Source organism: Capra hircus, chromosome 23 (assembly GCF_001704415.2).
Source record: "Capra hircus breed San Clemente chromosome 23, ASM170441v1, whole genome shotgun sequence".
Taxonomy (NCBI): domain Eukaryota; kingdom Metazoa; phylum Chordata; class Mammalia; order Artiodactyla; family Bovidae; genus Capra; species Capra hircus.
The window spans coordinates 14,959,284-15,096,834 of NC_030830.1; the positions used below are offsets into that span (position 1 = coordinate 14,959,284).

Below are 137,551 nucleotides of genomic sequence, written 5' to 3' on the forward strand. Positions count from 1 at the left end.
CGATAGCTCCCTGAACTTAATTTCAGCATGCAGGTCTCAAAAGAAAAGAAATAGAAACAACAGAGAGGGGTAAGAGCACACACATCACCCAGGTGGGTTCCCAGCCGACACCCAGACTTTTCCATCCCTGGGAAATCCCGAAGAGTCAGTCTGGCCCCCAGCTGGGAAAGGATGCTGGGCTGTGCGTCCACCCCAAGGGTGCGACGTCCCACTGCGGTCATGGGGGCTGCGGTTAATAACCCCCGGCTGCACACTGACATCAGCATCGGCGCTGTGAACAAACGCAGCTCCGGTTTCTTCCTTCAACTGTTACAATGCTGTTTGTCTCACCTTGTGAGTCAGGAGGTTCCTTAGACTGGGGCCTAATATCAGGAGCTAAGAAATTCCAAAGCCACTGCTTTGGTACCTAAAGTGCCCCTTACTTGTTGGTAACGGTTGTCATGCTTGCAGGCAGGAATGAGGTACAGGCAGGGTCCAGGGTCTGAAGTCGGTCAGAGGTATGCTGCCCTTTCTCTGAAGCGTGACCCAGGCTACCTCCACTTTCATTTCCCAAAAGTGTCAAACTCGGGAGATCAAGGAAGACAGGGAGTACAGATTTTGGCAAGAATGTGGGTTGGATCACACGGGATTTGTCCTTTTGTGAGTGGTGTATTTCACTTGGCGGCCTATCCTCAAGGGTCATCCACGTCAGAGCCTGTGTCCCGCTTACCTTCCTCTTTTAAAGGCTGGATGTGTCTCCATTGTGTGTAGAGACTACACTTTGTTACCATTTGTCTCCGCACGGACATGTGGGAGGCTTGCACTCTTGGTTGTTGTGAATAATCTTGCTAAACACACGGGGCTGCAAGTGTGTGTCTGAGACACTGCTCTCAGTTCCTCTGGGCCACAGCCAGAAGTGGAACTGTGCCTCATGCGGGCGTCTGTGTCGAGGATTTGAGGAATGGCCATTTTGTTTCAGACCCATTTTCATAAGCAGATGGATCGTCATGGGCTCTTTCTTCCAGATTGCCAGTGGATGGCAAAGTGCTTGGATCTGAGGTCGTGAGACCACGCCATGAAGCGGGGGAAGGGCTTTCTGTGCCTCTGGGGGCTCCTCGGGACAAAAGCAGGGCTGGGTGGGTAAGGTGGGGGTGGGGTCGTGACCGTGTCCACCAGCAGCTCTGCTGCTCCAGGATTTATTTCACTTGCTTTGCTCAGTCGCTAATTTGTGTCCAACACTGCGGCCCCATGGACTGTAGCCCACCAGGCTTCTCTGTCCACGGGGTTTCCCAGCAAGAATCCTGGAGGGGTGGCCATTTCCTCCTCCAGGGGACCTTCCCGACCCAGGGATGAAGCCTTCATCTGCTGCATTGGCAGGCGGATTCCTCACCCGGGAAGCCCAAGGAGCACTGAGGGTGAGCCAAAGGCCAGAGGGACATTGACCCGAGGACGCTGGCTCGGAAGAGGAGGATAACTATCCCTTCCCAGGAGGGCAGAACATGCCACCTGCGCCTGTGACCTCAGATAGCCAAGGAATGTTGCAAGTACAGGCAGAGCGGGCTGCCAGGACCGTCAGGCCCTCCTTCCGGGAGGCTGAGAGTGAGGAGTGGGACTACAGGGCTGGGCAGTGCAGGCGCTAAAGCAGACAGCCACCACTTTCCGGCGGTTTCTGAGGTTTGAAGAGAGAGAGAGGAAGGGAGGGGAGCCTGTGCCTGCTGCAGGAGGTGGGGGAAGGGAAGAGCTCTGTGCAGCTGAGTCCACAGGCCTCTGGAGGAAAGCGCCTCCTCCTTAGGGGACCTCAGTCACTGTCAGCTGACTAGACCAGGCCCCCCCACGTGCTGGCAGCCAGTCTGCCTTACTCAGAGTCAATTCATGTAATCCTCATCTCCTGCAAAAACTACCTTCACGGCAACACCTCGATGGGTGTTAGATCAATTAACTGGTCCTCTGAGCCAGTCAAGGCGACACACAAAATTAACTGTCACACTGGGCTACCTTGTTTTTCTGGTGGTCACGTATGGATGGGAGAGCTGGACCATAAAGAAAGCTGAGAACCAAATAGTGATACTTTTGAACTGTGGTGGTGGAAAAGACTCTTGAGAGTCCCTTGGATTGCAAGGAGATCCAACCAGTCCATCCTAAAGGAGATCAGTCATGAATGTTCACTGGAAGGACTGATGCTGAAGCTGAAACGCCAATACTTTGGCCACCTGATGCAAAGATCTGACTCACTGGAAAAGACCCTGATGCTGGGAAAGACTGAAGGGAAGAGGGGAAGGGACGGCAGAGGATGAGATGCTTGGATGGCATCACCGACTCAATGGACATGAGTTTAAGTAAGCGCCGAGAGTTGGTGATGGACAGGGAGGCCTGGCGTGCTGCAGTCCATGGGCGTGCAAAGAGTCAGACACGACTGAGTGACTGAACTGTGCTATCTCTTTCTCTCATGGAAACACAGGCTGTGTGGAGTTGAAAAGCCAACTATAGAAATATCCCGACCAAAATGTCTATATATTTTAATGTGAAAAGATTGGATTGAGAAGATCTTCCATTTCTCAGGATTTGCTTTGAGCTTACCTGGTACTCAGCATCTGAAAAAAGACTATTTTTCTCCATAAAATATTCTGTAGTCCACGGCAGGACTGGCTCCGTAATTTGCAGGGCTGGTGCAAAATGAGAATGCAGGACCCTCTGCTCAAAAGCTGTAAAGACTCTGAAGACAATGAAAGCAGAGCACTGAGCCTGGGGTCCTTCTGGGGGGCCCAGGGAGGCCCACCGGCCACCCCTCCTTGAAGCCAGAGCTGGTCACAGACAAGATCAACCGGGAGGACGGTAAGTGACGGCGAGCGTGGCTCGGTCACGTCTGACTCTCTGCGCCCCCGAGTTTGTGGGATTCTCCAGGCCGGAATCCTGGAGTGGGGAGCCAGTATCTCCCGGGGACCTTCCCAACCCAGGGATCGAAGCCCGGTCTCCCGCACTGCAGGCGACTCTTCCCGGCCTGAGCCACCATGGAAGGACTATGACGAGGACAGGAATTCCGAGTTTATTGATGACAAATGCTCGGGAGATTATAAGGCAATTCTATTAAAATTTTAATAAGATCATATTGAAAAACACAGTTTTGAAGAAACTGCCAATGACATTTAACGGAGTAGATCCAGCTAAGAGAGAGACGGGCAGAGGCCGAGCTGTGTGACAGGTTCTGTAACACCCGGGACCACGGCGTCCATCCTCACAGGTCCCTGCTGATGGCCTGACGGGGACGAAGGACAGACGCCTCGGACCCTGGCTGGACAGACAGCTCCCTTCAGGTGACAGTGGGCACAGGCTGGGGGGAGGCGGGCGCTGACGCCACTGGCCTCACTGCCCGCTCCCAAGGGCAGTGTCTCTGCAGCCTGTCTCTCCTCACGGCTCAGGTGCTGAATTGGGCACACAGAGACAGCGGACTAGAGACAGGCTGAGAATGTGGGTCACACCATTAGGTTAGAGGGAGCCCAGCTCCTGATGACGCCACAGGGAGGCCAGTGGACCCCGCATCGCTCTCCACCCAAACCTCAGCATCGGCTGGGTGTGTGCCCCACGTCTCAGCAGGGAACACGGGCGGCTGCAGAAAGCTCCGTGCAGTGTAGTCGCTCATTCGTGTCTGACTCTTTGGGAGCCAATGGACTGTAGCACGCCTGGCCTCCCTGTCCACCACCAACTCCCAGAGTTACTCAAACTCATGTCCATCGAGTCGGTGATGGCATCCAACCATCTTATCCTCTGTCATCCCCTCCTCCTCCGACTCCAATCTTTCCCAGCATCAGGGTCTCTTCAAGTGAGTCAGCTCCTCCCATCAGGGGCCAAAGTACTGCAGTTTCACGTTTAGCATCAGTCCTTGCACTGAACCTTCAGGACTGATTTCCTTTAGGATGCACTGGTTGAAACCGTAGCCACCTTTCTCTCCAGAACCAGCGGCAGGATGGAAAGTCACCCGGCGTGCATCCATGACGTGGTCTGAAACGCCCCCACCTCGTGAACAGGACCTGTCTGCCCATGTCTGACCCCGGGGGCAACTGAACATGCTCAGGGAGTGTGGACGGTCAAGCACTTGAACAGGCCTCTGACCACAGACCCTCCAATGCAGACACAGTGGCTCGGGGATGGACTTCTCCCGGTCTGGGTCCACGGCCCTCCCCTGTTCTCCTGGTTTATGGAGAGCTCACATTCGGGGGTCTCTGAGGCCCGCTCCCCCTCCCCGTGTCTGCCATAGCCTCTGCTTCGCCCTGGTCTCAGGAGCAGGGCCACTGAGCAGAGGAGACAGGGAAGCCCCGCTCATCCTTCCAGGCCTGGAGCAAAGCGCGCTCCCCGAGGACCTGGCTGGACAGGGCGGGCGGAGGGAGGACCCAGAGAGCAGGCAGCCAGTGCTCCCCACCGGCAGGACCACCGAGCGCCCGTCTCCAATGGCAGCTGCAGCTCCGAGAAGGCAGGGGACATGAAAACACACACACACAGACACACACACACACAAACACAGACACACACACAGGTGCACACACACACACATACAAACACTGACACACACACACACAAACACACACACACGGAGACACACAGTCCCACACACAGACACACACACACACAGACACACACACAGAGACACACACACACAAACACAGACACACACACACACACAGACACACAGAGACACACACACAGAGAAACAGACACAGACACAGACACACACAGAGACACACACATAGATACACAGACACACACAGAGACACACACAGAGACACACACACACACAGACACACAGATACACACAGACACACAAAGACACAGACACACAGACACACACGCAGACACACACACAAGGCGGTCCAAGGCAGCCCTTTATTTGTGGACCTTTGCTAAGGTCACTTGGGGTTCCAGGCTCTTCGCAGAGATCGGGGAGAGCAGAGAGGAGCACCGGGGGCCCCCACACCTCGTCACGGCGAGCAGAAGCGGCCGCAGAACAGGATGGCCCCGGTGTTGCCGTGCTGGATGAAGAAGAGGAAGGGGCGGTCGGCACAGAACTGGGGCCCAGCGCTGAGGGAGCGCGTCATGACCGCCGCCCCTGTGGCAGCCGCGGCCTCCGTGCCCTCCTCGGTGACCTCCATGAAGGACTTGTGCACGACCTTGGACAGGTACAGGCCTCGCCGGGACGACATCCCGCTGAAGTCAGCCTGGGCCTCCGCGAAGGCGTCGGTCATGCCCAGATCTTGGAGTAACTCTTCCATGTCGTAACTCTCCTCCAGAGTGAACCGGGGAAGAAACACGTCCACCTCCTTCTCTTCCATGAGAGCCGGCTTCGTCCACGCGACGAATTTCTCGTAGGTCAGGGCCTTTTCCACCTGGAGGAGAAGGTAGAAGATCTCAGGGTCTGCAGCAGCGCTGCCCCAGAATAGTCCGCTGTGACCCACACAACGTGCCCTGCGACCCAGGGGCGGCCTGCCGGCTGCACACGAGTTCGCGGAGCCCAGTGCTCAGCAGGGATGCGGACGAGACCCGAGCCCCAGGCCACGGCTGCCTGGTTACCCTTTTCAAGTCAGTTCTTTCACTGGGCAGCAGGATGACCATGTTCAGCTCTTGGCTGACGTAGGGAAGCACCAGAATCTGGGTGCTTATTACTCTAATGTAGGTTATTTTACAGGTGGACTTCTTGAACATCATTTGCACAGGTTTCTCCACGTTCTATAAAGGAAATGGATAAATGTTAACTTGAAACAAGACCCGGGGACACACGGGACGAGTCATCAGAGCCAGCCCCCTGCGCCCACACACTCTGTCTTGTCTCCAGAACCCCCTCAGCTCCGCCTCGTCAGCTCGTCTGCGCGGCTCCAGCTCCCACCCCTGGTTCCCGGCGCTCAGGCCTCAGGATGCTGTTCTCCTGTTGACCCAGGAGGGCTCCACTCGGACGTTCCCGGCAGGACCTCGCCCCCGGCGCCTACCTGCCTGACATCTTCATCTGGACACAAAGGAGCCTCCAGCTCGGCTCGCACACTGGCGGCTCGTGTCCCTTCCACCTGCTCCATCTGTACGTTCCCACCTCTGCTCATGGCGACACCACTCATCCCGCCGTCAAACCCTGCCGTGTCCTGGGCACCTGGCCTTCCCACCCACAGCTGACCATGAACAACCATGTGGGCTCTGGTTTTAAAGACAACAGGGCTGTCTGGTGGCTCAGGGGCAAATAATCCGCCTTCCAATGCAGGAGACACAGGCTCCAGTCCTGGTCTGGGAAGACCCCACAGCCCAGGGGCTTCTAAGCCCACGGGCCACAGCTACTGAGCCTGGGCTGAGAGTCCGGGAGCCGCAGCTCCTACAGTCACGGGCCTGGAGCCCGAGCTCCGCACCAGGAGAAGCACCAGCAGGAGAAGCCCGAGCCCCGAGCCCAGAAGGCCTCCACCAGGGCAGTGGCAGGAAAGGCTGAGCGGCAAGGAGCCCCGCACAGCCGAGTAAATAGATACAAGGATCAGAAAACCACAAGGCAATCTCACTTGTGCTTCCTACCCCCGCCACTCTCAGCCCAGCCACCGTCCTCAGGAAAACTTCCAAGCAACCTCCCGGGTCCTGCACACGGGCCGAGGGGCTCTGGGGGATCAGAGCCACTGTGAGGGGCCACGGGCTCTGTGAGAGTCAGAGGAGGGACACAGGAACCAGGAACCCGGGCCATGGAGACCGCTAGGGAGGCTCCTGGACGCCCTGCAGAGAAAGGCGTCTGTGTAGGTAGCTCCTGATGGGAGGGGTCAGATGGTAAGATCCAGGCCCATGAGCATCACAGCTACAGTCTGGAGTTTAAACTGGGTCTCGGGGGCTCTAGCAGGCCCAGAGAGCTGCGAGCTGCCCCGTGGGATGTGTAATACAAGACGGTACACCCGCCGCACAGACCACCCCTGATGACACAGCAGAGGAGGAGTAGGGGGAGAGGAAGCAAGGGTTTGCCCGGATCCACATCTGGGCCACCAAGGCCACAAGAGGCTCAAGTTCCTGAAGGTCAGCCTTCTGGCACGATCCATAAAGCAAGGGGACCCCAGAGACTGTTTCCAAAACCTCCTTCGCTTTATGAAACATTCTTGTTCACCTTGCTGACTTTGAATGGCTTTTCCTGCGTGAACTCTTTGTTAAACTGTTCATCCCAGTTTCCTTTGAAGTAGATGGCATTCACGAGAACCAGACGTGTCATGGGGTTAAGTGAATTTGCAGGGAGTAAGTCTCTAATTTTACCTGCACGGAAGATTTAAAGGACCAGTTAGCTAACAGGGTTTCCTGGTGGAGGTGCTGGGCAGGGTAGTTACTGGCCCGTCCCCTGGAGGAGTCAGTGCCCAGACCAGAGGGTTCACTGTCCCCCAGATAACCACGTGCAGCGAGTTGTCTGTTTACTCGCTCAGTTGGGTCCCACTCTTTGTGACCCCGTGGACTGTAGCCCACCAGGCTCCTGCATCCATGGGGTTCCCCAGGCAAGAATACTGTAGCAGGTTGCCATTTCCTCCTCCAGGGGATCTTTCTGACCCAGGGATCCAACCCGCCTATCCTGCTCTGGCAGGTGATTCTTTGCCATCTGAGCCACCAGGGAGACCCATGCAGGGAGCCTGGCCTGAAAGCAAAATCAGGGACAAAAACCTTCAAGTCTCTGCTCAGAAAGATACCATGAGTTGCATAAAACACATAAAATGAACAAATAATAAGGGCAGAATCATTCACAGTTTCAGAAAAAGGAATGTTCAGTCTACAGCGTGAGGGGACCCTCCTGAAGGGGAGAGGTCGGAGCCAGTGTGGAGAGCACGAAACGGATAAGCGCAGGTGGCCCAGGGCCTGCCCGCGTGTCCTGCAGTGACGCTCAGCGACCCGCAGAGCGCGCGCTCTGCTGGACAGGCAGGGAGGTGGCGCCGCATCCAGAGTCTGCCTTCCGCCCTTGTGAAAAGGCAGACTATAGGAACATTAACTGCAACAGCCAAAAGTCAAGGTGTGATTGCTCTGGAAGAGGTGCACCGAAGATTGATGAGGAGGGGGAAAGCTGGAGAAATTGGTTGCTGATTAAGTTTCAGAAGTGGATTTGAAAGTTCCACTTCTTTAGAGAAGAAGCCATTTCTGTTTACATTCGATAGTCTTGAGAAGGAACTGATGGAAAATAAGACCGATTCAAATACTGTGCAAACAGAAGTAGTGACACGTCCTCACCTTCTGTCTTTTCAGCTACCCAGGTGTTTATGTGCTTCCTGGACTCCTCCGTAGTGCTGACAAAGTCCAGCTCTTCCACCTCTGCTTGGTAGAACACGCGGCAGGCATATTTGAAAGACTAGGAGAGATGGAATGACAGAATCACATGGCTACAGAAACAGACAACGCCAACGGCTGACTTCTTCACCACGCATAACCTCGACACTGATCATTTGACGGTTACTTGTGTGATGCACAAACAAACGTTCGCAATTAACCTTCAATCCGTGTCTCAGTTTTCAGCTACACTGAATAAATAACTGAGTAAAGCTCAGGCTTCCCAGGTGGCACAGTGGAAAGAATCCGCCTGCCAATGTTGGAGACAAGGGTTTGATCTCTTTGTGGGAAGATCCCTGGAGAAGGAAATGGTAACCCACTCCAGTATCCTTGCCTGGACAATCCCATGGACAGAGGAGCCTGGTGGGCTACAGTCCCTGGGGTCGCAAAGAGTCAGACACAACTGAGCGACTAAGCAACAACAACACAGCCATTCAGGGCAACGTGGCAACACTGCCGCCAGCACGCGTTCCGGGCTTCCCTCCTGTGTGACCCTGGAAAGGTCGCTGCGTCTCTCTGGTTCCTTGCCACCTGGAAGCAAGGACGCAGCAGTAGCTACGTCTCAGAGGTGCTCTGAGGACCAGGAGAATTGGCTCTGTCTGATGTCACGTGGCTGAGTTCTCCCCACACCGTGGACCCTGCATCTCGTGGTCCCGGTGCCTCATTACATAGAACCCTCACATCATTCAGGCTCTGCCAACCTACTGCTCCACTCTTAATCGGGGCTTTTGAAAAAGACATCAGTGTCTGTCTAAGAAAATAGTCTGGAAGCAAAGTGGTCTCCTCCAAGTTGATACCTCCTCATACCCTTGGTGATTTCAACAGCTTTTAAACACACCTGAAAACAAGGGCCTGCTTCTTAAATTACTGTTTAGTAAGTAATGACCAGTCAAAGAGCACACTAAAGGAATATCTAATTATACACTGTGATTGGTATTGGATCCTTGGAATACTCAATCACTATGAAATAACTGACAAATATTTTGAATGTTTTATTTTATAGCCCATATCAAAATAATACTTTAAACATCAATGATTTTCTTCAAATATCCTCTAGAAAAGAAAGGAACTTAAGGAAAATTAGCCAATTCTTTGTGTTTATTGGGAATTTTTCTTTTTTGAATATCTAAGGATTACACAGATATGACAGTACCAGGAGAAGGAAATGGCAGCCCACTCCAGGGTTCTTGCCTGGGACAGTTCATGGGCAGAGGAGCCTGGCAGGCTGCAGTCCACAGGCTTACATGCCTGAGCACGCAGGCATGAGGGTGGAGGGAGATGGGTTGGTAGCAATAAACTGGGAGAACTGAAAAAAAAGATGACATTAAACTAGCATGTAGCTAAGACTGATCAAAACAAGTAAACCACGTTGTAAAAAAAATTCATACCAAGCCGTACAAACCGTACAAATATCTGACCTCATGCTGACTACATTCACTTTACACCACCTGTTTTAAAATAGTTAATTTAGAGTCTGAAACAATGTGAAAAATAATGAAAAAAGTTATATAACAGAATAAGATCGCTATCTTAAACATACAAAGAATTCAGTTAAAAAAAAAAAACAAACATAAATCCCAAAAGTAAAACTACACAAAGGACACATAAATAGGCAATTTTCAGAAAAGATCCAAATGTTTCATCCACAAGCAAAGCTGCTCAGTCTCATGAACAATCAGAATGTTAAAGGCTCAGCATGTGTAGCGCTGAGCAGAGGGTGGACGTGCCCACCCGCTACCCTTCCTGAGGACGACGGGAAGGGCTGAAGCCAACGGGGCGGGAATGAAGCAGAATTCACTGAGATCTGAGAGCCTCCCTCTGTCCCTTCCTTCTAAAGTCCATCTGAGTAGCACACACAGGACAGAACCATACACACATGGTCCCTGCCGGCTCCATCCGGGCTGGGCCCCACCCCATGCCCACCCGGGGGCTGGTGGCTGCATCTCAGTACAGCCACTCCTGAGCACGCTGCCCACCACCTTGAGAAAGGGTGAGGCGGACACACACTGCTGCTAAGCCTGAAGCTCCGTCACTGTGGCCACCAGATACGAAGAGCCGACACGTCGGAAAAGACCCTGATGCTGGAAAGATCGAAGGCAAAGGAGAAGGGGCCGACAGAGGATGAGGGGTTGGATGCATCAGCAGCTCAATGGACATGACTCTGGGCAAACTCTGGGACGTAGAGAGGACAGAGGAGCCTGGCCTGCTGCAGCCCACGGGCTCAGAAAGAGTTGGACAGGACTCAGCGACTGAACCACAACAGGCACAAAGGTAGTAAGATGCAAAGACTTTCTCTGTGTACAGGGCCCAAGCCCTGATACGGGGCGTGGTGGCAGGGCGGGGACAAGTGTGGGAGGACTCTGGCCTTGTCTGCGTTTTTACATAATAAGAACACACTAACAGATGACTTGAGGTGGCTATGAAAAGAATTGAAAACCATGGAAGCACTCTAATTAAATAGAACCAGAGTAAAAAAGACAAAACTATTGACATGTATAAAACAATTGAACAAGTCTCACAATGCACCAAAACTTCCACCGTGTGAAAAACAACATCAGAAATATTCTATTCGATCACTTCCCTGTTTGGGCCAACTCATCTGCAAGTGTGGTATGATCTGTGTTAGTTCTCTGACAATCAACCAGTCGAAGCTTCAGGAACATGTGAACAGGGCTGTTACAGGGCTCCTCTTACAGGCAATGACCGAACGGTTCCAGGAAGCGTGAGGTCGTGACTGGGGTCCCACATCCCGCCCACCGTGTGGGTCGCAGCCCACAAGGCCTCTCTGCACCACAAGGTCCGCCTCCCGACTACACAGGACTTCGGTCTCTATCCACTTCGGGCAATCGGGAGTATGACTTACCAAGAGGAAATCGCAAGGCTTCTGTCCAAAAAGCCTGTTGGCGGTTCTGAGCAAGTACTGTGTGCCGGTCATATTAACTTCACTGAGAAGCCTCTCGAAAGCCTGGTGGACATCATGTTCTTCACCTCTGCACTTGCTTAGAGAAAGCGTCTGAAATCAAAAACAGATAATACCCTCCACTGCAGTACGCCCTGACTACAGGAAATGGACACAACACTAAAGTCAGCCTAAGCACCGCACTGATCCTCACCGCAGCTTGAAACAAGACTCACGCAAATAAAGGCACAGTGGCTCTGGGAAGCTCCCCAGCCTGTCTCCCGCTTGGGCTCAGCCCTGACGGCGGGCGAAGAAATGCCCCTGGGCGAGTCCAGGGCCCTGTGCTCGCGGTCTGCCTTCAGACAAGACCGCGGGCAGGCCTCCCGTCTCTGCACAAACAGGCCACGTCTTTGGGTCTGGACTGGCCTCGGGATGGGTTCCAACCAGCGGGAGACAGGAGAAGTGGCTCTTCCGGGCCCAGGCCTTCGTAGAGGCCTGGCACCTCCACGTTCCCAGTCTTGCCCCCTGCTGCCAGGGTGCAGAAATGCCCAGCCATCCTGCTGCGGCCTCATGACAACGCGGTAGAGCGGACACATGGAGGAGAGTGCCTAGCGGATCGGGGCCGCTAATGGACCAGGAGGAGCCCAGTGGGCACCGTGCAGCCAGGCCTCAGAGTCCCAGGCACAGTCCTGGTCATTCCCGGTCCTGGGCGGTCTGTTCGGGAGCCACAGAGAGAAGGTCCAGACAGCTGTAGGTGTGGTTGCACAGTAACACATAGCTAAAGCCTAGGCACGGGCTTTGCACCCAGCAGCCGGCCGAGGCCGGAGGGCCGGGGGCACCACTGCTGGAGGAGAGGAAGTCGGGCGGGAGCCCTGGAGAGAGGCCTGTGCAGGGCAGGAAGGCCGGCCCTCCCCCTGGAATAGGAATCTGCACAGGAGGTGCCCAGAGAGAGGGCGGCCCCTTCAGAGCCTGGGAGAGCGGGAGGGGAGACAGTGCTGAGCTCAAGAGGGGACTGCTCCCTTTTCAGCAGGACTTAAAGGGAATACGTGCGTCTCCCAGGTGGCGCACTGGGAAAGGATCCACCTGCCGGGGATGGAGACAAGACTCGCGGGTTCCATCCCTGGGTCGGGAAGATGCCCTGGAGGAGGACATGGCAACCCACGCCAGTGTTCTTTCTGGAGAACCCCATGGACAGAGGAGCCTGGAGGGCTGCCGTCCACGGGGAAGCAGACAGTCAGAGATGACTGAGCAGGAGCACCCGCGTATTTGCGTCCTGACACTTGCTGGGTGGAGGGGGCAAGTGTTTCTCACTCCCAGCCTCTCCAGCTGGCACAGGACCCTGAAAGTGATGGCCTTAGGGCAGAGGTCAAACTCACGGCCCCGGCTCAAGGGCGCGATCAGGACTTTGTTACACCTGGAGGCCCTCTGGACCCCAGGACCTTGGGAAGGGTAAGAGCACCCCACATGCGGGAAGACTGTGACCGCCAGGAACCAGAGGTCAGCGCTCCGCCGCCACTGTGGCCCAGGAGCTGACGTCCACACCCTGTGCAGCCCACCTGGGCTGGCTCTGGGCATCTTGGCAGGAAGGGCCTCGGCCAGCATGGCCTTGGGCCGCGGGTCTGAGCAGAGGTTTGATGAACGCTTGCTCGTTCAAGCCTGTCCTGCTGGAATCGGGTGCTGCGCTGTCAGGAGCCCCAGGCCACACGCCAGACAGACACTGGAGGGGCGCCCAGGGAGGGGGACACAGGGGAGTAGGCCTGGCTGTCGAGCAAGGCCTTTGGATTCGGATCGTGGACCCCGGCTCACCGACCAAAGAAAAAGCATCAGCCGCCGCCCACAACCGGCTTCCCGAACGTACCTGGCACATCTGTGCTGCGGTGTTGCCCTTTGCCCCCATGAGGACCATGGCCAGGGCAGAGGAGATGCTTAGGGGTGAGATAAACACATTTTTCGAGTTGTCCGCACCCAGCTTTTTCAGAAGGGTCAAGGCAAAGGTGCCGTTTCCTTCTGACAGCGCATCCATGCTGGCGAGGCTGAAAGGATGGATTTAAAATCAGTGTCACGCAAATTCAGGCCACAGGTCGACTCTTAACTGTTGCTAGCACTGACGCTCTACCTCAACCAGCAAGCAGGTACTCGCACAAAACGCGGTTTCCTCGGGGTTTCCCCTGATGCCCCAGGCCCAGGCCCTGCTGATCCTGCTTTGGACAAGGGCCTTGGGACGCACCCACGTCCACCTCCAACGCCCTGCCTCGGAGGCCGACAGCCCTGCCACGGAGGGTGTTTGGTCTAGAACAGGACACTGTGGGAATGGGCTGGGGTGCACGAGGGTTCAGGACGTTTCTGTGCATGGTGGGAAGGGATGACAGCTGAGCCTGACACCGACCTGGGAGAGACAGAGCAGGTGAGCCCGAGGAAAGCGCCTGAAGCCGCAGGGCTGCAGGCTGGCCACCCCGCTCCAGGCCCTGCGTCAGCTCCCTGATTTCTGCTCCCTGCATGAGGACGGGGACGTACCACGTAATGTGTGCTCTTGGGCGTGCAGGACAGCTCACCCAAAACCCTGCACTGCAGCACACTGATTGCTCTGAAGTAAAGACACTATGCCAAAGCCTTTGACTGTGTGGATCTCAATAAACTGTGGAAAATTCTGAGAGAGATGGGAATACCAGATCACTGACTTGCCTCTTGAGAAACCTGTATGCAGGTCAGGAAGCAACAATTAGAATTGGACATGGAACAACACACTGGTTCCAAATAGGAAAAGGAGTACGTCAAGGCTGTATATTGTCACCCTGCTTATTTAACTTCTATGCAGAGTACATCATGAGAAACGCTGGGCTGGAAGAAGCACAAGCTGGAATTAAGATTGCCGGGAGAAATATCAATAACCTCAGATATGCAGATGACACCATCCTTATGGCAGAAAGTGAGAGGAACTAAAAAGCCTCTTGATGAAAGTGAAAGAGGAGAGTGAAAAAGTTGGCTTAAAGCTCAACATTCAGAAAACGAAGATCATGGCATCTGGTCCCATCACTTCATGGCAAATAGATGGGGAAACAGTGGAAACAGTGTCAGACTTTATTTGGGGGGCTCCAAAATCACTGCAGATGATGACTGCAGCCATCAAATGAAAAGACGCTTACTCCTTGGAAGGAAAGTTATGACCAACCTAGACAGCATATTCAAAAGCAGAGACATTACTTTGCCAACTAAGGTCCGTCTAGTCAAGGCTATGGTTTTTCCTGTGGTCCTGTATGGATGTGAGAGTTGGACTGTGAAGAAAGCTGAGCACCGAAGAACTGATGCTTTGAACTGTGGTTTTGGAGAAGACTCTTGAGAGTCCTTTGGACTGCAAGGAGATCCAACCAGTCCATTCTGAAGGAGATCAGCCCTGGGATCTCTTTGGAAGGAATGATGCTAAAGCTGAAACTCCTGTACTTTGGCCACCTCATGTGAAGAGTTGACTCATTGGAAAAGACTCTGATGCTGGGAGGGATTGGGGGCAGGAGGAGAAGGGGACGACCGAGGATGAGATGGCTGGATGGCATCACCGACTCGATGGACGTGAGTCTGAGTGAACTCCGGGAGCTGGAGATGGACAGAGGCCTGGCGTGTTGCGATTCACGGGGTCGCAAAGAGTCGGACACAACTGAGTGACTGAACTGAACTGAAAGAGACTTGAGAAACAGCTGGTGCAAAAAGCATACTCTTTTTCTGTTTCCCCTGGAGCTGAAAATAAATCTCCATGTAGAAATACCCTCCCTGTACCAGAAGGTAGAGAGACATCTTAACGGCCTAAGAAGGGAACAAAAGGCTGAAAAGGCTCTTCAAGAGACCAGCAAACCTGTTACTTCACGACCTTGCTGCCCCAGGCAAACCCCCTTGTCTGTCAAAGCTTCACACACACAGAGCTGCCTGCCTGGTCACTCCTTGAGCCTTGTATCTTCGAGGTTCGCACAAAATTCAGTGGGCTTGGTTTTCTGCTATCGATTTGTCTGAGGTCCATTTAATTATTCGACCAGCCAGGAAGAACGTAGAGGAGAAGGAACACTATCCCTACACACATTCTCTTCCATCTTTAATATCCAGTTTCTTGCTCAGTAGCTGAGTCACGTCTGACTCTTTTGTGACTTCGTGGACTACAGCCTACCTGGCCCCTCTGTCCATGGATTTTCCAGGCAAGAAACTGGAGTGGGTTGCCATTTCCTCCTCCAGGGGATCTTCCCGACCCCGGGATGAACCCGAGGCTCCTGCCTTGCAGAAAGATTCTTTCCACTGAGCCCGCAGGACAGGCCTTAGTATCCAATAGCTTAACACTAATACAGAGAAAAGCAGAAGGTCACTGGTCTTCAAAGGCCACAGCGAGGCTGGTAATAGTTGTATTTCGCCACTGACAACAGTTGCTGATGGTCATTAAAGGCGAGAGCATACCCACTCCCTGTAAAATCACTAAACTGAAAAGGAGGGAATGAAGCAGTGAGGCCTAGAGGTTTGCTCAGGACACTCTGATGGCAGAAAGTACATGAACTGTGAGACAGGTGAACAGCCCACGCTGATGCAGGCCCCGAAATCAAACAGGAAGCGCCGCTTTGCGCACTGCCCAGGGCACTGACACAGAACCCCAGAGGCGGCACCGAGCCCCCCGGGCAGGGACTCGCGAGGGTCCTGGTCCCCAGCGCTGGTGGGAATTGCTCTGATAGTTCAGGCCCTGCAGACTCAACTCAGGAACAAAGCACAGGAAAGCTATCAGAAACAACACAAAATGAGTCTAATTAGCAAACTCTGTGACGGCTGACCTGCAGAGCAGCCAGAATCAAGGAAGTAGTCCAACATGGGAAAGAATGGAGCAAAAGCAGCTCCCCAAAGAGCTGATTTAAAAAGAGGCTTAGTTCTGCTGGGCTCCAAGAAGCAGAGTGAGAGCTGAGCAGCAGGTCATGGCTCTGCAGTCCACCCCTCATCCCTGTGGCAGCGCCCCCTCCCCAAATACGAGACAGAGAGAGAGAGGGGAGGACAGCAAACTAAACCCTCCTTTTTCAAATAGAAACTTGAACAGTTCGAGAACCATTCATTTCCAATAGGGACAAAGTAAGACCGCAATTTCTTTTCACACTGTGCAAATGATGCTACAAAGTGGTGCCCCAGTGTTTCCAGTGTAATTAAGAATTTCTGTTTAGCCACTAAGTCCTGTCCGATTCTTTCATGACCCCGTGGGCTACAGCCTGCCAGGCTCCTCTGTCCATGGGACTCTCCAGGAAAGAATACTGCAGTGGGTTGCCACGACCTCCTCCAGGGGTCCTTCCTGACCCAGGGTTCAAACCCATGTCTTTTATGTCTCCTGCACTGGGGGGCGGGTTCTTCACCACTAACGCCACTAGGGAAGCCCCGGGGTGGATCGAGGGAGCCTTAATCCCCATAGAGTCTGGTTTACTGGAGACTTGGCTCCTGCGCTGTCCCCGCCTGGTCTGTGTGTGTGCGTGTGTGTGTGTGTGTTATCTAATGTGTAATCCGGATGGTTCCTTCTACTCTATAGGTTTACTGAGGGGCTTACGTCAACTGACACCTGGCCCACAGTCGGTGTTCAATAAATGGTGAATAGAACTGCACACACTTTTCCTTCTTGTTTCCAGAAAGCTTGGTGGGCGAGGTGCGTGGGCTTCCCAGGGTCTGACAGCAAGCCCTTTGTGTATGTAGCGCGCTCTTAGTGCAAGCAGGAAAGAACAGTGGCTCCATTTACGCTCGATTCTCTCTACTGTACTGGCTGGAGTGATCAGGCCAGAAGCCGCGCTGCAATACAACACTTAGGACTGGAACTGGTCTCATGCGGTTCCAAATACTTAGTTTACATGGCCAGAATGATTGAAACCATGGCCTTTCTCTGGAGTGGTATAACGCTGAGGGTGCAGGGGAATCCTGGACACACCATGCCCCAGAACACTTATAACGACAGCCCCTCCTGTTCACGGGGACCTCAATCCAAGGGTTACTTTTCACACGCCCTCTCCGCCTCGGCCCTAAAGCCCGCCAGCGGGGAAGCATACAGTCTGACCAGTCCCAGCAGAACCCGGAGCTCGCCGAGGGTACCTGGGCACGCGGGGCCCGGGAAGGCTGGGCGCCGCCCCCATGCGGGTCCTCCGGTCCCCGGGCACACTCACCGGGTCGCCACGTCCGCCGCGGCCGCCTGATCCTAAAGAAAACCCAGCCCGGCACGCGCCCCCGCAGCCGCCCGCCGCCCGCCTCGCCCGCAGGCCGGTTCCGCGGCCCCAGCATCCCGACACGTACCTGAGCGCGGCCGGAGCGGGCTGGGCATGGACACAGGCGCCGGCCGTAAATACCCCGCCGAGGGGGGCGGGCCGGGCCGCACCCGGCTGGACCGGAGAGAGGGACCAGCCGGGAGGGACGGGCCCGAGCGGGAGGGGCGGGGCTCGAACAGCAGGGGCGGGGCGATTCGGGCCGGAGGGCGGGGCCAGGCCGGAGGGCGGGGCGGGCAGGACGGAAGCGCTGGGCTCGAGCTGGAGGGCCGGTGTCGAGCGGGAGGGGCTGGGCAGAGGGGGAGGGCCGGACCCGGCCGGACCGGACCGAACCGGACAGGAGGGCCGTGCCGCATGGTTGGGGCGAGGCCGAACAGCAGGGGCGAGCCAGGCGCCAGGTGAGCCGCGGGTCCGGTCCCGCGCCAGTGCGGGGACCGCTACCTGGGGCCGCAGGAGGAGCGAAGGCCCGGCCCTAGGAGGCCTTCAGCGGGCGAGCCCGGGGTCTTTGCGGGGCGCACGGGCTGGGCTGATACTTGGTCCTGAGAGGCGCCGCTCGGGCACGTGGGCTTGAGTCTCTGCCCGAAGCCAGGCGCGCTTCTCCCAGTGCACAGAGGCCCGTGTGAACCAAGCAGGGTGGGACCCTGGCCTGCCCGCCCAGCGCAGCCTCGGAGGGCGGACAGGGCGCCGGTGACCTCATTAGGGAAATTAGCAACCTCATCCGAAACATGACAGGTTCAGTTTGGAAACCTGGGAGAGCTGGGGGCGTCCCTGGTGGCTCAGAGAGTAAAGAATCGGCCCGCAGCATTGAAGACCGAGGTTCGATCCCTGGGTGGGGAAGACCTGCTGGAGAAGGAAAAGGCAGCCCACTCCAGTATCCTTGCCTGGAGAATCCCATGGACAGAGGAGCCTGGCGGGCTGCAGTCCATGGGGTCACAGAGAGTCGGACAGGACTGAGCAACCCTCACCTTCAGATAGCTTAGTGCCTTCTCTGCCCTAAAGCCTAAGCCAGGGGCTGTCAGCAGCGACCCTGTACTCACCTCTGGCCGGATAATCCATTGCTGTGGGAGGGCCGTCCTTGCCCCTCTACCCACTAAATGCCAGCAGCAAAGCCCTGGTGTGAGTGCCTTAGTTTTATTTTTGGAGTAGTAAACATTGAGGGTTGCCCCGCGGGCATGGCTTGGTTTCACTGAGTTAGACAAGGCTGTGGTCCTAGTGTGATTAGATTGACTAGTTTTCTGTGAGTATGGTTTCAGTGTGTCTGCCCTATGATGCCCTCTTGCAACACCTACCATCTTGGGTTTCTCTTACCTTGGGCGTGGGGTATCTCTTCACGGCTGTTCCAGGAAAGTACAGCCCCTGCTCCTTACATTGGACAAATGGTATCTCCTTACTTCCGCTTTATTGACTATGCCAAAGCCTTTGACTGTGTGGATCACAATAAACTGTGGAAAATTCTGAAAGAGATGGGAATACCAGACCACCTAACCTGCCTCTTGAGAAATCTGTATGCAGGTCAGGAAGCAGCAGTTACAACTGGACATGGAACAACAGATGGGTTCCAAATAGGAAAAAGGAGTACATCAAGGCTGTATATCGTCACCCTGCTTATTTAACTTCTATGCAGAGTACATCATGAGAAACGCTGGGCTGGAAGAAGCACAAGCTGGAATTAAGATCGCCGGGAGAAATATCAATAACCTCAGATATGCAGATGACACCATCCTTATGGCAGAAAGTGAAGGAAGAAGAACTCAAAAGCCTCTTGATGAAAGTGAAAGAGGAGAGTGAAAAAGTGGGCTTAAAGCTCAACATTCAGAAAACGAAGATCATGGTATCTGGTCCCATCACTTCATGGCAAATAGATGGGGAAACAGTGGAAACAGTGTCAGACTTTATTTGGGGGGGCTCCAAAATCACTGCAGATGATGACTGCAGCCATGAAATTAAAAGACGCTTACTCCTTGGAAAGAAAGTTATGACCAACCTAGATAGCATATTCAAAAGCAGAGATATTACTTTGCCGACTAAGGTCGGTCTAGTCAAGGCTATGGTTTTTCCTGTGGTCATGTGTGGATATGAGAGTTGGACTGTGAAGAAAGCTGAGCGCTGAAGAATTGATGTTTTTGAACTGTGGTGTTGGAGAAGATTCTTGAGAGTCCCTTGGACTGCAAGGAGATCCAACCAGTCCATTCTGAAGGAGATCAGCCCTGGGATCTCTTTGGAAGGAATGATGCTAAAGCTGAAACTCTAGTACTTTGGCCACCTCATGCGAAGTGTTGACTCATTGGAAAAGACTCTGATGCTGGGAGGGATTGGGGGCAGGAGGAGAAGGGGACGACCGAGGATGAGATGGCTGGATGGCATCACCGACTCGATGGACGTGAGTCTGAGTGAACTCCGGGAGTTGGTGACGGACAGGGAGGCCTGGCGTGCTGCGATTCACGGGGTCTCAAAGAGTCGGACACAACTGAGCAACTGAACTGAACTGAAACATTGAGGGAGGCTCAAATATCTCACTTCTACCCTTAATTTCTCCAGCTCTTTTCACCCCAGGTTTATTCACTTGGCTCTATCCTTCCAGCTTATCTTGGTGCAGAAATAAGCAACGTATTGTAAAATGAGAAATAAAATTGAGTCACTGTGACAAGGAGTTTTAAGCAGAGTCCAAGGGACTCTCAAGAGTCTTCTCCAACACCACAGTTCAAAAGCATCAATTCTTCGGCGCTCAGCTTTCTTCACAGTCCAAATCACATCCATACATGACTACTGGGAAAACCATATCTTTGACTAGATGGACCTTTGTTGGCAAAGTAATGTCTCTGCTTTTGAATATGCTATCTAGGTTGGTCATAACTTTTCTTCCAAGAGTAAGTGTCTTTTCATTTCATGGCTGCCGTCATCATCTGCAGTGATTTTAGAGCCTCCCAAAATAAAGTCAACTACTGTTTCCACTGTTTCCCCATCTATTTGCCATAAAGTGATGGGACCAGATGCCATGATCTTTGTTTTCTGAATGTTGAGCTTTAAGCCAACTTTTTCACTCTCCACTTTCACTTTTATCAAGAGGCTCTTTAGTTCTTCTCCACTTTCTGCTATAAGGGTGGTGTCATCTGCACATCTGAGGTTATTGATGTTTCTCCCGGCAATCTTGATTCCAGCTTGTGCTTCATCCAGCCTGGCATTTCTCATGATGTACTCTGCATATAAGTTAAATAAGCAGGGTGACAACATACAGCCTTGACATACTCCTTTCCCTATTTGGAACCAGTCTGTTGTTCTATGTCCAGTTCTAACTGTTGCTTCCTGACCTGCATATGGATTTCTCAAGAGGCAGGTCAGGTGATCTGGTATTCCCATCTCTTTCAGAATTTTCCACAGTTTATTGTGATCCACACAGTCAAAGGCTTTGGCATAGTCAGTAAAGCAGAAATAGATGTTTTCCTGGGACTCCTCTTGCTTTTTTGATGATCCAACAGCAATTTGATCTCTGGTTCCTCTGCCTTTTCTAAATCCAGCTAGAACATCTGGAAGTTCATGGTTCACATACTATTGAAACCTGACTTGAAGAATTTTGGTCATTACTTTGCTAGCGTGTGAGATGAGTGCAATTGTGTGGTAGTCTGAGCATTCTTTGGCATTGCCTTTCTTTGGGATTGGAATGAAAGCTGACCTTTTCTGTTCCTGTGGCCACTGCTCAGTTTTCCAAATTTGCTGGCGTATTGAGTGCAGCACTTTCACAGCATCACCTTTTGGGATTTGAAACAGCTCAACTGGAACACCATCACCTCCACTAGCTTTGTTCATAGTGATGCTTCCTAAGGTCCACTTGACTTCACATTCCAGGAAGTCTGGCTCTAGGTGAGTGATCACACCATCGTGATTATCTGGGTTGTGAAAATCTTTTTTGTACAGTTCTTCTGTGTATTCTTGCCACCTCTTCTTAATATCTTCTGCTTCTGTTAGGTCCCTACCATTTCATGAGAACCGCATGAACAGTATGAAAAGGCAAAAAGATAGGACACTGAAAGATGAACTTCCCAGGTAGGTAGGTGCCCAATATCCTACTGGAGATCAGTGGAAAAATAATTCCAGAAAGAATGAAGGGATGGAGCCAAAGCAAAAACAACGCCCAGTTGTGGATGGGGCTGGTGATAGAAGCAAGGTCTGATGCTGTAAAGAGCAGTATTGCATAGGAACCTGGAATGTTAGGTCCATGAATCAAAGCAAATTGGAAGTGGTCAAACAGGAGATGGCAAGAGTGAACATCGACATTCTAGGAATCAGCGAACTAAGATGGACTGGAATGGGTGAATTTAACTCAGATGACCATTATATCTACTACTGCGGGCAGGAATCCCTTAGAAGAAATGGAGTAGCCATCATGGTCAACAAAAGAGTCTGAAATGCAGTACTTGGATGCAATCTCAAAAATGACAGAATGATCTCTGCTCATTTCCAAGGAAAACCATTCAATATCATGGTAATCCAAGCCTATGCCCCAACCAGTAACACTGGAGAAGCTGAAGTTGAATGGTTCTATGAAGACCTACAAGACCATCTAGAACTAACACCCAAAAAAGATATCCTTTTCATGATAGGGGACTGGAATGCAAAAGTTGGAAGCCAAGAAACATCTGGAGTAACAGGCAAATTTGGCCTTGGAATACGGAATGAAGCAGGGCAAAGACTAATAGAGATTTGCCAAGAAAATGTACTGGTCAGAGCAAACACCCTCTTCCAACAACACAAGAGAAGACTCCACACATGGACATCACCAGATGGTCAACACCGAAATCAGATTGATTATATTCTTTGCAGCCAAAGATGGAGAAGCTCTATACAGTCAACAAAAACAAGACTGGGAGCTGACTGTGGCTCAGATCATGAACTCCTTATTGCCAAATTCAGACTTAAATTGAAGAAAGTGGGGAAAACCACTAGACCATTCAGGTATGACCTAAATCAAATCCCTTATGACTATACAGTGGAAGTGAGAAATAGATTTAAGGGACTAGATCTGATAGACAGAGTGCCTGATAAACTATGGATGGAGGTTCATGACATTGTACAGGAGACAGGGATCAAGAACATCCCCATGGGCCCGTGGTGTCCATGGAGAGAGGGTGAGATGGCCGACCTCCAGCCCTAAACACCGGGGCGGCAGGACAGCGAGGATGTCGGCTTCGTTAGTCCAGGCCACTGTCCGGGCTGTGAGCAAGAGGAAGCTGCAGCCCACCCGGGCCGCCCTCACCCTGACACCTTCAGCAGTAAACAAGATAGAACAACTTCTTAAAGATAAGCCTGAACATGTTGGTGTGAAAGTCGGTGTCTGAACCAGGGGTTGTAATGGCCTTTCCTACACTTTAGAAAATACAGAGACAGAAGGAGAGTCTGATGAAGAAGTTATTCAAGATGGAGTCAGAGTGTTCATCGAGAAGAAAGCACAGCTAACGCTGTTAGGAACAGAAATGGACTTTGTTGAAGACAAATTATCCAGTGAGTTTGTGTTCAATAACCCAGACATCAAAGGAACATGTGGCTGTGGAGAAAGCTTTAACATTTGACTCCTCAGGACTGCTCGGGCCCCAGGAGAGCTGTGGAAGCGCTGGGGCTTATTGAAGAAACCATGTGACTGTCACGTGCTTAAGGTGTGTAATGCATGGCTGCCTTCCAAGGAAAATAAAGTGATGCATTTGAAAATAAAGCCAGTGTGTTAGATTCCAGAAGAATTGATACTTTTGTTCTTTATACGGGACAGAAAATGAGAATCCATTGCTCTCTCTGGGCCTTCTTTCTGATCTGTAAAGAAAAATTTAATTTCTCCTTCCTGCATCCTTTCTGTTAGAACTGGTCCCATGGAGGTGGCCTTCGTGGGAGGATTTCAGAAAACGTATTCTTAACAGCTGTGCTTTGGTAGATCTTTCACTTACCACCAAGACTGATGACTGGAAATTCAGAGGCAAGAAGTCTAGACTGCTGGCGTCCTGTGATGGTGCACTGTTTTCCTACCCAGACTTGGTATCGTGTCCCTACATTTTTTATCCAGAATTTCAGTGTCAGATGCCTCATTTGCTTATCACCCTGTAGCATCCCCAGCCATTCGATTAAAATACTGGACAAAGCTTTCCTTGAACTATAGTGCCGAACAGTTCCCAGTGATGAGATCAGAAGGTAAATACTTCACCCACCTGTTTTTAAGTCCATTTCTTTTGCCACTCTTAAGCGTCTGCCCAGAGGTGAGAACTCAAGCTGACTCAGGTCCTTTCTCTTGAAGTCTCTTTAAGGGACTTCCCTGGTGGTCCAGTGGTTAAGACTCCCCACTTCACTGCAAGGGTCATGGGTTCCATCCCTGATCAGGGAAACAAGATCCCAAAATGCTGCGTGGCGAGGCCAAAAAAAAAATAGCAGGAAGTTCTCTGAAAGCCATCTAACCCACTCACTCGATTCTTTACCTGGGGAATAAAACCCCAGGGATGCTGATGGGCTTTGTCCCCCGACACTGCATGCCGGACTGGGGCAGAGCGGGGACCACCCAGATCTCCTCTCTTGGAGGTGCCACACCAGCTCTGTGCTCTGAGGCAGTCAGTGGAGGTAAATGGGTGATCCAGCTTCTTTATCTGGTCAGCATTTTGACTAGATTTCCTTGTAATTTGGAGAGCATATTTAGCTTTATTTTATTTGGGGTGAGAAGAGTCTTATTTTAAAACCCATTTGTGTGAATTACCACCTTATTTCACTAGGACTTGGAACAGTAGTTCACACTAGCAGGGAAGAGGACACCGTAGCAACCCAGAATTGTTCTTTTGGAATGTGGTAGTGATTTTGAAGCAGAACACGGGGATCTTTTCTTGTAATTACCAGCATGTGTACACTTTCTGGACCCTAAGTCCAGTTGCTAAAAATTTAAGCCTAATATTTTAACCTAACATTTTTATCACCACCCTTTCTTAAACAGTGTTCCTTTTGTCCTTTAGTTATCGATTTTCCTGGATTTGACTTATTAAGTGTTCTATGAGATGACATATTTGCCGCTTTTGAAAGCCTGTTCTTATGAATTGGAGTAGCTGAGTTCCTTTATGTTTGTCATGTTTACTAAGGCACCTGGCACAAAATGCACCAAAACCTAGAGCAGCAGCTTTATGTAAATGCTTATGAATTTATATTGTTACTATAATTATCAACCCACTTATAATTTATGCAATACTGTATATATGTAGAGATTGAATTGCCAATTAAAAAAAAAAGTAAAAAAAAAAAAAAGAACATCCCCATGGAAAAGAAATGCAAAAAAGAAAAATGACTGTCTGAGGAGGTCTTACAAACAGCTGTGAAAAGAAGAGAAGTGAAAAGCTAAGGAGAAAAGGAAAGATATACCCATTTGAATGCAGAGTTCCAAAGAATACCAAAGAGAGATAAGAAAGCCTTCCTCAGTGATCAATGCAATGAAATAGAGGAAAACAATAGAACTGGAAAAACTAGAGATCTCTTCAAGAAAATTAGAGATACCAAGGGAACATTCCATGCAAAGATGGGCTCAGTAAAGGACAGAGATGGTAGGGACCCAACAGAAGCAGGAATGGTCATTTGACCCCAAATGTCAGCAGTGCTGCCTTTGAGAAATGCTGGCTGGACATGTAATCAGCCCCCTTTAACGTTGGAACCTACCACCCTGGGTCCTCCCTTCCCTTCCCTCGGTTCCTGGGCAGGTCACCATCACCCCCACCGTCCCCCTGCCCCCAGGATCTCTTACCCCCTTCTGAGTCACACTGAGATGGCCTAAACTGAATTAGGAAATCTTTATGCCTATAATTTGAATTGCTTCTTAAGTGTCTCTTTATGTCCAACCTGGTCCTGCATTTTGAGTAGACGATCTTCATTATGGAAGAATGCAGCACTCATGGGCGAAGAAGTTCAGAGGGAGAAGGCCTTCAAAGTTACGGAAGAAATAAGTTTAGGAGAAAGGCCTTCAAAGTCATGGAAGAAACAAGTTTAGGAGAAAGGCCTTCAAAGTTACGGAAGAAACAAGTTTAGGTGAAAGGCCTTCAAAGTTATGGAAGAAACAAGTTTAGGAGAAAGGCCTTCAAAGTCATGGAAGAAACAAGTTTAGGTGAAAGGCCTTCAAAGTTATGGAAGAAACAAGTTTAGGAGGTCTTCAAAGTTTTGGAAGAAACAAGTTTAGGAGAAAGGCCTTCAAAGTTATGGAAGAAACAAGTTTAGGAGAAAGGCCTTCAAAGTTACGGAAGAAACAAGTTTAGGTGAAAGGCCTTCAAAGTTATGGAAGAAACAAGTTTAGGAAGCCTTCAAACTTATGGAAGAAACAAGTTTAGGAGAAACGCCTTCAAACTTATGGAAGAAACAAGTTTAGGAGAAATGCCTTCAAACTTATGGAAGAAATAAGTTTAGGAGAAACGCCTTCAAACTTATGGAAGAAACAAGTTTAGGAGAAACTCCTTCAAACTTATGGAAGAAACAAGTTTAGGAGAAAGGCCTTCAAACGTATGGAAGAAACAAGTTTAGGAGAAAGGCCTTCAAAGTCATGGAAGAAACAAGTTTAGGAGGCCTTCAAAGTTATGGAAGAAACAAGTTTAAGAGGCCTTCAAAGTTATGGAAGAAACAAGTTAAGGAGGCCTTCAAAGTTATGGAAGAAACAAGTTTAGGAGGCCTTCAAAGTTATGGAAGAAACAAGTTTAGGAGAAAGGCCTTCAAAGTTATGGAAGAAACAAGTTTAGGAGGTCTTCAAAGTTTGGAAGAAACAAGTTTAGGAGAAAGGCCTTCAAAGTTCCGGAAAGCTTTGCAGAACAGGGCCATGCTCAGCATTGCTCTTTGTAGGCTGCTGAGAAATGGCATCTGAGTGCCCGCAGGCAGAGCTGCAGGCACGGTCTTTTGCTAACAATACCCGTACAGGGCTCACTGGGCTGAGAGTTAGGAGGTCAAGAGGGACTGACCTTGGTGGTGGTGGGAGATGGTGCTCTGCCGGGTGACCCAGACCTGCTGGAGTGCGCTTGCCAGAACCAACTCTGTTTCTTCTCTAGAGCTGAAAGTCAGATTGTGAAATAAAGAGTTTGAAAAACATGGAAACCTCCTCCCTTCTAGACAGTGTTGGAAAACTTCTGAAAATGCTTCCTTCTAGGGCCCTTATTTTTCTTTCTTTTTGGCAGGATCCTTCAGATTCAACCAGATAGGAAAATATTTTTCAGATACAGTGCTACTTTCTTGAAAGTAATCAGATAGGGAAAATTCAGATGGAAAAAATAGCATTTCAAAATCTCTTGATTTTTAATTGATTCTTAAAAAGATTTCATGTCCCCTATGTATCGTTTTGGGAGTTCTCTGGTGGCTCAGATGGTAAAGAACCCACCTGCCAGTACAGGAGACACCGGTTTGATCCCTGGGTCGGGAGGATCCCCTGGAGAAGAAAACAATCACCCACTTCAGTATTCCTGCCTGGAGAATCCCATGGACAGAGGAGCCTGGTGGGATTAAGTCCATGTAGCTATTGTTGGGAGAAGAGGGAGGAAAAAATGAAAAGCTTTTTCTCATTTCGAGCTCAGTTTTTTCATCCTTGGTTAAAGCCATCTCCTACCATGGGGATACAAGCCGGACGGAGGGAGGTCCCTCAGGCCTTGGCACACCGGGGCGGCCCGTGTCCACGGTAGAGGAGAGAGCCCTCTTGTCAGGAGCGTGAAGGCCCAGAGCTGAGGACGAGCGGGCAGAGGCCCTGGCTCCATGCACAGCGGGGGTGAGCGTCCTGCTGGCTCCCAGTGAAGCGCCCTCAGCGAGGCCTGCAACGCCTGGGCCCTGAAGCAGCGTCTCCGAGAGCAGGCAGAGGGCAGCACGCCTCGTGGTGGCCTGTGGGCCTCCTGCCTCTCCTCCTGGGGACAGAGGCGTTCCCAGGCGTCTGCCCTGACGGCTGCGAACATCACGGGAGCCTGGGGCCGGCACTGCGTCCAGGCAGCCGCTCCTGGATCAGGGCTCACCTGGACTCCCCATGGAAAGAGAGGCCGGCAGCAGGATGAGGCCCCCTGCCTCCTGTCCTTCCTTTGGACACATCGAACAAGGCCTGGCTCCAGATGGCTGGACGCTAACTCCTGGGCAGGCGGACAGCTGGAGCGGGGGCCCAGAGATGCCCAAAGCTGCGAGCCTCTCTGGGAAGAAGCACCCCATTCAGGGGACTGGGGGACCCCGACACCCTTCTCTTCCACTTCAGCGTGCTGAGCCGAGACGTCTGGCTCTGCTCTCATACAACACCTTCTGGCTCGGAGGGTTGTGCACGACACAAACAAGTAAGCACAGTAAATCCAGCCACTGGCTAGGAGACAATTGATATGAAAAATCATATTAAACGAGTTTAGGGCAAATTGCTCTTTTAAAATCTCTGCTTGCCCTGGGGGTTTCTGTCTCACCCTTGTGTTCGTACGGCAGGAACACCCGAGACTCTGGGATGGGTCCTGCAGTGTTTCTGCAGAGAAAACAGTCTGTGGATCGTCTTGAAGCAGAGCCCACCACGCACGTGCTCTGAGCTGGGGTGAGAGCTGGGGCGAGGGGTGCTAAGACAGGTGTGCGGGACAGACGAGGTCTTCTGGATTTAGGATCTGACCGGTTTTCCAGGTGGAAAAGCCACTCACATGTGAGAGGCTCCAAGCTGGGACAAATCCGGAACCTGAAGTCACGTTCAGGAGGTGAGGGAGCAGGTGCCGACTGCCCAGCACTTCCTGTGTGGAACCCGGAACCACCGGGCCCCCTTCTCTGGGTTCCGTGTGCTGGGTGCTGGCCCTTCCCAATCTGGCCTGGCTCCGATTTCAAGGCTCCTTCCTGCCACTGTCTTCTCCTCAATCCCCTCCGGGACACAGTCCCCGCCCCCCACTGCCACCTCCCGGGACCTCCCAGGTCATTCTCAGAGGACCTGTTCTCTGACATCCCCAAGAAGACCTGTATCTAAAATGCTGTTTCCCTCTGTGTCTGGCTGAAGAGCTTTAACATTTGTGCATAATCACATCCCCCAGGAAGCCTCACCATCCCTTTAGAAATGTGTCCAGACACTGTGGTTGATGGTATGGACACAAACACATGTCAAGGAGAATGAGGCTGTCCTAAGGCCAGTGACGTACTGGGGGACATGGAAGCTCCTACATAAAGTCCGTCCGGAGTGAAATGTCTGCCGGGGACTTTCTTGGGGAATTTGTGTGTGGCTGCCACCATCCAGATGTTTTCTCATAACACCTAGGAATTACTTCTGAGCACTTCTGGTGTTCTCATCACCTGTGAAGCACTTCAGGTCAGAGGTCGTGTCCTCAGCCAGGTGCCCAGATCCCAGCCCAGTGCCACACTCAGGGGAGAGGCCGAGATGTCCCTGCTATTTGAGTTGACAATCTTCATTATGCAAGGATGGAGCACTCATGGGGGAAACAGCTTAGAGGGAGAAGGTCTTCAAAGTTAAGGAAGGAAATAGTTTACAGAAAGGTTTTTCAAAGTTAGGGAAGAAACAAGTTTAGAGGGAGAAAGGCCTTCAAAGTTCCAGAAAGCTTTGCAGAACAGGGCCATGTTCAGCATTGCTCTTTGTAGGCTGCTGAGAAATGGCATCTGAGTGCCCGCAGGCAGAGCTGCAGGCGTGGTCTTTTGCTAACAATACCCGCACAGGGCTCACTGGGCTGAGAGTTAGGAGGCCAAGGGGGGCTGACGTGGTGGTGGTGGGAGATGGTGCTCTGACAGGTGACCCAGACCTGTTGGGGTTTGCTTGCCAGGACCAACTCTGTTTCTTCTCTAGAGCTGAAAGGCAGATTAGGAAATAAACACTTCGAAAAACATGGACACCTCCTCCCTTCTGGACAGTGTTGGAAAACTTCTGAAATAGCTTCCAGAAAACCTCTTATAAGGTAAGCGTGATTGCAAGGACACTATGCTGATACTCATTGCATTCCCAGGTCGGGAAGATCATTGCCTTGTTTTTCTTTGTTTTTGGCAGGATCCTTCAGATTCAACCAGATAGGGAAATATTTTTCAGACAAAATGCTACTTTCTTAAAAGTAATCAACATGGAAACTAGTTGGAAAAGGTAACATTTCAAAATCTTTTGAGTTTTAATTGACTTTAGAAGGATTTCATGTCCCCTATGTATCTCTTTTTCCTATTTGTAATCAGTCTGTTGTTCCATATCCAGTTCTAACTCTTGCTTCCTGACCTGCATATAGGTTTCTCAAGAGGCAGGTCAGGTGCTCTGGTATTCCCATCTCTTTCAGAATTTTCCATAGTTTATTGTGATCCACACAGTCAAAGGCTTTGGCATAGTCAATAAAACAGAAATAGATGTTTTTCTGGAATACTCTTGCTTTTTCCATGATCCAGTGGATGTTGGCAATTTGATCTCTGGTTCCTCTGCCTTTTCTAAAACCAGCTTGAACATCTGGAAGTTCACGATTACGTGTTGCTGAAGCCTGGCTTGGAGAATTTTGAGCATTACTTTACTACCGTGTGAGATGAGTGCAATTGTGTGGTAGTTGAGCATTCTTTGGCATTGCCTTTCTACAGACTGGTTTCAAATAGGAAAAGGAGTGCGTCAAGGCTGTATATTGTCACTCTGCTTATTTAACTCATATGCAGAGTACATCATGAGAAATGCTGGGCTGGAAGAAGCACAAGCTGGAATCAAGATTGCCGGGAGAAATATCAATCACCTCAGATATGCAGATGACACCACCCTTAAGGCAGAAAGTGAAGAGGAACTAAAAAGCCTCTTGATGAAAGTGAAAGAGGAGAGTGAAAAGGATGGCTTAAAACTCAACATTCAGAAAACGAAGATCATGGCATCTGGTCCCATCACTTCATGGCAAATAGATGGGGAAACAGTGGAAATGGTGTCAGACTTTATTTTGGGGGGCTCCAAAATCACTGCATGTGGTGATTGCAGCCATGAAATTAAAAGACGCTTACTCCTTGGAAGGAAAGTTATGACCAACCTAGATAGCATATTGAAAAGCAGAGACATTACTTTGCCAACAAAGGTCCATCTACTTAAGGCTGTGGTTTTTCCAGTGGTCATGTATGGCTGACCTTAAGGAACTTGAGCCTCTTGTGGCCTTGGTGGCCGATGTGGATCTGGGCAAACCCTGGCTTCCTCTCCCCATGCTCCCCTCTGCTGTATCATCAGGGGCGGTCTGTGCGGCGGGTGTACCGTCTTGTATCGCACATCCCACGGGGCAGCTCGCAGCTCTCTGGGCCTCACAGAACTCCCGAGATCCAGTTCAAACTCCAGACTGTAGCTGTGATGCTCATGGGCCTGGATCCTACCGTCTGACCCCTCCCGTCAGGAGCTACCTACACAGACGCCTTTCTCTGCAGGGCGTCCAGGAGCCTCCCTAGCGGTCTCCACGGCCCGGGTTCCTGGTTCCTGTGTCCCTCCTCTGACTCTCACAGAGCCCGTGGCCTCTCACAGTGGCTCTGATGCCCCAGAGCCCCTCGGCCCGTGTGCAGGACCCAGGAGGTTACTTGGAAGTTTTCCTGAGGATGGTGGCTGGGCTGAGAGTGGTGGGGGTAGGAAGCACAAGTGAGATTGCCTTGTGGTTTTCTGATCCTTGTATCTATTTACTCGGCTGTGCGGGGCTCCTTGCCGCTCAGCCTTTCCTGTCGCTGCCGAGGCGGAGGCCCTCTGGGCTCGGGGCTCAGGCTTCTCCTGCTGGTGCTTCTCCTGGTGCGGAGCTCGGGCTCCGGGCCCGTGACCGCAGGAGCTGCGGCTCCCGGACTCTCAGCCCAGGCTCAGTAGCTATGGCCCGTGGGCTTAGAAGCCCCTGGGCTGTGGGGTCTTCACAGACCAGGACTGGAGCCTGTGTCTCCTGCATTGGAAGGCGGATTATTTGCCCCTGAGCCACCAGACAGCCCTGTTGTCTTTAAAACCAGAGCCCACATGGTTGTTCATGGTCAGCTGTGGGCGGGAAGGCCAGGCGCCCAGGACTCGGCAGGGTTTGACGGCGGGATGAGTGGTGTCGCCATGAGCAGAGGTGGGAACATTCAGATGGAGCAGGCGGAGGGGACACGAGCCGCCAGTGTGCGAGCCGAGCTGGAGGCTCCTTTGCGTCCAGATGAGGATGTCAGGCAGGTAGGTGCCGGGGGCGAGGTCCTGCCAGGAACGTCTGAGTGGAGCCCTCCTGGGTCAGCAGAACAGCAGCCTGAGGCCCGAGCGCTGGGAACCAGGGGTGGGAGCTGGAGCCGTGCAGCGCAGGAGACCAGGCTTCAATACCTGGGTTGGGAAGGTCCCCGGGAGATACTGGCTCCCCACTCCAGGATTCCGGCCTGGAGAATCCCACGGACTCGGGGTCACAGAGAGTCAGACGTGACCGAGCCACGCTCGCCGTCACTTACCGTCCTCCCGGTTGATCTTGTCTGTGACCAGCTCTGGCTTCAAGGAAGGGTGGCCGGTGGGCCTCCCTGGGCCCCCCAGAAGGACCCCAGGCTCAGTGCTCTGCTTTCATTGTCTTCAGAGTCTTTACAGCTTTTGAGCAGAGGGTCCTGCATTCTCATTTTGCACCAGCCCTGCAGATTATGGAGCCAGTCCTGCCGTGGACTACAGAATATTTTATGGAGAAAAATAGTCTTTTTTCAGATGCTGAGTACCAGGCAAGGGCAAAGCAAATCCTGAGAAATGAAAGATCTCAATCCAGTCTTTTCACATTAAAACATATACACATTTTGGTCGGGATATTTCTATAGTTGGCTTTTCAACTCCACACAGCCTGTGTTTCCATGAGAGAAACAGGTAACCCAGTTTAGTTGCTCAGTCGTGTCTGACTCTTTGCACGCCCATGGACTGCAGCACACCAGGCCTCCCCGTCCATCACTAGCTCCCAGAGCTTACTCAACCTCATGTCCATCGAGTCGGTGATGCCATCCAAGCATCTCACCTGTGCCATCCCTTCCCCTCCTGCCTTTGATCTCTCCCAGCATCAGGGTCTTTTCCAGTGAGTCAGATCTTCGTATAAGGTGGCCAAACTATCAGAGTTTCAGCTGTAGCATCAGTCCTTCCAGTGAACATTCAGCACTGATTTCCTTTAGGATGGACTGGTTGGATCTCCTTGCAGTGCAAGGGACTCTCAAGAGTCTTTTCCACCACCACAGGTCAAAAGCACCAATTCGTCGGTGCTCAGCTTTCTTTATGGTCCAGATCTCCCATCCATACATGACCACCAGAAAAACGAGGTAGCCCAGTGTGACAGTTAATTTTGTGCGTCAACTTGACTGGGTCAGAGGACCAGTTAATTGGTCTGACCTCAAACAAGATGTTGCCATGAAGGTAGTTTTCTTTACTGACAAAGGTTAATCCAGGGAGCAGGTAATCTCTGACAAAGGTTAAGCTCTGGTTTTTCCAGGAGTCATATATGGATAGTAGGGTTGGACCATAATGAAGACTGAGCGTCAGAGGATTGATGCTTCTGAACTGCGGGGTTGGAGAAGGTTCTGGAAAGTCCCTTTGACTGCAAGGAGATCAAACCAGTCGATCCTAAAGGAAATCAGTCCTGAATATTGGAAGGACTGATGTTGAAGCTGAAGCTCCAATATTTTGGCCACCAGATGCAAACACCTGACTCATTGGACAAGACGCTGATGCTGGGAAAGACTGAGGGCTGGAGGAGAAGGGGGTGACAGAGGATGAGATGGTTGCATGGCATCACCGACTGATGAGTTTGAGCAGGCTCCAGGAATCGGTGATGGACAGGGAGGCCTGGCGTGCTGCACTCCATGGGGTCACAAAGACTTGGACATGACTGAGGGTCCCTGCTGAACTGAACAAGGGGTTTCTTTTGTTAAGGAATACTTTGAACGGAAAATGAAGGTAAAACTTCTGGCAAACCAATTCAGGACGTGGGGACTTGAATTGGCTTTTCTTCACTGAGAACCGCACTCTTTTTCTGCGGAACTCTGTTCTGGATGGTGGTGCAGACAGCAACCTGAAGGCGACCCAGCAGCCGTCGGGGGCTCTCCGCGGTTCTCGGCTCAGACTCACCTGATTCCTCAGCCACGTCTCCCCTGCTTAGAGCTGGGTCACGCCTGCCCTGCCCCTGGCATGCAGCTCTGAGGCTCTGAGAGCTGAGTATGCGTAGTTCCAGCTCAGAGAAGTGTTGGCAGTGGGTGTCAAGGGAAAAGGGCTCTCGCCACCGGGGCCTGTTGCCCAAAGTCACCGGTTATGAGCCCGGGCAGCCAGGACTGACTGCTTGTGAGTAAACAGGTGTCTTGGTTTCCGATAACCAATCACCACAAACTCAGGGTGAATGTGTCCTGGAACCTCGCCATACGCAGGACATTAACATACGCTCCATATCATGTATGTAATTCACATGTAACGTGATCAACAACAGCAGTTAGCGCCAGGGTGTGTGCACGTTTGCCTGAGATGCATCCAGGGATCCCACTGGGGTTCTCCGGGATGCTGGTTCTGCTCGTGGAGCAGGTAATCTCTGGCCAGGGTGGGGGTCGGGGTGGTGGGGGATACAGGAATCACCTAAACTCTCATCGTGACAAAGTCTCCGCTGGGTCTGGAAAATTCTGTGAGACTGCTGGTGAAGCATTCTCACTTTCGTTTCTACATATGCCCTTCCCTGTATTCCCCAGGCCAGGTTAGATTCAGCCCAAAGAGACTTTTCCTGTCTTCCTCCGGTTATCGTGGTTTGTGCCCTCCTGGGCTGAATGAGTCTGTGACATCATTATCAGCTGGTGGGCACTGTGCCCCTTGAAGACAGGTGGCACGCCCGGAGGCGTTTCTGTTGTCCTAATGGAGGGAGGCGCAGCTGGCCTCTAGTGGAGGGGCACAGGAGCCACGTCAGGAATGGTCATCGGACCCCACTTGTCAGCGGTGCTGCCTGTGAGAAATGCTGGCCGGACACGAAATCGGGCCCCTTTCACGTCGGAACCCACCACGTCTCCAGCACAGTGATGTGTCTGGAGGTTTCTCCTTGGGGGCCTAGTGGGTGACGTGCAAAGTCCCTTTTAGTATTTCGCATCAACAGAGGTGGAGACAGATATTTACCAAGCTTCCCTGCCTGGAGCCGGTGTGAGGACCTCCGTCCGTGGCAAAGGTCATGAGGAAGGAGGCTTCGGCATACGCAAAGGTGGGATTGAGCCTCTGGAAACCCCCTGTTCCCGAGCATCTACCCCCAAAACCAGAATCTGCCTACTTTACTGTTTCATTCTCTCACCTACACTTCTGACATTCGGGGGGCTGTCCCCCAGCCTCTCTTTCGGAGAAGGAGTTAGCTTGCAGCTCCAGTCAATAAAAATTCCTGGGCGTGACAAGAGTGTTTCAACTTACAAACTCCTCTGAAGATTATCTAGCCTGCCTGAACAGGTTCGTCTGGCCACATGTGATTGTTTACAGCCTCCCAACTGTGAGAGGCATGAGATATTTTAAACTTACTAAAGGCAGATATTTTTAGGAAGTTAGAAATTATTAGTATAGTGGGTTGGTTAGAAATTATACTGGTGAAGGGTTTTCATTAGTTGGGCCAATATTTGCTGCTAAGTCTCCATATTCCCTGCCCTTATAATGAATATAACTAGCATATAGGAGAAATAAATATTAACCTTTAAGATTAATCATATTAACCTTAGGCTAAGTAAATTCTTCTCTTAACTGTAACCCACTACACCCTCACCCTATAGGAATGCAATTTTATCTGGTACCTTCAGAGGGTGGTGCCTGGTATAAGAAAAATCACCCCTGGAAAATAAGTTTTCTGGTTGCCTGATCGTTATCAGAAAGAAAGGATCATAAAATGTTAGCAGGCCCCTTGGCCAGAAGATGATGTAAAAACCCCTAAGACCTTTTTGTATACATTTATATGAAGCACCTGATTTTGATAAAGGTCAGGACTGCTGACCCCCGCGTGACTTTAAGATTTCCATTTGTCTCTATGTGCAACAAAAGGTATATAAGCAAACCTGAAAATAAAGGAAACGGATCAGTCTCTGGAAAGGCTGATTCCCCCGTGTCGTTCTTTCTTGTTCTCCGTTTTTCTGGCTGAGTTCCCATCTGGAGCGTGAGTGCGTGCCAAGGCTGCTAATTTTGCCCTGGTTACTAAGACCCACACGAGAGGGGGCCCAAGGCGGGGCACCCTCCGCTATTCAAGCAGGCACCGCTGGCCTACGTAGGTGGTGCAAGCCTCTTGTCTTGAGGTTTTATTGGACTCCCACGTAAACCAAGTTATTCAGGATCTTTTTCTCCACTAATTTTCCTACTACACTATTCTTTTCTAACCTCTCTTTATACTTCTAATCAAATAGCTTTTTCCTAGGACGCCGACTCCATCTCCGCTTCGAATTACCCTGGATCCACTGAGGCTGGACCCTGGCACTTCCCATCACTTCTCGCTGAGGTTAACAAATGTGACACCCAGTGTCTTCTGGAAACTGCCCACCAACTCTGTGGAGCTAATAGGTGTAACTGCTGTCAGGAAGTCAGGCTCAGACATTCATGAAAAGGAAATACGAGCAACGCTCGCACATGTCTTAAACGCGAGCTGAGAGATACACGTGTGAAACTCTGATTTTGAATTTGAATATTGCTTCTGAATTATGTCTGCCTCCCTTCTTGTTTCTGCGGCCCCCCTCCTTGGCGTCACTCCCATACGCCCACCCCTTGTACCCCAGCCTGTGCGTCCCGCCGACTCCCTGTTCCCGCTGTCCTGTAGGGGGACCACCCTGGGTCCTCCCTTCCCAGCTCTCCGTTCCTGGGCAGGTCAGCGCCACCCTCGCCGCCCCACCCAGGACCTCTTACCCCTTTCTGAGGCACACTGTGATTGCTTCATTCTGAGTCTCAGGGAATTTTACCCCTATCATTTGACTGGCTTCTTGAGTGTCTGTTTAGGTCCAACCTGGTCCTTTCCTCTGTATCATAAATCCACATTAGGACTGAACAGGGCTTTTAGAGAAAAACTTCTTTGTGAAACTGAAGCTTTCGATCTCTGTACTTTTCATAAAATTCCTTGGTCTGGGAAAAAACCCTCCGTACAGCCATACTTGAAGTCCGGCTTTTCTGCCATGTGACACGCAGGGTGGCGGTGGGGTGAGATTAGTGAGCGGGAGGAGGGGTCCCGGCCCTCTGACTGGGCTGCAGACCCCAAGGGCACCTCTGTGACTCACACATCCTTCATCTCAGCTCCTGGTGCCGTTTCGGGGGCTTGACCTCACTGGGGGTGGTGCTGGGTCAGCCTCGTGATCCAGGAATCGCCTGGTTAATCAACATTCATTTTTAACCATCAACCTGATCTGTCTTTCCGTGTTGCCGAACACTGGGACACCTTCCTGGGCTTGGGGCTCCTCCTCCTGGCCACCTCCTGTTTCTTTACAGAAGCTAAAACACTTGAGGGCCGGGCTGCAGGGAGCAGGGGAGCCGACTGCCCAGCACTTCATGTGCGGAACCAGACCCACCGGGCGCCCTTCTCTGGGCTCCGTGTGCTGGGTGCAGGCCCTTCCCGATCTGGCCTGGATTTCAAGGCTCCTGCCTGCCACTGTCTTCTCCTCAGTCCCCTCCGGGACACATGTACCTTCCCCCCACCGCCACCTCCTGGGACCTCCCAGGCCATTCTCAGAGGACCTGCTCTCTGACATCACCAGACAGATGGATCTAAAATGCTGTTTCCCTCTGCATCTGGCTGAAGAGCTTTAACATTTGTACATAATCGCATCCCCCAGGAAGCCTCACCGTCCCTTTAGAAATCTGTCCAGACACTGCAGTTGATGGTATGGACACAAAATCAAGTCAAGAAGAATGAGGCTGTCCTAAGGCCGGTCACCTAGTGGGGAACACGGAAGCTCCTCCATAAGGTCTGTCCAGAGTGAAGTGTCTGCCGGGGACTTTCTTGGGGAATTTGTGTGTGGCTGCCACCATCTAGATGTTTTCTATAACATCTAGGAAGTACCTCTGAGCACTTCTGGTGTTCTCATCACCTGCAATGCACCTAACGTCAAGGTCATGTTCTCAGCCAGGTGCCCAGTGCCCAGCCCAGTGCCACACTCGTGGGAGAGGCCGAGACGTCCCTGCTATTTGAGTTGACAATCTTCATTATGCAAGGATGGAGCACTCATGGGGGAAACAAGTTTAGAGGGAGAAGGTCCTCAAAGCTAAGGAAGAAAAAAGTTTAAAGAAAGGTTTTTCAAAGTTAGGGAAGAAACAAGTTTAGAGGGAGAAAGGCCTTCAAAGTTCCAGAAAGCTCTGCAGAACAGGGCCATGCTCAGCATTGCTCTTTGTAGGCTGCTGAGAAATGGCATCTGAGTGCCCGCAGGCAGAGCTGCAGGCATGGTCTTTTGCTAACAATACCCGGATAGGGCTCACTGGGCTGAGAGTTAGGAGGCCAAGGGGGACTGACGTGGTGGTGGTGGGAGATGGTGCTCTGACGAGTGACCCAGACCTGTTGGGGTGCGATTGCCAGGACCAACTCTGTTTCTTCTCTAGAGCTGAAAGTCAGATCAGGAAATAAAGACTTTGAAAACCACGGACACCTCCTCCCTTCTAGACAGTGTTGGAAAACTTGTGAAATAGCTTCCAGAAAACCTCTCATAAGGTAAGTGTGATTGCAAGGACACTATGCTGATACTCATTGCATTCCTGGGTCGGGAAGATCAGTGCCTTCTTTTTCTTTGTTTTTGGCAGGATCCTTCAGATTCAACCAGATAGGGAAATACTTTTCAGATACAATACTACTTTCTTAAAAGTAATCAATATGGAAAATTTAGTTGGAAAAGGTAACAAGTCCAGATCCTTTGAGTTTTGATTGATGCTAGAAGGATGTCACGTCCCCTATTTATCTCTTTCGGGCTCCTCGGTGGCTCAGATGGTAAAGAATTGGCCTGCGATGGCAGATACCCAGGTTCAATCCCTGGGTTGGGAAAATCCCCTGTAGAAGGGAAAGGGTACCCACTCCAGCACTCTGGCCTGCAGGATTCTATACATGAACCATACAGTCCATGGGGTCCCAGAGTCGGACACGACGGAGCGACTTCACTCTCCCTCTGGCGGGGCCTCAGCCTCTGGCCCCAGCTATGACTGACACATAGGCGCGGCTGGGCCGGTGAATCCCACCTGTGGCTCCTGCGCCTACATCCCCCATCCTGCTCTGTTCCTACTTGTCTCCTGGGCACCTTCACTTCATGCTCCGCAAGCACCCGAGTCCTCTTCGACAGGAGATGCGGGTTGGATCCCCGGGTCAGCAGTCTCCCCTGGAGCAGGAAATGAACATCCTACGAGTGGATTTTCAGTCCATGGTGGGCGACAGTCTGTGGGGCCTCAAGGAGTCCGGCACGACTGACCACTAAGCGCAGCAACGCTGCATCTGACCCCTGACCCTCCCCTTCCCCGGCAGGCTCTCTTTCAGCTAATCACATCACAGTGAGCACAGTTACCCGAGCTAGACTAGGAAACGGCTCCTGCCCCGTCACTCCTTTCCTGGCCCCAGGCCCCCAGTCCGCCTGGTTCTCCCATCCTGTGCTGCCCGCCCTCATCAGCTCTGGGCAGCATCCCGTCACTGCTGCACTGCCCAGGCTCAGGCTGGCCTGGCTGTGCCCTGGTCCCCAGAGCCGAGCCCTAGGGGCCCCTGGGGCCTCTCCCCCTGCACCCAGTCCATCCTAAGGGCCGGTGCTGGAGTCAGAAAGGAAACGGGAGGGAAGGAGGGGAGGATATGGATGAATGAAGGAATCCTGTTACTCGGCCAGTTTCAATCTTACAATGGTTCCCCCTGTTCTTGTTCAGTCCCCCAGTCCTGTCTGACTCTTGAGACCCCGTGGACTGCAGCACGCTAGGCTTCCCTGTCCATCACCATCTCCTGGAGCCTGCTCAAACTCTTGTCGGTTGAGTCAATGATGAATACAAGCATCTCATCCTCCGTGGTCCCCTTCTCCTCTTGCCTGCAATCATTCCCAGCATCAGGGTCTTTTCCAATGAGTCAGCTCTTCACATCAGGTGAGTAAAGTATTAGAGCTTCAGCTTCAGCATCAGTCCTTCCAATGAATATTCAGGATTTATTTCCTTTAGGATTGTCTGTTAGGATTGATTGCCTTGCAGTTCAAGGGACTCACAAGAGTCTTTTCCAACACCATAGCCCCATGCTGCTACTGCTGCTGCTAAGTTGCTTCAGTCGTGTCCGACTCTGTGCAACCCCACAGATGGAAGCCCACCAGGCTCCCCCGTCCCTGAGATTTTCCAGGCAAGAGTACTGGAGTTGGGTGCCTTTGCCTTCTCTGACTGACCAATAAAACCCCAATTCCTCACAGCGGCCTCCAGGTTCTTTCCAGTCCAGCCCTGCCCAATCCTTCCAGCCCTGCCTGCCTCAGCTTGGTCACTCCTCGGCCAACACCTCCTGCCCAGTCCTGAGTGTACCTCCCGGGAGCGGGAGCCCTTTCCCACCAGTGACTCTGCCTGGTTGTTCCTCCTCCAGCCACCCCTGGACCTACCCCTCCGTTGAGCCCGTCTCCTCTGTCACCCCGGGAGCCCTGCCCAAGCCCCACCGCATCACTAGCTCCGACCTTCTGGCCCCATCCGGCCAGTTACGTGCCCATCAGAGCTGCCATCCGCTGCACCCAGACACAGCCTCTTTCCCGTCCCTCTGAACCCACAGAAGAGGAAGAGCGTGTTTGATCATTTTTATCCCTTGCTTCCTTTGTGACCTGATAGAGTCCTCCGTGCAATCAGGTTCCGACCCACAGAGCTTGGGGGTTCCAGCTCTGCTACCCAGTGGGGTTTCAGGGGTAGCAAGATGCTTTTGCCCCGCCCTCCAGTCGTCCCGCCCTGCCCCGCCCCTCCAGCCCAGGTATTTTGGCCCCAGCGCCTCCATCGCTGCCTAGCCAGCTCCTACCGTGCTTGGTACGTGTGGGGCAGTGGGGCCGAGGCACCGGCCAACGCAATGCAGAAGCCGGGTGGGCCAGGCGGGGGCTAGCACCAGGGTGGGTTTCCTTTCGGACCAGCTGGCAGCGGTGGACATCACGACGCTGTGAGTGTGGGTCCCGGCCCCCTGCATGCTCTTGGGGTCCTGTGAAACGTGTATGCTTCTTACTGGCGTGGGCACTGAATGGAGAAGAGCTGTCCCTTAATGGGAATCTTCCCCTCCCATGGCTCGAAGCTGGGTCTCCTGCACTGCAGGAGGGTTCTTTACCATCTCAGCCACCAGGGAAGTCCAATTTCAGTATCTATCGAAGCTCATTGAAACATCTCGTTTGTAAGGAGTCGTGAGACTGGTAATAAGCAGGCGGATTCTTCACCAGCTGAACCATAGGGAAGCCCAAGAACACTGGAGTGGGCAGCCTCTCCCTTCTCCAGCACAGCTTTCCAACCCAGGAATCAGAGCGGGGGCTCCTACAGTGCAGGCAGATTCTCTACCAACTGAGCAACTAGGGAAGTGCATGGGTCTATCTTCTCTGTGTTATATCTTCTTACACCTCTCCTAAAGGTGATAGTGAGCTTTCCTGACAGCTCGCTTAGTAAAGAATCTGCCTGCAATGCAAGAGACCCTGGTTTGATTCCTGGGTTGGTAAGATCGCTTGGAGAATGGATAGCCTACCCACTCCAGGATTCTTGGGCTCCCTTGCGGTTCAGCTGGTAAAGAATCCGCCTCCAATGTGGGAGACCTGGGTTGGATCCTTTGGTTGGGAAGATCCCCTGGAGAAGGGAAAGGCTCCCCACTCCAGGATTCTGGCCTGGAGAATTCCATGGACTGGACACCATGTCCCTGCCCGGGGGGCTCGGTGCCGCCTCTGGGGTTCTGTGTCAGTGCCCCGGGCAGTGCGCGAAGCGGCGCTTCCTGTTTGATTTCGGGGCCTGCATCAGCGTGGGCTGTTCATCTGTCTCACAGTTCATGTACTTTCTGCCATCAGAGTGATCCTGAGCAAACCTCTAGGCCTCACCTGCGTTCATTCCCTTCCTTTTCAGTTTGGTGATTTTACAGGGAGTGGGTATGCTCTCGCCTTTAATGACCATCAGCAACTGTTGTCAGTGCAGAAAAACAACTATTACCAGCCTCACTGTGGCCTTTGAAGACCAGTGACCTTCTGGTTTCCTCTGTATTAGTGTTAAGCTATTGGATACTAAGGCCTGTCCTGGGGGCTCCGTGGAAAGAATCCTTCTGCAAGGCAGGAGCCTCGGGTTCATCCCTGGGTCGGAAAGATCCCCTGGAGGAGGAAGTGGCAACCCACTCCAGTTTCTTGCCTGGAAAATCCATGGACAGAGGGGCCAGGTAGACTGTAGTCCACGGAGTCACAAAAGAGTCAGACGTGACTCAGCTACTGAGCAAGAAACTGGATATTAAAGATGGAAGACAATGTGTGTGTGCGGTGGTGGGGGGGTGTTTCCTCTCCTCTAGGTTCTTCCCGGCTGGACTGGAAATTAAATTGACCTAATACAAATCAATAGCAGAAATCCAACCCTGCTGAATTTTGTGCGAAAATTGAATATATAAGGCTCAAGAAGTGACAAGGCAGGCAGCTTTGTGTGTGTGATTTGACAAAACAAGGGGTCTGCCTGGGGCAGCAAGGTCGTGAAGTAACAGGGTTTGCTGGTCTCTTGTACAGCCTTTTCAGCCTTTCGTTCCCCTCTTTGGCCGTAAAGATGTCTCTCTGCCTCCTGGTACAGGAGGGTATTTCCACGGGGAGATGTATTTTCAGCTTTCATGGGGAACAGAATAAGAGTATGCAGAGAGGCCCTGAACCCTCGCGCACCCCCACCCATCCCTACAGTGTCCTGTTCTGGACCAAACGCCTCCCTTGTCGGGGCTGTTCACCTCCGAGGCCGGGCCCTGGAGGTGGACGTGGACGCGTCCCAAGCCCTTGACCTGAGCGGGATGACAGGGCCTGGGCCTGGGGCCGCAGGAGCTCAGCAAGAGGCCCTGGATTCGGGCTTTGGCACAGGTGGAGCTCCCAGAGGAGGAGGCCTTGGCGTCAGGGGGCTTGTCTTCGAGGCTATCATGCTTCTTTGGACGGGATTTGCTTCTCCTTTATCTCAAGGCTTCAGCTTACGCTAAGCGGGGCCTCTCTCTCTCTTTACAACTTGTGTGACTGTGTGTTCGGATTGATCATTTTGATGATTCTTGTTATAAAATTGTACCTAGAGGCCCAAACACAGCGAACAGTCTAGAAATGGGAGCAAAAACCAGCAGCGCCTTCCCGACCCTCCCAGGCCGTGTCCCAGCACCCTCTCTGTATCAGCGCTGTCTCTCAGCCGTGTTCACATGTCAGAAGCCCACAGGGGGGTCCGAGGCCCTGAGGAAACCGAGTTTTGTGCGTGTACCTGTTTGCTCGTCGAAGCAGAGCGTCAGTGCTAACAACAGTGAAGAGCAGAGTGAGACGCGGTCGACCTGTGGCCTGAATTTGCGTGACACTCATTTTAAATCCATCCTTTCAGCCTCGCCAGCATGTTTTCGCTGTTAGCATCAAACGGCACCTTTGCCTTGACCCTTCTGAAAAAGCTGGGTGAGGACAACTCGAAAAATGTGTTTATCGCGCCCCTAAGCCTCTCGTCTACCCTGGCCATGGTCCTCATGGGGGCCAGGGGCAACACCGCAGCCCAGATGTGCCAGGTACGTTCAGGAAGCCGGTTCTGGGTGACGGCGGATCCAGTTCTTTGGCCTGTGAGCTGTCGTCTGAGATCCGAATCCTTAAGACCTTGCACAACAGACAGGCCTCACTCTCCTATAGTCAGAGCTTACTGCAGTTGTGGGTTTTTATGTTTTTGATTTCAGACCCTTTCTCTAAGCAACAGCAGTTGTGGAACTTTTAACATCCACCTGGGTTTCCAGAAGCTTCTCAGTGAAGTTAATAGGACGGACACACAGTACTTGCTCAGAACGGCCAACCAACTTTTTGGAGAGAAGACTTCCGATTTCTTCTTGGTAAGTCATACTCCCGATTGCCCGAAGCAGATAGAGACCGAAGTCCTGTGTAGACGGGAGGCGGGCCTTGTGGTGCAGAGAGGCCTTGTGGGTTGAGACCCACATGGTGGGCGGGGTATGGGACCCCAGTCATGACCGCACGCTTCCTGGAACTGTTCGGTCATTGCCTGTAAGAGGAGCCCTGTAACAGCCCTGTTTACGTGTTCCTGAAGCTTCGATGAGTTGATTGTCAGAGAACTAACACAGACCACACCACACTTGCAGATGAGTTGGCCCAAACGGGAGTGATCGAATCGAATATTTCTGGTGTTGTTTTTCACATGTTGGAAGTTTTTTGTGCATTGTGAGACTTGTTCAATTGTTTTATACATGTAAATATTTTGATGCTCTTTTCCTATACAGAATATTTTTTTAAGACTTTGTCTTCTTTACTCTGGTTCTATCTAACTACAATGCTTTCATGGTTTTAAATTTTTTCATATGCACCTCAAGTCATCTGTGAGTGTGTTCTTATTGTATAAAACGCAGACAAGGCCAGAGCCCTCCCACTCTCGCCCCCGCCCTGCCCCCAGCCCCGTATCAGGGCTTGGGCCCTGCACACAGAGAAAGTCTTCGCATCTCAGTGCATGCGCGCCTGCTGTTGTTCAGTTGCTGAGTCGTGTCTGACTCTTTCTGAGCCCGTGGGCTGCAGCAGGCCAGGCTCCTCTGTCTTCTCTATGTCCCAGAGTTTGCCCAGAGTCATGTCCATTGAGTTGCTGATGCATCCAACCCCTCATCCTCTGTCGGTCCCTTCTCCTTTGCCTTCGCTCTTTCCAGGATCAGGGTCTTTTCCGATGGGTCGGCTCTTCGTGTCTGGTGGCCACAGTGATGGAGCTTCAGGCTCAGCAGCAGTGTGTGCCCGCCTCACCATTTTTCACAGTGGTGAGCAGCGTGCTCAGTGGTGGCTGTACTGAAACACAGCCGCCAGCCCCCGGGTGGGCATGGGGTGGGGCCCAGCCCGGGCCGAGCCGGCAGGGACCGTGTCTGTGTGGTTCTGTCCTGTGTGTGCTACTCAGATGGACTTTAGAAGGAAGGGACAGAGGAGGCTCTCAGATCTCAGTGAATTCTGCCTCATTCCCGCCCCGTTGGCTTCATCCCTTCCCATCGTTCTCAGGAAGGGTAGCAGGTGGGTAACCACCCTCTGGTCAATGCTACAGGCCTGAGCCTTTAACATTCTGATTGTTCATGAGACTGAGCAGCTTTTCATGAGGATCAAACATTTGTATCTTTTCTGAAAATTGCCTATTTATATGTCCTTTGTGTAGTTTCACTTTTGGGCTTTAGGTTTTGTTTTTTTTTTTAATTAGCTCTTTGTATATTTAGGATAGCGATCTTATTCTGTTATATGACTTTTTTCATTATTTTTTACACTTGTTTCAGACTCTAAATTCACTCTTTTAAAACAGGTGGTGTAAAGTGAATGTGCTCAGCATGAGGTCAAATATTTTTGTAGGTTTGTACGGCTTGGTGTGAATGTTTTCACAACCTGGTTCACTTGTTTTTATCCGTCTCAGCTACATGCTAGTTTATTGTCATCTTTGTAGGAGCCTTAGACATACAGAAAAGCAAAATTTCCAATATAAAGAATGAATTACATAATTTTCCTTATTTCTTTCTTTTCTGGTGGATATTTTGGAGCAGCATTAATATTTAAATTGTTATTTTGATATGGAATATAAAATCAAACAATGAGAAATATTTGTCAGTTATTTCACAGTGATCGAGTGTTCCAAGGATCCAATACCAATCACAGTGTATAATTAGATATTCCTTTAGTTTGCTCTTTGACTGGTCATTACTTACTAAACAGTAATTTAAGAAGCAGGCCCTTGTTTTCAGCTGTGTCTAAAAGCTGTTGAAATCACCGAGGGTAAGATGAGGTATCGACTTGGAGGAGACCACTTTGCTTCCAGACTATTTTCTTAGACTGAGACACTGACGTCTTTTTCAAAAGCCCCGATTAAGAGTGGAGCAGTAGGTTGGCAGAACCTGAACGACGTGAGGGTTCTATGAAATGAGGCTCCTGGACCACAAGATGCAGGGTCCACGGTGTGGGGAGAACTCAGCCACGTGACATCGGACAGAGCCAATTCCCCCGGTCCTCAGAGCACCTCTGAGATGTAGCTACCTCCAGGATGCAAGGAACCAGAGAGACGCAGCGACCTTTCCAGGGTCACACAGGAGGGAAGCCCGGAACGCGTGCTGGCGGCAGTGTTGCCACGTTGCCCTGAATGGCTGTGTTGTTGTTGCTTAGTCGCTCAGTTGTGTCTGACTCTTTGCGACCCCAGGGACTGTAGCCCACCAGGCTCCTCTGTCCATGGGATTGTCCAGGCAAGGATACTGGAGTGGGTTACCATTTTCTTCTCCAGGGGATCTTCCCAATGCAGAGATCAAACCCTGATCTCCAACATTGGCAGGCGGATTCTTTCCACCGTGCCACCTGGGAAGCCTGAGCTTTACTCAGTTATTTATTCAGTGTAGCTGAAAACTGAGAATCCGGATTGAAGGTTAATTGCGAACATTTGTTTGTACGTTATACAAGTAACTGTCAAATGATCAGTGTTGAGATTTGGTGCAGTGAAGAGGTAGGCTGTTGGCGTTGTCTGTTTCGGTAGCCACGTGACTCTGTCATTCCGTCCTTCCAAGTATTTCAAAGATGCCTGCCGCGCACACTACGGATGGATGGAAGAGCTGGACTTTGTCAGCGCTACGGAGGAGTCCAGGAAGCGCATAAACACCTGGGTAGCTGAAAAGACAGAAGGTGAGGACGTGTCACTACTTCTGTTTGCACAGTATTTGAATCGGTCTTATTTTCCATCAGTTCCTTCTAAAGACCATCAAATGTAAACAGAAATGGCTTTTTCTCTAAAGAACTGGAAACTTTCAAATCCACTTCTGAAATTTAATCAGCAACCAATTTCTCTAGTTTTCCGCCTCCTCATCAATATTCGGTGCACCTCTTCCAGAGCAATCACACCTTGACTTTTGGCTGTTGTGGTTAATGTTCCTATAGTCTGCCTTTTCACAAGGGCGGAAGGCAGACTCTGGATGCGGCGCCACCTCCCTGCCTGTCCAGCAGAGCGCGTGCTCTGTGGGTCGCTGAGTGTCACTGCAGGACACGCGGGCAGGCCCTGGGCCACCTGCGCTTCTTCGTTTCCGTGCTCTCCACACTGGCTCCGACCTCTCCCCTTCAGGAGGGTCCCCTCACGCTGGAGACCGAACATTCCTTTTTCTGAAACTGTGAATAGTTCTGCCCTTATTATTTGTTCATTTTATGTGTTTTATGCAACTCATGGTATCTTTCTGAGCAGAGACTTGAAGGTTTTTGTCCCTGATTTTGCTTTAGGGGCCAGGCTCCCTGCATGGGTCTCCCTGGTGGCTCAGATGGCAAAGAATCACCTGCCAATGCAGGATAGGCGGGTTGGATCCCTGGGTCAGAAAGATCCCCTGGAGGAGGAAATGGCAACCTGCTCCCGTATTCTTGCCTGGGGAACTCCATGGACGCAGTATCCTGATGGGCTACAGTCCATGGGGTCACAAATGTGGGACCCTACTTAGCGAGTAGATGGACAACTGGCTGCACGTGGTTGTCTGGGGGACAGTGAACCCTCTGGACTGGGCACTGACTCCTCCAGGAGACAGACCAGTAATTACTCTGCTCAGCACCTCGCCAGGAAACCCTGTTAGCTAAATGGTTCTTTAATTCTTCTTTGCAGGTAAAATTAAAGACTTGCTCTCTGCAAATTCAGTTAATGCCTTGACACGTCTGGTTCTCGTGAATGCGATCTACTTCAAAGGAAACTGGGAAAAACAGTTTCCCAAAGAAAACACCAGGGAAAGGCCATTCAAAGTCAGCGAGGTGAACAAGAATGTTTCATTAAGTGAAGGAGGTTCTTGGAAACGGTCCCTGGGGTCGCCTTGGTTTATGGAGCGGGCAAGGAGGCTGACCTCAAGGAACTTGAGCCTCTTGTGGCCTTGGCGGCCCAGATGTGGATCCGGGCAAACCCTGGCTTCCTCTCCCCCTGCTCCTCCTCTGCTGTGTCATCAGGGGCGGTCCGTGTGGCGAGTGTTCCGTCTTCTATCCCACATCCACGGGGCAGCTCGCAGGTCTCTGGGCCTGCTAGAGCCCCCGAGATCCAGTTTAAACTCCAGACTGTAGCTGTGATGCTCCATGGGCCTGGATCCTACCGTCTGACCCCTCCCGTCAGGAGCTACCTACACAGACGCCTTTCTCTGCAGGGCGTCCAGGAGCCTCCCTAGCGGTCTCCACGGCCCGGGTTCCTGGTTCCTGTGTCCCTCCTCTGATTCTCACAGAGCCCATGGCCCCTCACAGTGGCTCTGATCCCCAGAGCCCCTCGGCCCGTGTGCAGGACCCGGGAGGTTACTTGGAAGTTTTCCTGAGGATGGTGGCTGGGCTGAGAGTGGCGGGGGTAGGAAGCACAAGTGAGATTGCCTTGTGGTTTTCTGATCCTTGTATCTATTTACTCGGCTGTGCGGGGCTCCTTGCCGCTCAGCCTTTCCTGCCGCTGCCATGGCAGAGGCCCTCTGGGCTCGGGGCTCGGGCTTCTCCTGCTGGTGCTTCTCCTGGTGCGGAGCTTGGGCTCCGGGTCCATGACCGCAGGAGCTGTGGCTCCCGGGCTCTCAGCCCAGGCTCAGTAGCTGTGGCCCGTGGGCTTAGAAGCCCCTGGGATGTGGGGTCTTCCCAGACCAGGGCTGGAGCCTGTGTCTCCTGCATTGGAAGGCGGATTATTTGCCCCTGAGCCACCAGACAGCCCTGTTGTCTTTAAAACCAGAGCCCACATGGTTGTTCATGGTCAGCTGTGGGTGGGAAGGCCAGGCGCCCAGGACATGGCAGGGTTTGACGGCGGGATGAGTGGTGTCGCCATGAGCAGAGGTGGGAACGTTCAGATGGAGCAGGCGGAGGGGACACGAGCCGCCAGTGTGCGAGCCGAGCTGGAGGCTCCTTTGTGTCCAGATGACGATGTCAGGCAGGCAGGAGCCGGGGGCGAGGTCCTGCTGGGAACGTCTGAGTGGAGCCCTCCTGGGTCAGCAGGAGAACAGCAGCCTGAGGCCTGAGCGCTGGGAACCAGGGGTGGGAGCTGGAGCCGAGCAGACGAGCTGACGAGGCGGAGCTGAGGGGGGTCTGGAGACAAGACAGAGTGTGTGGGCTCAGGGGGCCGGCTCTGATGACTCGTCCTGCGTGTCCACGGGTTGTTTCAGTTAACGTTTATCCATTTCCTTTATAGAACGTGGAGGAAACTGTGCAAATGATGTGCAATAAGTCCACCTTTAAAATGACCTACATTGAAGAAATAAGCACCCAGATTCTGGTGCTTCCCTATGTTGGCCAAGAGCTGAACATGGTCATCCTGCTGCCCAGTGAAAGCACTGACGTGTACACGGTAACCAGGCCACCGTGGCCCTGTGGCCCGGGGTCTCGTCCGGATCCCTGCCTGGCACTGCGAACTCGTGTGCAGTCGGCAGGCCGCCCCAGGCCCGCAGGGCGCGGTGTGTGGGTCGCAGCGAATGGTCCCCAGGGCAGCTGCAGACCCTGAATCTTCTACCTTCTCCTCCAGGTGGAAAATGCCCTGACCTATGAGAAACTCGTCGCGTGGACGAAGCCGGACACGCTGGCTGATGAGGAGGTGGAGGTGTTCCTGCCCCGCTTCACGCTGGAGGAGAGCTACGATATGGAAGGCGTCCTCCGAGACCTGGGCATGACCGACGCCTTTGACGTGGCCCAGGCCGACTTCAGCAGGATGTCGTCCAGCCGAGACCTGTACCTGTCCAAGATCGTGCACAAGTCCTTCGTGGAGGTCACTGAGGAGGGCACGGAAGCTGCAGCCGCCACAGGGGCCACGATCATGACGAGAAGTCTGAGGGAGGTGTACAAGTTCTGTGCCGACCGCCCCTTCCTCTTCTTCATCCAGCACGGCAACACCGGGGCCATCCTGTTCTGCGGCCGCTTCTGCTCGCCGTGACGAGGTGTGGGGGCCCCCCCGGTGCTCCTCACGGCTCTCCCCAATCTCTGCGAAGAGCCTGGAACCCCAAGTGACCTTAGCGAAGGTCCACAAATAAAGGGCTGATTGGGACCGCCTATGTGTGTGTATGTCTGTGTGTGTGTCTCTGTTTGTGTGTCTGTGTGTGTGTGGGTCTGTGTCTGTGTGTCTGTGTGTGTGTCTGTATATCTCTGTGTCTGTGTGTGTGTGTGTGTCTGTGTGTCTGTTTGTGTGTGAGACTGTGTGTCTCTGTGTGTGTGTGGGTTTGTGTGTGTGTGTGTCTGTGTTTGTGTGTGTGTGTGTGCACCTGTGTGTGTGTGTGTGTGTGTGCGTCTGTGTGTCTGTGTCTCTGTGTGTGTGTGGGTTTGTGTGTGTGGGTTTGTGTGTCTGTGTGTGGGACTGTGTGTCTCCGTGTGTGCGTGTTTGTGTGTGTGTGTTTCAGTGTTTGTATCTGTGTGTGTGTGCACCTGTGTGTGTGTGTCTGTGTGTGTGTGTGTCTGTCTGTGTGTGTCTCTGTGTGTGTGTCGGTTTGTGTGTGTGTGTCTGTGTTTGTGTGTGTGTGTCTCCGTGTGTGTGTGTTTGTGTGTGTGTGTCAGTGTTTGTATGTGTGTGTGTGACTGTGTGTGTCTGTGTGTGGGCTGTGTTGTGTCTCTGTGTGTGTGTGTTTGTGTGTGTGTTGTTCTCGTGTTTGTTTGTGTGTGTGTTTCATGTTTGTATCTTTGTGTGTGTGTACCTGTGTGTGTGTGTTGTGTGTGTTTGTGTTTTTGTGTGTGTGTGTCTGTGTGTGTGTGTTTTCGTGTCCCCTGCCTTCTCGGAGCTGCAGCTGCCATTGTAGACGGGCGCTCAGTGGTCCTGCCGGTGGGGAGCACTGGCTCCTGCTCTCTGGGTCCTCCCTCCGCCCGCCCCGTCCAGGTCCTTGGGGAGCGCGCTCTGCTCCGGGCCTGGAAGGATGAGCGGGGCTTCCTTGTCTCCTCTGCTCAGTGGCCCTGCTCCTGAGACCAGGGCGAAGCAGAGGCTACAGCAGCCACGGGGAGGGGGAGCGGGCCTCAGAGACCCCCGAACGTGAGCCCTCCAGAAACCAGCAGAACAGGGGAGGGCCGTGGACCCAGACCGGGAGAAGTCCATCCCCGAGCCACTGTGTCTGCATTGGAGGGTCTGTGGTCAGACGCCTGTTCAAGTGCTTGACCGTCCACACTCCCTGAGCATGTTCAGTTGCCCCCGGGGTCAGAGATGAGCAGACAGGCCCTGTTCACGAGGTGGGGGCGTTTCAGACCACGTCATGGAGGCACGCCGGGTGACATTCCATCCTCCCGCGGGTACTGGAGAGAAAGAGGCGGCTAAGGTTTCAACCAGTGCATCCTAAAGGAAATCAGTCCTGAAGGTTCAGTGGAAAGAGTGATGCTGAAGCTGAAGCTCCAATACTTTGGCCTTCTGATGCAAAGAGCTGACTCATATGAAAAAACCTTGATGCTGGGAAAGATTGAAGGCAGGAGGAGAAAGGGATGACAGAGGATGAGATGGTTGAATGGCATCACGGACTCAACTGGGCATGAGTTTGAGAACACACTGGGAGTTGGCGATGCACAGGGAAGCCTGAAATGCAGCAGTCTACCGGCTCGCAAAGAGTCGGACACAACTGAGCGACTGAACTGCACGAAGCTTTCTGCAGCCGCCCGGGTTCCCTGCTGAGACGTGGGGCCCGAGCCCAGCTGATGCTGAGGTTTGGGTGGAGAGTGGTGCGGGGTCCACTGGCCTCCCTGTGGTGTCATCAGGAGCTGGGCTCCCTCTAACCTGGTGGTGTGACCCACATTCTCAGCCTGTCTCTAGTCCACTGTCTCTGCTGTGCCCAAGTCAGCACCTGAGCCGTGAGGAGAGACAGGCTGCAGAGACGCTACCCTTGGGAGCGGGCAGTGGGGCCAGCGGCGTCAGCGCCCGCCTCCCCCCAGCCTGCGCCCACTGTCGCCTGAAGTGAGCTGTCTGTCCAGCCAGGGTCCGAGGCGTCTGTCCTTCGTCCCCATCAGGCCATCAGCAGGGACCTGTGAGGATGGACGCCGTGGTCCCGGGTGTTACAGAACCTGTCACACAGCTCGGCCTCTGCCCGTCTCTCTCTTAGCTGGATCTACTCCGTTAAATGTCATTGGCAGTTTCTTCAAAACTGTGTTTTTCAATATGATCTTATTAAAATTTTAATAGAATTGCCTTATAATCTCCCGAGCATTTGTCATCAATAAACTCGGAATTCCTGTCCTCGTCATAGTCCTTCCATGGTGGCTCAGGCCGGGAAGAGTCGCCTGCAGTGCGGGAGACCGGGCTTCGATCCCTGGGTTGGGAAGGTCCCCGGGGGATACTGGCTCCCCACTCCAGGATTCCGGCCTGGAGAATCCCACAAACTCGGGGGCGCAGAGAGTCAGACGTGACCGAGCCACGCTCGCTGTCACTTACCGTCCTCCCGGTTGATCTTGTCTGTGACCAGCTCTGGCTTCAAGGAGGGGTGGCCGGTGGGCCTCCCTGGGCCCCGGAGAAGGACCCCTGGCTCAGTGCTCTGCTCTCATTGTCTTCAGAGTCTTTACAGCTTTTAAGCAGAGGGTCCTGCATTCTCATTTTGCACCAGCCCTGCAAATTACGGAGCCAGTCCTGCCGTGGACTACAGAATTTTTTATGGAGAAAAATAGTCTTTTTTCAGATGCTGAGTACCAGGTAAGCTCAAAGCAAATCCTGAGAAATGGAAGATCTTCTCAATCCAGTCTTTTCACATTAAAATATATACACATTTTGGTTGAGATATTTCTATAGTTGGCTTTTGAAATCCACACACCATGTGTTTCCATGAGAGAAAGAGATAGCACAGTTCAGTCACTCAGTCGTGTCTGACTCTTTGCAAGCCCATGGACTGCAGCACACCAGGCCTCCCTGTCCATCACCAACTCTCAGAGCTTACTTAAACTCATGTCCAGCGAGTCGGTGATGCCATGCAAGCATCTCATCCTCTGCCGTCACTTCCCCTCTTCCCTTCAGTCTTTCCCAGCATCAGGGTCTTTTCCAGTGAGTCAGATCTTCACATCAGGTGGCCAAAGTATTGGCGTTTCAGCTTCAGCATCAATCCTTCCAATGAACATTCAGCACTGATATCCTTTAGGATGGACTGGTTGGATCTCCTTGCAGTCGAAGGGACTCTCAAGAGTCTTCTCCACCACCACAGTTCAAAAGCATCACTATTTGGTGCTCAGCTTTCTTTATGGTCCAGCTCTCCCATCCATACATGACCACCTGAAAAACGAGGTAGCCCAGTATGACAGTTAATTTTGTGTGTCACCTTGACTGACTCAGAGGACCAGTTAATTGGTCTAACACCCATTGAGGTGTTGCCGTTAAGGTAGTTTTTACAGGAGATGAGGATTACATGAGTCGACTCTGAGTAAGGCAGACTGGCCGCCAGCACGTGAGAGGCCTGGTGTAGTCAGCTGACAATGACTGAGGTCCCCTAAGGAGGAGGCGCTTTCCTCCAGAGGCCTGTGGACTCAGCTGCACAGAGGTCTTCCCTGCCCCCACCTCCTGTAGCAGGCACAGGCTCCCCTCCCTTCCTCTCTCTCTCTTCAAACCTCAGAAACCGCCAGAAAGTGGTGGCTGTCTGCTTTAGCGCCTGCACTGCCCAGCCCTGTAGTCCCACTCCCCACTCTCAGCCTCCCGGAAGGAGGGCCTGACGGTCCTGGCAGCCCGCTCTGCCTGTACTTGCAACATTCCTTGGCTATCTGAGGTCACAGGTGCAGGTGGCATGTTCCGCCCTCCTGGGAAGGAATAGTCACCTTCCTCTTCCGAGCCAGCGTCCTCGGGTCAATGTCCCTCTGGCCTTTGGCTCACCCTCAGTGCTCCTTGGGCTTCCCGGGTGAGGAATCCGCCTGCCAATACAGCAGATGAAGGGTGATCCCTGGGTCGGGAAGATCCCCTGGAAGAGGAAATGGTTACCCATCCAGGATTCTTGCCTGGGAAACCCTGTGGACAGAGGAGCCTGGTGGGCTACAGTCCATGGGGCCGCAGTGTTGGACACAAATTAGCGACTGAGCAAAGCAAGTGAAATAAATCCTGGAGCAGCAAAGCTGTTGGTGGACACGGTCACGACCCCACCCCCACCTTACCCACCCAGCCCTGCTTTTGTCCCGAGGAGCCCCCAGAGGCACAGACAGCCCTTCCCCCGCTTCATGGCGTGGTCTCACGACCTCAGATCCAAGCACTTTGCCATCCACTGGCAATCTGGAAGAAAGAGCCCATGACGATCCATCTGCTTATGAAAATGGGTCTGAAACAAAATGGCCATTCCTCAAATCCTTGACACAGACGCCCGCATGAGGCACAGTTCCACTTCTGGCTGTGGCCCAGAAGAACTGAGAGCAGTGTCTCAGACACACACCTGCAGCCCCGTGTGTTTAGCAAGATTATTCACAACAACCAAGAGTGCAAGCCTCCCACATGTCCGTGCGGAGACAAATGGTAACAAAGTGTAGTCTCTACACACAACGGAGACACATCCAGCCTTTAAAAGAGGAAGGTAAGCGGGACACAGGCTCTGACGTGGATGACCCTTGAGGATAGGCCGCCAAGTGAAATACACCACTCACAAAAGGACAAATCCCGTGTGATCCAACCCACATTCTTGCCAAAATCTGTACTCCCTGTCTTCCTTGATCTCCCGAGTTTGACACTTTTGGGAAATGAAAGTGGAGGTAGCCTGGGTCACGCTTCAGAGAAAGGGCAGCATACCTCTGACCGACTTCAGACCCTGGACCCTGCCTGTACCTCATTCCTGCCTGCAAGCATGACAACCGTTACCAACAAGTAAGGGGCACTTTAGGTACCAAAGCAGTGGCTTTGGAATTTCTTAGCTCCTGATATTAGGCCCCAGTCTAAGGAACCTCCTGACTCACAAGGTGAGACAAACAGCATTGTAACAGTTGAAGGAAGAAACCGGAGCTGCGTTTGTTCACAGCGCCGATGCTGATGTCAGTGTGCAGCCTGGGGTTATTAACCGCAGCCCCCATGACCGCAGTGGGACGTCGCACCCTTGGGGTGGACGCACAGCCCAGCATCCTTTCCCAGCTGGGGGCCAGACTGACTCTTCGGGATTTCCCAGGGATGGAAAAGTCTGGGTGTCGGCTGGGAACCCACCTGGGTGATGTGTGTGCTCTCACTTCTCTCTGTTGCTTCTATTTCTTTTCTTTTGAGACCTGCATGCTGAAATTAAGTTCAGGGAGCTATCGACAATGAAACCTCTATATTTGTGTGTAACAAGCTGGAATCAGGACTGCCGGCAGAAACACCAATAACCTCCGATACGCAGATGACACCACCTTTATGGGAGAAAGCGAGGGGGAACTAAAGAGCCTTTGATGAGAGTGAAAGAGAGGAAGGAGAAAGTTGGCTGAAAACTCAACATTCAAAAAGGGAAGGTCATGGCATCTGGTCCCATAACTTCATGGCAAATAGATGGGAAAACAGTGGAAACAGTGAGAGACTTCATTTTCTTGGGCTCGAAAATCACGGCAGATGGTGACTGCAGCTGTGAAATTAAAAGACGCTTGCCCCTTGGATGACAACTTATGACCAACCTAGACAGCATATTAAAAAGCAGAGACATTTCTTTCTGACAAAGGTTCATCCAGGGAAAGCTTTGGTTTTCCCAGGAGTCACGTATGGATGTGAGGGTCACATCATAAAAAAGACAGAGCGTCAAAGGATTGATGCTTCTGAACTGTGGGGTTGGAGAGACTCTCGACAGTCCCTATGACTACGAGGAAATCAAACCAGTAGATCCTAAAGGAAATCAGTCCTGAATATCGGAAGGACTGATGTTGAAGCTGAAGCTCCAATATTTTGGCCACCAGATGCAAACACCTGACTCATTGAACAAGACCCTGATGCTGGGAAAGACTGAGGGCTGGAGGAGAAGGGGGTGACAGAGGATGAGATGGTTGCATGGCATCACCGACTCGATGAGTTTGAGCAGGCTCCGAGAATTGGTGATGGACAGGGAGGCCTGGCGTGCTGCACTCCATGGGGTCACAAAGACTTGGACGTGACTGAGCGGCTGAAATGAACTGAACAAGGGGTTTCTTTTGTTAAGGAATCCTTCGAATGGAAAATGAAGGTAAAACTTCTGGCAAACCAATTCAGGACATGGGGACTTAAATGTGGCTCTTCTTCACCTAGAACTGCATGTTTTTCTGCGGAACTCTGTTCTGGATGGTGGTGCAGACAGCAACCTGAAGGCGACCCAGCAGCCGTCGGGGGCTCTCTGCGGTTCTCGGCTCAGACTACCCAATTCCTCAGCCACATCTCCCCTGCTTAGAGCTGGGTCACACCTGCCCTGCCCCCGGCGTGCGGTTCTGAGGCTCTGAGAGCTGAGTCTGCGTGGTTCCAGCTCAGAGAAGTGTTGGTGGCGGGTGCACAGGGAAATGGGCTCCGGCCCACTAGGGCCTGTTGCCCAGAGTCACTGGTTATGAGCCCGGGCAGCCAGGACTGACTGCTTGTGAGTAAACAGGTGTCTTGGTTTCCGATAACCAATCACCACAAACTCAGGGTGAATGTGTCCTGGAAGCTCGCCGTATGCAGGACATTAACATACGCTCCATATCATGTATGTAATTCACATGTAATGTGATCAACAACAGCAGTTAGCGCCAGGGTGTGTGCACGTTCACCTGAGATGCATCCAGGGATCCCAACTGGGCTTCCCCGGGGTCCTGGTTCTGCTCGTGGAGCAGGTAATCTCTGGCCGGGGTGGGGGTCGGGCTGGTGGGGGATACAGGAATCACCTAAACTCTCATCGTGACAAAGTCTCCGCTGGGTCTGGAAAATTCTGTGAAATTGCTGGTGAAGCATTCTCACTTTCGTTTCTATATAAGCCCTTCCCTGTATTCCCCAGGCCAGGTTAGATTCAGCCCAAAGAGACTTTTCCTGTCTTCCTCCGGTTATCGTGGTTTGTGCCCTCCTGGGCTGAATGAGTCTGTGACATCATTATCAGCTGGTGGGCACTGTGCCCCTTGAAGACAGGTGGCACGCCCGGAGGCGTTTCTGTTGTCCTAATGGAGGGAGGCGCAGCTGGCCTCTAGTGGAGGGGCACAGGAGCCACGTCAGGAATGGTCATCGGACCCCACTTGTCAGTGGTGCTGCCTGTGAGAAATGCTGGCCGGACACGAAATCGGGCCCCTTTCACGTCGGAACCCACCACGTCTCCAGCACAGCGATGTGTCTGGAGGTTTCTCCTTGGGGGCCTAGTGGGTGACGTGCAAAGTCCGTGGTGGTATTTCCCGTCAACAGTGGTGGAGACAGATGTGTACCAAGCTTCCCATCACTTCTCACCGAAGTTAAAAAAGGTGACACGCAGTGTCTTCTGCCCACCAACTCTGTGGAGCAAATAGGTGTAACTGCTGTCAGGAAGTCAGGCTCAGACATTCATGAAAAGGAAATACGAGCAATGCTCACACATGTCTTAAACGCGAGCTGAGAGTAACACGTCTGAAACTCTGATTTTGAATTTGAATATTGCTTGTGAAGTATGTCTGCCTCCCTTCTTGTTTCTGCGGCCCCCCTCCTTGGCATCACTCCCATATGCCCACCCCTTGTACCCCAGCCTGTGCGTCCCCCCGACTCCCTGCTCCAGCTGTCCTGTAGGGGGACCACCCTGGGTCCTCCCTTCCCAGCTCTCTGTTCCTGGGCAGGTCACCGCCACCCTCACCGCCCCACCCAGGACCTCTTACCCCTTTCTGAGGCACACTGCAATTGCATCATTTCTGAGTCTCATGGAATTTTACCCCTATCATTTGACTTCTTCTTGAGTGTCTCTTTAGGTCCAACCTGGTCCTTTCCTCTGCGTCATAAATCCACATTAGGACTGAACCGGGATTTTAGAGAGAATCCTCTTTGTGAAACTGAAGATCTGTGTAGGTTTCATAAAAGTCCTTCATCTGGAAAAAACCCTCCGTACAGCCATACTTGAAGTCCCGCGTTTCTGCCACGTGACACACAGGGTGGCTGTGGGGTGAGATTAGTGAGCGGGAGGAGGGTTCCCGGCCCTCTGACTGGGCTGCAGAGCCAAGGGCGCCTCTGTGACTCACACAACCTCATCTCAGCTCCTGGTGCCATTTCAGGGTCTTGACCTCACTGGGGGTGGTGCTGGGTCAGCCTCGTGATCCAGGAATCGCCTGGTTAATCAACGTTCATTTCTAACCACAGCCTGCTCTGTCTTTCAGTGTTGCCAAAAGTGGGACACCTTCCTGGCTCAGGGTCCCTCTTCCCGGGCACCTCTTGTTTATTTACAGAAGCTAAAACACTTGAGGCCCAGGCTGCAGGGAGCAGGGGAGCCAACTGCCCAGCGCTTCATGTTTGGAACCCGGAACCACCAGGCGCCCTTCCCTGGGTTCCGTGTGGTGGGTGCAGACCCTTCCTGATCTGGCTTGGATTTCAAGGCTCTTTACTGCCCCTGTCTTCTCCCCAATCCAATCCGGAACACACGCCGTACCCCTCACCGCCACCTCCAGGGACCTCCCAGGTCATTCTCAGAGAACCTGTTCTCTGACATCACCGGGAAGACCCGGATATAAAATGCTGTTTCCCTCTGCCTCTGGCTGAAGAGCTTTAACATTTGTGCATAATAGCTTCCCCCAGGAAGCCTCACCATTCCTTTAGAAATCTGTCCAGACACTGTGGTTGATGGTATGGATACAAAATCAAATCAAGGGGAATGAGGCTGTCCTTAGGCCGGTCACCTAGCGGGGAACATGGAAGCTCCTCCATAAAGTCCATCCAGAGTGAAGTGTCTGCCGGGGACTTTCTTGGGGAATTTGTGTGTGGCTGCCACCATCTAGATGTTTTCTCATAACATCTAGGAAGTACCCCTGAGCACTTCTGGTGTTCTCATCACCTCTGAGGCATCTCAGGTCAGAGGTCATGTTCTCAGCCAGGTGCCCAGTGCCCAGCCCAGTGCCACGCTCGTGGGAGAGGCTGAGACGTCCCTGCTATTTGAGTTGACAATCTTCATTATGCAAGGATGGAGCACTCATGGGGGAAACAAGTTTAGAGGGAGAAGGTCTTCAAAGTTAAGGAAGAATAAAGTTTAAAGAAAGGTTTTTCAAAGTTAGGGAAGAAACAAGTTTAGAGGGAGAAAGGCCTTCAAAGTTCCAGAAAGCTCTGCAGAACAGGGCCATGCTCAGCATTGCTCTTTGTAGGCCGTTGAGAAATGGCATCTGAGTGCCCGCAGGCAGAGCTGCAGGCACAGTCTTTTGCTAACAATACCCGCACAGGGCTCACTGGGCTGAGAGTTAGGAGGCCAAGGGGGACTGACGTGGTGGTGGTGGGAGATGGTGCTCTGACGGGTGACCCAGACCTGTTGGGGTGCGATTGCCAGGACCAACTCGGTTTCTTCCCTAGAGCTGAAAGTCAGATTAGGAAGTAAAGACTTTGAAAACCACGGACACCTCCTTCCTTCTGGACAGTGTTGGAAAACTTGTGAAATAGCTTCCAGAAAACCTCTCATAAGGTAAGTGTGATTGCAAGGACACTATGCTGATACTCATTGCATTCCTGGGTCGTGAAGATCAGTGCCTTCTTTTTCTTTGTTTTTGGCAGGATCCTTCAGATTCAACCAGATAGGGAAATATTTTTCAGACAAAATGCTACTTTCTTAAAAGTAATCAATATGGAAAATTTAGTTGGAAAAGGTAACATGTCAAAATCCTTCGAGTTTTGATTGATGCTTAGAAGGATTTCATGTCCCCTATTTATCTCTTTCGGGCTCCTCGGTGGCTCAGATGGTAAAGAATTGGCCTGCGATGGCGGATACCCAGGTTCAATCCCTGGGTTGGGAAAATCCCCTGTAGAAGGGAAAGGCTACGCACTCCAGCATTCTGGCCTGCAGGATTCTATACATGAACCATACAGTCCATGGGGTCCCAGAGTCGGACACGACGGAGCGACTTCACTCTCCCTCTGGCGGGGCCTCAGCCTCTGGCCCCAGCTATGACTGACACACAGGCGCGGCTGGGCCGGTGAATCCCGCCTGCGGCTCCTGCGCCTACGCCCCCCATCCTGCTCTGTTCCTACTTGTCTCCTGGGCACCTTCACTTCATGCTCCTCAAGCACCCGAGTCCTCTTCAACAGGAGATGCGGGTTGGATCCCCGGGTCAGCAGTCTCCCCTGGAGCAGGAAATGAACATCCTACGAGTGGATTTTCAGTCCGTGGTAGGCGACAGTCTGTGGGGCCTCAAGGAGTCCGGCACGACTGACCACTAAGCGCAGCAACGCTGCATCTGACCCCTGACCCTCCCCTTCCCCGGCAGGCTCTCTTTCAGCTAATCACATCACAGTGAGCACAGTTACCCGAGCTAGACTAGGAAACGGCTCCTGCCCCGTCACTCCTTTCCTGGCCCCAGGCCCCCAGTCCGCCTGGTTCTCCCATCCTGTGCTGCCCGCCCTCATCAGCTCTGGGCAGCATCCCGTCACTGCTGCACTGCCCAGGCTCAGGCTGGCCTGGCTGTGCCCTGGTCCCCAGAGCCGAGCCCTAGGGGCCCCTGGGGCCTCTCCCCCTGCACCCAGTCCATCCTAAGGGCCGGTGCTGGAGTCAGAAAGGAAACGGGAGGGAAGGAGGGGAGGATATGGATGAATGAAGGAATCCTGTTACTGGTCCAGTTTCAATCTTACAATGGTTCCCCCTGTTCTTGTTCAGTCCCCCAGTCCTGTCTGACTCTTGAGACCCCGTGGACTGCAGCACGCTAGGCTTCCCTGTCCATCACCATCTCCTGGAGTCTGCTCAAACTCTTGTCCATTGAGTTGAAGATGAATCCAACCATCTCTTCTCCTCCTGCCTGCAATCTTTCTCGGCATCAGAGTCTTTAACAATGAGTCAGCTCTTCACATCAGGTGACTAAAGTTTAGAGCTTCAGCTTCAGCATCAGTCCTTCCAATGAATATTCAGGCTTTATTTCCTTTGGGATTGTCTGGTTTGATTGCCTTGCAGTTCAAGGGACTCTCAAGAGTCTTTTCCGACACCACAGCGCCATGACTGACAGATAAAACCCCAATTCCTCAGAGCGGCCTCCAGGTTCTTTCCAGTCCAGCCCTGCCCCATCCTTCCAGCCCTGCCTGCCTCAGCTTGGCCGTTCCCCGGCCCACACCCCCTGCCCGGTCCTGAGTGTACCTCCCGGAGCGGGAGCCCTTTCCCACCAGTGACTCCGCCCGGTTGTTCCTCCTCCAGCCGCCCCTGGACCTCACCCCTCCGTCGAGCCCAGCTCCTCTGTCACCCCGGGAGCCCTGCCCAAGCCCCACCGCATCACTAGCTCCGACCTTCTGGCCCCATCGGGCTGGTTACGTGCCCATCAGAGCCGCCACCCGCTGCACCCAGACACAGCCTCTTTCCCGTCCCTCTGAACCCACAGAAGAGGAAGAGCGTGTTTGATCCGTTTTATCCCTCACCTCCTTTGTGACCTTAGAGTCCTCGGTGCAATCAGTTTCCAACCCATAGAGCTTGGGGGTTTCAGCTCTGCTACGAAGTGGGGCTTCGGGGTAGGAAGATGCTGTTGCCCCCTGAGCAGGTCTAACTGTTGCCCCGCCCTCCGGCATGCCAGGTCCGCCCCGCCCCTCCCGCTCTGCCCCGCCCTCCGGTCGCCCCGCCCCGCCCCGCCCCGCCCCTCCAGCCCAGGTATTTGGGCCCCAGCACCGTGGTCCCTGCCCAGCCAGCTCCTACCTTGTTTGGTACTGTGGGCAGTGGGGCCGAGGCACCGGCCTGCGCGAGGCGGAAAGTGGGCGGGCCGTGTAGCTAGTGCGCCAAGCTGAGTTTCCTTTCGGACCCGGTGGCAGTGGCGGACGTGACGACGCTGTGAGTGTGGATCCGGGCGCCCCGCGTGCTCTTGGGGTCCTGTGAAACGTGTATGCTTCTTACTGGCGTGGGCACTGAATGGAGAAGAGCTGTCCCTTAATGGGAATCTTCCCCTCCCATGGCTCGAAGCTGGGTCTCCTGCACTGCAGGAGGGTTCTTTACCATCTCAGCCACCAGGGAAGTCCAATTTCATTATCTATCGAAGCTCATTGAAACATCTCGTTTGTAAGGAGTCGTGAGACTGGTAATAAGCAGGCGGATTCTTCACCAGCTGAACCATAGGGAAGCCCAAGAACACTGGAGTGGGCAGCCTCTCCCTTCTCCAGCACAGCTTTCCAACCCAGGAATCAGAGCGGGGGCTCCTACAGTGCAGGCAGATTCTCTACCAACTGAGCAACTAGGGAAGTGCATGGGTCTATCTTCTCTGTGTTATATCTTCTTACACCTCTCCTAAAGGTGATAGTGAGCTTTCCTGACAGCTCGCTTAGTAAAGAATCTGCCTGCAATGCAAGAGACCCTGGTTTGATTCCTGGGTTGGTAAGATCACTTGGAGAATGGATAGCCTACCCACTCCAGGATTCTAGGGCTTCCTTGTGGCTCAGCTGGTAAAGAATCTGCCTGCTATGTGGGAGACCTGGGTTGGATCCCTCGGTTGGGAAAGTCCCCTGGAGAAGGGAAAGGCTCCCCACTCCAGTATTCTGGCCTGGAGAATTCCATGGACTGTATTGCCAAGAAAGGTCCGTCTAGTCGAGGCTATGGTTTTTCCTGTGGTCATGTATGGATGTGAGAGTTGGACTGTGAAGAAAGCTGAATGCCGAAGAACTGATGCTTTTGAACTGTGATATTGGACAAGACTCTTGAGAGTCCCTTGGACTGCAAGGAGATCCAACCAGTCCATCCTAAAGGAGATCAACCCTGGGATTTCTTTGGAAGGAATGATGCTAATGCTGAAACTGCAGTACTTTGGCCACCTCATGCGAAGAGTTGACTCATTGGAAAAGACTCTGATGCTGGGAGGGATTGGGGTCAGGAGGAGAAGGGGATGACAGAGGATGAGATGGCTGGATGGCATCACTGACTTGATGGACGTGAGTCTGAGTGAACTCCGGGATTTGGTGATGGACAGGGAGGCCTGGCATGCTGCAATTCATGGGGTTGCAAAAAGTCGGACACAACTGAGAGCCTGAACTGAACTGAACTGAACTGATGGTCCATGGAGTCGAAAGAGTCTGAGCGACATTCACCTTCACTGTCATAAATACCTTTGTGCTTGACTTGAGTACAGCTTCAGAAATACTTTTCACAGCCATTGTCCTGCTCTGTGCGCTGAGAAATGTATTTGAGGCTTCCCAGGTGGCTCAGTGGGAAAGAATCCACCTGCCAGGACAGGAAACTCAGGTTTGATCTCTGGGTCCAGAAGATCCCCTGGAGGAGGGCATGGCAATCCAGTCCAAAATTCCTGCCTGAAGAATCCCATGGACAGAGGATCCTGCCTGAAGAATCCCATGGACGAGGAGCCTGGTGGGCTATAGTCCACGGGGTCATCAAAGAGTCGGACATGACTTAGTGACTAAACAGTAACAGCTATTCTTAATTACACTGGAAACACTGGGGCACCACATTGTAGCATCATTTGCACAGTGTGAAAAGAAATTGCGGTCTTACTTTGTCCCTATTGGAAATGAATGGTTCTCGAACTGTTCAAGTTTCTATTTGAAAAAGGAGGGTTTAGTTTGCTGTCCTCCCCCCTCTCTCTCTGTCTCGTTTTTGGGGAGGGGGCGCTGCCACAGGGATGAGGGGTGGACTGCAGAGCCATGACCTGCTGCTCAGCTCTCACTCTGCTTCTTGGAGCCCAGCAGAACTAAGCCTCTTTTTAAATCAGCTCTTTGCGGGAGCTGCTTTTGCTCCATTCTTTCCCATGTTGGACTACTTCCTTGATTCTGGCTGCTCTGCAGGTCAGCCGTCACAGAGTTTGCTAATTAGACTCATTTTGTGTTGTTTCTGATAGCCTTGTTCCTGAGTTGAGTCTGCAGGGCCTGAACTATCAGAGCAATTCCCACCAGCGCTGGGGACCAGGACCCTCCCGAGTCCCTGCCCGGGGGGCTCGGTGCCGCCTCTGGGGTTCTGTGTCAGTGCCCTGGGCAGTGCGCGAAGCGGCGCTTCCTGTTTGATTTCGGGGCCTGCATCAGCGTGGGCTGTTCGCCTGTCTCACAGTTCATGTACTTTCTGCCATCAGAGTATCCTGAGCAAACCTCTGGGCCTCACCTCGTCATTCCTTCCTTTTCAGTTTAGTGATTTTACAGGGAGTGGGTATGCTCTCGCCTTTAATGACCATCAGCAACTGTTGTCAGTGGCGAAAAACAACTATTACCAGCCTCGCTGTGGCCTTTGAAGACCAGTGACCTTCTGGTTTCCTCTGTATTAGTGTTAAGCTATTGGATACTAAGGCCTGTCCTGCGGGCTCAGTGGAAAGAATCCTTCTGCAAGGCAGGAGCCTCGGGTTCATCCCTGGGTCGGAAAGATCCCCTGGAGGAGGAAATGGAAACCCACTCCAGTTTCTTGCCTGGAAAATCCATGGACAGAGGGGCCAGGTAGGCTGTAGTCCGCGAAGTCACAAAAGAGTCAGACGTGACTCAGCTACTGAGCAAGAAACTGGATACTAAAGATGGAAGAGAATGTGTAGGGATAGTGTTTCTTCTCCTCTACGTTCTTCCTGGCTGGTCGAATAATTAAATGGACCTCAGACAAATCGATAGCAGAAAACCAAGCCCACTGAATTTTGTGCGAACCTCGAAGAAACAAGGCTCAAGAAGTGACCAGGCAGGCAGCTTTGTGTGTGTGAAGATTTGACGAGACAAGGGGGTTTGCCTGGGGCAGCAAGGTCGTGAAGTAACAGGGTTTGCTGGTCTCTTGAACAGCCTTTTCAGCCTTTCGTTCCCCTCTTTGGCCTTAAAGATGTCTCTCTGCCTCCTGGTACAGGAGGGTATTTCCACGGGGAGATGTATTTTCAGCTCCAGGGGGAACAGAAGAAGGGCAGCGTATGCTTTCTGCACCAGCTGTTTCTCAAGTCGCTTTACTTCAGAGCAATCAGTGTGCTGCAGTGGAGTGTTCTGGGGTGAGCTGCCCTGCACCCATCAGGAGCACAGATGACCTGGTGCGTCCCCGTCCTCATGCAGGGAGCAGAAATCAGGGAGCTGACGCAGGGCCCGGAGCGGGGCTGCCAGCCTGCACGCCCTGCGGCTTCGGGCCCTGTCCTCGGGCTCACCTGCTTGTTTCTCCCAGGTCGGTATCTAGGACTGATGCTGCTTTCTGTTGAGGAACTGGGGATCTCTCAGCTGTCATCCCTCACACCTGGCAGAGAGGCCCTGAACCCTCACACACCCCCGCCCGTCCCCACAGTATCCTGTTCTGGACCAAACGCCTCCCTTGTCGGGGCTGTTCACCTCCGAGGCCGGGCCCTGGAGGTGGACGTGGATGCGTCCCAAGCCCTTGACCTGAGCGGGGTGACAGGGCCTGGGCCTGGGGCCGCAGGAGCTCAGCAAGAGGCCCTGGATTCGGGCTTTGGCACAGGTGGAGCTCCCAGAGGAGGAGGCCTTGGCGTCAGGGAGCTTGTCGTCGAGGCTCTCATGCTTCTTTGGACGGGATTTGCTTCTCCTTTATCTCAAGGCTCCAGCTTACGCTAAGCGGGGCCTTTCTCTCTCTTTACATAACGTTCAACTTGTGTGACTGTGTGTTTGGATTGATCATTTTGATGATTCTTGTTATAAAATCGTACCTAGAGGCCCAAACACAGCGAACAGTCTAGAAATGGGAGCAAAAGCCAACAGTACCTTCCCAACCCTCCCAGATCGTGTCCCAGCGCCCTCTCTGTATCAGCGTTGTCTCTCAGCCGTGTTCACATGTCAGAAGCCCACAGGGGGGTCTGAGGCCCTGAGGAAACCGAGTTTTGTGGGTGTACCTGTTTGCCCATCGAAGCAGAGCGTCAGTGCTAACAACAGTTAAGAGCAGAGTGAGACGCGATCGACCTGTGGCCTGAATTTGTGTCACACTGATTTTAAAAACATCCTTTCAGCCTCGCCACCATGGATGAGCTGTCAGCATCAAACGGCACCTTTGCCTTGACCCTTCTGAAAAAGCTGGGTGAGGACAACTCGAAAAATGTGTTTATCTCGCCCCTAAGCCTCTCCTCTGCCCTGGCCATGGTCCTCATGGGGGCCAGGGGCAACACCGCAGCCCAGATGTGCCAGGTACGTTCGGGAAGCCGGTTCTGGGTGGCAGCCAACGCTCTTTCTTTGGCCCATGAGCTGCTGTCTGTGATTCGAATCCCACAGGCCGTGCTGACAGATAGGCCTCGCTCTCCTGTAGTCAGGGTGTACTGCAGTTGTGGGTTTTTATCTGTTTCTTTTTTTTAGACGCTTTCTCTAAATAAGAGCAGTGGGGGAGGTGAAAATGTCCACCAGGATTTCCAGAACCTTCTCAGTGAAGTTAATAGGATGGACACACAGTACTTACTCAGAACGGCCAACCGGCTTTTTGGAGAGAAGACTTACGATTTCCTCTCGGTAAGTCACACTCTCGATTGCCCGAAGCAGGTAGAGACCGAGGTTGTGTGGAGACGGGAGGCAGGCCTTGTGGTGCAGAGAGGCCTTGTGGGCTGAGACCCACACGGTGGGCAGGGTGTGGGACCCCAGTCACGACCTCATGCTTCCTGGAACCGTTTGGTCATCACCTGTAAGAGGAGCCCTGTAACAGGCCTGTTCACGTGTTCCTGAAGCTTCGATGAGATGATTGTCAGAGAACTAACACAGACCACACCACACTTGCAGGTGAGCTGGCCCAAACAGGGGAGTGATCGAATCGAACATTTCTGATGTTGTTTTTCACACGTTGGAGTCTTCCGTGTATCGTGAGACGCAGCCGCCGGCCCCTGGGGGGGCGTGATGTGGGGCCCAGCCCCGGCCGAGCCGGCAGGGACCGTGTGTGTGGTTCTGTCCTGCGTGTGCGTCCTACTCAGATGGACTTTAGAAGGAAGCGACAGAGGGAGGCTCTCAGATCTCAGTGAATTCTGCCCCATTCCCGCCCCGATGGCTACAGCCCTTCCCATCGTCCTCAGGAAGGGTAGCGGGTGGGCAGTCCACCCTCTGCTCAGCGCTCCAGGCCTGAGCCTTTAACATTCTGGTTGTTCATGAGACTGAGCAGCTTTGCATGTGGATCAAACATTCGCATCTTTTCTGAAAATTGCCTATTTATGTGTCCTTTGTGTAGTTTTTCTTTTAGGTTTTATGTCTTTTTTTTTTTTTAATTAGCTCTTTGTATGTTTAGGATAGAGATCCTATTCTGTTACATGACTTTTTTCATTGTTTTTCATACTTGTTTCAGCCTCTAAATTAACTGTTTTAAAACAGGTGGTGTAAAGTGACCGTAGCCAGCATGAGGTCAAATATTTGTGGGTTTGTACAGTTTGGTGTGAATTTTTTTACAACTTGGTTTACTTGTTTTGATCAGTCTTAGCTACATGCTAATTTATTGTCTTCTTTGTATAAGACTTAGATATACAGAAAAGCAAAATTTCCAATAAACACAATGAATTGGCTAATTTTCCTTAACTTCTTTCTTTTCTGGTGGAAATTTGAAGACAAGGATTGATATTTATTTATTTATTTTAATTGGAGGCTAATTACTTACAATATTGTACTGGTTTTGCCATACATGGCTATGAATCTGCCCCGGGTGTGCATGTGTTCCCCATCCAGAACCCCCTCCCTCCACCCTCCCCACACCATCCCTCTCATCATTCCAGTGCCCCAGCCCCGAGCATCCCGTGTCATGCATTGAACCTGGACTGGTGATTCGTTTCATATATGATATTATCCATGAGCCAAGGCCATTCTCCCAAATCATCCCACCCTCGCCCTCTCCCACAGAGTCCAAAAATCTGTTCTGTACATCTGTGTCTCTTTTGCTGTCTCCCATACAGGGTTATCATTACCATCTTTATAAATTCCATATATATGTGTTAGTATACTGTATCGGTGTTTTTCTTTCTGGCTTACTTCACTCTGTATAATAGGCTCAGTTTCATCCCCCTCATTAGAACTGATTCAAATGTATTCTTTTTAATGGCTGAGTAATACTCTATTGTGTATATGTACCACAGCTTTCTTACCCATTCATCTGCTGATGGACAGCTAGGTTGCTTCCATGTCCTGGCTATTATAAACAGTGCTGCGAGGAACATTGGGGAACACGTGTCTCTTTCAATTCTGGTTTCCTTGGTGTGTACGCCCAGCAGTGAGATTGCTGGGTCGTATGGCAGTTCTATTTCCAGTTTTTTAAGGAATCTCCACACTGTTCTCCATAGTGGCTGTACTAGTTTGCATTCCCACCAACAGTGTAAGAGGGTTCCCTTTTCTCCCCACCCTCTCCAGCATTTATTGCTTGTGGACTTTTGGATCGCAGCCATTCTGATGGGCCTGAGATGGTCCTCACTGTGGTTTTGGTTTGCATTTCTCTGATAATGAGTGATGTTGAGCATCTGTTCATGTGTTTGTTAGCCATCTGTATGTCTTCTTTGGAGAAATGTCTATTTAGTTCTTTGGCCCGTGTTCTGATCGGGTCGTTTATTTTTCTGGAATTGAGCTGCAGGAGCTGCTTGTATATTTTTGAGGTTAGTTGTTTGTCAGTTGCTTCATTTGCTGTTATTTTCTCCCGTTCTGAAGGCTGTCTTTTCACCTTGCTTAGAGTTTCCTTTATTGTGCAGAAGCTTTTCATTCTAATTAGGTCCCATTTGTTTATTTTTTCTTTTATTTCCAAATTCTGGGAGGTGGGTCATAGAGGATCCTGCTGTGATTTATGTCAGAGAGTGTTGCCTATATTCTCCTCTAGGAGTTTTATAGTTTCTGGTCTTACGTTTAGATCTTTAATCCATTTTGAGTTTATATTTCTGTATGGTGTTAGAAAGTGTTCTAGTTTCATTCTTTTACAAGCGGTTGACCAGTTTTCCCAGCACCACTTGTTAAAGACATTGTCCTTTCTCCACTATATATTCTTGCCTCCTTTATGAGGTGTCCGTAGGTGTGTGGATTTATCCCTGAGCTTTCTATTTTGTTCCATTGATCTATATTTCTGTCTTTGTGCCAGTACCATACTGTCTTGATGACTGTGGCTTTGTAGTAGAGCCTGAAGTCAGGCAGGTTGATTCCTCCAGTCCCATTCTTCTTTCTCAAGATTGCTTTGACTATGCGAGGTGTTTTGTATTTCCATAGAAATTGTGAAATTATTTGTCATAGCTTTGTGAAAAATACCGTTGGTAGCTTGATTGGACTGCACTGAATCTGTAGATTGCTTTGGGTAAAGTACGGAGCGCCTCTTGAGTTTGCGCGTCCTCCTTGCACAGGGGCCGCGCGACCCTCTCTGTACGGGTCTGACTTTAGTCTCTGTGCTGCCGAGCGAGCACTCATTGTTCTTCTGATGAATTTGTGGGGGACAAAGTGGTCTCCTCATCCTATCCCTCTGCCATCTTAGGAAGCCCCAAGAAAAGCATTGATATTTAAAACGTTATTTTGATATGGAATATAAAATCAAAAGATGAGAAATATTTGTCAGTTATTTCATAGTGATCGACTGTTCCAAGGATCCAATACCAATCACAGTGTATAATTAGATATTCCTTTAGTTTTTTTTTGACTGGTCATTACTTACTAAATAGTAATTAAAGAAGCAGGCACTTGTTTTCAGATGTGTTTAAAAGCTGTTGAAAACACCCAGGGTATGATGGGGTATCGACTTGGAGGTGACCACTTTGCTTCCAGACTATTTTCTTAGAGTGAGACGCTGACATCTTTTCAAAAGCCGCGATTAAGAGTGGAGCAGTAGGTTGGCAGAGCCTGAACGACGTGAGGGTTCTATGAAATGAGGCTCCCGGACCACAAGATGCAGGGTCCAAGGTGTGGGGAGAACTCAGCCACGTGACATCGGACAGAGCCAATTCCCCCGGTCCTCAGAGCACCTCTGAGACGTAGCTACCTCCAGGATGCAAGGAAGCCAGAGAGACGCAGCGACCTTTCCAGGGTCACACAGGAGGGAAGCCCGGAACGCGTGCTGGCGGCAGTGTTGCCACGTTGCCCTGAATGGCTGTGTTGTTGTTGCTTAGTCGCTCAGTTGTGTCTGACTCTTTGCGACCCCATGGACTGTAGCCCACCAGGCTCCTCTGTCCTTGAGATTGTCCAGGCAAGGATACTGGAGTGGGTTACCATTTTCGTCTCCAGGTGATCTTCCCACAAAGAGATCAAACCCTCGTCTCCAACATTGGCAGGCGTATTCTTTCCACCGTGCCACCTGGGAAGCCTGTGCTTTACTCAGTTATTTATTCAGTGTAGCTGAAAACTGAGACACGGATTGAAGGTTAATTGTGCACATTCGTTTGTCCATTACACAAGTAACCTTCAAATGATCTGTGTCGAGGTTATGCGTGGTGAAGAAGTCAGCTGTTGGCGTTGTCTCTTTCTGTAGCCATGTGATTCTGTCATTCCATCTCTCCTAGTGTTTCAAAGATGCCTGCCGCGTGTTCTACCAAGCAGAGATGGAAGAGCTGGACTTTGTCAGCGCTTCGGAGGAGTCCAGGAAGCACATAAACACCTGGGTAGCTGAAAAGACAGAAGGTGAGGACGTGTCACTACTTCTGTTTGCACAATATTTGAATCGGTCTTATTTTCCATCAGTTCCTTCTCAAGACCATCGAATGTAAACAAAAATGGCTTTTTTCTCTAAAGACCTGGAACTTTCAAATCCACTTCTGAAATTTAATCAGCAACCAATTTCTCCAGCTTTCCCCTCCTCATCAATATTCGGTGCACCTCTTCCAGAGCAATCACACCTTGACTTTTGGCTGTTGCGGTTAATGTTCCTATAGTCTGCCTTTTCACAAAGGGTGGAAGGAAGACTCTGGATGCGGTGCCACCTCCCTGCCTGTCCAGCAGAGTGCGTGCTCTGCGGGTCGCTGAGCGTCACTGCAGGACACACGGTCAGGCCCTGGGCCACCTGCGCTTCTTCGTTTCCGTGCTGTCCACACTGGCTCCGACCTCTCCCCTTCAGGAGGGTCCCCTCAGGCTGTAGACCGGACATTCCTTTTTCTGTCCCTATGAATAATTCTGCCTTTATTATTTGTTCATTTTATGTGTTTTATGCAACTCATGGTATTTTTCTGAGCAGAGACTTGAAGGTTTTTGTCCCTGATTTTGCTTTAGGGGCCAGGCTCCCTGCATGGGTCTCCCTGGTGGCTCAGATGGCAAAGAATCCACCTGCCAATGCAAGAGAGACGGGTTGGATCCCTGGGTCAGAAAGATCCCCTGGAGAAGGATATGGCAACCTGCTCCCATATTCTTGCCTGGGGAACCCCATGGACGCAGGAGCCTGGTGGGCTACAGTCCACGGGGTCACAAAGAATGCGACCCAACTTATCGAGTAAACAGACAACTCTCTGCATGTGGTTGTCTGGGGGACAGTGAACCCTCTGGTCTGGGCACTGACTCCTCCAGGGGATGCGCCAGGAATTACTGTGCCCAGCACCTCCACCAGGAAACCCTGTTAGCTAACTGGTCCTTTAAATCTTCTTTGCAGATAAAATTAGAGACTTGCTCTCTGCAAATTCGGTTAACCCCATGACACGTCTGGTTCTCGTGAATGCCATCTACTTCAAAGGAAACTGGGATAAACAGTTTAACAAAGAAAACACCAGGGAAAGGCCATTCAAAGTCAGCAAGGTGAGCAAGAATGTTTCATAAAGCGAAGGTTCTTAGAATTGGTCCCTGGGGTCCCCTTCATTTTCAGAACAGGCGAGAAGGCTGACCTCAAGGAACTTGAGCCTCTTGTGGCCTTGGCGGCCCAGATGTGGATCCGGGCAAACCCTGGTTTCCTCTCCCCCTGCTCCTCCTCTGAGGTATCATCAGGGGCGGTCCGTGCGGTGGGTGTTCCGTCTTGTATAGCACATCCCACGGGGCAGCTCGCAGGTCTCTGGGCCTGCTAGAACCCCCAAGATCCAGTTCAAATTCCAGACTGTGGCTGTGACGCTCATGGGCCTGGATCCTACCGTCTGACCCCTCCCGTCAGGAGCTACCTACACAGACACCTTTCTATGCAGGGCGTCCAGGAGCCTCCCTAGCGGTCTCCACGGCCCGGGTTCCTGGTTCCTGTGTCCCTCCTCTGACTCTCACAGAGCCGTGGCCCCTCACAGTGGCTCTGATGCCCCACAGCCCCTCGGGCCCGTGTGCAGGACCCGGGAGGTTACTTGGAAGTTTTCCTGAGGATGGTGGCTGGGCTGAGAGTGGCGGGGGTAGGAAGCACAAGTGAGATTGCCTTGTGGTTTTCTGATCCTTGTATCTATTTACTCGGCTGTGCGGGGCTCCTTGCCGCTCAGCCTTTCCTGCTGCTGCCCTGGCGGAGGTCCTCTGGGCTCGGGGCTCGGGCTTCTCCTGCTGGTGCTTCTCCTGGTGTGGAGCTCGGGCTCTGGGCCCGTGACCGCAGGAGCTGCGGCTCCCGGGCTCTCAGCCCAGGCTCAGTAGCTGTGGCCCGGGCTTAGAAGCCCCTGGGCTGTGGGGTCTTCCCAGACCAGGGCTGGAGCCTGTGTCTCCAGCATTGGAAGGCAGATTATTTACCCCTGAGCCACCAGGAAGCCCTGTTGTCTTTAAAACCAGAGCCCACATGGTTGTTCACGGTAGCTGTGGGCGGGAAGCCAGGCGCCCAGGACACGGCAGGGTTTGACGGCGGGATGAGTGGTGTCGCCATGAGCAGAGGTGGGAACGTTCAGATGGAGCAGGTGGAGGGGACACGAGCCGCCAGTGTGCGAGCCGAGCTGGAGGCTCCTTTGTGTCCGGATGAGGATGTCAGGCAGGTAGGCGCCGGGGGCGAGGTCCTGCCGGGAACGTCCAACGGAGCCCTCCTGGGTCAGCAGGAGAACAGCAGCCTGAGGCCTGAGCGCTGGGAACCAGGGGTGGGAGCTGGAGCCGTGCAGATGAGCTGACGAGGCGGAGCTGGGGGTGGGGTGGTCTGGAGACAAGACAGAGTGTGTGGGCGCAGGGGGCCGGCTCTGATGACTCGTCCCGCGTGTCCACGGGTCTTGTTTCAGTTAACGTTTATCCATTTCCTTTATAGAACGTGGAGAAACCTGTGCAGATGATGTTCAAGAAGTCCACCTTTAAAATGACCTACATTGAAGAAATAAGCACCCAGATTCTGGTGCTTCCCTATGTTGGCCAAGAGCTGAACATGGTCATCCTGCTGCCCAGTGAAAGCACGGACTTGAACACGGTAGCCAGGCAGCCATGGCCCCGAGGCCTGGGTTCTCGTTGGGATCCCTGCTGGGCAATGGGCTCCGGGAACTCGTGTGCAGTCGGCAGGCCGCCCCGGGCCAACGGGCGCAGCGTGTGGGTCACAGCAGAAAGTCCCCAGGGCAGCGCTGCTGCAGACCCTGAGATCTTCTACCTTCTCCTCCAGGTGGAAAAGGCCCTGACCTACGAGAAATTCGTCACTTGGACGAAGCCAGATACGATGGACGAGGATGAGGTGGAGGTGTTCCTGCCCCGTTTCTCGCTGGAGGAGAGTTACGATATGGAAGGCGTCCTCCGAGACCTGGGCATGACAGACGCATTTGAGGCGGCCCAGGCCGACTTCAGCGGGATGTCGTGCCAGCAAGACTTGCACCTGTCCAAGATAGTGCACAAGTCCTTCGTGGAGGTCACTGAGGAGGGCACAGTAGCTGCGGCTGCCACAGTGGCCAGGATCACCCCGAGAATCCTGAGGATCCTGCCCCGGTTCTGTGCCGACCGCCCCTTCCTCTTCTTCATCCAGCACGGCAAGACCGGGGCCATCCTGTTCTGCGGCCGCTTCTGCTCGCCGTGACGAGGTGTGGGGGCCCCCTGGTGCTCCTCTCTGCTCTCCCCGATCTCTGCGAAGAGCTGAAACCCCATGTGACCTTGGTGAAGGTCCACAAATAAAGGGCTGAACGAGACCACCTGTGTGTGTGTCTGTGTGTGTGTGTCTCTGTGTGTGGGACTGTGTGTGTGTGGGTCTGTGGGTCTGTGTGTGTGCGGGGGGGTGGGTCTGGGTGTGTCTTGGTCTGTTTGTGTCTGTGTGTGTGTGTCTGTGTGTGTGTGTCTCTGTGTGTGTATGTCTGTGTGTGTGTCTGTGTGTGTGTGTGGGTCTGTGTTTGTATGTCTCTGTGTGTGTGTGTGTCTCTGTGTGTCTGTGTTTGTGTGTGTGTGTGTCTGTGTGTGTGTGTCTTTTTGTGTCCCGTGCCTTCTCGGAACTGTAGCTGCCATTGGAGGCGGGCGCTCGGTGGTCCTGCTGGTGGCGAGCACTGGCTCCTTCTCTCTGGGTCCTCCCTCCACCCGCCCCGTCCAGGCCCTCGGGGAGAGCGCTGTCTGCTCCGGGCCTGGAAGGATGAGCGGGGCTTCCCTGTCTCCTCTGCTCAGTGGCCCTGCTCCTGAGACCAGAGAGAAGCAGAGGCTATGGCAGCCACAGGGAGGGGGAGCGGGCCTCAGAGACCCCCGAACGTGAGCCCTCCAGAAACCAGCAGAACAGGGGAGGGCCGTGGACCCAGACCGGGAGAAGTCCATCCCCGAGCCACTGTGTCTGCATTGGAGGGTCTGTGGTCAGAGGCCTGTTCAAGTGCTTGACCGTCCACACTCCCTGAGCATGTTCAGTTGCCCCCGGGGTCAGAGATGAGCAGACAGGCCCTGTTCACGAAATGGGGGCGGTTCTGACCAAGTCATGGAAGCACGCCGGGTGACTTTCCATTGTGCCGCTGGTTCTGGAGAAAAAGAGGTGGCTAAGGTTTCATTCTAAAGGATATCAGACCTGAATATTCATTGGAAGGACTGATGGTGAAGCTGAAGCTCCAACTTTCGCCACCTGATGCAAAGAGCTGACTCATTTGAAAAGACCCTCATGCTGGGAAAGATTGAAGGCGGGAGAAGAAGGGGATGACAGAGGATGAGATGGTTGGGTGGCATCACCGACTCAATGGACTTGGGTTTGGATGAACTCCGGGAGTGTGTGAAGGACAGGGCGGCCTGGCGGGCTGCAGTCCATAGGGTCACAAAGAGTCGGATGCGACTGAGCGAATGGACAACACGAAAGACAGAAGCTAAACACACGGTCACACGTCTACAAACTACTGTTATGAGCAGAGCAAAACGATAGGTTCATGTTTAAAAACCATTTCTTCGCTTATTACCTGGTTCCTCCGTCAACTGTGAAATAAATGTCCAAACACTGAGTACCACTTACTAAGATCCTCCTTATTTGTCCTGAGCCGTGACTTTGAAAATAACCTGTCACATAATCATAAGCTGACTTTCATGATCACTTTGTAATAACATAAAAATCCTTACCAGTCAATCATAAACATTAAAGAAGTCTTAATCTTGAAAAAAACATGGGACCAAATTTAAGCAGTTTATCATAAACACATTGCAGGTATCAAAACGATCAACAATCTAGCGGGCCTTTCACATTAAGGGACAGCGCTTCTCCATTCAATGCCGACGCCAGTAAGAAGCATACACATTTCACAGGACCCCGAACGGGCGCGGGGGACCAGGATCCACACTCACAGCGTCGTGACGTCCGCTGCTGCCACCGGGTCCGAAAGGAAACCCAGCCCGGCGCGACTTCCCGCCCGGCCCGCCCGCCTTCCGCCTCGCGCAGGCCGGTGCCTCGGCCCCACAGCCCCACAGCCCCACATGTACGGAGCCCCCCGTAGGAGCTGGCTGGGCAGGGACCACGGTGCTGGGGCCCAAATACTGGGCTGGAGGGGCGGGGCGGGGCGGGGCGGGACGACCGGAGGGCGGGGCAGAGCGGGAGGGGCGGGGCGGACCGGGCAAGCCGGAGGGCGGGGCAACAGTTAGACCTGCTCAGGGGGCAACAGCATCTTCCTACCCCGAAGCCCCACTTCGTAGCAGAGCTGAAACCCCCAAGCTCTATGGGTTGGAAACTGATTGCACGGAGGACTCTAAGGTCACAAAGGAGGTGAGGGATAAAACGGATCAAACACGCTCTTCCTCTTCTGTGGGTTCAGAGGGACGGGAAAGAGGCTGTGTCTGGGTGCAGCGGGTGGCGGCTCTGATGGGCACGTAACGGGCCGGATGGGGCCAGAAGGTCGGAGCTAGTGATGCGGTGGGGCTTGGGCAGGGCTCCCGGGGTGACAGAGGAGCTGGGCTCGACGGAGGGGTGAGGTCCAGGGGCGGCTGGAGGAGGAACAACCAGGCGGAGTCACTGGTGGGAAAGGGCTCCCGCTTCCGGGAGGTACACTCAGGACCGGGCAGGGGGTGTGGGCCCGGGAGCGGCCAAGCTGAGGCAGGCAGGGCTGGAAGGATGGGGCAGGGCTGGACTGGAAAGAACCTGGAGGCCGCTCTGAGGAATTGGGGTTTTATCTGTCAGTCATGGCGCTGTGGTGTCGGAAAAGACTCTTGAGAGTCCCTTGAACTGCAAGGCACTCAAACCAGACAATCCCAAAGGAAATAAAGCCTGAATATTCATTGGAAGGACTGATGCTGAAGCTGAAGCTCTAAACTTTAGTCACCTGATGTAAAGAGCTGACTCATTGTTAAAGACTCTGATGCCAAGAAAGATTGCAGGCAGGAGGAGAAGGGGACCACGGAGGATGAGATGGTTGGATTCATCATTGACTCAACCGACAAGAGTTTGAGCAGACTCCTGGAGATGGTGATGGACAGGGAAGCCTAGCGTGCTGCAGTCCACGGGGTCTCAAGAGTCAGACAGGACTGGGGGACTGAACAAGAACAGGGGGAACCATTGTAAGATTGAAACTGGACCAGTAACAGGATTCCTTCATTCATCCATAGCCTCCCCTCCTTCCCTCCCGTTTCCTTTCTGACTCCAGCACCGGCCCTTAGGATGGACTGGGTGCAGGGGGAGAGGCCCCAGGGGCCCCTAGGGCTCGGCTCTGGGAACCAGGGCACAGCCAGGCCAGCCTGAGCCTGGGCAGTGCAGCAGTGACGGGATGCTGCCCAGAGCTGATGAGGGCGGGCAGCACAGGATGGGAGAACCAGGCGGACTGGGGGCCTGGGGCCAGGAAAGGAGTGACGGGACAGGAGCCGTTTCCTAGTCTAGCTCGGGTAACTGTGCTCACTGTGATGTGATTAGCTGAAAGAGAGCCTGCCGGGGAAGGGGAGGGTCAGGGGTCTGATGCAGCGTTGCTGCGCTTAGTGGTCAGTCGTGCCGGACTCCTTGAGGCCCCACAGACTGTCGCCCACCATGGACTGAAAATCCACTCGTAGGATGTTCATTTCCTGCTCCAGGGGAGACTGCTGACCCGGGGATCCAACCCGCATCTCCTGTTGAAGAGGACTCGGGTGCTTGCGGAGCATGAAGTGAAGGTGCCCAGGAGACAAGTAGGAACAGAGCAGGATGGGGGACGTAGGCGCAGGAGCCGCAGGCGGGATTCACCGGCCCAGCCGCGCCTGTGTGTCAGTCATAGCTGGGGCCAGAGGCTGAGGCCCCGCCAGAGGGAGAGTGAAGTCGCTCCGTCGTGTCCGACTCTGGGACCCCATGGACTGTATGGTTCATGTATAGAATCCTGCAGGCCAGAATGCTGGAGTGCGTAGCCTTTCCCTTCTACAGGGGATCTTCCCAACCCAGGGATTGAACCCAGGTCTTCCTCACTGCAGGCGGATTCTTTATCAGCTGAGCTAATCAGCACTTACAAAATGAAAAGGGCTCCTAGGCAGGAAGACTGAGGAGGAGAAGGGCAGGTGGAAGCCGACTGGAGTGTCCAGAAGGGGCCGGTACTGTCTGCTTTGACTGAGGAGGAAGTGGAGAGTTAGGAGGGTGAGGAGCTGCTCCTCCCCGCAGATCAACACTGCGCTAACAAGCCTGAGTCGGAGGGAATCAGAGGGAAGGGAGGAGGGCGAGGGCGCGTGCTGGCCCGAGCCGCAGGAGCTGGAAGGAAGTTTGTGTTCTAAGGACAGAATGGAGATGAGCGTGTCGCATGCCTTCTGAATGGTGGCAATCAGAAACAACTGTAAAATATTAGGAAAATCTAAACCGGAAAACGATTATTTTGTCAAGAGTACAAGAGCGAGGGCTCCTTGATAGCTTAGCTGGTAAAGAATCTGCCTGCAATGCAGCAGACCCTGATGATTCCTGGGCTGGGAAGATCCCCTGGAGAAGGGAATGGCTACCCACTCCAGTATTCTTGGGCTTCCCTGGTGGCTCAGCTGGTAAAGAATCCACCTGCAATATGGGAGACCTGGGTTCCATCCCTGGGTTGGGGAAGATCCCCTGGAGAAGGGAATGGCTACCCACTCCAGTATTCTGGCCTGCAGATTTCCGTGGACAGAGGAGCCTGGCTTGCTACAATGCATGGGGTCACAAAGAGTCAGACACGACTGAGCAACTTCCACGTTCACAAGAGCGAAGCAAAGTAACACTGCTTTTTCTAGCTTGGTAAGTATTTGTTATTATTTTAGGTCTTTAGTCTAGTGGCTCCAATGAAATTTGTTCTTTCCAGCTGCACATGTCAACTCAGCACCTGGAAGACAGGTGCCTACAGGTGAGGTCCGTGAGGCATGGAGGGGCTCCGTCTAAGCTTGAATCACCTGAAACCTGGAAGATGTTCTTCAGAATATGGGTCTCAGTCATTTTACTGGACCCAGTTATTTAATTGTTATTTATTTTGCAGTTATGCTCTCACTTAAAATCTGAGTTAAATTAAGGGAATCTTGTTACTCAAGATTTTTTAACATTGCTGATCATAAAATTTTAAGAAATAGTGAAATAACTGAATAGAAGTTCCCCCAGCCTTACTTTTTTCTCATCTAGAGATACTCACTTTCTCTGGAATCATCTGAGTGACTCATGTCACAAGAAGTGAAGAGCAAGATGAGCCAGGGCCTGTTGTCCGGGCCCGCCGCCGTGCAGCATCCTGGAAGGGAGCTGGGTGAATCTTCGTGAGAAGCCCCAGGAACTGCCTCCTCAAATGCCGAGAGAGTCCTAGTGGCTTGATCAGAACAGTCAGTCCTCACTGGGCCCTGTGGCAACGAAGCTGCCAAAACGAAACAAACAAAAACTGTGGCAAGCAGGGCTCAGCTGTTACGAGGCCGATTTCCGCTGGTCTGTCCTGCCCGGGTCGCGCCAAGACGGCCCAGATGCTGCCACCCTGGCAGGTGGTGCCTGGGGGACGGGGCCTGAAATAGGACCTGCTCTGTAGGGCATGGCCTTGGAAGTTTAGGAGGGTGCCTTCTTGGCCAGGCCTAGTGTTCCGGGAGCCGGATGGCCTTGAAGACGTGCTGGGTTTCTCACGAAGGGTAGGAGGTTACCTTCCAAAATGCAAGCTTGCGTCTGTTGACCTGAAGCAACTGCAGGTGTTTCTGCAGCAAAGTTCAGTTCAGTTCAGTTCAGTTGCTCAGTTGCAACCGATTCTTTGCGACCCCATGAATCGCAGCACGCCAGGCCTCCCTGTCAATCACCAAAGTTGGGTTTATTCAATTCGGGATCAGCAAGGAATTGCAGTTAAGGCTCTCTGCCGTGGCGGCCACATGCAAGACCCCACCCGGCAAGGGAAGGAGCAGCTTTCATAGAGGGGACACGGGCCCGGCCGGCTGGGTACACAGAGCCGGGGCTTCTCACGGCCGAGTCCTGGCGGGAAGGAAGGGGCCTCTCCCTTCCACTGCGGGGCTCCGCTGTGGCTGCAGGGCGAGAGCGCCCCCTGCCGGTCCCCTGTCTGTTTACCCAGGGTTTCCATTCATTAACGTTTCACAGGCGTCTGGACGAAAGCCAAAAGGGACATGAGCTATGCATTTTCCCTTGTTCCTGCGTGGGGAGCGTGCTCAGAACATTTTCCTTCTTCTAAAGAAAGCAAGCAGTTTCAGCACATTCTAGGTGTCCATCCGCCCACAGGTCGCCCACCCGCCAGCCCCTCATCAGGAGGGGGCAGAGCGCACGCGGGGGGAGGGAGGCGCTCTGCCTTCGGCCTCCGTTCCGCCCTGCCCTCCCCGCCAGGTCGCAGCAGCGCACACACTGCCCGCCCTTCCAGGGCGCCCCTGACTCCAAAGGCAACGGGAGACCTGCGCAAGGACCTGGGGCCGCTCCTCCTGTGAGCCATCTGGGCCGCGCGGCCGGGCAAGCCCTGGGCTCGGCTACAGAGCATTCTCAGATGACGTGATGACTGCGATCGCCCTGAATGGCTTTTTACCTGAACACCCAGAATTCATGAAATGCCCACGGTGACAACACCAGCCGGTGAGATGACTAATTATTTCATTCGTTCCAGAAACTTTTTTTTTTTTAATGTGTAACTTAGAGAACTTCTCTTTTATTCTTTTTCATTTATTTATGTCTTCGGCCGCATGGAGTCTTAGTTGCTGTGTGCAGGGTTGCCCCGGGGTGGGTGGAATCTTAGGTCCCCAACCGGGGATTGAACCCGCATTCTCTGCATTTGGAAGGCAGATTCTTCACCACTGGACCCCCAGGGAAGGCCCCCTTCCACAGCCTGCTATTGAGCACCGGCTGTAGGCCAGAAGCTGCACTGGGGTCTAGGGACGTCATGGTAGGAGACAGAGTCCCGGCCTCGGGATACCAGATAGATATTGTGAAAGAGTAGAAAAAAATGTGGCTCATGTCTGCCACCGGCCCCTGGCACAGAGTCCCTGAAACTCTGCTGATTTTCTAAGTGATAAGAACACTGGGAGTCTTTTGTTCTAGAATTTGGCCTCTGACCCCAGCTGCTGACACGGAGCTCCTGGACCCTGTGTCATTTCCTGGGTGATGGGGTGTCTTCGGTTCGCATGGGCTGACTCTGGGTGGAGCTCCTGCACGAGGGCTCCCCCCCAGAAAGGCCAAGCCATGATGAGAAGCTTGGAAACTTCAGCCTCACCTCTACATTCTCTCGAGAAGGGAGAAGGTCTGGAAATGGAGTTAATAATTGATCAATCCTCTGTACATAAAATCCGAATAGTGTGGGGCCTGGAGAGCTTCCAGGTGGATGAACACATCCACCCGGGGAGGGGACACACCCTAAGTCCATGGGGACAGAGACTCTCGGGACCCACCCAGACCTCGCCCTGCGCGGCTCTTTATTAGTGTCCTTTATCACATCCTTTAGTAAATAGGTGAAGATGAGTAAGCCTTTCACTGAGTTCTAGGAGCCATTCTAGCAAGTTAATCAAACCTGAGGAGGGGGTCCTGGGAACCTCTGATTTGTCGTCATACCAGACAGGAGCTCTGGGTCACTTGCGACAGACTGGTACTTGGGGGACAAGCAAGCGGCCTTGCGGGGCTGAGCCCTTAGCCTCTGGGATCTGACCCTGTCTCCAGGTACAAAGCGTCGGAATCAACTTAAACTGTAGGACACCTAGCTGGTGTCATGAGAACTGACTGGTATGGGAAAGCCTCCCACACATTTCATCACCAGAAGAGTCAGCAGGGAAATGCTTTGTGTGAGGAATAAGGAAGAGAGACCCGGGCAGGGAGGAACTGGGTTCTTCCCCATTTGGGGAAAGACGGAACTGAGGTTTCTTCCCGCACAGACATGCAAATAAATGGCATTTGACGTGGTGTGGCTTAGCAACTAAACCACAGTGCTGTGGTGACGCTGCGTTTGAGGCGCAGCGTGAGTAGACACAGCAAGAAGCCTGGCTGGAGACTCGGAGAGGGGGTCCCGAACCCACTGCCCTCGGCGGAGATGAGAAGAGGAGGATGAGCCCAGAGGACCGCGGGAGGAGGGGCTTCCAAACGAGCGATGGGAAAACGAAAGCGTGCGCATGCCGGGGAGACACACAAGTTACTGCTGCTGGACCACGGACACGGGCCCGTTCGGGCCGGACGCCTACGAAGGGCCTCGTCTGTCAGGCCTCCACGTGCGGGTGTTGTCTGACGGGCTGCGGGAGTCCCTGGAGGATTCCGAGCGCCGGGGTCACAGCCGAGCGGTGCACCGGGAAGATGGCTCTGCAGCAGCGCAGGGGTGGGAGGCGGAGGTTTGCTCCCTGGCGCGGGGTGTCCGTGCAGCGGTGCTCCAGAGGCAAGGCGGCAGGCGGTGGGCAGGGCCGTGCCTGGGGCTGGGGCCTGGAAGGAAGAGCTGATGAGGGCGACCTGGTCAGGCCCCGGGGTTGCTGGAAGGAGGGAGGGGAAGGAGGCTCCAGCGGGACTTTCAGAGATGAACGGCGGAGACACTACACTAAATTTGTTTCACTCCTCCCTGGAACAAAAGGCTTTCACAGAGCTTGATCATTAGCTTCTGCTCCTAAGGCCTGGGAAAAACACGGGCCGTGTACATCTGCACTGAGGCAGAACGTGCCACATCAGCATGCGAGTCTCCACTTAAAGCCTCTTTATTTAAAAGCCCAACATGAATTGAAAATGCACACATATGTATCTTTGGGATGACTGCTCACGATCATGGCTTATCATTGGTAGGGCTTTGCTCTTAAACACTTATTTCAGGTTTAGCCAGAAAGAAGCAGTTATAGAAATGAGAATGAATGAACCAGTCTCCCTGGAACACAATTCCCATAAGCGCAGGAGAAGCAGCTGATTTAGAGCTTAGGTGGGAAAGAGTCAAAAGGAAGATTGAGTAGAATGCTAAAATTTTTTGAAATTATTAATAATTCTACAATTATTTACACTTTAAAAATTATTAAATTAGTTTAAAATTTGTGAATTTTAAAAATTATGAATAATTCTACAAGCAACAGGAAGACATTCGCACTTTTTGAGTATTGTGTGACAAGGAAAAGCAATGATTTAGGAAACATAATTACCATAATATTTGGAATGACCAGAATATGGGAAAGTCTATTGCAGGAAATAAATTAAGAAACTGTTACATCGTCATGAGGTCATATGGGCCTGAATTAAATTATACATAATTCTTAACTCCTCAAGTTCCCTCACTGACTCCCCACAAACCAAATATCTCACTTTAATGTTAAGTTTTTTAAAAAAGGAAAAGGAAAACCTCCCAGCAGATTCCAGGACCAGGTAGCCCCCTGGCAAATTCTCACACTAACCCTTCTCAAATTCTTACAGGAAACTGGTGGGGGGGGGGGGGAGTTGGAGGGGGGGACTTGTGAACTCATAGGCCAACACCAAAGCAAGACACAGACACCACGGGAAAATACAATTATAGAACAATATTCCGTATGAATATTGATGCAAAAGCCTCAGCAAGATACTGGCAAATTGCATCCAACAAGATCTCAAAAGGATTACACATTATGACCAAGAGGGCCTTAGTTCAAGGATACAATGGTGACTCAACATAAGAAAGTCTATCCCTGTCGCACATCACATGAATAGTATGAAGAGGGAAAAAAACCACACACGATCATTTTGTGAAAACAGATAAAAGAAACCTCATTTAAAACATCGATGGTCAACTGATTTCATTCAACGGGGGACAGATGTTCTCTCCAGTAGGTGATTCTGGACAACTGGATTTCCATACTCAAGGATGAAGTTCTCCCCTTACAAAAATAACTCAAAATTGATCAAAAACCTAAATATAAGAACTAAACTATAAAACTGTTGGAAGAAAACCCAGGAGTAAATGTCCAGGATCTTTGAACTTGGCAATGGGCGCTTAGACATGACGCCAAAAGTTCAAGATAAAAACAAGTAAAATAGATGAATTGGATTTCATCAAAATTGAAAAACTGTGTGTGTCTAAGGACATTATCAAGAAAGAGACACTGGAAACCAAGCTTGGATTAAGGGCCACCCACGATGCACACAGGCTCAGGGGTGCTGCGTGCTCGCTGCTCTGCGTGCTCGCTGCTCTGCGTGCGCTGCGTGCGCGCTGCTCTGCGTGCGCGCTGCTCTGCGTGCGCGCTGCTCTGCGTGCGCGCTGCTCTGCGTGCGCGCTGCTCTGCGTGCGCGCTGCTCTGCGTGCGCGCTGCTCTGCGTGCGCGCTGCTCTGCGTGCGCGCTGCTCTGCGTGCGCGCTGCTCTGCGTGCGCGCTGCTCTGCGTGCGCGCTGCTCTGAGCTGCGTACATGGGCGCCAGAGGCTGCTCCCGCCCCTACGAGGGGGCGGACTTCTTCCTGCGATTCTCGCTGTTGTCCACTGCTGTGCGCAGCGCTGAGCAGTCAGAGAACCGCACGTCTCAGCACACCTTCGATTCTCAGCTCCTTCAGAAACAGACTCTACTGTTGGCAGGGAATGTGGTTTTGGCTTATGTTCTTTTTCTTAACCTTATGAGAAATGAACAACCTCCTACGTCCCTGCACCCCCTTTCAGCCCTATCACTGGGGACACTTATCTTTAATTCAGTGTCATAGTTTAAGGTGGGCTCTGGAGCCAGGGTGCTTTGCATCTTTACTAGACTCTTTGGACCTCAGTTTTCTCATCTGTGAAATGGAAATAACAGTAGAAACTGCATTATGGTGCTGCTGTTGGGACTAAGTCAGCTCATCCACATAAGGAACGTAGCACACTGCGGGCACTCAGTACGCGCTGGGTTTGTCTAACGGCACAAACCCACACTATTCTTATTTCTGGTAATTACCCAGAAATATCAAGTGCCATTCTAGCTTGTCCTTGAATAGCAGAGACTTACTCAGTTCACATCCTCTCATCCAACACTTATCATGAAGTAGGAAGATAAGTCATAGAACAGAATTTTGCTAAAATATATTTGCAATTCCAGTAGTACAGTCTTGAAAGTACCCTTTACTTCTAATTTTTAATCAAACTTTCACCCACCAGAGGTCGCTGTGTGCCGTGAGAGCCTAATATCTGTATTCCCACAGTTGCCAAAACACTCTGATTGGTTTGGGGTAGAAACAGGGAGTTATAGGTTTGCTTGGGTCCAAGTAAGTACATGCAAAAGTAATTTCAGAAAGCATGTTGAATTTGCCAGTATTTGATGATTGTCAACTAACTGCTGAATTGTTCAGTCGCTCAGGCACATCGCACTCTTTGCGACCCCGTGGACTGCAGCATGCCAGACTTCCCTGGAGTTTGCTCAAACTCATGTCCATTGAGTCGATTTAAAATAAGTTAAAATACGAGATGCCTGCATTCTCGTTTTTAATGAGTCAATTATTCATGGCCTGACTGGCCACTTAACATCAGAACCGATTTAGTCATGGAGTTTTTTACTTGAATCTGGTCTCCAGATTACCATTTTGTGGGCACATTATCCACTTACGATTTATTAATGAAATAGCCAGTTCACGACATGTTGCCATTAGAATTCCAGCCACAGCATTTGAGGAATCTAGCTCGATCACTCTTGACAAGCAGCAGGTCTTCCCAAAATACTACAGGAAGTGAAAGTTCTCAGAAACCAGGGGTTTTGTATGGGAATCATCATAATAGCTAATTTCCTAACGAAACTGGCCAGGTCGATGTCTTCTAGTTACATTTGAGAAAAGCCACTGTGTTGCTTCTTGAGATTTCCGGGGTTGGATGATCTTCAAAGGGAGACAAGGGACACCCTGAAAACATGAGACATCTGCTCGTCCTGAAATGTCCAAAGAAACCTGAAAAGACTCAGACAACCAGCCTGTTCCCTGAGCAAAGACAATGCCTCCAAACCATCTTCCAACTCTTCCTCGGGAACGCAGCAGCAAGCAAGGAGTAACTATGGGAGGGAACTAAGGAACACTCTGGTTAATTGCTTTTAGAGAAATAGGACCCTCCCCCCAAAGTGAAAGACAACCTACAGAATGGGAGAAAATGCTTGCAAATTATAAATTTGATGACATCCACAATATATACAGAACTCCTATTATTCAACCACAAATAGACAAACAACCCAATTACGTAATGGACAAAGGATTTGTATAGCTATTTCATCAAAGGTAAACAAATGGCCAGTGAGCACAAGAAAAGATTCTGAACATCATTAGTCACCAGGGAAATGCTGAACAAAACCACAATGAGACATTAGGAAAAACATCAGCACAGCTAAAACAATAATACCAAAGAAAAGCAACATAGCAAACGTTGATGAGAAACGTAGAGAAATCAGCCGGAATGTAAAGCAGCGGACGTGGTGTGTTAGTCTCTCAGCCGTGTCTGACTCTTTGCAACTTCATGGACTGTAGCCAGCCCATGGAATTCTCCAGGCAAGAAACTGGAGGGGATTGCCATATCCTACTCCAAAACAGTGGAACCACTGTGGAAACCAGTTTGGCAGTTCCTTAAAAAGCAAAACAGTTACTACACGATGCTGCAATTTCACTCCTTGGTATACACCCAGAAGATCTTTTAAAAGGGGCTCAGACACTTGTGCCCCAATAATTATTTCAGCATTATTCACAACAGCCAAATGACCCAAGTGTCCATCAACCTATGAAAGGTTAAAACAACATATGGAAGGATAAACTGTGGTATGTGCATAAAGTAGAATATTATTCAGCAGCAAAAAGGAGTGCAGTTCTGATGCGTGTCATGATACGGATGAGCCTTGAAAACATTGTGCTCAGTGAAGAAACCCAGAGCAAAAGGCCGCCTGTTGCATGATCCCAATTGTATGAAACATCTAGAACAGGCAAGTTCATGGAAAGCAGAAAGACCATCGGTACAGAGCCTGGGTGGAGTGGGGAGTTTGGAGTTACTGCTTAAGGATTAGTGAGTTTCTGTATGGGGTGATGAGAAATTTTCAGAAGTAAAAATAGTGACATTGCATAGCATTCTGAATGTAATTAATGCCACTGAATATAATTAATGCCGTTGTGTACTTACAATGGTTGAAAGGACAGATCTTTTGTTACAGAGATTTTACCACCATAAAAAAAAAAAAAAAGATTAACTAGAGGGACTTCCCTGGTGATCAGGAGATAGGATTCCACATTCCCAATGCAGGAGCCCGGGGTTTGATCCCTGGTGGGAGAATTAGATCCCATACGCCCAGCCGAGACCCAGTGCGGCCAGGCAGAGAGGTGGATAAATATATTTACAAACACAACCTGAGTTCTCAGGAAGTTTGTTTCCCAAAAGGAGGTGGATGATGTTCGTAGAGGAAAGAAAAGCCGTTAAATAAAACCAAAAGGAACTACTTCTCTAGGAAAACGTTCAAGCTACTTTGATTAGTCTTGAGGTAACCCTCAATATTAATTTTCTTCTGAAACACAAAATAAGGGGCAGCTGACTCTTGAGAGTCCTTTGGACTGCAAGGAGACCCAACCAGTCCATTTTGAAGGAGATCAACCCCGGGATTTCTTTGGAAGGAATGATGCTAAAGCTGTAACTCCAGTACTTTGGCCACCTCATGTGAAGAGTTGACTCATTGGAAAAGACTCTGATGCTGGGAGGGATTGGGGGCAGGAGGAGAAGGGGACGACAGAGGATGAGATGGCTGGATGGCATCACGGACTCGATGGACGTGAGTCTGAGTGATCTCAGGGAGTTGGTGATGGACAGGGAGGCCTGGCGTGCTGTGATTCATGGGGTCGCAAGAGTCGGACACGACTCAGCGACTGAACTGAACTGAACTGAACTGAGGCAAAGAAGTATGCAGCTGGCTTAACTGCCTCCCCCCGCCCCCCCAACACCCGGCGGAAGCCTAAGCCTATTTCTCTTCTGCAAGGGGTGAAGTGAACACTCCACTCTCGACCCTTAGAGGTCATGCTTGCTGTCGATGCTGTATCTGCATATCTCGTTTTAATAGCACCGCCTCCTCCTTAGGCTCACAGTAGCAATGTCCTGTTTGCAGTAAACGCCAGATTAGCAGGGAATCATATTTCTCTTCGCCAGACGGGCCCCTATCCAATCCACCGCTGGCGCTTTCACCATCCTGAAGACCCAGGCGAGCGCCGGCCAGCTGACCTTGTCCAGAGGGCGACGTCCCCTCCGCACCTGCGATTCCCGCGCGCGGCCGCCAGATGGTGCTGCCTCTTCGCGGACTAGGATCAAAGCGCGGCTGGACCCAGAAGCTCCCCCGACCTGCGAGTTTTCAGAGGCGGGGTTGCACCTTGATCTCCCTTCTGGCCCAGCACTTCGACCCCACACCAGGGTCTGGACGGCTCCCGGGCTGGTTGCCTGCGGCTCCACAGTCACCGGGAGGCCCGGCTGTTTTCCTTATTGGTCCTCACAGCACCCTGGTGGCTCAGTGGTAAAGAATTTGCCTGTCAAGTGGGAGATGCAGGTTCCATCCCTGGGTAGGGAAGATCCCCTGGAGGAGGAAATGGCAAACCAATCCAGTATTCTTGCCTGGGAAATCCCAGAGAAGCCTGGCAGGCTATACAGTCCATGAGGCCGCAAGAGCTGAACACTGCTTTGCATAAACAACCACAACCTCATGGCACCAAAGACGTGAACAACCCCCCAAGGGACAACAGGGTCAGTCACCCCCCTTTGGAAGGTTACCCCGGAGTCCCTGCATCCGCCTTTCTTAGTTGCAATCATCTCATGTAACTCAAAGAGGATTTGGGGACATCATCTCAGTCTGACAAGAAAGAGGGAAGAAAACTAAGCCAGATCTCGTCTTTGAGGACATTCTGGTACATTTGGAAATGCCTCCACAGCTTTTCCCTCAGGCAAAGGTCATTCTAAAATGAAAACGGCCCCCAGCACCTCCCAGGCTCACAAGATAAGGTGGCCTGTCTGCTGCTGGCATGAGGGCATGACACGCATAGAGAGACCACGTCCTCGCTATGAACCCAAGAAAGACAGCAGCCTCGGACAGACCGCCCAGATGCTGCAGACGCTGCAGCTGTTTGCATCAGGAATGATGCTCGAAGGGGAACCAGCCTTCGCTCTCTCAGCCCATCCCGAAGGTGAAAGAGTTAGTCACTCAGTGATGTCCAACTCTTTGCAACCCCATGGACCCTCTGTCCATGGAATTCTCCAGGTAAGCGTACTGGAGTGAGTTGCCATGAACATCTCCAGAGCATCTTCCCGACGCAGGGATCAGACCTGGGTCTCCTGCATTGCAAGCAGGCTCTTTACCGTCTGAGCCACCAGGAGAGCCCCAAGGGCCATCCCGGGACACCAGAAATCAAGGCAGAGTTTGGGAGGGTCCTCGAGTGAGTCCCAATGGCAGGGGGTCCACAAATGAGGTGGTGCAGGCCAGAAAGTGCTAGAAAGAGAGAAAAGAGACAATTGGCCCAAAGTGCCCACCAGCAGCCCTCCCGCACGCGTCTGCAGGCTCCAGTTCGGTGTCTCTCTGCCTCCGGGGATCTCCTTGGCCTTGAACCTGCCTGCGCGCCCTTTACCCCCAGCCTCCCCAGTAAGAACGTCAGGCCAGACCACAGAACAGCGCCACCGCCTGAACGGTCACACACGGCGCATTCCCATCAGCACAAGGCCCCTTAGACTCACACCTGCCCACCAGAAACCCGGCAACCACCAACCTGCTCTCCGTTTCTAGAATCTCATCTCGAGAATGATACATAAACGTGATCGTTCAGGGGGGACCCTCAGGGATTGGCGATTTTCCTGCAGCGCATTTCTCTGCAAATTTGCCCCAGCTGCTGAGGCCCCGATCGTTCACCCTTTTGACGGCTGAGTGCTCTGACCCTGAGTGGGCCTAGGGGCGGAGGCGGCGGGAGGGGCGGACACGGCGCGCCCCCTTCCCAGAACTGCCACCCCTTCAGCTGCCTCGGAGCGGAGCCACCGGTCCGGCTCCCAGGGGCGAGGACAGGGCAGGGTGGGGGGGCGAAGGGCGTGTGGGCGGGGCTTATGCCGGGGCGGGACGCCGAGCGCGAGGAGAGGTCCAGACAGGTCGGGGGCGGGGCTGCGCTCCGGACAGAGGCGGGGGGCGTGGCCTCGGCGCTCGTGGGCGGGGCATGGGCGGGGCCCCGCCGGCCGGGCCCCAGCGTCCAGGCCTGCGGAGCGCGTCCGCATTGTCCGCTCGCGACGCCTGTGAGGGCGTAGTCCGCGCGGCCGGATCGTGGCGTGGACGCTGGACGTTCTCCCGGAGGGAAGTCTCGTCCTGCCGGTCGTCCTCGGGCGTTTTGGCCGAGGTGAGTGTCCGCGCTCTCCGGGGGCCGCTTCCCGGGGCCAGGGTCTCCGCGGGCTTCCACCCCCGCGTGCCCGAGCGCAGGCCCGTCGCTGCCCCCAGCCGCTGCCCTGGTCCCTGGACTCGGCCCGCGCTGACCCCACGCGCGGACGGCAAGGGGCCGCCTGGGGTCCGCGAGCAGGCGGCGCGGAGGCCTGGCCTGGGCTCTCGGGGTTCCGGCTCGGCCTTTGCCCCGGGTGCCAGGACCTGAAACTCAGCTTCTCCAACCTTAGTTCCCTGAGAATCTCAGCCAGAAAATCCAAGAAGTGGGACATGTATGTGGTGTGTGCTTCCTGCGCCGCTCTTTATGGTTCCAGGGGGGATGGAGGGAGCCCGGGAGAGGAGCGGTCGAGGAGGCTGGAACGAAATAGAGTGCATAAAGGGTGTGAGCCCGTTTGGTGTGGGGTGATGTATGTAGTTTAACAGCCGCACGCTTCTGTTTTCCTGTCTGCCTGATAAGGGCGGCCTCTTCACGGAAGGAGACGGCTCTCCCTGCCGTGGCGCAAGGTCAGTGGGGAAGTGCTGGACAAGTGGCCTGCTTCTTGGGCCTCAGTTTCTCATTCTGTACAACTAGGAGAGTTGGACCCCACGAGGAGTCAGAACTCCGAGGCCTCCAGCGGCCTGGTAGGTGATGTAACTAGGTACACTGGACCAGGCAGAGCGATAAGGGGATGCCTCCCCTGCTGTCAGCACTGAAATGAAAGCTTTTCTTCCTAAACTAGACTGTCTTTGGGCCCTGACCCCGGGGACCTCAGGAGAAGGTGCTCCCTGAGTCTGCAGCCCATCACTCTCCGAACATGCTCCGGGGGCTTCTGCTAGGCTCAGGATAAAGTCTTCACTCGTGCACTTCTGACCCACCCAGCCCTTGGACGGAATCTCCCGCCACCCAGCTCTGTTGTAACCGCATGTCCCGTGTAGGCTCTGAGCTCCCCAGGCCAGTCCCAACGCTGCCTCACGCTTGCTGTTCCCGTGCCTCAGCCTGCCCACGGCTGCACGTCGAGCTGCCCACCGTGTCTCCTCACCTCCCTCAACATTTGTTTCCTCTTCTAGGTCACTGGCATCACTGAGAGTGACCGTGCCTGAGAGCTCAGGGCCCCCTGCACCCAGGACTAACAAAACAGCACACCCTCCTCTCGGCAGGATTCAGAGAAGAATACCCATCTTCCTGGGACATGGCAGGTGACTATTAGCTATGGGGGAGTTAAACTTTGTTAAATGAAAAACTTATTAGGAATTGAATACTTTGTTATTAAAACTCCAGACAACACTCGTGTATAAAAGTTGTTTATAATGTGGACTGCTACCTGGAATTATCTTGTTTTGTATTTTCTTGTTTTATTGTTCATTTCAGCCCCACCAAAATAGAATGCTTATCTTGTCTTTGCTTTGCCTCCAGCCTCTGGGATGACCCCCTGGGACATAATAGCTGCTCAATCAATAGATATTGAGTGACTGAGCCCCGGGAGTGACCATGGTTAGAAATGCCGCATGACACATGCATCCCATTGTGACATCTTTTTGTTCAGCACCATAGCATGAAAACCCTTGCATTTCATAACATAAAAATTCACGTTATTTTATGCATATGTTGTACGTTGAAAGTGAAGTTGTTCAGTCGTGTCTGACTCTTTGCAATCCCATGGACACCAGGCTCCTCCGTCCATGGGATTTTCTAGGCAAGAGTACTGGAGTGGGTTGCCTTTTCCTTCTCCAGGGAACTTCCCGACCCAGGGATCGAACCCAGGTCTCCTGAATTGTAGTCAGACGCTTTACCATCTGAGCCAGCAGGGAACTGTGGCACTGCTGGCATCTGGGGTCAGAGAGTGCTCTGCCGGGGGGTCCTGACCCGAGCTGTGTTCCGCAGCAGCGCCTCCCTCCAGATGCCACAAGCAAGACATGTCTCCAGATGTTGTGAAACACTCCCTGGGAGGTAACACTCCCGGGTTGAGAACCATCACTGTGGATATTTCATTTGTATCCTGTTTCCTGTTAAGCCCCTGAGTTCCTTTATAACAAATGAGTCTGAGACGTTAAAACTGTTCATCATTAATTTCACTCGTGCGTTTCAACCTTTACACTCTGCTGAGAGCCCCAAAGCTCTTTGCTTCAAACTGACATTTATATTTTCTCCTTAAGGGCCTAAACAGAATAATATGGATCAAGAGTTTAAACATTTTAGTCTTAAGAGGTTCCCACAGAAAATTTAAACACATCCCTACAGCTGCCTTCTAGAAGGAGGACAGTGCGGCTCCAGCTGCTGCTGCTGCTGAGTCGCCTCAGTCGTGTCCGACCCTGCGCGACCCCACAGGCGGCAGCCCCCCAGGCTCCGCCGCCCCTGGGACTCTCCAGGCAAGAACACTGGAGTGGGCTGCCATTTCCTTCCCCACTGCGTGAAAGTGAAGTCGCTCAGTCGTGTCTGACTCTTTGTGACCCCGTGGGCTGCAGCCTCCTAGGCTCTTCTGTCCATGGGATTTTCCAGGCAAGAGTACTGAGTGGGGTGCCATTGCCTTCTCCGTGCAGCTTCAGAGACTGTTGGTATGAATGACAACCGCCAGGCAGTGGATGGAGCCTCTGTTGTTAGGCTTTCCACTGAAGCCGGGCTTCATGCAGGCCCTGCCTCCCCATGGGACTCAGGATCTGATTTTTTTTTTTTTTTAATATATCTTATGTGTCAGTTTTCAGTGGAGAGGAAGGAAGCAGAGCTGTGTGTCAGCAACTGACCTGCCAACAAGGGGTCAGCACGAAAGATGAGTCACAGTAGTTTCTTATTCTGAGCTTAGGCCACATGGCTGAAACATCTCGTAGTGGATAACCAGAAGAGATTGGGCTTTAAAAGAATGCAGTCGTGGTATTCTTGGGGAATTGTAACTTGACTCCTGTGTTGGTAAACTCAAGCAGTGGTGAACTGATACAGCCAGGTTCTGAAAATGCTCCTTGGTTTACCGCCGTCTCCCGCAAAAAGCGTTGGTCTTTCTCACTTAGCTTCAGCCGTTGTGTGTGTCCTCCTGTCAGCTTGGTCCTTGTGGAGCTTTGACAGAGGAATTATTCTTCAAGAGAAATGGTTTCTTGTCTGGATTTAGGTAAGAAAGTGCTCATCGTCTACGCACACCAAGAGCCCAGGTCTTTGAACGGGTCCCTGAAGGACGTGGCGGTGGCTGAGCTGAGCCAGCAGGGCTGCACCGTCACCGTTTCTGACCTCTATGCCATGAACTTTGAGCCCAGGGCCACAGGGAAGGATATCACTGGTGAGTCATAAATGCTCTGGGTTGTTTTTTTAAAAAACTTTCTTGGGGACTCTCCACACTGTTCCGCACGGTGGCTTCACTGTACACTGGCCGCACGAGGGTCCGCTTTCCTCCACGTCCTCGGCAGCACTGGGTGTCTTGTCTTGCTGACAGCCATTCTGACCGGCAAGAGGCGGTGTCTCGCCGTGACTTTGCTTTGTGTCCCTGATAATCAGTGATGCTGAGCGTCTCTTCACATGCATGTTGGCCATCTGTGTTTTCCTCAGAAAGATACCTGTTCAAATCCTCTGCCCATTTTTAAATCAGATTGTTAGGAGTATTTTTTGCCTTCTTGGAATTTTTTTTTTTTTTAGTTAAAAAAAAAGTTTGTAAACAAAACTCATCATTGGAGGTGATGTACAATTCTCATGTCGAAAAGGTCTGCAGCGCACGGCTTTTCCCGCAGCCCCAGCCAGCCAGCTTCCGTCTCCCACTGCCTCTGCATCTTTCTGGGGCCAGTTTGTGCCGTCTCTGGGGGCACCTAAAGCAGTTAACAGAATCACGGCTTTTCTCTCCGCTTTTTAAACATGGGAGCACGCGTTCCTATATGTCGCTTTGCGTGGTGCTTTCCCTCTTTCTGCCGTTGTCTGGAGGTACCGAGGCTTCAGTAGTGCCCGCTCGTGCAGTTCCGGCTGCTTCTCACTTTTGCTGTGATAACAGGACCGCAGCAAAAGTGGCGGCCGCGTGCTTTCCCACGCATGCAAGTGTATCTAGAATGGAGTTGCTGGGCAGAGGGAACGTGTGTTTTGAATTTTCATAGACAATATTGAGCTGCTTTCCGTGAGCGCTGTACCAGTTCACTCTCCAACCCACAGTGTTCGCAAGTGCTCGTTTCCTTGTTTTATGGAGTGTTTGATAACTGCCAATCGACAGGTGGGAAACGGCCTCTGGTGTAGAGTTTGAAGCATGAACTGTAAACGCATTTTTGCCCAGTTTATTTGTAGTTTCGGCTTTGCTGTGCTGGCTTCTGTTCACTTTTGCTCAGTTGCTAACTTAGACCTTGCGTTTTGTGCCATACAAACTCTGTGCTTATTTTTGGAAGGTGCTACAGTGTTTGGCAGGTTCCCCTTTTTAAAAGTAAACACGTTCTCTACTCAGAGTTTGTTTCAGTGTGTGATGTGAGGTGTGGATCCAGGTTTTCCCAAGTGCGCACTCAGCTCTCATCCCCACTCATCACATCTTCCAGCTGTCTGCCTTAGAAAGCCGCCTCTGTCGAGCCCTGAGTCCCACGCGTCTCAGCGTCTCCTGCGCTCTGTCTTCCGGTGCTGTCTTCCCGGCCCTGACTCAGGACCGCATGGCTCTCGTTATTTCGGCGCGTCGTGTACCATCTCCGAGAGTCAGGGCACCTTCATTTGCCTTACTGTTTTTACAGCTACTTTGACTTTCCCATAAAGATTTTTTGAATTAGCTTCCCAGATTGTGGACTGAAAAAATAAACACGCTCAGTCGTGTCCAACTCTCTGTGACCCCAGGGTCCTCTGTCCATGGCCTTCGCCAGGCAAGAAGACTGGAGTGGGTTGCCATGCCCTCCTCCAGGGGGTGCTCCCAACCCAGGGATCAAATCCAGGCCTCCCGCACTGTGGTCAGATTCTTTATTGGCTGAACCACCAGGAAAGACAGTTGTGATTAAGTTTTGCTCGGGATAAAGTGAGGACTGTGGCCTGGGAGACAGCCTCTCAGCTATCTCTGGAACTGCTCCAGAGAGCTGGAGGGAAGGTCAGGATGGGTGGGATTTGGGTGAGGGGGGCATGTAGTCCTCAGGCCCACTTTTTGGCAGAAGGCTGCTGCTAGCCATGAGGAGCAGGTGTCAGCATTAGTGACTTCAGTGCTTTAGAGACATGAGGACTTGCGAGAGTTGGGCTCATAAAATCTTCTGAAAATACCTATCTGAAGGCATGTTTTTCTAGCTTTTCCTGGAGCATAGAGCGCCTCATTCCTGATCTCCACCCTGAACTCCTTTCGGGGGTGCTGCAGATCAGTGGCTACAGCAGCTTGTGACTTAATCCCTGTAGAGCAGATGGCAAGCTCCAGCCTTTAGTTGGCAAGATTCTGAAGGTAACGGATTGTTTACAGCGGAACTCTCAGTGCCACTCCCTGCTGTACCAGCAACAGGCGTGGTTCCTCATGTGTTCACGTTCTTTTACGATCCTCCAGGTGTATTTACGCGTTTCCTTCATGCAGATCTTGCGTAAATCTTACTGGGTTTTGCTCTCTGCATGGAGAGGGCTGGTCTGTGCAGGTCTGTGTGCATGCGTGCATGCGGCCGCTACGACTTTCTCACTGTTTGTAGTTTTAAGCCAATTCTCTGGGTCTTTCCTGATACACAGTCAAACCATCTGCAGCTAATAATTCCACCTGTGCCTTTCCAGTAATTCCCAGTAAATTAAATACCTTTCGGTCCCTCCTGTTTGCAATTGTGTTAACAAGACCCCAGATTTAGCATTTAGTACTGGTGGTAACGGTTGTATTCTCGCCTCTCCTTGTCTTTCTCTTTTAATAAACCAAACAGCTCTTTTCACTGAAAAGCAACAGAGCAGGGTCTGGGGAGGCAGAGAGTATTGTGTGATGGGGCCACTGGCATTCAGGGAATCAGGTGAGACACGGGCTCTTCGGAAACAGCATTTCAAGTGTGGTGAACAGTGGGCAGAGGGTGAACTCTTAAGAGCCCCTTCACACACCCTCCTTGGCCTGCGGCCCCAGGGTCAAGCAGGCAGAACTCTTTGGTGTGGCTCATGGTAGGTCTTCCTCCAGATGTTAACAAAGCACATATCCCTGTAGAGCTCAGGAGCCCTGTAGATACAGGGACGAATGGGGATGCGCTCTGTTCTCTGGAGCTTTCAGGAGTCTTGTTAGCGACTGTTGCGTCGTGGCGCATGTTATAACTTACCAGTTCCCATGTTGACTCAGCTCTGTCTCCATCTTCTGTTTCAGTCTCTGAGTCAGTATGTCTGCATGACTGTGGATTTCCTGTCTTACTAAGAAAGTGCGTCCACACCCACACAGATAAAAATATTCCCATTTCCCCGATATTTGCAGACCTTTGCTTTGCTCTGTGCTTTTAAATTTCACCTGGAGTACATGTGGCCCCCACACAGGCACTATCTGTTCGCCACTCTCGGGAGCAGAGTCCGCCGTGGGCGCCACACCTGGGGGCGGCAGCCTGCCTGAGACACAGGCTCTCCCCCTCGGGCCCTCTGCTCAGCACACAGCCTCTCGCACAGAAGGGTCCCAGCCGAGCTTCTGGGTGAAGGCAAGCCCCGGGGAGTCTGGGCCCCAGGATGCTCTCGGCCGTGGTGCCCGGGGTGGGGCCGGCTCTACTTGGGCCACCCTGCAGGTCTGTGTGCTGGGGGGCCACCCTGAGCCCCCTACTCCTCTCTGGTTGCTTGGCAATTACCTGGCCCCTCGTGTTGTTATGAAAGGTAGAAACAGCCTGTTATGATGAGGTTAGAGCCCAGCGAGGTACGAAGAGACCCTCAACCACTGGTGACCGCTGTTAACACTGGGCACTGAGACCCACCGAGGCCTCGTCTTTCTGTTTAACTGCAGGGGTCCTGCCTCAGGGCCCAGCCCTGCTGCTGCCTGAGCCCACCCCCTCAACCAGGCCTGCTCCATAATCGCTGAGGCCACAGCTTTTTCAGAGCCAAATCGAGAAAACGGCTGTTTCCTGCATAAACCATGTGCCCCCACCGCAACCCATGTGCGTGCAGAGCTGAGCCCCCGTGGCCGAGCTGCAGCCCTGCAGCCGGGCCACGTGCAGCCCCCGGCCTCCCGCCCTGGCCCTCGGCAGCTCCCCGAGGCCCTCCTCTGGCCAGCGCGGCGGTCCCCTCTGCCTCACCCACTGGAGCCCCTCCCCTCCAGTCCTCTAGACCGCCTGTGGAACTCTTGCTCCGTCGTCAAATCCCCGGGGCGCTTTGCTCGCCTGCTGCCCACGTGGGCGAGGCCGCCGCGTCGGGGCTGTGGGGTCTGTGTGCCACGGGGCTGCCCTGAGCTCGCTGCCCTCTCATGCTCCATGTTAATCGTGTGGTTATTTGTCCCTCCTGGACTCTGGCTCCTCGAAGCTGAGGACCCTAGCTGTTCCTCTGTGTCCAGTCTGACCCCAGGGCCCGCGCCCCGGTCAGGTCTCAGTGACTTTGCTGGGGGGCATCCAGGCAGCAGTGTCGCTGAGGGCTGGCGGGCCATGGACGTCCCCCTGAGCGAGAGCCTTCGTCCTGCTCCCCCAGGCACCCTCTCCAACCCTGGCTTCTTCAACTACGGCGTGGAGACCCACAAGGCTTACGAGAAGCGGTCTCTGAGCAGCGACATCATTGAGGAGCAGAAGAAGCTTCAGGAGGCCGACCTGGTGATATTCCAGGTTGGTTTTCCCTCTCGCCACGGTGCCGGCTGTGTGCAGACCCTCCCCCGAGACGCTGCTGGCCGCGGTGTGCGGCCCCCAGCGCGGGCTCCCTTCCCGCTCTGGGGACGGAGCGCTGCCTGTGCCCATCCCTTTTCCCTGACGCTGGCATTGCACGCGGTCTTGGGGCCTCTGTGGGGGCCACAGCGGCTCCAGGGAGACCTCCCTGCTGCTGTGTGGAGTCGGGCTCAGCTCCTCGGAACCTCCAGGCCCGACTCCCAGACGCTGCGTCTCACCCCAAGCGGGGAGAGGGGCAGGCTCCTTCCCATACCCTCCCCCTGGCCCCGTGGCTGGGGTCACGGTTCTGCTGCCCCAGAGCGGGCTCAGTCAGGGGCCCACAGTCACAACATCACGGGGACCCAAAGCCACCTGCGACAGCCAGCAGGATGCTGTCAGCCCTGCCCGCCCAGCCCGCCGCCACCGCCACTCCGTACACCTCAGAGCAGGGGGAGAAGCTGCCCACACGTGCGGCCCCAGGGGGCACCCGCCTGCCCAGGCCGGGGAGGAGGCGGCACCCCCAAGTCCCCAGGCGGACGGACACCCCAGCGCCCCCTCCTGCTCCCCCGCAGTTCCCGCTGTACTGGTTCAGCGTGCCCGCCGTGCTGAAGGGCTGGATGGACAGGGTGCTGTGCCAGGGCTTTGCCTTCGACTTCCCCGGCTCCTACGATGACGGCTTCCTCAAGGTACGACCCCCACCCCCCAGGATGAAGGACCCTTGTCCACCAGAGAAGGAAGGGGCATCTCAGCAAGTCATCTCTGGTTTGCCTTTGTTAACCAAACTCCCACAGAGCACCATCCGTGTGCAAGGCTTACACGGGTGAGAAAGCATGGTTCCTGGGGTCATGGCCCTTTCCTCCAGCAAAGAGGTGCAGGGTGTCCACGTCCGGCGGTGTGCTCGGCCAGGGGTCCGGGGACGCCTGCTCCACAGCGTGGACTCGTGCCTGGCCACGCACCTGTTCGCCTCTGAGCGCCTGGACCCACTTTGAAAGCAGGATAACCTGAGCGGATGGTGGACCCAGCCGCTGTGCAGCATGTCGTAGCTGTGGGTTTCCCGAGGGAGCAGACGACAGTCAAGTTCCAAAAGCCTCAGAAAACAAGTGTGCGCAAACAAAGTGCTGAGACGTGAGAGGCGTCTCAGGCCGTGAAGAGACACCGCCCTTTGCTGACCAGCCCCGGGAGCCCGGCCCCGCTGGCCACAGGCGTCGTGCACCCTCCCAGCCAACCCCCTGCACCCACGCCTCCGAAGCCCGCTCCCCCAGCATCAGGCCCGTCAGCGCTGTCCATCCGGCCCACTCCCTCTGGCTGTCCCTCCCCCGCCCCATCGGATGTCGCTGTCACCTGCCACTGGGCCGGACAGAGATGGGAGTGTGTGTCTGTCCGTTAGGGGAGGGGCAGGGGAGCTGGCCTCGGTTTCCCTCCAGTCACTATTGACGACCCTCCCTGGGGTCCACGCCCAATCCCGTGCTGTCCTCCACAGGGTAAGCTGGCCATCCTGTCCTTAACCACAGGCGGCACGGCCAGCATGTTCTCCAAGACTGGGGTCAACGGAGACTTCCGGTACTTCCTGTGGCCCCTCCAGGTATGCCCCCCCAACACACACACAGCTCTCCCAGCTCCTCCCAGGTGGGAGGGGGGCCTGAAGGCCAGGCCGTGCTGACTCCCCTGGAAACAGGATATCATAAGCTCTTAGCCTTTTGGATGTTTTACTTGGCAGCCCTGGAGAGGCTGGCTGATGGAGAAAACGCTGTGATTATGAGAACCTTTGATGCTGCTTGGCCAGAGGCCAAGCCGAGCCCGGTTGGCCGATGTCCGCTCTGGGTAAACGGGAGCCCTGAGGTGGCTCCGTGCGTCATGAGCTTCAGTTCTTCCTGCTTTTAAAAATTCTTCACCTTTGTTTCAGTTTTCAAAAGTACATATGGGGACAAAGAGACTATAAAAAATAGAAATTCAGTTCTCTTAATGCCCTTGAAAACAATCACTTTCAATGATTTAATGTATTTCCTTACAGCCCATGTATATTCTTTTTAAAAACCATTTATCCACGTATTTATTTGGCTGAGCCAGGTCTCCACCAGGGCATGCAGACTCCTCAGCTGTGGCGTGCTCACCCTTAGCTGCAGCACATGGGACCCAGGTGCCTGCACAGGGCTCGAACCCAGGCGCCCTGCATGGGGGTACACAGTGCCGGCCTCTGGACTGGCTGGACCAGGGAGGGCCCTGTGTTCTTACACATGCACATGTTATGACTCAGCTTGTGTTCTCACACATGCACCTGTTATGACTCAGCTTGCCGTATTTATCTCTTTTTTTACGTGAACCACAAATGCCGCTTCACACTTCTTGTTGTTTGCGCCTGACGCGCATCTTGAGCAGCCTTCCATGGTGGCACATGTAGCTGGAATAACCTCATTCAGGGCTCCCTGGTGGCTCAGTTGGTAAAGAATCCGCCTGCAATGCAGGAGTCCCTAGTTTGATTCCTGGGTTTGGAAGATCCCCTGGAGAAGGAATAGGCTACCCTCTCCAGTATTCCAGCCTGTATAGTCCGTGGGGTCGCAGAGTCTGGCACGACTGAGCGACTTTTACTTTCACGAGTTGCCATAATTTACCTAAGCAATCAAAACCGTAAAACTTGGTGTGTGACTCAGCAGCAGAGATTAGAGAGCTGTGCCGGAGCCTCCCAGCGCGTTCTGCCCCCCAGGAGCGGCCAGGTCCTGAGGCTGCAGGGCAGCGCCCGCATTCTCGGCTCGCCGGTGGTGGGAGGTTCTCTGAGCTCCCTGGAGGCCAGCTGCGTGCGTTCCCCGGGTGACTGAGCAGCGGGCGGCTTCTCACCGCGCTCCCCTCTTTGCACTGTAGCACGGCACGCTGCACTTCTGCGGATTTAAAGTCCTTGCCCCTCAGATCAGTTTTAGTCCTGAAATGGCGTCCGAAGAAGAAAGAAAGAGGATGGTGGCCTCCTGGGCGCAGAGGCTGAAGACCGTCTGGGAGGAGGAGCCCATCCCGTGCTCGCCCCCGTGGTACTTCGGGCAGTGACGGGGCCACGCCACACTGCAGGGGCCACGCCACACTGCAGGGGCCACGCGGGAGGTATGAGATGTGTAATGCCGTGCAGGCGCGTGTAATAAAGGATGTCACAACATCCAGGGTGTGACTGTGTCTCCGGGTCCTCCATCCCCCGCTGGCTGTCCCAGGGTCTCTGGCAGGTCCTTCTCCCAGCCCTGCTTTCGTTTCTCGTGCCTTTCACTCCCCTTTATTCAGCCTTTGCGGGTCGTGGTTGTAGCTTTGGCACGAAACTGGATGTTAGGTATTTGTTTTTCTGCAGCGTGACTGGACTTTCTGGAAAGTCGAGGAAAATGTCATCTGTTCACAGCCTGTGTTGCAGCGCTCTGTTCACACTTCTTGTGTCTTTTTCTTTTTCTGTCTTGAGTGTTAGGTTTTGACTGAGCACGACCCAGCGTCTCTTTCCAATCCCTGAGGGCCGGTCACAGTGAGGGCGCCGGCCTTAGTGAGAAGGCGTCCCGTCAGCGTGCAGTCTTGGGAGCGGCCTGGGGGTGGCCCCGGGCTGTGGGCACGTGTAGCGGGAGAGTCTCCCCGCCGCCCGCCCCTCCTCTTCATGGTCGTCGTCACTGCCCAGGACGGGCCCTTCTCAGCAGCCCCCCACCACCCCCATCCCGCTCCCAGCTGCGCCTCCCGGTCACACGCCCTCACCTGCCTCCTCCCTGTCCGCCCCCCGGCCCCCCAGGTGTCTTCAGACCCTCCTCCACCCTCATTATCTTCCACTTCACCTGATCCATCGCCAGACAGCGTTCCATGTTCTTAGCTTCCCTCGCATCTTCATCCCTCTCTCAGAGCTGCCATCTTCGAATCAGATTGATTTTTCAGGGTCATTTCTTTCTGACTTTCTCGACACCATTTTCTTCAGGCTTTTTCAGAGCGTCCCCACGTTCTCGTTCAGCGCCACCGTCCCAGACCCTCTCCGGGGCCGTCCCCCCAGGTGCCTGCTCAGGGTCCCCTCCAGACTCTTCATCATCCCTTTTGAGCCTCAGTTCTCTCGAGATCGCTTTCCTTCGACCGTTGGAACTGGCTTCTTCAGGCGCTCTTTGGGCCCTCTTCCTGAGCAACTTTTTCAGACACACCTTCTTCAAAACCTCCCCCATCTCCTACGTTTTTATCTTTCACGTGTCAGCTCTTTAAATGCTGTGCTTGCTGCGGCTTCTTCAGCCTTCACCCTAGTGTGCTCGAAAGATGGGGCTTGAACACTGACTGCCCTTGTGGCCTCAGGACACTGAAGTGACCCTCATTCTCTTGGGGTCTCCTCAGCCTGGTCCCGTCCTGGGACAGAGGTGTGAGAATGACCAAACGTCCTTCCCGTGGAGGGTTTGAATCTAGCCACCAGCCTCCTCTGTGTCCTTGGGACACAGGTTGTGTCTGGACATCTGTCCACGAGGAGGCGCTTCCTAGCTGGCCCAGAGCGTGGACACACCCCTCGGAGGTTTCCTCTGCCCCTTCGCACCTGTGCACCGTCCTCAGAATCCGCACGACAAAGCATCTCTGGTGACGCTGGCTTGGTCACAGCTCAGTCACATCTCACTCGGGACAGTCCTGCGGCTTTTATCGAGAGACCACTTCCTGGGGAGCTTGCACCTCCCCTGAGCCTCGTTCTGCCCTTCAGTATCCAGGCCCTCGCTTCTGATTTCTTCTCCATGCAGAGATACTCACTCATGATCCACAGATCCCCGCTTCAGAAAACGGCAGCACCATCTCCTAAGATCATCTCCTTGGTGATCGTGCTGCATTGGATAGAAAGGGGGTGGAAGGCTTCGCTGCGATGTCTGGGGACAAGCCAGTCATCAGCCCGAGGCCTTTCTCCCCTGCTCCCCTGCTTCTGAGCTTGGGGGTGTGGGGTTTTCTCTGCAGAGGTGTCTCGGCTTTGCTAGCACCATCGTGTGTGTCTGCAGAGGAACCTGACCTACGTGCCATCACGGAGAAGCCAGGTAGCCTGATGTGCGGAGCTGACATCTTCAGCAGTGTCGGGGAACCAGCCTTCTTTCCGGGGGTGTCATTGGCTGCTGCCCAGGAGATGGGTTTCTCTGCTGGGATCTCCTGGGCTCACAGCCACTCAGGTTCAGAAACCTGGCAGAGGTCGGGGCAGCAGTGAACAGAGGCCCTTTTTGAGACATGACGTGCAGAGACCCCACAGCGAGGTCATCGTGGGGAAAGAGGAATCTGAGCCGAGTGCTTGGCCCAGCAAGGGTCCCGTTTGTGGGTCACACAGGTGCTTCTGCAGAGTTTCTGGCTGAGACTGAAACCCTACTGAGACTTCCAGTTCCTTCTGGCAGATGGCAGATGAGATTTCTCTAAAGGCCTCCTGCGGCACTGCCCCCAGAGGCTATTTAAGTCACAAGAAACACACTTCTAAAAACACATCGTGGGAAACGGGGAAATGTCCAAGTGTCCCCCCACCAACGCACACAGCAGCCTCGTCCCATAACGACAAACACCTAACGAGCTGCTGGCAGCAGAATGGACAGAAATGCGGGCCTCCCCGGCCACATGCTGACGCCAGTGCCCTGTGCTGTGAGCACTCTGTCACCAGCGCTCTGGCAGCAGTGAAAGTGAGCGACACGTCGCCCAGTCGTGTCCGACTCGTTGCGATCCCATGGCCTGTAGTCTACCAGGCTTCTCTGTCCATGGGATTTTCCAGGCAAGAGTACTGGAGTGGGTTGCCATTTCCTTCTCCGGGGGATCTTCCTGACCCAGGGATCAAACCCAGGTCTCCTGCATTACAGGCAGACGCTTTACCCTCTGAGCCACCAGGGAAGCCCCAGTATGATACCAGTATTCCAACACGAAAAGAAGCGAGAGACCAGACCCTGGGTTTGTGCACTGTGGGCAGCTCAGTTGAGACCTTGCATAGAGAGGGCTTCCTGTCAGAAGGAGGCCCTTCTCACAGGAAGACAGGAAGCTGAGCTGTCTCCGTCTCAGCTCTGGGTAGAAGAGTCTCTCTCCCGCACTGTGGGGTCCTGGAGTGGGACCGATTCTGGTGGCATCTACAGAGCAAGGGGAAATCTAAAGAAATTAAGTGGCCCCAAATGATAGCTCAGTTGGTAAAGACTCTGCCTGCAATGAGGGAGACCCCGATTCGATTCCTGGGTAGGGAAGATCCCCTGGAGAAGGGACAGCCTACCCACTCCAGTATTCTTGGGCTTCCCTTGTGGCTCAGCTGGTAAAGAATCCGCCTGCAATGCAGGAGACCCCAGTTCGATTCCTGGATTGGGAAGATCCCCTGGAGAAGGGAAAGCCTACCCATTCCAGTATCCTGGGCTTCCCTTGTGGCTCAGCTGGTAAAGAATCCGCCTGCAATGCAGGAGACCCCAGTTCGATTCCTGGATTGCGAAGATCCCCTGGAGAAGGAACAGCCTACCCACTCCAGTATTCTTGGGCTTCCCTGGAGCCTCAGCTGGGAAAGAATCTGCCCGCAATGCGGCAGACCTGGATTTGATCCTTGGGTCGGGGAAGATTCCCTGGAGAAGGGGAAGTCTACCCACTCCAGTCTTCTGGTCTGGAGAGTCCCATGGATTGTACAATCAAATGGGCTCACAGAGACACAGCTGAGCAACTTTCACTTCACGATGTCCTCAGTAGAGGAAGAAGTCAACAGATTTGCTCCAGAGAAAAAAACGTCATCTTACGCCTGTGAGGATGCTCCCTGAGCAAGTCTGCCTCACAGAAACCCCCAAATGGCCAAATACATGCAGAGACTACACGAGATAAGAATCAGCAGGAACACCAGGTGGTAGATTTTACCACCCAGGAGCTTCAGATATCGCTGCTATGAGATAGATAACACAAAGTAACAGCGTATAAAGTATTTAAAGAAATGGAAATGGAATCAAACCTGAGCAGCAGACAAGAGACACTCAGAAGTGACCAAATGGATCTGAAAAAATAACTCATCGAATAGGTGAAACAGTAGGTTAGACATGGATACAGAGAATGGGTGTATGCACTTCAGTCATGATGCTGACTGTCACAGAAGATCACTTGACTAAGTGCACAAACACGCAAATGCAAGCTCATCTGGAGACTCTACTGAGGTGGTAGGATGGTAGTGGAATGTCCAGAATAGGAGTGTGATGGGAGGGGCACACAGGTCTTTACTGACCTTTAGAAATCAGTCTATGACAGCTATATATTCGAAATCATTTAAGAAAGTAACAATAGCGTCAGTCTAGGTATTTACTGTTGTGAAGCCTCCTGAGGGAATGAGCTGAGAGAGTTGCTTTTTCAGAGCCTGCCGTGGGGGCCCCAGGGGTCGGGTGGGCTCTGAACCATCTAAGACGTGACTGTCTCAGTGGACTAAGTCCAGAGGCCGTGCTAAGTCCAAATCTGACAGTAACCCCCAGATGGCCGGGTCAGAGGCACAATGCTGATAGGCAGTTCAGACTTCCTAAGCCCCTCACCTCTTAGGGGTTATAAGTGAAAACCCCGAGAAAACCACCAAGAATTTTGTGCAGTTTCGGTAGAAGTGGGGAGCCCAGTGAATAAGGGCATTTAAGGACCCAAGGGATTGACTGGAGGAACACGAAGGATTTGTGCCCGAAGTTGGTGCTGCAGGTGGCCCGAGCTGCTGCTGGAGCAGGGCCCTGCCAGCCCGGGCCTTTCTGTCCGCCCCTCCTCTGAGGACTGTCCTCTCCCGGCCCACGGCCCCTCAGGAGAGAGGAGGGTTCAGGGCCAGCAGACAACCCAGAGCTCACAGAGGCCCCCCTTTTGCAACATCCACATGGGAGCCCTGGATAAATTCTTCAGGAAGAAGAAAACCATCTTTCCAAGAGGTGGCAAGTTTAGAAGCATGGGTTGTCGGAGATGAGGATGAAAAGCCTTGACAAGAACTTTACCTGATTCTCAAACTCCTTGGAAGAATGACCTAAAACATATTTGTGTTATGTATTATCTTTTTAAGGTCTGATGCAGAACAAGAATTGATGATGTAATTGCATTGCTCTGTCCCCTGGCCCAGCATTTGGCCTTTGGCGCTGCCCCCTGGCATGGGGGGTATTTCCCATTCCACCTCCCGGGAGGACAAACATCCAGGGGCGTCCGAGAGGCCAGAGCTCCTGGCCTGGGACAGCGAGGCACAGGTCGGGCGAGCCTGCAGGCCTTCCCACATCCTGTGCCTCTCTGGTCACCCTGCCATCGGAGGGTAATGGGTCTCAGTCCTGAGGAACTTAGGCCAGTCCTTCCCGCTGTGGGTTGAGTCCAGGACTGGAGGAGAGGAAATAAAATTCCATTCTTACAATCAGGTCGATGCTTGTCAGGGTGTGGCTGTGGCTGAGGGCAGAATCAGTATCCCATCAGCCTGGGTCTACAACGTGAGCTTCTTTTATCTTCAGAGGAGCACAAAACTGATCACCTGAAATAACACAGTCAGACGTGATTTCTAATGGTCTGCTTGTCTCATCGTGCGAGGCCATGGTTCGCCCTGTCCCATTTTCCAGTCGTACGTGTTGTGAAGTCGAGTGCCAGTGAACTGAGCAAGCTACCGCTGAGTGTGAGTGACCTCTGTGCGTACAGAGTGTGCACTGAGCAAGCCTTCCTGCTCAGCTGGGCTGCAGGGATGCCGATGTTTTTCTTCTTCCTTGAATTACCACTGAGAGGAGTTTTCTCCCCAGGATTTTTTTCTTGCCCAGATTTAGGTAAGAAGGTGGTCACTGTCTGTGTCTTTCAGTGGATCCCTGAAGTGCCCCGGAGGTGGCTGAACTGAGCCGGCAGAGCCGCGGCCGTACCGTGCCATCTCTGTGTGGTGAACGTTGAGCTGAGGGCCTCAGAGAAGATGCCTCCGGTGAGTTTACGGTTGATATTTACACCCATTCTCTAAAGGTTTCCCTTCTTTTTCTTCATAAGAAATTATCCAGCTGTGACCACGTGTTGAACGGCGAAACAAGGCCCAGGAGTGGGGTTTAGGGAGGAGCTGGCGGCACCCCTTCATCATTTCAGAGCCATGAACACCCACCTCCAGTCAAAGTGCAGACAGACGAGTGCTTTGAGCTGCCGACTGACCAAGCTCACGGGGCTGAGACGGGCTTTCGGCGCTGCTGGACTAGACCAGGCCCATCTGACCCGACAGCTTGTACTGGTTCTGTTTGCTGTCCTCAGAAGATGGAGCACCTAGCGCAGACGTCTGCATGGAGTCTGTGCACACACGATGTGGTTCATTAACACTGCACTACCTGGTATCATGAGCCTGTAAGCCACACGTGACTGGACGCTCTCACAAGGGAAGGTTTTCTCATAAATACAAGACCTCATGCTCCGTCATTCTCCCTCTCTTTCCTATCCAAATAACAGGTCCAAAAAAAAAAAATGCTCCTTCCAGATGCTAAGTCTGGGTTGTTGAGTGGGCCATCTTCCCGGCAGCTTGGTGTCAGCATCTGTAGGATGGAGATAACAAGCTTCAAGCCTGTGTATTTTACAGAAGAAACGTCTCTATGCCACAGGCAGTCCGTGTCGTACAGCACCTGGTACTTGACACGTGTTCCACACTTAGTTGGTACTGACGTCCGAGTCCACGGGAGGGTGGTCCTGGGGACACAGTCAGAACCACAAGGACCACAAAGTTGATGTTCTGAGTCCCCAGGCCAAACACAGCTGGGGCTCCTCAGTCAACCGCATTCCTTTCACCCCGCTGCGGCCAGCTTGGGCCCGGCCTTGCCACCATTGTCCTAGTCCCTGGGATCCCAGGACCCCTGCCCAACAAGGCTGGAGGGTTGGAGGAGAGACCCCTTGTCTCTGTGCACCCTGATGCTTGTCCCCTGCTTGTGATCTTCACACATGGACGCTGGCCTGAGAGTCAACACCGGCCCACAGATTGATTCTCATCTGAGGTGCGGCCACCCCGAGCCATGGAGCCCCCCGCGGTAAGCCCCTTACTGCACTTCCTGGCCTTGGGCCTGTGGAAGAGCAGACGAGCCCCAGGGCGTCTGGGTCTCCAGTGACTCAGAGGGAAGGAAGCCCCGAGCCTGGCCCTCTGACCCGCTCCCCAGTACCGAGGGGGATGGGCTGGGCTGGGCATTTGCTTCCCTCTGGTGGCGGGTGCTGGAGGGAGCAGGGACCAGGTGGCCTCCCTGGAGGGGCTCCGTGACTCTCCCCCGCCCCCCGGGTTCCTCCCAGCCCAGTCTGTCATGAACACCCTGTGCTGGGTGTCACCACGGCTCTTCACCCAGCCGGTTCCCTCCACTCCTTCATTCCCAGGGTGCAGCACAGCAGATGCCCCTGCCCAAGCGGGTCCCACTGAGCTCACCTCCTCCCGGCCCTGCTCCCTGCAGCAGGGGTGTGAGCCAGCCCTCCCCGAGCGCATGCATCCGCATCCGGGCTCTGACCTGCCCTCCTCCATCAGCCCTGGCAATCAGTCAGCCTGGACAGTCATCAGCTTGAAGAGCTGAATCTGAACATAGAGACAAAACTCCAGTTGGGACGTGATCACCTACTTTGCCCTCGTGGCCCCCTCTCTGGCGCTGTGTGACGCTTTGTGCTAAGCAGGGGTCCCCAACCTCCGGGGTCCAATGCCTGATGATCGGAGGTGGAGCTGATGTAGTAATAAACTGCACAATAAGTATAATACACGTGAATCATCCGGAAACCATCCCCCGGCTACGCATGGAGAAGTTGTCCTCCACGAAAGCAGTCCCTGGTGCCAGCAAGGTTGGGGACCGCTGTGTTAATAAAGGACAGCGCCTTCCAGCAATGCCCGCTGAGCACTGACCGCCTGAATCCTCGGGATGGAGCCCAGGGCAGCCCTTCTGGCCGCGTTCTCTGTCGTGCAGTGCACCAGGCACCCCCAGGCTGAGGCTGCGGTGGGAAGACACGCGCCAGCATGGTGCCCCCAGGGCATCTGGCACCAAGCGCAGCCGTCTCATGCTGCTTCCTGCAGGATGCAGGATGTCTACTTGAAGCAAAGGCCAAAGAGAGGAGGAAGCGTGTCTCCAGGAGGAAGCGTGTCTGCTCAGAAAAGGGGTGGCTGAAGGCTCTGAGAGCAGAATTCTGAAGTGTGATGGCCACCACGGGAAACTGCCTTCTCGCTCCGTGGGCCCTGGACCGTAGCTGGTCTCAGCTGCAGGCAGAAGGCAGAAAAACCGCAGGCATCACTCCAGCACATCCTGTGCACTGGGCCTGACCCCGCTCAGGGTCTGCTTGGCGAGGCCGCATAAGGGTGTCTGCTTTGAGCTTAGGGGCATTTAGCCTGTCTTGAAGGGGCTTTGGGATGCTCGTTTCTCTGAGTGAATGCGGGGGGTGGGTTCCAGCTGACAGTCCTGTGTGATGCCTGTGCTGTGGGCTGCACATTTGTGCATCTGAGGTCCTTGCCATCACATGAGTTTTGCTCCCAAGGCCGCCTCAGAGAAAGGAAAGTGACAGGCGCTATGGGCCCAGGGGCTGGCAGTCCTCTGAGGACAATAACCAATAAACTGGGCAGTAACCGGCCAGGCACTCAGCCCACAGAGGGGGCCACTGGCTCTGGGGCAGTCTCCAAGGGGGCCAGGGGTCCACAGCATGGGGTCAGGACCCCCACTGCATCCTACCCAGCAGGAGGTTGAACCCGCCACCAGCACGGCCCCCTCTGCAGGGAACCAGACCCCCGGTAGCACCCAGCCATCTGCGGCTGGGAGGGAGGGTCTATGTAGCCCGTGTGTGGAGGCCTCGGCCCTGCTCACTTGGGGTATCAGGGGCTGCTCCCCAGGGTGGCCTGTTGCTTGCCCAGCAGCTCCAGAGCCACGCCGGCCTGAGGCACACCTTCTCCACCGGGTCTGAACCCCCCGCCAGCTGTGCTCTGGCAGGCTGTGTCCCTTGGCCTGGGGGCGCCTGGAGAGTTGCTGAGGTCTCCCATGCACTCTTTCATCACTCCTCTGATATATTCTTCATATTAAACTCCTATTTAACCTGCTACATGCCTTCTGCCTCCTCAGTTCAGTTCAGTTCAGTTCAGTCGCTCAGTCACATCCAACTCTTTGCAACTCTATGGACTGCAGCACGCCAGACCCCCTGTCCTTCACCAACTCCCGGAGTTTACTCATGTCCATCGAGTCAGTGATGCTATCCAACCGTCTCATCCTCTGTCACCTCCTTTTCCTGCCTTCAATCTTTCGCAGCATCAGGGTCTTTTCTAATGAGTCAGCTGTTCACATCAGGTGGCCAAAGTATTGGAGTTTCAGCGTCAGCATCAGTCCTTTCAACGAATATTCAGGACTGATCTCCTTTAGGATGGACTGGTTGGATCTCCTTGCAGTCCAAGGGGCTCTCAAGTCTTCTCCGGCACCACGGCTCAGAAGCCTCGACTCTTGGGCGCTCAGCCTTCTCTATGGTCCAGCTCTCCTGGTAGCACCGGGACAGCTGCATTTCATGTTGCACGTAAAGGCTTCACATGGTCAGGAGCTTCCATGAATTAGGGTGACTGATCTCCAGTGAAGCCGGACCTCCGCATGTCTTCAGAAGTTGTTCCAGAGACCCCTGGATGCGCGTCCCTTGACGCTGTCTGCTGCTTTCGTGGGGCTCATTCTCCACTATGGAGAGTTTTTGTCACAGATACGTGTACGGAGCCGTGTTTTCTTCTACCCTTGCTGTTTCTCCTTTCTGGAAGTAATGAGAATTTATGAAGAAAATATTGCTTACATTTAATATTTTAACTTCATTCTTGAGGACTTATCTGGAGAGAATTACTTAAAAATCACCAAGTTACACTTTTCTTAAAGAAGAAAATTCTAAGTGTTATTTGATGAAGCAAGTTTCACTGTATTACACTGATGTAACGGCATAAACTGAGAGGAAAAATACATGGTGTTACTCATGGCCTAGAAATCTGCTCACTGTGAGTTGGAATCAGGTGAAGCAGGATTACGCAGTCATTAAGAATGGGCTTCATGTTGTTGTAGGAACCAACACAATATTGTAAAGCAATTATCCTTCAGTGAAAAAGAAATACATTAAAAAAGAAAAAAGATGAAGAAGAATGGGCTTCCCTGGTGGCTCAGACAGTAAAGAACCCGCCTACAATGCAGGAGACCCAGGTTCAATCCCTGGGTCAGGAAGATCCCCTGGAGTAAAGGAACAGCACCCCACTCAAGTATTCTTGCCTGGAAAATTCCATGGACAGAGACTCCTGACAGGCTACAGTCCATGGGATTACAGAGAGTCAGACGCAACTGAGTGACTAACATTTTCACTTCCCCCCGCCCCCCACAAGAAGGGGCAGCTCCTAGGGCTGACAAGCCAGCCTGTCACACCCTATTTCGGCAGAAGTTGTGAGACTCTGGGCAAGACACAGGACGCTGTGACCCACAGCGAGAGAGCCGTGCTAGGGCTAACCCTTCCTTTGTGGTGGGCCCCCCTCCCCTCCCCCAGGGCCCCCCGCGGGTGCCTCCACCGGCAGAGGGCAGCTCTACAGGAGCAGAACCCTAGCTTATGCTTCCTGAACAGGAAAGGAAAAAAAAAGAGAAGTCACTGCGTTTAGAGGAAGCCAAGGCCAGCCTGCTGTTTCCTAGACAGGGATGCTAGCACCTCCTGCGGCCGCCCACTGCAGCGGCCCTGGGAAGCCCCTGGGTGAAGAGAAGGGACTCGAGCGCGGGGAGCGCTCGGCAGGCTCAGTGCCTGGGGCCTCGCCCTTCCCAACAGCAGAGTGAAAAGTAGGCGTGAAGCGCGGAGTCAGAATGAAAAAGGCATGAGAAACTAGTTCTGTTGACGTGGTCCTGTTTCCTTTGGCATTGTTCCTTGGGCTTGCTGCCTACAGATACTTGTGCACGTGTGTGTAAGCGTATTTGTGTACGAGGACTGGGCAACAAGCACTGTCCGTCTGTTTTCAGAAAACCAGGCAAGAGAGCTCTTTCTGCCACCGCCGCCTCTGCCAGTCTCCTCTGCCCGAGGTGCGCGCGGGTGTCGCTGTCCTCGCTGCAGGCCACGGGGAGGACACGTCGTCTCCCCTCGTCCCCCGTGGTGCACAGCTCGGCCCCTCCCGGGGGCACCCTGTGAGCGCCAGCTCCGAGCTGCCCCGCCCCCGCCCCGAGGCATCATTCATCTGCGGACGGGATGGCTTTGTTTCTTCTTTTCCAACTCTTGTCCGCTTTTGCCTTCTTGTGTTTTTAGGGGAACTTCCTATACCACAGGTGGACATCCTTATCTCATTACTAATTTTAATGTGAATGCTTTTACGGATTCACCATTAGTATGAGGAATCATTGATGAATTTCTCCACTATTTGTATGTATGTATTAAGGTAAGCATGTTTTAAACTTCAATCTGTTGACTCAGTAAATTTTAGGGATTGCTTTCCTGATTGTAAACTAACCATGCTTTTTTGGGAAACCTACTTGGGCCATTGTGTATTATCTTTTTTATATCTCCATGAATTATGTTTGCTAATAGTGGATTTTGCATTTATGTTGATGAGTTAAGATTAGCCTGTAATTTTCTTTCCTCTTTCCTTGTCAGATTTTAACATGAAACTTAACCTCAAAAAATGAGTTGGGAGTGCAGCCTCTTTCTCTGTATCCTGGATTAACTTGATTGAGAGTGAAATTGTTCCTTGAATGTCTGGTAGAGCTGTCCTGTAGCGCCATCTGGATGGGAAGTTCTGACCTGACTCTATGCCTCTGAATTAGGTGAGGAAGGCACAGCCTTTCACCCCGTCTCTCCTGCTGAGTGCAGCTGTAAAGCCTGGAGAGATGCTTGAAGTGAAGTCAAGTCGCTCAGTGGTGTCCAACTGTTTGGGACTCCGTGGACTGTAGCCCACCAGGCTCCTCCAACCATGGGATTCTCCAGGCAAGAATACTGGAGTGGGTTGCCATTTCCTTCTCCAGGGGATCTTCCTGACCCAGGAATCGAATCCAGGTCTCCCACATTGCAGGCAGACGCTTTAACCACTGAGCACCAGGGAGAGATGCTTAGAGAAACTATTACAGGCGTGTAGCAAGTGAAGCTGCAGACAGACTGGGGACGAGACGGCCAGCGCTCGAAGCTCTGCCAGCCTGGCAATGGGTTTACCATTGTTTCCCTCCAGAATCCCCCTGGATTCACCGCAGCCCCAGACCCTGAAGTAGGCGTAGGTTGAAGACAGAACATCTCCAGGAAAAGCCCTCTGGTTCTGGTTTGAATGGCAAGAATGAGAACTGCTCCTTTTCAGGGAAAGTGTGAAATATTCTGTTCTTTTTCTTTGGCAATCCAGCTTGCAAGTAATCCTGCCTTTGCAATGAATGAAGCCTGTGATATCCCAAAGCCTTCCTCTCCAGTCAGTGACACCACGGCCCGGAGACGCTGGGATCAGATCCTGACTCTTTCCATTGGTCTCCTCCCATCTCTTGACTCCAGCCAGGGGTGCACTTAGTGGGGCACGTGTCAGAGTCTGTGAGAATTAAAGTCCCAGCTTCCTGTCTGCAACTGGAAATAAGGTCCCAGAGTACCACAGAGTCCTGGGGAGACCATGGAGAGGCAGAGAGAGGAGCACGGGAAATTCATATCCTCAGGCTGCCTGTGAACTCCTGGGCTCACTTGCAAGCTACCACCCTGTAGCTCTGACTCCCGACCGCTGATCCTGGGCTGAGAGCCGAGCACGGCTCGGGTTGCAGACTGGACACTAGGTGGCGCCCACGCGCTGGGTCGGAACAGCCCGGCCGAGGTTTTAAGACCCGCACGCCTGGAACCACAGCCCACTGGGACTACCGGGCTGAACCTAACCAGGTTTAAAGGGAAAGTGAAAGTCGCTCAGTCGTGTCTGACTCTTTGCAACCCCATGGACTACACAGTCCACCGACTTCTCCAGGCGAGAGTACTGGAGTGGGTAGCCTTTCCCTTCTCCAGGTGATCTTCCCAATCCAGGGATCAAACCCAGGTCTCCCTCATTGCAGGTTGGTTACCTGCTTAAAAAAACCCAAAAAAACTAACAGAATTCTCCATGGGATTTCAGTAAAGCCCAGGGTTTCCTGACGTAACATGAAACATAGCTAGAACACAGTTCAAAACTAACTGCTTGGCGTTCAAAGAACCAGGAAGATCTCAAATTGCATGGAAAAGAAAATCAAGAGATGCTAACACCAAGAAGACACAGATGTGAGGATGAGCTGACACAGAGACTTCACTTGGGGAAGATCCCACACGCTGCAGGCCAGCTAAACCCATGTGCCGCAACTCCTGAGCCTCTGCTCTGGAGCCCGGAAGCCACAGCTGCTGAAGCCCCCAGCCCAGAGCCTGTGCTCCGCAGCAAGAGAAGCCGTCACAGTGAGAAGCCTGCGGACTGCGACGAAGAGCAGGCCCCGCGCGGCACAGCTCCAGAAAGGCCGTAAAAAGCAAGAGACCCAGAACAGCCAAAAATAGATAAAGACAGTCATAATTCATGGGCCAAAGAGGAAGACTTGAGGGAAATTAGAAAGTATTTTGAACTAAATGAAAATGAAAATACAACATGAAGACCTGTGAGATCCTGCTAGAGAAGTGCCTAGAGAGAAATTCATAGCACTCAGTGCTTATATTAGAAAAGAAGGTCTTGAATCAATCTAAGCGTCCACCTTAAGAAGCAATAGTAAAAAGAGCTACACACACCCAGCAGAAACAAAAGGAAGGAAATAATAGAGATAGGAGTGACATAAAAAAACCAAACACAATGGGGAAAATCAACTAAACTCAAAGCTGGTTCTCTACAGCAATAGTGAGGTTGATAAACCTCTAGAAAGACTGAGAAAGCAACACAGGAAAAGACACAGATTATTGATATAGTTATTAAAGACAGGCTATCACTACAAACCTGCAAACAATAAAAAACCTAAGATGCCAATAATACTATAAACATCTTTACACACATAAACTTTAGATGAAATGGACCAGTTCCTTGAAAACTACAAACCACTAAAATGTGCCCAAGTTGCAATAGACAGAATTAATAGTCCCATGATTACTGCAGGAACTGAATTTATAGCCTTTCAAAAAAGACGTCTCTAAGTCCATATAGTTTTACTGGTGAACTCTACCAACTGTTTAAATGAGGAAAAAATCAATTCTACACAATCTGATCCAGAAAATAAAAGACAGAATATTTCCCAACTCCTTTTACAAAGCTAACATTACCATAACAGCAATTAAGTAAATGAATAATAATTCTATCTCATGATACCTGTGGCATATCACTATACCCCTGTGTGTTTTTAACATAAAAGCAAAAATTCTCAGCAAAAAGTTTGCAAATCAGACCCAGTGACTTATCAGTTCAGTCTCTCAGTCATGTCCAACTCTTTGCCACCTCATGGACTGTAGCACACCAGGCTTCCCTGTCCATCACCAACTTCCAGAGCTTACTCAAACTCATGTCCACCGAGTCAGTGATATCATCCAACCATCTCATCCTCTGTCGTCCCCTTCTCCTCCTGCCTTCAATCTTTTCCAGCATCAGGATCTTTTCAAATGAGTCAGCTCTTCGCATCAGGAAGCCAAAGTACTGGAGTTTCAGCTTCAGCATCAGTCCTTCCAAAGAACACTCAGTACTGATTTCCTTTAGGATGGACTGGTTGGATCTCCTTGCAGTCCAAGGGACTCTCGAGAGTCTTCTCCAACACCACAGTTCAAAAGTATCAATTCTTCACTGCTCAGCTTTTTTATAGTCCAACTCTCACATCCATACATGACTACTGGAAAAATCATAGCTTTGACTAGACGGACCTTTGTTAGCAAAGTAATGTCTCTGCTTTTGAATATGCTGTCTAGGTTGGTCATAACTTTCCTTCCAAGGAGCAAGTGTCTTTTAATTTTGTAGCTGCAGTCACCATCTGCAGAGATTTTGGAGCCCAAGAAAATAGTCTGTCACTGTTTCCACTGTTTCCCCATCCATTTGCCATAAAGTGATGGGACCGGATGCCATGATCTTAGTTTTCTGAATGTTGAGCTTTAAGCCCACTTTTTCACTCTCCTCTTTCGCCTGCATTGGGAGACTTAGCTCTTCTTCGCTTTCTGCCACGGGGCGCCGTCATCTGCATGTCTGCGGGCGTGCTCAGTTGCTTCAGTCGTGGCTGACTCTCTGTGACCCTGTGGACCATGGCCTGCCAGGCTCCTCTGCCCATGGCATTCTCCAGGCAAGAATAGTGGAGTGGCCATATCCTTCTCCTGGCATGTCTGAGGTTATTGCTGTTTCTCCCAGCAATCCTGACTCCAGCTTGTTTCATCCAGACCAATGTTTCTCATGATGTATTCTGCATGTAAGTTAAATAAGCAGGGTGACAATATACAGCCTTGACATACTCCTTTTCCTATTTGGAACCAGTTTGTTGTTTCATGTCCAATTCTAACTGTTGCTTCTTGACCTGCATACAGATTTCTTAAGGGGCAGGACAGGTGGTCTGGTATTCCCATCTCAAAGAATTTTCCACAGTTTGTTGTGATCCACAGTCAAAGGCTTTGACATAGTCAATAAAGCAGAAGTTCATGTTTTTCTGGAACTCTTGCTTTTTCGATGACCCAATGGATGTTAGCAATTTGATCTCTAGTTCCTTTACCTTTTCTAAATCCAGCTTGAACATCTGGAAGTTCACAGTTCAAATACTGTTGAAGTCTGGCGTGGAGAATTTTGAACATTACTTTGCTAGAGTGTGAGATGAGTGCAATTGTGCAGTAGTCTGAACATTCTTTGGCACTGCCTTTCTTTGGGATTGGAATGAAAACTGGCCTTTTCCAGTCCTGTGGCCGCTGCTGAGTTTTCCAGATTTGCTGGCATTGAGTGCAGCACTTTCACAGCATCATCTCTTAAGATCTGAAACAGCTCCACTGGAATTCCATCACCTTCACTAGCTTTGTTGGTAGTGATGCTTCCTAAGGCTCACTTGACTTTGAATTCCAGGATGTCTGGCTCTAGGTGACCATCATGGTTATCTGGGTCATGAAGATCTTTTTTGTATAGTTCTGTGTATTCTTGCCACTTCTTCTTAATATCCTCTGCTTCTGTTAGGTCCATACCATTTCTGTCCTTTATTGTGCTCATCTTTGCATGAAATGTTCCCTTGGTATCTCTAATTTTCTTGAGGAGATTTCTAGTCTTTCCCATTCTATTGTTTTCCTCTATTTCTTTGCACTGATCACTGAGGAAGGCTTTCTTATCTCTCCTTGCTGTTCTTTGGAGCTCTGCATTCAGATGCTTATATCTTCCCTTTACTCCTTTGCCTTTCGCATCTCTTCTTTTCTCAGCTCTTTGTAAGGCCTCCTCAGACAGCCATTTCACCTTTTTCCATTTCTTTTTCTTGGGGATGGTCTTGATCCCTGCCTCCTGTACAATGTCACAAACCTCCATCCATAGTTCTTCAGGCACTCTGTTTATCAGCTCTAATCCCATTAATCTATTTGTCACTTCCATTGTATAATCATGAGGGATTTGATTTAGGTCATACCTGAATGGTCTAGTGGTTTTCCCTACTTTCTTCAGTGAAGTCTGAATTTGGCAATAAGGAGTTCATAATCTGAACCACAGTCAGCTCCCGGTTTTGTTTTTGCTAACTGTATAGAGCTTCTCCATCTTTGGCTGCAGAGAATATAATCAATCTGATTTCAGTATTGACCATCTGGTGATGTCCATGTGTAGAGTCTTCTCTTGTGTTGGAAGAGGGTGTTTGCTATGACCAGTGCATTCTCTTTGCAAAGCTCTGTTAGCCTTTGACCTGCTTCATTTTGTACTCCAAGGCCAAATTTATAAATGGCATGACAATGTGGGTATACATCTCAGGCATGCAAGGCAGTTTAGTAATTAAAAATCAATGTAATCCATTATACATTAATGCAGACAAAGTAAATAATCATGTTAATTAGTACAGTAGAAGCCTTCATGACAAACAAAAACAAAACTTTCTCAGCAAATTTGGATAGAAAGAAATGTCCCTAAGCTGATACAGAGCATTCAGGATACCTGGGTTCGATCCCTGGTTTGGGAAGATCCCCTGGAGAAGGGAAAGGCTACCCACTCCAGTACTCTGGCCTGGAGAATTCCATGGACTGTATATGTATAGTCTATGGGGTCGCAAAGAGTCATGACTGGGTGACTTTCACTTTCACAAAAACCTACAGCTAATGTTAAACTTTTTCTGATAAAGACTAGGGCAAGGATGTCCACCCACCACTCCTATTCCACATCACACTGGAAGACCTAGTCAGGCAACAAGGAAGGGACGTGGAAGTTACACACACAGCAAAGGAAAATCTAAAACTGTCCCTGTTTGCAGATTATATGATTGCTTGCATAAAAAATTTTGAAGAATATACAAAAAAAACTTCTAGAACAAATTAGAGAGTTTAGTGAGGTCACAAGATACAACAGCAAGCTGTATTTCTATATACTAGCAATGTACAGTTGGAAACTGAAACTAAAATATTTATGAGAAAAATGAAATAATCTAACAAAACACATACACTGTCTCTATGCTGAAAACTACACACCAATAACAAAAAATTAGAGTAGATCCTTAAATATAGAAACACACCGTAACTGGATTGGAAGAATCAATAGTAAGTCAATTCTCCCCAGCCACCCCCCACCTTACACATTCCCTTATACATCCATTTAATACAATTCCAGTCAAAATCCTAGAGGATTTTTGGTAAATACATAGAAGCTGATGCTCAAATGTATGCTGCTAGAAAAAGGCAAAAAAGCTGGAACAGTTATAACAGTTTTGAGAAAGCATACATTTGGATTCACACTGCCCAGCTTGAAGACTGACCCGAAAGCTTCAGTAATGAACACAAGATCAACTAAAGAAGAGAGAGGGATAGACCCACACAAGTACAGCCAACTGATCTTTTTTAGCATTTTAAAAATTAACAGTAGGTTATAAAAATGAAAACTAAAGGAGAAATAGAGGACTTAAAAATTTTAAAGTGTTAAAAAAAAAGAAGAAAAAGAAAAAACACAAACATCAAAAAAAAAAAAAAGAATGATCATAAAAATGGTAAAGATATATCTAGGACTTTCTCTGGTGGTGTTGTGGGCAGTGTGGGGTCAGTTCATTTTTGGATAGTTCCTTGGTCCGGCTTATATTTCTCAAGATCTATAGGCCCCTTCCTATGTAGTGGGTACTAACGACAGGATTTTAATCTACTGCACCTGGCACTTCCAAGGCGGTTCCCTCACAAAGATGCCACAAAAAAAGAAAACTACAGGCCAATATCACTGATGAACATAGATGCAAAAATCCTCAACAAAATTCTAGCAATCAGAATCCAACAACATATTTAAAAGATCATACACCATGACCAAGTGGGCTTTATCCCAGGGATGCAAGGATTCTTCAATATCCGCAAATTAATCAATGCAATTCACCACATTAACAAATTGAAAAATACAAGCCATATGATTATCTCAATAGATGCAGAGAAGGCCTTTGACAAAATTCAACATCCATTTATGATAAAAACTCTCCAGAAAGGAGGAATAGAAGGAACATACCTCAACATAATAAAAGCTATATATGACAAACCCACAGCAAACATTATCCTCAATGGTGAAAAATTGAAAGCATTTCCCCTAAAGTCAGGAACAAGACAAGAGTGCCCACTCTCACCACTACTATTCAACATAGTTCTGGAAGTTTTGGCCACAGCAATCAGAGCAGAAAAAGATATAAAAGGAATCCAAATTGGAAAAGAAGTAAAACTCTCACTGTTTGCAGATGACATGATCCTCTACATAGAAAACCCTAAAGACTCCACCAGAAAATTACTAGAGCTAATCAATGCATATAGTAAAGTTGCAGGATATGAAGTCAACACACAGAAATCCCTTGCATTTCTATACACTAATAATGAGAAAGCAGAAAAATTAAGGAAAAAATTCCATTCACCATTGCAACGAAAAGAATAAAATACTTAGGAATATATCTACCTAAAGAAACTAAAGACCTATATATAGAAAACTATAAAACACTGGTGACAGAAATCAAAGAAGACACTAATAGCTGGAGAAATATACCATGTTCATGGATTGGAAGAATCAATATAGTGAAAATGAGTATACTACCCAAAGCAATCTACAGGTTCAATGCAATCCTTATCAAGCTACCAGCGGTATTTTTCACAGAGCTAGAACAAATAATTTCACAATTTGTATGGAAATACAAAAAACCTCGCATAGCCAAAGCAATCTTGAGAAAGAAGAATGGAACTGGAGGAATCAACCTGCCTGACTTCAGGCTCTACTACAAAGCCACAGTCATCAAGATAGTATGGTACTGGCACAAAGACAGAAATATAGATCAATGGAACAAAATAGAAAGCCCAGAGATAAATCCACACACCTATGGACACCTTATCTTTGACAAAGGAGGCACGAATATACAATGGATTAAAGACAGTCTCTTTAACAAGTGGTGCTGGGAAAACTGGTCAACCACTTCTAAAAGAATGAAACTAGAACACTTTCTAACACCATACACAAAAATAAACTCAAAATGGATTAAAGATCTAAACATAAGGCCAGAAACTATAAAACTCCTAGAGGAGAACGTAGGCACAACACTCTCCGACATAAATCACAGCAGGATCCTCTATGACCCACCTCCCAGAATACTGGAAATAAAAGCAAAAATAAACAAATGGGACCTAATTAAACTTAAAAGCATCTTCACAACAAAGGAAACTATAAGCAAGGTGAAAAGACAGCCTTCGGAATGGGAGAAAATAATAGCAAATGAAGCAACTGACAAACAACTAATCTCAAAAATATACAAGCAACTCATGCAGCTCAATTCCAGAAAAATAAATGACCCAATCAAAAATGGGCCAAAGAACTAAATAGACATTTCTCCAAAGAAGACATACAGATGGCTAACAAACACAAGAAAAGATGCTCAACATCACTCATTATCAGAGAAATGCAAATCAAGACCACAACGAGGTACCATTTCACACCAGTCAGAATGCCTCGATCCAAAAGTCTACAAGCAATAAATGCTGGAGAGGATGTGGAGAAAAGGGAACCCTCTTACACTGTTGGTGGGAATGCAAACTAGTACAGCCACTATGGAGAACAGTGTGGCGATTCCTTAAAAAACTGGAAATAGAACTGCCTTATGACACAGCAATCCCACTGCTGGGTATACACACCGAGGAAACCAGAATTGAAAGAGACACATGTACCCCAATGTTCATCACAGCACTGTTTATAATAGCCAGGACATGGAAGCAACCTAGCTGTCCATCAGCAGATGAATGGATAAGAAAGCTGTGGTACATATACACAATGGAGTATTACTCAGCCATCAAAAAGAATACATTTGAATCAGTTCTAATGAGGGGGATGAAACTGGAGCCTATTATACAGAGTGAAGTAAGCCAGAAAGAAAAACACCAATACAGTATACTAACGCATATATATGGAATTTAGAAAGATGATAATGATAACCCTGTATGGGAGACAGCAAGAGACACAGATGTACAGAACAGACTTTTTGACTCTGTGGGAGAGGGAGAGGGTGGGATGATTTGGGAGAATGGCACTGAAACATGTATACTATCATATAAGAAATGAATTGCCAGTCTAGGTTCAATGCAGGATACAGGATGCTTGGGGCTGGAGCACCACGATAACCCAGAGGGATCGTATGGGGAGGGAGGTGGGAGGGGGGTTCAGGAGTGGGAACTTATGTACACCCGTGGTGGATTTATGTTTATGTATGGCAAAACAACACCGTATTGTAAAGTAAAAAAAGAAAAAAGAAAAAAAATTCTGAAAAAAAAATAATAGACCATTTAAAAGAGCAGTTTAGATTTATAGACTAATTGAAAGATCGGCCAGAATTTCTGCATGCCCATGGATATAGTTTCCCCTTTATTCAGTTCAGTTCAGTCCTTCAGTTGAGTCTGACTCTATGTGACCCCATGAATTGTATCATCCCAGACCTCCCTGTCCATCACCAACACTCAGAGTTTACTCAAACTCATCTCCATTGAGTTGGTGATGCCATCCAGCCATCTCATCCTCTGTCATCCCCTTCTCCTCCTGCCCCCAATCCCTCTCAACATCAAGGTCTTTTCCAATGAGAAAACTCTTCATATGAGGTGGTCAAAATACTGGAGTTTCAGCTTTAGCATCATTCCTTCCAAAGAAATCCCAGGGCTGATCTCCTTTAGGATGAACTGGTTGGATCTCCTTGCAGTTCAACGGACTCTCAAGAGTCTTCTCCAACACCGCAGTTCAAAAGCCTCAATTCTTCGGCGCTCAGCTTTCTTCACAGTCCAACTCTCACATCCAGACATGACCACTGGAAAAAACATAGCCTTGACTAGACAGACTTTGTTGGCAAAGTAATGTCTCTGCTTTTGAATATGCTATCTAGGTTGGTCATAACTTTTCTTCCAAGGAGTAAGCATCTTTTAATTTCGTGGCTGCAGTCACCATCTGCAGTGATTTTGGAGCCCCCCAAAATAAAGTCTGACACTGTTTCCACGGTTTCCCATCTATTTCCCATGAAGTGATGGGACCGGATGCCATGATCTTCGTTTTCTGAATGTTGAGCTTTAAGCCAACTTTTTCACTCTCCTCTTTCACTTTCATCAAGAGGCTCTTTAGTTCTTCTTCACTTTCTGCCATAAGGGTGGTGTCATCTGCATATCTGAGGTTATTGATATTTCTCCCGGCAATCTTGATTCCAGCTTATGCTTCCTCCAGCCCAGCATTTCTCATGATGTACTCTGTAGAGAAGTTAAAGCAGGGTGACATTATACAGCCTTGACGTACTCCTTTTCCTATTTGGAACCAGTCTGTTGTTCCATATCCAGTTCTGTTGCTTCCTGACCTGCATATAGGTTTCTCAAGAGACAGGTCAGGTGGTCTGGTATTCCCATCTCTTTCAGAATTTTCCATAGTTTATTGTGATCCACATGGTCAAAGGCTTTGGCATAGTCAATAAAGCAGAAATAGATGTTTTTCTGGAACTCTCCTGCTTTTAGGATGATCCAGCGGATGTTGGCAATTTGATCTCTGGTTCCACTGCCTTTTATAAATCCAGCTTGAACATCTGGAAGTTCACGGTTCACGTATTGCTGAAGCCTGGCTTGGAGAATTTTGAGCATTACTTTACTAGCGTGTGAGATGAGTGCAATTGTGCGGTAGCTTGAGCATTCTTTGGCATTGCCTTTTTTGGGGATTGGAATGAAAATGACCTTTTCCAGTCCTGTGGCCACTGCTCAGTTTTCCAAATTTGCTGACATATTGAGTGCAGCACTTTCACAGCATCATCTTTCAGGATTTGAAACAGCTCAACTGGAATTCCATCACCTTCACTAGCTTTGTTCGTAGTGATGCTTCCTGAGGCCTACTTGACTTCACATTCCAGGATGTCTGTCTCTAGGTGAGTGATCACACCATCGTGATTATCTGGGTCGTGAAGCTCTTTTTTGTACAGTTCTTCTGTGTATTCTTGCCACTTCTTCTTAATATCTTCTGCTTCTGTTAGGTCCATACCATTTCTGTCCTTTATCAAGCCCATCCTAGCATGAAACGTTCCCTTGGTAGCTCTAATTTTCTTGAGGAGATCTCTAGTCTTTCCCATTCTGTTGTTTTCCTTTATTTCTTTGCATTGACCACTGAGGAAGGCTTTCTTTTCTCTCCTTGCTATTCTTTGGAACTCTGCATTCAAATGGGAATAGCTTTCTTTTTCTCCTTTGCTTTTCGCTTCTCTTTTCACAGCTATTTGTAAGGCCTCCTCAGACAGCCATTTTGCTTTTTTGCATTTTTTTCCCATGGGCATGGTCTTGATCCCTGTCTCCTGTACAATGTCATGAACCTCTGTCCACAGTTCATCAGGCACTCTATCAGATCTAGTCCCTTACATCTATTTCTCACTTCCACTGCATAATCGTAAGGGATTTGATTTAGATCATACCTGAATGGTCTAGTGGTTTTCCCCACTTTCTTCAATTTCAGTCTGAATTTGGCAATAAGGAGTTCATGATCTGAGCCACAGTCAGCTCCTGGTCTTGTTTTTGCTGACTGTATAGAGTTTCTCCATCTTTGGCTGCAAAGAATATAATCAATCTGATTTTGGTGTTGACCATCTGGTGATGTCCATGTGTAGAGTCTTCTCTTGTGTTGTTGGAAGAGGGTGTTTGCTATGACCTGTGCGTTCTCTTGGCAAAACTCTGTTAGCCTTTGCCCTGCTTCATTCCGTATTCCAAGGCCAAATTTGCCCGTTACTCCAGGTGTTTCTTGACTTCCTACTTTTGCATTCCAGACCCCTATAATGAAAAGGACATCTTTTTTGGGTGTTAGTTCTAAAAGGTCTTGTAGGTTTTCATAGAACCATTCAGCTTCAGCTTCTGCAGCATTACTGGTTAGGGCATAGGCTTGGATTACCATGATATTGAATGGTTTGCCTTGGAAACGAGCAGAGATCATTCTGTCATTTTTGAGATTGCATCCAAGTACTGCATTTCAGACTCTTTTGTTGACCATGATGGCTACTCCATTTCTTCTAAGGGATTCCTGCCCACAGTAGTAGATATAATGGTCCTCTGAGTTAAATTCACCCATTCCAGTCCATTTTAGTGAGCTGATTCCTAGAATGTTGATGTTCACTCTTGCCGTCTCCTGTTTGACTACTTCCAATTTGCCTTGATTCATGGACCTAACATTCTAGGTTCCTATGCAATATTGCTATTTACAGCATCAGACGTTGCTTCTATCACCAGCCACATCCACAGCTGGGTATTGTTTTTGCTTTGGCTCCATCCCTTCTTTCTTTCTGGAGTTATTTCTCCACTGATCTCCAGTAGCATATTGGGTACTTACCAACCTGGGGAGTTCCTCTTTCAGTATCCTATCATTTTGCCTTTTCATACTGTTCATGGGGTTCTCAAGACAAGGATACTGAAGTGGTTTGCCATTCCCTTCTCCAGTGGACCACATCCTGTCAGACCTCTCCACCATGACCCGTCCGTCTTGGGTGGCCTCACATGGCATGGCTTAGTTTCATTGAGTTAGGCAAGGCCGTGGTCCGTTTGATCAGATTGGCTAGTTTTCTGTGATTATGGTTTCAGTGTGTCTGCCCTCTGATGCCCTCTCACAACACCTACCATCTTACTTGGGTTTCTCTTACCTTGGACGATGGGTATCTCCTCACCACCACTCCTCCTGACCTTGAATGTGGAGTAGCTCCTCTCGGCCGTCCTGCTCCCACGCAGCCGCCGCTCCTTGGACATGAGGTTGCTCCTCTCAGCAGCCGCCCCTGACCTCGGGCGTGGGGTAGCTCCTCTTGGCCGCTGCCCCTGACCTTGGACATGGGATAGCTCCTCTCGGTAGCTACTGCACCATTGCAGCCTGGCATTCTCGCCTTTATTATCTTACATTAATATGGCATGTTTGTTACAGTCAATGAACTAGTAGTGATACCTTATTATTTTTAGAAGTCCATAGTTTATTCAGATGATCCTGGTTTTTACCTAGTGTGTTTTCTTCTGTTCGAGGGCTCCCTTCATGGGACCAAGTTGTACTCAGTTGTCATGTCTTCTTAAGCTTCTTTTATCTGTGAGAATGCTGAGATTCTCACTTTCAGTGACCTTAAGGATTTTGAAGAATGTTGGTTAGCTATATTGGATGTCCTTCTAATCAAATGTGCCTGATTTTTTTTTCTCGTCACTAGGCTGGAGTTATGATTTGGGGAAGATCAGAGGGATAGTGCCATTTTCATCTCATCATGTCGAGGGTACATACTCACAATAGGATTTATGATGACTGATGTTGAACCTGATATGATCAGCTGGCTGAAGCCATTGTATTCTGTATGCCACCTTTCCATGGTGTGTGCTTTGGAAAGACGTCACCTTGTGGAGGCTACACTTAAAGAGTGGGAGTCATGCTCCCCCTTGGCTAGCCTAGGGGGCTAATATATGTAAATACAGTAAGTTTGTAAATAATTCATTGGAATTTTAAATTTATAATTATAAATACATTTATAATTTATTTGGAATTCTTCTGCATAGAAGTTTTATTTCTTCTCTATTTATTTATTTAGTCACGAAATTAAAAGACGCTTACTCCTTGGAAGAAAAGTTATGATCAAGCTAGATAGCATATGAAAAGCAGAGACATTACTTTGCCAACAAAGGTCCATCTAGTCAAGGCTATGGTTTTTCCAGTGGTCATGTGTGGATGTGAGAGTTGGACTGTGAAGAAAGCTGAGCGCCGAAGAATTGAGGCTTTTGAACTGTGGTGTTGGAGAAGACTCTTGAGAGTCCCTTGAACTGCAAGGAGATCCAACCAGTCCATTCTGAAGGAGATCAGCCCTGGGATTTCTTTGGAAGGAATGATGCTAAAGCTGAAACTCCAGGACTTTGGCCACCTCATGCAAAGAGTTGACTCATTGGAAAAGACTCTGATGCTAGGAGGGATGGGGGGCAGGAGGAGAAGGGGACAACAGAGGATGAGATGGCTGGATGGCATCTCAGACTCGATGGACGTGAATCTGAGTGAACTCCAGGAGTTGGTGATGGACAGGGAGGCCTGGCATGCTGCGATCCATGGGGTCGCAAAGAGTCGGACACAACTGAGCGACTGAACTGAACTGAACTGAATTGATTTGCATCATTATGCATTCACGGATGTTATTTTCTACTTTAGGTGATAATCCACTGCTACTTTAAAAAAATTATTTTGTTTATTTACTTATTTTTGGCTGCTGGATTTCCGTTGCCGTGTGGGCTTTTCTCTGGCTACGGAGAGCAGGGGTACTCTCTGCTGCAGTGCATGGGCTTCTCCTTGTGGTGGCTCCTCTTGTTGTGAAGCACAGACCGTAGGGAGTGTGGGCTTCAGTAGTTGCTGCTCCCAGGCTGCCGAGCACAGACTCACTAGTTGTGGAGCACAGGCTGGGTTGCTCCTTGGCATGTGGAATCTTCCCCAACCGGGGGTGGAACTCATGTCCCTGCATTGACAGATGGATTCTTTACAACTGAGCTACCAGGGAAGCCCCAGTGCAACTTTTAAGGTATCTTGCTCAATGTCTTCCAGCTTTGGCCACTGAGAACCATTTTGGAAACAAGTTCTGGTCACTGGGCCTGCTGGTTGCTCTTTCAGGCTCCCTCAGCTGGCAGAGTAAAGAAATGTATGTGTGCAGCCAACCTATGTGTATGCCTGTATTTCTCTGTGCAGCCATCTGTATCCACATTAAGTTCTTACCGTCATCTACTCTGTCTCCCTTCCATGTGGATTATTCTAACTGCCGCCTCTTTTTTATCTGCAAATTCTCTGACAAGAAAACTGGCTCCCACCATCCACCTGCTCAATTGTTCAGGCCCAGCAAACATGTATAATGGTGTCAGAACTGTGAAACCGGTGCACCGTGGGAACTGACTTTATCAGCTGAAATGCTGACCTGTGTGAACCGGTGCACCATGGGAACTGACTTTATCCCCTGAGGCGCCGTCCTGTGTGAACCGGTGCACCGTGGGAACCGACTTTCCCCTGAGGCGCCGTCCTGTGTGAACCGGTGCACCGTGGGAACCGACTTTCCCCTGAGGCGCCGTCCTGTGTGAACCGGTGCACCGTGGGAACTGACTTTATCCCCTGAAGCGCCGTCCTGTGTGAACCGGTGCACCGTGGGAACTGACTTTCCCCTGAGGCGCCGTCCTGTGTGAACCGGTGCACCGTGAGAACCGACTTTCCCCTGAGGCGCCGTCCTGTGTGAACCGGTGCACCGTGAGAACCGACTTTCCCCTGAGGCGCCGTCCTGTGTGAACCGGTGCACCGTGGAGAACCGACTTTCCCCTGAGGCGCCGTCCTGTGTGAACCGGTGCACCGTGGAGAACCGACTTTCCCCCTGAGGCGCCGTCCTGTGTGAACCGGTGCACCGTGGGAACCGACTTTCCCTGAGGCGCCGTCCTGTGTGAACCGGTGCACCGTGGGAACCGACTTTCCCCTGAGGCGCCGTCCTGTGTGAACCGGTGCACCGTGGGAACCGACTTTCCCCTGAGGCGCCGTCCTGTGTGAACCGGTGCACCGTGGGAACCGACTTTCCCCTGAAGCGCCGTCCTGTGTGAACCGGTGCACCGTGGGAACTGACTTTCCCCTGAGGCGCCGTCCTGTGTGAACCGGTGCACCGTGAGAACCGACTTTCCCCTGAGGCGCCGTCCTGTGTGAACCGGTGCACCGTGGGAACCGACTTTCCCCCCAAGGCGCCGTCCTGTGTGAACCGGTGCACCGTGGGAACCGACTTTCCCCTGAGGCGCCATCCTGTGTGAACCGGTGCACCGTGGGAACCGACTTTCCCCTGAGGCGCCGTCCTGTGTGAACCGGTGCACCGTGGGAACCGACTTTCCCCTGAGGCGCCGTCCTGTGTGAACCGGTGCACCGTGGGAACCGACTTTCCCCCTGAGGCGCCGTCCTGTGTGAACCGCTGCACCGTGGGAACCGACTTTCCCCCTGAGGCTCCATCCTGTGTGCAGTGCCTTCTGCTTTAGCCTTAGGGCCTCCTCTCCTTTCCACAGAGACAAGATCAGCACTTCCCCACCCCCAGCTCTCCTTGGTGTGGTCGTTTTGTACTTTTGTGATACAGTTAGGCTCTCTTGTCACAGTCAACTTTTTTTTTTTTTTTTAATCTCCAGCATTATTAGGAGCATAAAGTTCATTCTTGGTGTAGTCAAGTTCTGTGGGTTTTCACATGTCTGATCTTATGTACTCATCATGACAGTGTCATATAGTTTCACTCGACTGAAATTCCCTGTGCTCCACCTGTTCATTCCTCCCCTTCCATGTCCCCACTCCTGGCAACCACTGATTTATTTTTCTTTAACCACTGATCTTTTTATTGCCTGTATAGTTTGCCTTTTCCAAAATGTCATAGAATGGAATCAAACAGTACGTGGCCTTTTCAGACTGGCCTTTTACTTAGAAATAGTCATTTAAGCTTCATCCGTGTGTCTCTGTGGCTTGATAGCTCATTTCTTCCTATTGCTGAATAGTCCACTGCATGGATGTACCACAGTTTATCCTTCACCTATTAAAGGACATCTTGGTTGCTTCCAGTTTTGGGAAATTATGAATAAAGCTGCTATAAACATCTGTGTTCAGGTTTTTGTGTAGACTTGACTTTTCAATTCATTTGGGTAAACAAGTAGGAGTATAATTGATACTAAGACCGTGTTTAGCTTTTTAAGAAACTGCCGAACTTTTTCCACAGTAGCTGTACCATTTTACATTTCCAGCAGTGATGAAAAAGTTACTTATTTCCACATCCTCTTCAGTAACTGGTATTGTTACATTTTATGGTTTTTTTTTTTTTTTTTTTGTACACAAACGTTTATTTCTCAATTAAACATTCCCTTTAAACACAAGGAATGAATTCTAAATCTTCATAAACATGAATTAATTTTAGCCATTCTAAAAGGTGTCTAGTGATAGCTAAAATAAACAGCTCATTGCTGTTTTAATTCCTTTATGACAAATGGTACTAAGCACTTTTTCATTTTTTTTTGCCAGGTCCATATTTTCTCAGTGGGCTTTCCAGATATTTTGCACATTTTCAATATGGTAGTTTCATTTTGTACTGTTGAGTTTTAAGAGTTTTTAAAGAATATTTGAATAGAAATCTTCTATCAGATACATGCTTTGCAAATATTTTCTCACAATATGTGAAACCTCTTCATTTTCTTAATAGTCTCTTTGCAGAGCAGAAGTTTTTCATTTTAAGAAAGCCTAATTTATCAATTTCTCTATCATAGGTCATGTTTTTGGTATTATATCTAAAAATTCATTGCCAAACCCAGGGTCACCTAGATTTCCTGTTTTCTCTAGAAGTTTTATAGTTTTGCATTTCAAATGTATGACTGTGATTGTTTAGTTAGTTTTTGTGAAAGGAATAAGGTCTGTGTCTACATTTGGGGGGGACTATCATTCTAATTATTCCAATCCCATTTGTTGAAAAGTATCATTTCTCTATGGAATTACCTTTGCTTCATTGTCAAAGATTAGTTGACTGTATATGGGTGGGTCTTTTCCTGGGTGTTCTATTCTGTTCCAGTGATCTAATGTCTATTTTCTTTCATCAGCACAATACTGTCCTGACCTTTGTACCTCTGTAGAGTTTTGAGGTCGGGTGATGTGTGTCCTCCAACTTTATTCTCCTTCTACAGTATTGTGTTGGCTATTCTGAGGTTTTCTTCATTTTCATAACATAGTTTTCATATAGAATTAGTCAATATCAACAGAATAACTTCCTAGGCTTCTGTTGGTACTACATTAAATCTGTAGATAAGTTAGAAGAACTGACATTTTAAGAATATTTATTCTTCCAATCCGTGAATTTGGAATATCTTTCCATTTATTTATATCTTTTATTTCATTCATCAGAATTTTGTCATTTTCCACGTTCAAACTTTTTCCGTATTTTCTTAGATTTATGCCTAATTCATTCTTTGATGCTGATATAAATGATATTAAGTTTCAGCTGTTCATTCTTTTTCTTGTCCTACGGCACTTGCTCAGACTTGCAGTACAATGCTGACTAGGAGTGGTGAGAGGAAACTTGCCCTGCTTTTGTTCTTAGGGGAAAGCATCCAGTTTCTTACAATTAAATATGATGTTATCTGAAGATGTTGTGTGTGTGTGTGTTTAGTTGCTTCAGTTGTGTCCAACTCTTTGCAACCCTATGGACTGCAGCCCACCAGGCTCCTCTATCCATGTCAAGTTAAGGAACTTCTTCTGAATTCATAGTTTGCTGAGACTTTATCATGATTGGGTGCTGGATTTTCTCAAATGCTATCCTGCATCAACTGATGTATCATTTTTCTTCTTTAGCTTATGGATATGATAGATTAATTGATTTTCTAATTTGAATAACCCATGCATGCCTGGAATAAATTCCAATTGATCATGACGTATAATTTTTTGTATACATTGTTGGATTGAGATTTGCAAATATTTTTTGAGCTATTTTGTATTTATGTTTAAAAGATATAGTTTTCTTATAATGTTTTCAGCTGATTTTGGTGTTAGGGTAATGCTGACATCATAAAATAAGAAGAAGTAATCTCTTTGCTTCTGTTTTCTGGAGATTATGGAGAATTAATATATGCCTACTCAGATTATTTAAATTTTTGTGTTTCAATAGTTTGTCTTTCAAGAAATTGGTCCATGTCATCTGAATGATTAAGTTTGCAGGCATAGGGCTTTCAGTCTTTGTTTAGTGCACTTTTCAATGGACCTGAGTGTGGAGGAGCTGGAAGGCTTTAAGCATATACTGAGAATGTATTTGCTCTACTCATGACGAAGGTTGGAAGGTGGGACAAGCAAAACAAAGGGATATGAGCGTTCACCGAGTGCCCAAGGCTGGGGAACGGATAATGAAGGGTTATACGCCTGGCCTTGAGGCGTTTGAAGGCTTCCTTCTGACCACCTGTTTTTGGGAGCAAGGACTGTTGTTTTATGATACGACTCTTTTTAGATTTTGCCAAAGCTATCTATGGCTTGGGTGGTGGGAACTGTATTTTATGTTTGAATGTTTTGATGTTTTATCAAGAAAGGCTATGTGCAAGTCTGTTTTATGTTCTGTTTTCTGAGACCATATATCTGCAAAAAGTTGGATAACAAAATTCGTCAGTCTACTAGAGGCTGTCCCTGAGTGTCCTTTTCAGAGTGCGGCCCTCTGAGCTTTACACCTGAGTTTGAGCAAGCTTCAGGAGTTGGTGATGGACAGGGAAGCCTGGCGTGCTGCAGTCCATGGTGTCGCAAAGAGCTGGACGCGACTGAGTGACTGAACTGATCTACTACACTTGTCACACATGCAAAATCAGTTGTGATAACCTCTTGTTGAATTCTGAAATTATTTTGTGATTTCTCTTTTTCCCCCTTGGTTGGTGGCTTACTGATTGATAATCTTTTCAAAGGACAACTTTTGATTTCATTGATTTTCTCTGATTTTTTATTCCAATGTCATTAGGTTTACCTCTAATTTTTATTACTTCTCTTTTTCTTCTATCTTTAGGTTAACATTGCTTGATCCTTCCTCATGTGCATTTATAACTACATGGAATGACCCAACCAAAGGCAGTTTAGAATACCAATGGCAATTATGGGGAATTTTTGAAGTCCCCAAACTTAATTTACTTAAATCCACAACAGTGGTTCAAAAATTTCCAAAACAGAAGGCCTATTTTGATTGGTATTTTGAGACTTCCAAACATTATCAAGAGCCTAAAATTGCCTCTCTGAAAAATAAGATTTTAACTGAGGCAGGCAATTAAAAGAAAGAGAAAATAGTTCCCAACACCTCAAGTTCTTCCTCCTTGGCTTCTTTGTATCAGACTCAACCCCTGGCACCATCTTGTCTCTCTCCTTCTGCTCCTACTGCCCAGGGCCTATCACCAGTACCATCTTCCTCCTTCCCTTCTATGCCACCTTCATCTTCTCCATACTCTCAGCTTCCCCATACTAATTCTCTCACCAAACTTTCCCTTTTCTTCTGAACTTATCACAACCTGTCCCTTTAAAATTAAGCCTCTGTGGATCCAGAGACTAAACTCTTAATTGAGCCAGCTCACGAGGCGCGGACCGCTGCGAGCCGACTCACAAGGCGCAGCCGAGAGGAGCTACCCAACATCCGAGGTCAGGGGCAGCGGCCTAGAGTGCCAGGCTGCAACGGCGCAGGAAAGGCCGAGAGGAGCTACCCTGTGTCCAAGGTCAGGGGCGGCCGGGAGGAGACACCCCGCATCTGAGGTCAGGGGCGGCGGCCGGGGGCAGCAACCCGAGGTGGCTGTGCAGGCGCAGAAGGGCCTAGAGGAGCTATCCCTCGTTGAAGGTCAGGAACGGTGGCAGTAAGGAGATACCCCATGTCCAAGGTAAGGAACAGCGGCTGTGCTTTGCTGGAGCAGCCGTGAAGAGATACCCCATGCCAAGGTAAGAGAAATCCAAGTAAGATGGTAAGTGTTGCAGGAGGGCATCAGAGGGCAGACACACTGAAACCATACTCACAGAAAATTAGTCAATCTAATCACACTAGGACCACAGCCTTGTGTAACTTAATGAAACCAAGCCATGCCTGCGGGGCAACCCAAGATGGGCGGGTCATGGTGGAGAGGCCTGACAGAATGTGGTCCACTGGAGAAGGGAATGGCAAGCCACTTCAGTATTCTTGCCTTGAGAACCCCATGAACAGTATGAAAAGGCAAAATGATAGGATACCAAAAGAGGAACTCCCCAGGTCATTAGATGCCCAATATGCTACTGGAGATCAGTGGAGAAATAACTCCAGAGAGAATGAAGGGATGGAGCCAAAGCAAAAACAACATCCAGTTGTGGATGGGACTGGTGATAGAAGCAAGATCCAATGCTGTAAAGAGCAATATTGCATAGGAACCTGGAATGTCAGGTCCCTGAATCAAGGCAAATTGGAAGTGGTCAAACTAGAGATGGCAAGGGTGAACATTGACATTCTAGGAATCAGCGAACTAAAATGGACTGGAATGGGTGAATTTAGCTCAGATGACCAGTACATCTACTACTGCAGGCAGGAATCCCTCAGAAGAAATGGAGTAGCCATCATGGTCAACAAAAGAGTTCGAAATGCAGTACTCGGATGAAATCTCAAAAACGACAGAATGATCTCTGTTCGTCTCCAAGGCAAACCATTCAATATCACAGTTATCCAAGTCTATGCCCCAACCAGTAACGCTGAAAAAACTGAAGTTGAACGGTTTTATGAAGACCTACAAGACTTTTTAGAACTAACACCCAAAAAAGATGTCCTTTTCATTACAGGGGACTGGAATGCAAAAGTAGGAAGTCAAGAAACACCTGGAGTAACAGGCAAATTTGGCCTTGGAATGAGGAATGAAGCAGGGCAAAGACTAATAGAGTTTTGCCAAGAAAATGCACTGGTCATAGCAAACACCCTCTTCCAACAACACAAGAGAAGACTCTACACATGGACATCACCAGATGGTCAACACCAAAATCAGATTGATTATATTCTTTGCAGCCAAAGATGGAGAAGCTCTATACAGTCAGCAAAAACAAGACCAGGAGCTGACTGTGGCTCAGATCATGAACTCCTTATTGCCAAATTCAGACTGAAATTGAAGAAAGTAGGAAAACCACTAGACCATTCAGGTATGACCTAAATCAAATCCGATTATACAGTGGAAGTCAGAAATAGATTTAAGGGTCTAGATCTGATAGATAGGGTGCCTGATTAACTATGGATGGAGGTTCATGACATAGTACAGGAGACAGGGATCAAGACCATCCCCATGGAAAAGAAATGCAAAAAAGCAAAATGGCTGTCTGGGGAAGCCTTACAAATAGCTGTGAAAAGAAGAGAGGTGAAAAGCAAAGGAGAAAAGGAAAGATATAAGCATCTGAATGCAGAGTTCCAAAGAATAGCAGGAAGAGATAAGAAAGCCTTCTTCAGCGATCAATGCAAAGAAATAGAGGAAAACAACAGAATGGGAAAGACTAGAGATCTCCTCAAGAAAATTAGAGATACCAGGGGAACATTTCATGCAAAGATGGGCTCGATAAAGGACAGAAATGGTATGGACCTAACAGAAGGAGAAGATATTAAGAAGAGGTGGCAAGAATACACGGAAGAACTGTACAAAAAAGATCTTCACGACCCAGATAATCATGATGATGTGATCACTAATCTAGAGCCAGACATCTTGGAATGTGAAGTCAAGTGGGTCTTAGAAAGCATCACTACCAACAAAGCTAGTGGAGGTGATGGAATTCCAGTTGAGCTGTTTCAAATCCTGAAAGTGCTGTGAAAGTACTGCACTCAATATGCCAGCAAATTTGGAAAACTGAGCAGTGGCCACAGGACTGGAAAAGTTCAGTTTTCATTCCAATTCCAAAGAAAGGCAATGCCAAAGAATGTTCAGACTACCGCACAACTGCACTCATCTCACATGCTAGTAAAGTAATAATCAAAATTCTCTAAGCCAGGCTTCAGCAATACGTGAACCGTGAACTCCCTGATGTTCAAGCTGGTTTTAGAAAAGGCAGAGGAACCAGAGATCAAATTGCCAATATCTGCTGGATCATCGAAAAAGCAAGAGAGTTCCAGAAAAAACATCTATTTCTGCTTTATTGACTATGCCAAAGCCTTTGACTGTGTGGATCACAACAAACTGTGGAAAATTCTGAAAGAGATGGGAATACCAGACCACCTGACCTGCCTCTTGAGAAATCTGTATGCAGGTCAGGAAACAAGAGTTAGAACTGGACATGGAACAACAGACTGGTTCCAAATAGGAAAAGGAGTACGTCAAGGCTGTATATTGTCACCCTGCTTATTTAACTTATATGCAGAGTACATCATGAGAAAAGCTGGACTGGAAGAAACACAAGCTGGAATCAAGATTATTGGGAGTAATATCAATAACCTCAGATATGCAGATGACACCACCCTTATGGCAGAAAGTGAAGAGGAACTAAAGAGCGTCTTGAAGAACGTGAAAGAGGAGAGTGAAAAAGTTGGTTTAAAACAACATTCAGAAAACTAAGATCATGGCATCGGGTCCCATCACTTCATGGCAAATAGATGGGGAAACAATGGAAACAGTGACAGACTTTATTTTGGGGGCTCCAAAATCACTGCAGATGTGACTGCAGCCATGAAGTTACAAGATGCTTGCTCCTTGGAAGAAAATCTATGGACCAACGTAGATAGCATATTAAAAAGCAGAGACATTACTTTGCCAACAAAGGTCCATCTAGTCAAAGCAATGGTTTTTCCAATAGTCATGCAGGGATCTGAGAGTTGGACTATAAAGAAAGCTGAGCGCCAAAGAATTGTTTTTGAACTATGGTGTTGGAGAAGACTCTTCAGAGTCCTTTGGACTGCAAGGAGATCCAGCTAGTCAATCCTAAAGGAAATCAGTCCTGAATATTCATTGGAAGGACTGATGCTGAAGCTGAAACTCCAATACTCTGACCACCTGATGCGAAGAACTGACTCACTGGAAAAGAACCCAATGCTGGGAAAGATTGAAGACAGCATGAGAAAGGGACGAAAGAGGTTGAGATGGTTGGATAGCATCACTGAATCAATGGACACGAGTTAGAGCAAGCTCCAGGAGTTGGTGATGGACAGGTAAACCTGGCATGCTGCAGTCCATGGGCTCACAAAGAGTTGGACACAAATGACCTGAGCCTTCTAACCTGCCTTTCTAGTGTCCACACCATCTTCAGTGATATTTTTAACTGCCTAATGGACTATTTCAGTTCTTGCAAAAAAACTTCCTTCTCATGGATGTTATTTTGTTATGGCCTGCATGTTTTCTCACTGGACTGAAACTTTCCCTTGCAGAGAGGCTACTACCCCATTTTGTGGTAAAAGTTATTTTGGAAAACATTATTCCTATCTGGGAAACAATTCTCAAATGTCAATGTGATCAAGGAGCCCATTTTAATGGTGAGGTAATTCCAACAAGTGTGCACTGTATGGCCAGTTTTACACTTTCACTGCACTTAACCACCATCACTCCTTTGGTTAACTTGAATGCACTGATGGTGCTATTAAGACTCAATTAGGAAAATTTGCAGAGGCCCTCCACATACTTTGGTTAAGAGCACTGTCATTGGTCCTTCTGAATCTTAGATCCATCCCTTTTCATTATTTCTTTTGACTACACCCATGGCCTGCAGGATCTTAGTTCCCCTGACAAGGGATCAAACCCAGGCCCTCAGAAGTGAAAGCATTAAGTCCTGACCACTGGATTGCCAGTGAATTACTGATCTATTCTTTTTTTTTTTCTAATCTATTCCTTTTTAAATTCATAAATTTTCCTTTGAGACAGTCACAAGACACTCAATGCACTTAGCTCCCGTCTCTTTGGATCCAGAAGTGATAAAAGGAGAGATGTTCCAATATTGTAAAGGCCTAATTATAATTACTTAAAAATAAGTTATGACCAACCTAGATAGAATATTACAGAGAAGAGTCATTACTTTGCCAACAAAGGTCTGTTTAGTCAAGGCTATGGTCTTTCCAGTGGTCATGTATGGATGTGAGAGTTGGACTATGAAGAAGGCTGAGCGCCGAAGAATCGATGCTTTTGAACTGTGGTGTTAGAGAAGACTCTTGAGAGTCCCTTGGACTGCAAGGAGATCAGTCCTGGGTGTTCACTGGAAGGACTAATGCTAAAGCTGAAACTCCAATACTTTGGCCACCTCATGTGAAGAGTTGATTCATTGGAAAAGACCCTGATGCTGGGAGGGATTGTTGGCAGGAGGAGAAGGGGATGACAGAGAATGAGATGGCTGGATGGCAACACCAACTCGATGGACATGAGTTTGAGTAAACTCCAGGTGATGGTGATGGACTGGGAGGCCTGGCATGCTGCGATTCATGGGCTCGCAAAGAGTCGGACACGACTGAGCGACTGGACTGAACTGAACTGAACTGTGTTTTGGTAGAGCAGTCTTTTCAGTGTTTTTTTGGTGTCTCTCAGAAAATGAAGACCTAAAGCATCACACCTTGCAACCTGGAGATTTTATCTACTAGAAGAGATACCTCCAGAAAAACTCTCTTCAGCCTTTCTGGAAAGGCCCCTGTCAAGTGCTCCTAACCGACTCGTGTGACAGCAGACTCTAAGGGATTGACTCTTGGACTCACGTGACACACTTAAAGAGAGCGCTACCCCTACTGGACCTGCACGTCATCTGGTGACCTGAGAGTAAAGACTGCTCAGAATTGAAGCAGATGACTTCTAATGAGACAGTTTTCCCAAAATACTCAGAACAGGCCTGTTGGAGTTGGTCACCACACCTTTGATGACGACACTTCAGATGATCGCCACTGTCTGCTATCCTGGAAATGTGTGTACTTTAGGCAAAAAGTGTTCACAGTTCTGCTACTCCTTGTTACTCAAACGTAACCTCAATAGGTTTGCAATCCACACTTTCCCTCGGATGTGAAATTGTACAAAAGAAAAGGCCTCCCTGGCATTGAGATACAAAGTCACTGACACACAAAAATCTCACACTTGGATCACCACTGCTTTCTGAAAGATTCTGATCAAAAGGGGGAAATGTAAAGAACAAACACACAAAAAACAAATCTCAAAGAGTCAGGAGATCAGAAAGGCTGGAGAATCTTTTCTAGCAGAAATCTTCTCCCCCCCCCCACCCCTGGCAATGATTCAGCCAATGAAAAGCAGTGGACTTTTAAAACTTCTCTCCAACTTCCTTTTCCCCCATAAAGGTGTCCTCTCCATTTGCATGCAAGTTCCCAGGGTGGCAGACCTCAAATTGCAATTCTTTTCATAATAAACTTGTTTATGCTACAGAAATAGTTGGCAGTCCATTTATTTTAGGCAGACAATATGTGGTGGCATCTCATTGGTTTTTCACAGTTTCCTAATATCCTATAATATTGAGCATCTTTTCATACACTTACTTGTCATTTGTATCGTGAGGAGTCTGTTGAGATCTTTTGCCTTTTCTCAATTGCATTTTTCCTTCTCTGGCATTTCTAGTATACTCTGGATAACAGTATTTTATCAGCTATGCTTTCTGCAAATATTTTCTCAGTTTGTGGCATCTCATTACCTCCAGGTATCTTTTTATAGTATGTAATCATGCTATATATATAATTAAATTTTCATCATAACACTATAGCAACCAGTTCCCATTTTGCTTCAGACTTCCCAACCATCCTCGTATGATGCTGGTTCCTCCGCAGCCCCACAGAAGAGATTATCCCCACTTCACAGGTGAAGGAGATAAATGCCTGGGAGCTTGCTGCCTAGGGT

At 50.9% G+C, this 137,551-nt stretch overlaps 4 protein-coding genes and 1 pseudogene across 9 annotated transcripts; 4 read left to right on the forward strand and 1 right to left on the reverse strand.

Annotated features, from left to right (window-relative positions):
* LOC102171142 (serpin B6) lies at positions 4,848-17,570 on the reverse strand. The gene is made up of 7 exons (XM_018039304.1): positions 17,456-17,570; positions 13,035-13,209; positions 11,141-11,290; positions 8,182-8,299; positions 7,085-7,227; positions 5,539-5,694; positions 4,848-5,354 (listed from the first exon to the last, which is right to left on the reverse strand). The coding sequence occupies exons 2-7, from the start codon at positions 13,197-13,199 to the stop codon at positions 4,950-4,952; spliced, it is 1,137 nt and encodes a 378-aa protein (XP_017894793.1). The 5' UTR covers positions 13,200-13,209; positions 17,456-17,570; the 3' UTR covers positions 4,848-4,949.
* Positions 22,532-23,147, forward strand: LOC102171966 (annotated as a pseudogene).
* LOC102172255 (serpin B6-like) lies at positions 42,801-49,410 on the forward strand. 2 transcript variants are annotated; one of them, XM_018039326.1, is made up of 6 exons: positions 42,801-42,965; positions 43,128-43,277; positions 45,963-46,077; positions 47,033-47,175; positions 48,563-48,718; positions 48,893-49,410. In XM_018039326.1, the coding sequence occupies exons 1-6, from the start codon at positions 42,801-42,803 to the stop codon at positions 49,295-49,297; spliced, it is 1,134 nt and encodes a 377-aa protein (XP_017894815.1). In that variant the 3' UTR covers positions 49,298-49,410. The 2 variants fall into 2 exon arrangements, with proteins under 2 accessions (XP_017894815.1, XP_017894816.1); XM_018039327.1 differs by having other exon boundaries at positions 48,572-48,718.
* On the forward strand, positions 65,253-73,176 carry LOC102174613 (serpin B6). The gene is made up of 6 exons (XM_005696912.3): positions 65,253-65,425; positions 65,591-65,740; positions 69,721-69,838; positions 70,797-70,939; positions 72,327-72,482; positions 72,669-73,176. Exons 1-6 carry the CDS (start codon positions 65,261-65,263, stop codon positions 73,071-73,073), a joined length of 1,137 nt encoding a protein of 378 aa, XP_005696969.2. The 5' UTR covers positions 65,253-65,260; the 3' UTR covers positions 73,074-73,176.
* NQO2 (NAD(P)H quinone dehydrogenase 2) lies at positions 79,251-99,951 on the forward strand. 5 transcript variants are annotated; one of them, XM_018039124.1, is made up of 8 exons: positions 88,927-89,102; positions 89,598-89,644; positions 90,188-90,316; positions 92,218-92,382; positions 96,642-96,772; positions 97,381-97,494; positions 98,289-98,390; positions 99,665-99,951. In XM_018039124.1, the coding sequence occupies exons 3-8, from the start codon at positions 90,310-90,312 to the stop codon at positions 99,839-99,841; spliced, it is 696 nt and encodes a 231-aa protein (XP_017894613.1). In that variant the 5' UTR covers positions 88,927-89,102; positions 89,598-89,644; positions 90,188-90,309; the 3' UTR covers positions 99,842-99,951. The 5 variants fall into 5 exon arrangements, with proteins under 5 accessions (XP_017894614.1, XP_017894615.1, XP_017894613.1 ...); XM_018039123.1 differs by lacking the exon at positions 89,598-89,644 and adding an exon at positions 89,712-89,761; XM_018039125.1 differs by lacking the exons at positions 88,927-89,102; positions 89,598-89,644 and adding an exon at positions 79,251-79,436.

What these genes read in the sequence shown, in the direction of transcription:
- LOC102174613 (XM_005696912.3), top strand. Translation starts at nt 65,261, where the DNA reads ATGGATGAGCTGTCAGCATCAAACGGCACCTTTGCCTTGACCCTTCTG. An exon ending in CCGCAGCCCAGATGTGCCAG is followed by an intron (nt 65,426 to 65,590) that starts GTACGTTCGGGA and finishes TCTTTTTTTTAG; the next exon opens with ACGCTTTCTCTAAATAAGAG. An exon ending in GGTAGCTGAAAAGACAGAAG is followed by an intron (nt 69,839 to 70,796) that starts GTGAGGACGTGT and finishes TCTTCTTTGCAG; the next exon opens with ATAAAATTAGAGACTTGCTC.
- LOC102172255 (XM_018039326.1), top strand. Translation starts at nt 42,801, where the DNA reads ATGTTTTCGCTGTTAGCATCAAACGGCACCTTTGCCTTGACCCTTCTG. An exon ending in AGACTTCCGATTTCTTCTTG is followed by an intron (nt 43,278 to 45,962) that starts GTAAGTCATACT and finishes CGTCCTTCCAAG; the next exon opens with TATTTCAAAGATGCCTGCCG. An exon ending in AAAGCACTGACGTGTACACG is followed by an intron (nt 48,719 to 48,892) that starts GTAACCAGGCCA and finishes CTTCTCCTCCAG; the next exon opens with GTGGAAAATGCCCTGACCTA.
- LOC102171142 (XM_018039304.1), bottom strand. Translation starts at nt 13,199, where the DNA reads ATGGATGCGCTGTCAGAAGGAAACGGCACCTTTGCCTTGACCCTTCTG. An exon ending in GGTAGCTGAAAAGACAGAAG is followed by an intron (nt 7,228 to 8,181) that starts GTGAGGACGTGT and finishes TCTTCCGTGCAG; the next exon opens with GTAAAATTAGAGACTTACTC. An exon ending in AGCCATTCAAAGTCAGCAAG is followed by an intron (nt 5,695 to 7,084) that starts GTGAACAAGAAT and finishes TTTCCTTTATAG; the next exon opens with AACGTGGAGAAACCTGTGCA.
- NQO2 (XM_018039125.1), top strand. An exon ending in CACAGGGAAGGATATCACTG is followed by an intron (nt 92,383 to 96,641) that starts GTGAGTCATAAA and finishes CTGCTCCCCCAG; the next exon opens with GCACCCTCTCCAACCCTGGC. An exon ending in CCGACCTGGTGATATTCCAG is followed by an intron (nt 96,773 to 97,380) that starts GTTGGTTTTCCC and finishes GCTCCCCCGCAG; the next exon opens with TTCCCGCTGTACTGGTTCAG.